Source organism: Poecilia mexicana, unplaced genomic scaffold (assembly GCF_051168715.1).
Source record: "Poecilia mexicana isolate PSO_F unplaced genomic scaffold, ASM5116871v1 scaffold_17, whole genome shotgun sequence".
In the NCBI taxonomy this organism is placed as follows: domain Eukaryota; kingdom Metazoa; phylum Chordata; class Actinopteri; order Cyprinodontiformes; family Poeciliidae; genus Poecilia; species Poecilia mexicana.
Window position 1 is genome coordinate 27,520,444 of NW_028263386.1, and position 143,090 is coordinate 27,663,533.

At 40.0% G+C, this 143,090-nt stretch overlaps 8 protein-coding genes, 1 non-coding gene and 1 pseudogene across 19 annotated transcripts in view; 4 read left to right on the forward strand and 6 right to left on the reverse strand.

Moving 5' to 3' along the window:
* Positions 1–2,875: 2,875 nt before the first annotated feature.
* Positions 2,876–7,519, forward strand: LOC148154843 (uncharacterized; annotated as a pseudogene). The gene is made up of 4 exons (XR_015765875.1): positions 2,876–2,908; positions 5,189–5,352; positions 5,445–5,538; positions 6,308–7,519. The product of XR_015765875.1 is annotated as an uncharacterized LOC148154843 (transcript).
* A 2,695-nt stretch (positions 7,520–10,214) lies between these two features.
* kdm4ab (lysine (K)-specific demethylase 4A, genome duplicate b) lies at positions 10,215–31,858 on the reverse strand. 4 transcript variants are annotated; one of them, XM_014973784.2, is made up of 23 exons: positions 31,688–31,858; positions 28,132–28,293; positions 27,848–28,023; positions 27,643–27,757; positions 27,287–27,480; positions 26,203–26,252; positions 25,756–25,859; positions 25,519–25,656; positions 25,212–25,432; positions 23,584–23,741; positions 22,826–23,481; positions 20,951–21,055; positions 20,640–20,757; positions 20,317–20,492; positions 19,350–19,563; positions 18,956–19,035; positions 18,350–18,405; positions 16,978–17,086; positions 15,520–15,711; positions 13,953–14,123; positions 12,109–12,228; positions 11,848–11,940; positions 10,215–11,725 (listed from the first exon to the last, which is right to left on the reverse strand). In XM_014973784.2, exons 2-23 carry the CDS (start codon positions 28,270–28,272, stop codon positions 11,588–11,590), a joined length of 3,525 nt encoding a protein of 1,174 aa, XP_014829270.1. In that variant the 5' UTR covers positions 28,273–28,293; positions 31,688–31,858; the 3' UTR covers positions 10,215–11,587. The 4 variants fall into 4 exon arrangements, with proteins under 4 accessions (XP_014829270.1, XP_014829269.1, XP_014829272.1 ...); XM_014973783.2 differs by having other exon boundaries at positions 20,640–20,760; XM_014973786.2 differs by lacking the exon at positions 20,951–21,055.
* A 3,533-nt stretch (positions 31,859–35,391) lies between these two features.
* abhd8a (abhydrolase domain containing 8a) lies at positions 35,392–44,822 on the reverse strand. The gene is made up of 5 exons (XM_014973781.2): positions 43,928–44,822; positions 39,941–40,773; positions 38,888–39,058; positions 38,496–38,712; positions 35,392–37,481 (listed from the first exon to the last, which is right to left on the reverse strand). Exons 2-5 carry the CDS (start codon positions 40,762–40,764, stop codon positions 37,281–37,283), a joined length of 1,413 nt encoding a protein of 470 aa, XP_014829267.1. The 5' UTR covers positions 40,765–40,773; positions 43,928–44,822; the 3' UTR covers positions 35,392–37,280.
* Positions 44,823–45,852: 1,030 nt separating this feature from the next.
* mrpl34 (mitochondrial ribosomal protein L34) lies at positions 45,853–47,369 on the forward strand. Of its 2 annotated transcripts, none has more exons than XM_014973796.2 (2): positions 45,853–46,053; positions 46,784–47,369. In XM_014973796.2, the coding sequence occupies exons 1-2, from the start codon at positions 45,998–46,000 to the stop codon at positions 47,103–47,105; spliced, it is 378 nt and encodes a 125-aa protein (XP_014829282.1). In that variant the 5' UTR covers positions 45,853–45,997; the 3' UTR covers positions 47,106–47,369. The 2 variants fall into 2 exon arrangements, with proteins under 2 accessions (XP_014829282.1, XP_014829281.1); XM_014973795.2 differs by having other exon boundaries at positions 45,861–46,053; positions 46,781–47,369.
* Positions 47,370–47,940: 571 nt separating this feature from the next.
* LOC106907893 (DET1- and DDB1-associated protein 1-like) lies at positions 47,941–52,497 on the forward strand. 3 transcript variants are annotated; one of them, XM_088014543.1, is made up of 5 exons: positions 47,941–48,290; positions 49,448–49,528; positions 49,633–49,684; positions 49,761–49,822; positions 50,608–52,497. In XM_088014543.1, exons 1-5 carry the CDS (start codon positions 48,273–48,275, stop codon positions 50,710–50,712), a joined length of 318 nt encoding a protein of 105 aa, XP_087870669.1. In that variant the 5' UTR covers positions 47,941–48,272; the 3' UTR covers positions 50,713–52,497. The 3 variants fall into 3 exon arrangements, with proteins under 3 accessions (XP_087870669.1, XP_014829273.1, XP_014829275.1); XM_014973787.2 differs by lacking the exon at positions 47,941–48,290 and adding an exon at positions 48,949–49,023; XM_014973789.2 differs by lacking the exon at positions 47,941–48,290 and adding an exon at positions 49,054–49,244.
* A 161-nt stretch (positions 52,498–52,658) lies between these two features.
* On the reverse strand, positions 52,659–75,512 carry ano8a (anoctamin 8a). 2 transcript variants are annotated; one of them, XM_088014542.1, is made up of 18 exons: positions 75,177–75,512; positions 71,055–71,165; positions 66,867–66,999; positions 66,640–66,778; positions 66,400–66,496; positions 65,332–65,448; positions 65,064–65,191; positions 62,814–62,975; positions 61,907–62,059; positions 61,194–61,320; positions 60,971–61,026; positions 60,811–60,885; positions 58,406–58,903; positions 57,829–58,002; positions 57,528–57,719; positions 57,305–57,436; positions 57,027–57,137; positions 52,659–55,186 (listed from the first exon to the last, which is right to left on the reverse strand). In XM_088014542.1, exons 1-18 carry the CDS (start codon positions 75,364–75,366, stop codon positions 54,545–54,547), a joined length of 3,237 nt encoding a protein of 1,078 aa, XP_087870668.1. In that variant the 5' UTR covers positions 75,367–75,512; the 3' UTR covers positions 52,659–54,544. The 2 variants fall into 2 exon arrangements, with proteins under 2 accessions (XP_087870668.1, XP_087870667.1); XM_088014541.1 differs by having other exon boundaries at positions 57,829–58,005.
* On the reverse strand, positions 62,446–62,518 carry trnak-cuu (transfer RNA lysine (anticodon CUU)). Its single transcript has one exon. It is a non-coding gene; the product is annotated as a tRNA-Lys (tRNA).
* A 12,059-nt stretch (positions 75,513–87,571) lies between the features above and the next one.
* Positions 87,572–95,335, reverse strand: plvapa (plasmalemma vesicle associated protein a). The gene is made up of 6 exons (XM_014976714.2): positions 94,591–95,335; positions 92,320–92,380; positions 91,474–92,195; positions 89,908–90,694; positions 89,354–89,408; positions 87,572–89,056 (listed from the first exon to the last, which is right to left on the reverse strand). Exons 1-6 carry the CDS (start codon positions 94,984–94,986, stop codon positions 89,023–89,025), a joined length of 2,055 nt encoding a protein of 684 aa, XP_014832200.2. The 5' UTR covers positions 94,987–95,335; the 3' UTR covers positions 87,572–89,022.
* Positions 95,336–111,927: 16,592 nt separating this feature from the next.
* nr2f6a (nuclear receptor subfamily 2, group F, member 6a) lies at positions 111,928–131,175 on the forward strand. 3 transcript variants are annotated; one of them, XM_014978759.2, is made up of 6 exons: positions 111,928–112,562; positions 112,824–113,532; positions 121,504–121,598; positions 124,251–124,576; positions 124,710–124,956; positions 127,749–131,175. In XM_014978759.2, exons 2-6 carry the CDS (start codon positions 113,264–113,266, stop codon positions 128,021–128,023), a joined length of 1,212 nt encoding a protein of 403 aa, XP_014834245.1. In that variant the 5' UTR covers positions 111,928–112,562; positions 112,824–113,263; the 3' UTR covers positions 128,024–131,175. The 3 variants fall into 3 exon arrangements, with proteins under 3 accessions (XP_014834245.1, XP_014834244.1, XP_087870665.1); XM_014978758.2 differs by having other exon boundaries at positions 111,930–112,562; positions 124,248–124,576; XM_088014539.1 differs by lacking the exon at positions 111,928–112,562 and having other exon boundaries at positions 112,754–113,532; positions 124,248–124,576.
* A 317-nt stretch (positions 131,176–131,492) lies between these two features.
* The window catches only part of ocln1 (occludin1), a 23,796-nt gene continuing 12,198 nt past the window's right edge, over positions 131,493–143,090 (reverse strand). The window contains exons 8-9 of the mRNA XM_088014705.1: positions 142,447–142,488; positions 131,493–131,666 (exon numbers count right to left, since the gene is read on the reverse strand). Of these exons, the coding sequence (XP_087870831.1) occupies positions 131,565–131,666; positions 142,447–142,488 (144 nt within the window). The 3' untranslated portion in view covers positions 131,493–131,564. The remainder of the gene's footprint in view (positions 131,667–142,446; positions 142,489–143,090) is intronic.

Genomic DNA, 143,090 nt, shown 5'->3' on the forward strand with positions numbered 1-143,090 from the left:
GGCTACTGATTGGCTCTGTCTATACAGGATCAATATAACCAGATTAAGAGCTAAATATGACCATAAAAAAAAAAATTTCCCTTCTCACCCTCCGCGGGTGGTCTCTTTCATCCTCTGAGCTCGGGTCCTCTACCAGAGGCCTGGGAGCTTGAGGGTTCTGCGCAGTATCTTGGCTGTGTCTAGAACTGCACATTTCTGGACTGAGATGTCTGATGTTGTTCCTGGGATCTGTTTGAGCCACTGCTCCAGTTTGGGGGTGACTGCCCCGAGGGCCCCGATGACCACAGGCACCACTGTGGTCTTCACCTTCCAGGCCTTCTCCAGTTCCTCTCTGAGGCCCTGGTATTTCTCCAGTTTCTCGTGCTCCTTTTTCCTGATGTTGTGGTCACTTGGTATTGCTACATCCACCACAACGGCTTTCCTCTGTTCTTTATCCACCACCACAATGTCCGGTTGGTTCGCCATTACCATCTTGTCTGTCTGGATCTGGAAGTCCCACAGGATCTTAGCTCGGTCATTCTCCACCACCTTTGGGGGTGTTCCCCACTTTGACCTCGGGGCTTCCAGTCCATATTCTGCACAGATGTTCCTGTACACTATGCCCGCCACTTGGTTATGTTGTTCCATGTACGCTTTTCCTGCCAGCATCTTGCACCCTGCTGTTATGTGCTGGACTGTCTCAGAGGCCTCCTTGCACAACCTACACCTTGGGTCTTGTCTGGTGTGGTAGATCTGAGCCTCTATTGCTCTGGTGTTTAGGGCCTGTTCCTGGGCGGCCAGGATGAGGGCCTCTGTGCTGTCCTTGAGTCCAGCTTTCTCCAGCCATTGGTAGGATTTCCTGATATCAGCCACTTCAGTTATTTGTCGGTGGTACATCCCATGTAGGGGCTTGTCTTCCCATGATGATTCCTCCAGCACCTTGTCCTCTGTTCCCCATTGCCTGAGACATTCGCTGAGCACATCGTCCGTTGAGGCTTTGTCCTTGATGTATTTATGGATCTTGGATGTTTCATCCTGGACAGTGGCTCTCACACTCACTAGTCCTCTGCCTCCTTCCTTACGGCTTGTGTACAGTCTCAGGGTGCTGGATTTGGGGTGCAACCCTCCATGCATGGTTAGTAGCTTCTGAGTCTCAACATCCGTGGCCTTTATCTCTTCCATTGACCAGCTGATTATTCCGGCAGGGTGTCTGATTATTGGTAAGGCATAGCTGTTTATTGCACAGATCTTGTTCTTGCCATTGAGCTGGCTTCTCAGGACTTGCCTTATTCGTTGGAGGTATTTGGCTGTGGCTCCTTTCCTTGTGACCTCATCGAGGTTGCCATTTGCTTGTGGTATTCCCAGGTACTTGTAACTGTGCTCTATGTCTGCTATTGTTCCTTCTGGGAGTGAGACCCCTTCTGTGCGGACGACCTTCCCTCTCTTTGTAACCATCCGGCCACACTTCTCTAGTCCGAATGACATCCCAATGTCAGTGCTGTAGATCCTGGTGGTGTGGATCAGTGAGTTGATGTCTCGCTCGCTCTTGGAGTACAGCTTGATGTCATCCATGTATAGGAGGTGACTGATTGTGGCCCCATTCTTGAGTCGGTATCCGTAGCCAGTCTTGTTGATGATTTGGCTAAGGGGGTTCAGGCCTATGCAGAACAGCAGTGGGGACAGAGCATCTCCTTGGTATATGCCACATTTGATGGACACTTGTGCAAGTGGTTTGCAGTTGGCTTCAAGGGTGGTTTTCCACAGCCCCATCGAGTTTGCAATGAAGGCTCTTAGAGTCCTATTGATGTTGTACATCTCTAAGCATTCAATGATCCAAGTGTGTGGCATTGAGTCATAGGCTTTCTTGTAATCAATCCAAGTGGTGCACAGGTTGGTGTGTCGGGTTTTGCAGTCGACTGTGTGGTCTACAAGGAGTTGGTGTTTGGCTCCTCTGCTATTTATGCCGATGCCCTTCTGTGCCGTGCCATGTATTTATCCATGTGCCCGCTTATCTTAGCTGCTATGATGCCTGACATGAGCTTCCATGTTGTAGAGAGACAGGTTATCGGCCGATAGTTGGATCTGTGACCAGCAGGTGGAGATCTTTTTAAAATTAACAAGATGCACCCGAACACAGACCTTTCAGTGCACAATATTTTATTTAACAATTCCTTTAAAACAATTCCTTTTAAAAACGAGGCTTCAGGCCCACTACTCGGTCCCTGGGACAAAAGGAAACAGGACAGACAAGTTCAATTATTCCAAAGAAATAAAAACATGCAATGCAAAACAAATTAGTAAATCAAAGCCAAACAAAACAAAACAAGGAACAAGTCGTTGTCATCCGCTTCCAAATGCCCTTCGATGGAGCCGGAGTAGTAATGCCCCGCACACACAGCCTGCCCAATCCACAACAGGTTTATTTGAGCGGCCCAATCAAACAAGACAAGACAAGACAGCAGAGCGTCCAAAGCGCTGCAGCTCCAAACACAATCAAGTGCCTGAAACAGAAAGCCCATCAACTGTGGATCCATATAAAAAAGAACAAACATTAAACAGGTAGCTTACCCTGGGGTGGAAACACAGCCTAACCCGGGAGGAAGCGGGTCAGCAGGTGAGGACCAGATTGAAGCCGCCCGCCACAGCAACGCCCAGCTGCAGCAGGGCAACGCCATCAGAGCAACACTGCAGAAATGCACGATAAGTGTAGCACCCAAAACCCAACCATGATTTCAGCCACGGATAGCAAAACTGTCACTTACGATCGCAGATGAGTCGACCAAACCCACAAGCCGACATGTAGCCGCCGACTACAGCAACAGTGGGAGAAACAAAGACGCACGCACCTTGCAGCGGCCCGCCCAACTATATAGGCATCTGCCCCGCCCACCAATCAATGGTGCGCTTCCTGCTGCACCCGGTGCGCAGAGTGGGGAGGGGGGAACACCATCCCACCACAGATCCTTTGAGGGATCCTTCTGGATCAGGATTGTGCGCCCTTCAGTTAACCATTCAGGGTGAGTCCCATTCTGTAGCAGCTGGTTCAGTTGAGCTGCCAGTCGCTCATGGAGGGCAGTGAGTTTCTTTAGCCAGTAGGCCCTGGTGCTGTCCAGTTTTTCATACCTGAGACTCTTTCTTGGACATCTGCCACAGATGACCTTGGCTCACTTCCCTCCTTGTTATCTTGATCTTAGCCTCTAACCGTCTTTTCCATGGTGGATATTGGGTCTCATGGTTGCTCTTATAGCCAAGCATCTCAAGGATCACTGATGCTGAGTTGTATATCAGTTCATTGGTTTCAGTTATGGTGTTGGTAGGGATTGTTCTCAATGCTGCATTCACATCTTCAATGAGACTTTCTGATGGTACTTCACTCAGCCGTTGTAATTGGCATCGGGGTTGTCTGGTGTTCATTCGGGCCATGATTCTCTCTCTCAGGTCAGTTGCTGCCTGACTGACCTGACTTTCTTACGGTGGCCGCCATACTTTCTGCTTTAATACAATGTTATGTAAGGTTTTTCCATGAATGTTAATATCTCGTTGTGAAATTTCAGACGTTTTATATCTTTATAAAACTGAATGAAAATCGATTTATTTACTGCATGTTTATGTCTGTTCAGGCTCAGATGGAACGGCACAGAAAGCAGCCCTTTAAAACATTCAGACTACGAACACAATAGAGACGCAATCAGATGACTTATTACCCCGCGATAACTCAGAAATATTCCATGGAAAAACCTTACATAAGCTTGTATTAAAGCAAAAAGCACGGCGGCCACCATAAGAAAGGCTTACAGTATTCGATTATGCCGCATGAACTGATCAGTAGATTATTGCGAGGGGACGCAAAAGTTTTGCGAGGGAACGCAAAAGAAAAAAAAATCCCCCATGTCCCCTGGAGGGCTCCGTATACGCAAAAACAATTCCACAGAAACAGCAGCTCCTGTAAATGCCGTCAGGCGTTTTTTACGCATTTTCTGTTCATGCCTCAAGTTTTCACTGATCTCATAAGATGCTGTAATATGAAACTGTTTTTAAAAGTAATTCTTTAAAAGTAATTCCCCTCATATACCCTGGAGGGCTCCGTACCGTAATAATGAACAAGTACACTGTTAAAAGTCATCCCCTCCATTAGTTGACATAACGTTTTTATATAAGTTACTTCCAATTAACATAATGAGTTATGTAATTTCAACTTAATTTCATGAGTTATTGGCATTTCAACTCAAGAATGTGAGTCAGTTCAATGAAACATAAATTTAAATTTGTGAACATAACTCGACAATCTGAGTTTTAAAATGGTAACCGGATCTTATAAAAACTGATCACCACTGGCAATATTAATGCGAGATCCAAATAGTGCCGGAAATTCGCTCTTTATCTGATAAGGGACTAAATATGATGTAAGATTTAGTAAGACTTTATAAAGTTCTCCATCCCAGTTAGAATTGCACATTAAATGAAGAAGAGGAACACCACCTGACCAGATTAAGGACGTCGAAAGCAAAGTCGCGGATGAATACCATTTTTTGCAAGACCTGGATCCGTCCCAAAGGCTGTTCAAATTTGGCGGTGCATTTTTTCTAAACGCGAAGTGAGCTGGAGCCATAGAGGTAAGGTAAGCTGCATTTGTCGTTTTTTGGAAATGCCATCCATTTTTAAAATATGTTAAGAGCTAAAAGTTCGTGTCTCTGTTACATGTTTAAACACAGGACATAAAACAACAGCTTGCTAACTGTCGAGGGCAGGAGCTAGTTAATGCAGCTAGCTAAACGCAGTATGCTACTCGGTTGCGCTTATAGACCTTTTCTTAAGAGAAAATACAAGCAGCTACCACGATTTTTGTATTGCACACTTCCCCAGAAGCATATATGTGGCGCTTGGTCAAAGTTTTGCATCGACGTGCTGACTGCAGGTGAGTTAGCGGCTTCAGTAAAGGCTGTGGGTCAGTAATTAGTCTTATTCCTTGTCAGTAATTAGCCGTGTCCTTTTTTTCATGTATCCTTGCCCCACACTGCTGTTACTGATTATCTTAAATATTAAAATACTTTTTTGTTTTGAGATTGTAGGAGATCAACCACACATCACAGAGCTCATCTCCCGATGGCCAGGTCTGTTCCATGAGAGACAGGTAATCGCACAACTGAATTAGTTCCACCAGGAGATTTAGTGATTTAAGACTGAGTTAACTGTGTCCTATTGAGACAAGTTTTATATTCGGTCACCTCAAATTAGGGCTGAATTTACAAGAATCGTCACCAAAGACCTTCTGGAATCTTTTCTTGATGGACTTGATGGCCTGGTTCCCGAGACTGCTGGAGGTCTACAAAGCAGCAGCCACTCAAAGACACTTTGGACTGCCTTGCAAAAGATGTAAGCAGAGCTGAAGATGGCTAGAAAACAAGGCATAATTTGTTATTTTTGTTAAAATATATTCATCTTACTGAATGTCTCATCTCTTGCAGGACACAAATGACAGGAGAAGGGCTGCTGCTCTGCTTGGTTTGCCACGCTACATATCTGGCTGAAGATCCATCAACTGTCATCAGGATGTGTGATGTAAGACTAACAAATATTACAAAACTGTTTACATATTTGCCTATTCCTCTTTCTTGCAATCATTTAAAAAAAAAATCTTTTTGTAGCATTTGTGTGTGCAAAAACTTATTTCTAGTCCTTGTTAATAGACATTACTTCCCGTTTACTCCAGCCATGCATAACATCAAATCCTGATGTAATTACTTTGTGTATCCTGATTGATTTTGCTGAAAGCTAGTTGATGGAAACATGCCTGATTTGCATTTTCTTTTTAAATTTCTTTTGACATTATAAAAATTTGCTGATTTAAAAAAAAGCATTAAAATGAAAACACTGCTAGTGTTCTACATTTTTAGAATAATTTCAGTGCTTCACCATAGTGGTTTTTAATCTGCCACACACTGTGTTCATGTGCATGAAAATATAAGTTTTGTGGATGAAAAAAGTTTGTCAAAAAGGACTACCTGACAAAGTAAAGTGCTGAAAATACTTTGAATATGGTGTATACATAAACTGGCTTTTTTTTCAGGTGGGGCTTATTTTCAGTGTCTAAAGCTTCTTGATGTTGGCCTCATCCACAACAGTGGCCTGTTTCATTGGCATTATACTCTATGCTTTGACAAACTGGGAGTGTGTGTCAGGTTATTCACTGACTGAACAGAAGTGCATCATACAACCCCACAAGTGTCAAAACATGCAGATTGTTAATCCTCACAATAGCATAAAAACTTGCAGTATAAAGATACCAGAGTGTTTGAATTCTTTGCATTAATTATTTCTTCTTTTTAAGGCCCATGCTGATTTTCTGGATGATGCCATGAAGGGGATGCAGGTTGATCTCCTGATTGCCTGTGAAGGTGGTGAACAGGGGGCCATCCCACACCGGGTCTTCGATGTGGAGGAGACCATTGTGCTTCACAACATTAAAGATGTGACACTTGGATTTGTTATGCTTATGGTTGTCATCTACTGTGTCAATCTGAAGTATCCAGAGGACATGAAGTATTCGTTTGAGTTTCTTCAGAGTGGTGATGAAGATCAAACCAGACCAGGCCTCAGCTCGACTACATGGTTTGAGAAACAAAATCCTGAGGTACAAACTGTAACATCTGGTATGTTTTCAGTTTTATTTTCTTACATAAGAGTTCCTGTAAAAATTTGTTTAGTTTGTTCTATGCACTAAATGTTAATACTAATGGTTTTGCACTAAAACATTTAGCATTGTGCTGAATTTGTGGAAAAACCTCACAGGGTTGTCCTGAGTTTTAAACACCGATTGATTGTTTAGCACTTTTTGGACTGTTTTTGAAAGATGGTAGCTAGTTGTATGGACTTTACACTGCCACTCTTGAACGTGGTTACAATATTTTTAAAAATAATGGTCTAATTTCTATGGAGGACTGAAACTGACCAATAAATAAATACACTAAATAAAACAAATTTTTTTAAAACAAACTAAATTGTGCTAAAATCTATAATTTGTTGGAACCAAGGTGGAAAAATGAATATGGTCAATTAAATTTATAAAACATTAGGTAAGGTTCTTAATTGGTGCCTTTTAATTGCATTTATTTATTGAGATGTATATAAATTATTTCTATTTGTCAAAAAAATTATTTATGTTTTTGTTGGTTTCAGTCCTCCAATAAATGTCAACACTTCTGCTTCTTGGACAAATGTTTTCATTTATACTTGATTTAAGACTTGTCTCATCTGTATTTGATAGAGAAAGATAAAAATAAATGTTTGATATTTGAAATGGAAGCATATTTGGTGTAATTATTTTTAGGAAACTGAACTTGACATTATTAGTGGAGAAAGTGAACAGTATTTGGAAATGTTAGTTTACTTAAATTGCAATTTTAAGTTCATTTGCTGCCTTAAAATCTTGAGTTAACTTAACTCAAAAAGGGAATTGGTATGAATAAAGTTGGTCAGTTTAACTTTAAAATGAGAGTTGAAAGTATATATAATTGTTTGTTACTTTAACAAAAGAAAACAAGTTTTTATGAATGGATAATGTAACTTTGCAAGTTGTTTAAACTCAGAGTATGAAGTTCATACAACACGTAGTCATTAATTAGACAAGTGGTATAACTTAATTATTTGAGTTCAAATAGAACATGATTGTAATTTTACTTGACAAGAGTACTCAAGTTTTTGAGAATGCATAATGTTCTATAGTTAGTCATTTCAACTTATGGTATCATATTTAAACAATAACTTATCATGAATTGGGGGACTTTTCCAGCTTGCCATCCTAAGTTGGAAAAGTACATTATTTGAAGTTGTGTTAACTTATGTTTTTAAGGCAGCAATTGAACTCAAGTTTTTAAGTTTAACCACCCTAATAATTTTTACAGTGTACAATTAAGATAACATATCTCCCATTTGGACTTTGGATATCTGATCCCCAGATGTAAAACTAAACATAAAACCAGTTTGGTTTCTGCTCTTTTTATAGTTTTCAAAATTTTAAAGTTTTGCGCACTTGGCCATTTTAAATCATGTTACATCTATAATGACACGAAAAAGCTGACTTGCTTCCCTGTGACCACATCTAAATAAAGTTGACTGATTTGATATCTCAAAATTCTTATAAAAGAGTCCTCTATTTTCTCAGGACATGAGAACTTGCAGATGTGCGTTTCCTTTTTAATGTCACAAAAAACTCATTTAAGTGAAACTACAGTTTGGACCAAAGTATTCACGCAAATGCTTTCACACATGTAAACCTGAGTGGCATCCTGACAGTTTCAACTTATCTGGGGAGCCAAACACAAAACAAGAGACATAAGAATCTTATGCGGTTGGACATGACGGTAAATCTACAGCAGCATTGTGGGACACCTTTGACAACCTTCACAATGCACTGAAACAGTCCAAGGTCAAACCTTTAGCTTAACAAAGCAGCTCCTCAGACACACCTCAGAAACTCCGGTCAGATTGCAGTTATTTGTACTGTAAACAGAACCATGCAGGGACAGGTCAGAAATCCTGAACCAGATCAGATTCTGTCCTGAGGACACAGCTTGATGTACAGAGTGTGATCTTCCCATTGGTACCAATATGTGGAAGGCCACCTAAACAAAGTAGTGCATATTGCATTTCCTCGGTCTTCCTCTCCCCAGGCTCTGTAAGTGTTAAAACACTGACAACAGGAAGTGTTTGAGAGATATTAACATGGTTTTCTACATCTGGTTCAGCCGACAGAGTTGCACTCATCTCCAAATACTGATGTACGTGAAAAAATAAGGAAACTACTTTGTGTCAAATTTTAATTAATCGAGTTTGATGGATTAAAATGCCACGCCCAAATCAAAATCGATGTTATCGCACACAAACACCTGTTAAATCTGCGTCATAAAATGCTTATCGTATAAAAACATATGTTTTGATTTAAATTAAGTTCTTATCAATAATAAAACAGACAGGATTCTGGAACCTTCTCTCTCTTGCATCATATAAGTTCTTATCAAAAATAAAACAGACAGGATTCTGGAACCTTCTCTTAAATCAATTCGTTAATGAGGGGTGAGGCCCTCTTTGTGACTTTTGACCCAGTTATACCAATGCAAATTTTCTGATGCAACTCCTCCTCACACAGATAGACTCCACCCCCAACTGCTTTTATCTTCCTGCTCCTGGCAGATGCCCCAGCCCACTTTTATGAGCTTCTATGCTTACTATTTGTCATTGCTATACTTTATTCTGTTGTTGCCAATTTGACCGTTAGAAAAACCAGCCTGTGGAGTGTTGAGCATTAATAAGCAACAGCATCAGCCAGCATATGGCTATGCAGGATAATGTTTAAAATGTGCTTTCAATAAATCTCACAGTACTAAGGCCGCTGGTGGTTCCCTGTGCTGCACATGGTGCCTTGCATGTCCCTGGTCTCTATAGCTGCAAAAATAAAATCAATGTTAAAAGAAGACCAGAAGAGGTCCTGTGGGACAAACATGTGGAAGGAGCAGCTCTGGTCAGACGTGATCAAAACTAAGAAAAAAACAGTGAACATTGTATTCCAACACAAAACATCCAATAATGTTTTGTGTTGGAATAAACACCACAAAACATAAATGGTTTGTGTTGGCAGTTCTGCTTTATTTTCCAGGTAGTTCCATGTAATCCTGGTAGCAACATGGACAGTAACGTCCGTCTGCATCAGAGACAAACCCTGCACCGTGTAGCTATACTCGCCCTACAAATAGAACTGAATACTTCTGCACTCCACCCTTTATTGATGTATTTTTGAGAACCATTGGTTAGTATATTTTATCTACTAACCAAAAATCCCCTGAGGTTGTGATTCTATTGTGACAAAAGTTGAAAAGGTTCAACCTGTAGATTAGGTGTCTCTACAAAGTTCAGTCTGCGACTCGAAACTCGGCAATGTTCTCAACTATTTCTCATCAAGGTCTATGAAAACACGTTTGAGGTTTTGTGTATACGTGCAACATTTCTTTAAATAGGTTTCCTGTGTTTATTCAGATTAGCTATCAATTCAGATCGGAAGCAACAGAGGCAAAAGGGAAAGAACAAAATGTGATTCAAACTAGGTTAATAAACAGGCTAAATGTGAGTGAATGGAAAATGCCAGGGCTTAAAGCTGCAGAATTAAAAAATACCTCACACTCTGCTCTGATTGGCTGTTGAATAGTGTGGGATGTCAAGGAGAAATAAATGATACAAAGCACTTTTTTTTTACCCCAAATTTTACTCAAATAGTTTATGCTTACAAAGTTTTAAAAGCAGCCTTATGGACAGAGATCTAAAGACGACAGCAGGACAAAGATAAAAACAAGCATCTGGCCACATTATCCTACAGAAAGGCCAGCTACTTTTACTTTCCTTATCACAATTCTAGCTTAGAGGAGGAATAAGGGCCTGAAAGTGGGAGTAAAAACTTCAGAGCACATAACTACAGGGCTTCAAAGTATCTGAAATTTAATACTCTACAGCTAGTTGAAATAAAAACACAAACACAAGGGGAAATAAAATCCAATTTTCAGGATGGTTGTCAAGGATACACAGATGTATCAAAGGTTAAAATTTCCTGAAAGAAATAATAAGTGCTTTAGCTTTAAGAAAAACTCTGGAACAACACCTTCCATTTCCTGCACAGGAACAAAAACAATAAACAAACAAAAAAAAAGCTCTAAAAATTTAAAACCCGTCAGCATAATAAATATAAATACATCTCAAGTTGTCTTTAGATTGGTGAAAAGCATGTGACAAAAATAGCTTTCTTCTCAATCTGGATGCATTTTGCATAAATAAAGTAGCACTATTATTTACAATATTTATAATCTACGAGACCAAAAAAAAAAGAAAAACAAAAAGTCAGCTTGGCCCTTTAAAATGTAAGGCTACAGAACATGTCTAGACTTCCTTCCATCTTCACAGTAGATGCACCATAACGAGCTGTGATTCAACTACACACTTAATCAGATCCTATTCAGTTCATTAAAATTATTCTACGATTCTATGATGGAAAATTACAGTCTGAAAAACTGGATACAAAAAAAATCTTCGGGATCTACAACTCTTTGGGGTCAAAGTTGGAAAGTTCATGACAAAAAGAAGAAAGCGTACATTTTAACTGCATTTGTTAAATAAATTTAAAAAAAAATTCCTTTAGAAAAAAATATTGTTAAATAAACGGGAAGTTGGAAATAAATAGCTGCAACCTGATCAGGAAAGCTTGATGAAGCGGTGATTGTAGAGAAACTTAAACTTACTGTCCCGTTCAGTCCTAATGCTTACACTTCACTGATTAATGGCTTCTTCCTGAAGAACGGAGAACAGAGGTCTAACAGGATGTTGTAAAGCACGAGTTGTTTTAAGTCCCAGCCGTAGTTTAGAAATATGGAGGCTTCTGGAGGAAGGTAAAGTAAGCAAAGAAAACAAAGAGAAAAGAGAAGAACAGAAAGGAAAGAAAGAAAAGAAGAGAAAAGAAAAGAGAAAAGCAGAGAAAAGGAGGGGAACGGCAACCTGTGAGCTAGAAAACTAAAGAAATGAAGACTTTCATGTTTCCATAGTGATTTATTTTGGTAAAACATGGCAGCAGTCACTCCATGATGGCTCGGTAGATAACGGGCTCTATGTAGTCCTCTCTGTATCGGGAGTTGATGACTCGCTGTCGTTTGGAGTTCTGTTTGACGTTGCTCTGTGTGAATAGCTCGAAGCGCATGTCCGACGCCACCGACTAGAGACAGAACACAGAGGGTGAAGGGGCATGAGGGAGAGAGGCTGTGGGTCGCCGCGGGTCACCACAGGTCAGCACTCACACTCGTTCATGACACAACAGAAAGAAGAAACTCAGCCTACCATTCGAGACTTGACTCGTTTGGGCAAATCCTCTTCAGGCGTGTAAATGTCTTCTCTCTTCACTGTGAGTTGTGATCCATCTTCAAACTCCACCTGTAGGGGCATACACACACACACACACACACACACACACACACACACACACACACACACACACACACACACACACACACACACACACACACACACACATATATATTAAAAACTTGACACAGATATGATGTACAGGATAGTGTGAGGGACCAGCAGCAGCAGGTTTACCATGTACATAGGGACGGAGTGGGATGCTACAAACTTGGCTCCGTACAGAAGGCCGTCTGTCCATCGCACTTGGACAGGCTGGCCTGCAGAGGGCGGGCCGAGCCGGGCACAGTCCCGGTTCTGGAAACACACAGAGCAAAGTGTCAACTTTAACTCTGTGTGTGGATTTCTGAAGCTGCACAAACTGTTACACACATTTCTATATGTGCAGAAGCAACACAGAGATGATAAACACTCTACACACAGCCTCGTACTTCAGAGCAGCGTTTCAATTCCACAGAAGATTACAACGTATAGTAATTGTATGTGTTCACAGTTAATGTTATTATCAGCCTTTCTATAACACCAGATCAGAATGTGAGCGAATTCTGTCCCTTCATGGTTGCTCATCTACCTGACGGCAGACAGGTAGAGGAGCTGGTTTTTTAAAGTTTCACACAAAGAAACTATATAAGAAAAAAAAAAAAAAACAGACTGCAGAGCAGGTTCAGAAAACTATCAGACACGATTCAGGTCCACTTATGGAAGTGGCTCAAACCAGATATTTTGGGGTGAAAAAGATTGGAAGTGGGCCATTCAGATGGCAGTGAAACAGTGAATTTGGGTTGCATTTGGATGAAAAAATATATATATAATTTGAGTCTTTGCCTCACTTCCTCTAATTTAGATTATTAGAAGTGCCAGCTAATGAAAACCCAAAATAATACTAAAAATATCAACAATAGTTATGTTTCATGTAGAAATATTCATATTGTGTCCTTCAGTCATGTTGAGATTTCTGAGTAAATAGTCACAGGAAGGCTAAGCTACAGAAGGCCGTTGCTAAGGAAGCTGGCTGTAGTCAGGCATGTTAAAAGGAAATGCAGAGTAGGTTGTGTAAAGCTGAAGTGATACTGTGACCGACTGACCTCACATGACCCCTGAGAGCACATGTGACAAACTCGGGGCCTGCAGGCCAAATCTGGCTCACCATAGCCATTTCTGAGGGCCTCGGAGGGCCACAAACAGAAGTCCACGATAACAGTTGTGTGATTATCATTTTCAGTCGAATCAATTCAGTTTTTATTTTATATAGGGCCAAATTACAGCAATGTGAAAAGATGTGAAATGTGATTTAATTTTAAGTGCAAATGAAATGCAGAGAAAGATGTAGTATTTAACAGTTTATAAAAAGGTAGTTTTATCCATCTGTTCTGCCACGACCCTTTGATGCAACATGAAAATGCCATACAGAATCAATGGAGTCTTATCAAGAAGGACATGAGACGCAAGAACGAAGAATGTAGAAGAGCTGAAGGTTTCCTGAACACATCAGCAAAAACACAGGCTGATCAGTAAATCACACAAATGGAGCCCCAACTAAGAACTGTCTCCTGGTCTGGATTGAAAATCCTAACTTTATTGTTATTATGCAGTTATCAAAGAATGTGTAATTTTCTTCAACCGTGAATAAAATGCATCACTCCGCTTTAGGATTTTCTAAAGGTGTTGTATAAATCAGCCTATTTGTGCTTTTTGTGTGTGTGTGTGTGTGTGTCCTGTTTTGTTTTTCTCTAAACAAATAAATGAGACGTGCATATGCTGGTGGTTTTTTATGTTGTTTTTCTTCTTTCTCTTCCATACTGTTCTTAGTTGCCATTTACTTTGTTCATATAAATAAAAAGAAAAAAGAACAGCAAATGATCAGATGATATTTCTGCTCTTTAAGTTGTAACTCTGTACATTGGTGAGTAAAAAAAGATAAAGAATAAAAAATACCAATCACAGCCCTTCGTTTTGAATGGAACCATGGGAATGGATAACTGTCATGGTTTGTTTGTTGATTGGACTGTACCAGTACTGACCTCGATGTCCTCTGGGAAGAGGTTGTCGCTGTATGAGCCGTCATCAAACACCACCTCGTAGAAGGTGGCGGTCGTCAGCTCCACCACCTCACTGTAGTAGTAGCGGCAGTTCTTGTGCTTACAGATCACCTTGTGGCCCACTGACAGATCTCTCAGAGAGGCCTTGTTGCGCTACAGAACAGAAACCGAGTGTTACATCAACTAGAGCGGCAGTGAATCAAACAAAGAGCCAGAGGTATGAAGGCGACGCTCCGCTAATGGATTAGGACTTGGAGAGAAATGCTACACATTTATCTGCTTCTAGACATATCCAGCTTGGGCAATGAACAGGATCTAGAACGTGCACAGAATTAGCTTCATGGAGCTCCACTACAGCACTATGAGGACAGGTTTGTTGACTGACTTGACATAACACCAAGGCAAGATGGCTCCTGTCTGTGTGACAGCAATCTGAAGAAGCTTCTGATTGAAGAAATGGTTCCTCTACAACAGTCTCATGAAGAAGATGCTCAGGATCATTTGTTTTTCATTTTATGAGGATTTTTTTTTTTTTTGTATGATAATCTCCACAATCCAGAGATTGTGGAGAGCAAGTTTTAATAACTTGCTCTTATTTAGCAAGTTATTAAAAGGGGAAAATTTGAATAAAATGTAAAATTCAATTGAATGTGCTGCTGCTGAGAGGAGCTGAACAGAAACTCTGCCTTGTATGGTCCCATGTCTGCTTGTTGTATAACTTAGTGCAGTATTTATGATTGATTGAATTCTATACAGGCTGCTGGATTTGGACTTTAGTCTCCATTTCGTTGTACCAGTGAGATTTAACACTCTGCTTTTCTACAGTCTAGGTAAGTAAGCTCAGTGTAGAGCGAGTTGTTATAGAAACACCGCTCTAAGGCTCAGTCCATCTTTCTCTATGTTGACTATAGATGAAAGAGAAACATTTATGCTCCAAATTGGAATATTTAAGAGTTTGGTTTAATTTTTGTTTAGTTGTGTTATTCAATTTCAATATATAAATGTTTTGCATGTGTTCATGTTTAAAATAAATCAAAGCGCTGCATGTGTTTTTCATTAAACCGATAGGACTGTACTGAATGTTTTAGGTACTGATACATGTATCGATACAGTCCTAAAAAAAAAGGTCAGTAGTCCTGCTGACAGCAGGAAAATGCTTAGACAGGAAATACTGGGAGGGAGATCAATCTACAAGGAGTTCAGATTTATTCTTTAAATCAGGAACAGCACATATTGGTGAAAAAATATGAAAATATACCAGACCAGCTGAACTTATCACTCAGAGGCAAAAAAAACCCGTTATGCACATAAAAATAACACTGTGTTTTTGCAATTGATAGGAATTTAAATCTTGTTTATTTCTGTACTAGTGTCACCTTATTTCTTGTTGTGTTTTTCAGTATGGTGTATTTTTTTTCTTTTCTCCGACTTGTGTATGAAAACGTTAAAAAACACCAAAAATAAAGAAACTTATGTAATATTATGTAATATAATCGTCGCCTAAAGTTGACCTCTAACCGTCAGCCCAGCTGTGGCCCTGCTATGTTACCTCAGGTAAGACAGGAGCTCTGTGCCGGTGGCAGGTGATGAAGACGACGAACGGCCAGTCGTCTGGGTGCATGAGTATGCCAGCTGCCTGAGCACAGGAGGGATGAAACGCTGTGGAGCAGCGGCCATGGGAGCACTGGACGCAGCAGCCCTTCACCTCCCTCTTCATTCGTTTCCTGCAGCACGCACACTTCTGCTCACACAACCCAGGAGGAACACAGAGAGCAGTCAGAAAAAGGGAAAAACAGAATGACTTTACAAGGGAAAGGACAAGGGGAGGATGTCCACTATCAAGGGCAGCAGAGACACATGCTAGAGCCAAAATATGCAGAAAGGGAAATTACACAAATTTCCCTTTGATACTTTAGTGCCATCATGACATCATGGGGCTTTTCTCATTTCATTTATGTGACTTACATCAATGAACAGGTCAGCTACTATGCTTAATAGCTTGTGGTGGCATAACCAGCACTCACAACATGACATAATGCAGACAGAACGTCACCAAGCCTGAAAGGGGAAACCCTGCTGGCCAACTCTGCACAAAGTGAAAATTGCATCATCATCTTACATACCAAACTTTCACTTATATGGGTTTTATCAGAAATGGTTCCAACCACAAATATAGTAACACTAACAATGAAACTAGCTTCTGAGCTGGCAGTGAAATAAGGGCAGGTTGAACTATTTATTTGAAATCTATGTCAAAAATTATGATAAATCAGTTTTATTTTCTGATTTTGAAGACTTAATTTTTGGAAAATCAAGTTAGTTTGTTTTTTCCACCAGTGTTTTCACAGTTCAGAGTGATGTCAGCCCGCCCAATAACTGCCATCTTGTTTGACCAGTGTATTTTACTTATTTTGACTTTACCAGCTTTGTCAACTCACAGAAGGAGTGATTAAAAAAACAGCCAGTTATTAAGTTATTTTTAAGGTATTTTCTGTCATTTGTTATTTTTTAAGGAAAAAAGTATTTATATTGGAAATTTAATTTCAAATTATTTGAATTGGAAATTTTATTTTTAAGTCACATCACACTGCTTTAATTAGAGGGTAAAGCAGTTGTGAAAGTGCCATTTTTAAGTATTAAATGAAGAACTTAAAAATCTAAACCTTAATTAGTTAAATTAAAAACTCAAGACACAAGCTGTCATCTCAATATAAAAAAGTATTAAAAGTAGTAAAAAAGTAAAAGTCCTTCATTTCTTATTCTAATACCTAATGGATGAAAATCTAAATATCTGATTAAGTCTGGAAACAATGTTTCCCCTATGTTAATTTCGGCTTAATTTTCAGATTTTCCAAATTGACTGAAGCAAACTCCACATTTTCAGGACTGTGTAGTGACAGAAGGATGTGAGAGAAAACAAGATGTAACTTCGGATCAGCAGGAATTCCCTTCTCCCGTTTTAGAACAAGCGCAAACACAAAGGAAGAAAGCGCCTCTGGGCTCCTACCAGTCTGAAGCGAGGCAGCGGGATGGCAGAGAGGTCGATGGGGCTGCGCTTGGTGATGTTGACAAAGCGCGCTTCCAGGACAGTGATGGCACACAGAACATGGACCCATCTGAGGGAAAGGTAAACATAAAGCATAAATTCTGGATTAATCAAACAAATAACTTCTCCAAGGTAAAAACAGCTAAACATGACGATGACACTAAAGATGGAATATAAATCCCTATCGAAAGGAATTTCAGATTTTTGTTCCAGGTTTTTGTTCCAACTTGTTATTTTAAACACTACAACACATAAATCAGAAAAAAAAATATGTGCGGTACATTTTATGATTGTTTTGAATTTAATCCCAAGAAAATGGAGGAGTTGTAAGATTATTCCAATTAGTACATCAATTACCATGACCCCAATCTTTATCAGATTGTTTTAATACTCAAAAAGTGCAGTAACTGCTGGTAGATGGGTTTTGATGCAATTAATAGAGAAACGCAAAAAATAAAAAAATGTCCCCAGTGAGTAAAGATACTGGTTTCTAAACAAAATATACCAAACTACAGATATCTAATTAATACAGAAACTTTTTACATTTTTGTTCTCATCTGCACAACTGCAATATTCCATTCATTCATTTACATGCAGGCTGAATGGTGAATCAGTAGGCCTTTAGAGAAGGTCTGGGTAATGTGGCTTAAAAATTAAAGTTCAGATTTTTTCATAGAAAATCTGATTTTAAATCAGTTCTTTTCCTCTCTTTTTGTTTTCTTAAAAAGAGATTATAAATAATAGAAAATATTTTCTAAAACTCGCTTTCATTTCAATCATCTCTTCTGGAAGTTGACCTGAATTCAAACAAATACAAGATGTAATACTTCTGCTTGTAAACGAAGATGGGAAGCCCTGAGCAGGCTGCCATTACTGAAATACAGAAACACACCGTGTTTATGAAATCTTCATAAACAGAAAATTCTATTAAATTGAAAAAATAATTTTATTGCCCAAGCATACTTTAGGATTAAAGAAAAATCAATGATTTTCTTTATCCACAACAGTCAGACACACTGTTTTGTTTTAATTTCCTGTAACATTTCCTGTTGCTTTCAGTCACTTAACCCCACACTGAATAATTAAGCGTTGACGGTTCTATAATAACTCCTCACAACACATGCGGTGTAAGCTCTATGTTTTTGTTGTGTGGCTCTATAACCAGCATCAGGTTGAACAAACTGTCACCAGCCTGATCAGGCGTTACATTTTGCATCAGACACCAAAACCACCAGAGTTCATTTCTGAACCTCCAGAAAAACTCAATCATCTCTGGTGTTTTTCTAAGAATAAAAAAAGATTAAGTCATATTTTCCCTGCCTCTACTACTTACTTGTCATTGTTGGCTCTCTGCAGGGCTCCACCTCTCAGCGAACACAGGCAGCAGTCCTGAAAGAGGAAACAAGAAATCAGTCTGTCATAACAGTCCTGCACCTCGAGGAACGCCCGACTGGGTTAGATAATTAATTGTAACTCGTTTTAATCAAGAGCGATGAAAGTAACAAGGAAACTGAGATCAGTGGCATTTTCAAAGGTTCTGACCAGCAACAGCAATTTTAGATTCTACATAAAAACAATTACTAGGTAAAAAAAATTACTTGGGTGGAGGTGGGAGATGGAAATACTTTTAATTAAGGACACAGAAGTTACCAAAAACTAATCTAAGTTAATAAATATAAAATAATTTAATTAACTGAACAACAACATAAAACAAAAAAATATATTTACAAGTGAAACTACTATAAATAAATGTTATCTCAGATGTCTTTACCAACTCAGCACTGCCCACTAGTGGAAGACAGCGATCAACCATATGAAGCATACAAGACTGCTGAGAGCCAGGAAGCCACTTTGAAGACTAAAGTGCGGAGAACCGTCCTCCATGACAATATGTGAAGTTAACTGCTAATGGAAACATGAGGGAAGCCAACAAACTAACCTCAGTGATGGCACTGGCCTCACAGCGAGCACATAGCCAGTTGTCAAACTCCGCCTCTTCTCCAGAAACGCCGTAGCAACCTAAGCATGTGCAAAAAAAAAACAAGTCATACATTCCTGATGTGTACTGAAGCAAAATGTCAAGTATTTTTTATTCTTCATTAAAAACACTTTGAAACTATTAGCAGAATAGATATGTGTAAAAAGTAACACTTTACTCAATAATAAAACTTAAATCTGAAAAACAGTTTAAAAAATCTGACAATGCTTTAGGCAGCAAAGGCCTATTGTGTCTCAGCTATTTTAAGTTAACTGTAAATTTACAGGTAATATCTGAGTGCCTGTGCAGACACTGGATTATTTTCCAATCTATCTATCCAGAGGGGTGGGCTTACTTGTATGCACTCGAACGTAGCACTGAGCACAGCTGATGAGGCGGCTCGTCCCATCCTCAGCGACGTGAGGATTGGACAGCTGACCCTGTACGCCATCGTTTGTTCTGGCTGAATGCGTGTTGAAGCACATTTCAGGGATGAGCGGCCGGGACCACTGACGGCCTCCTGGGCGGTTCACCAGCATCAAGCTGGAGCTCTCCTCACCAGACTCAGACTTTAAGGGGAGCAAAGAGAGCCAAAGAATTTATTTCACCCCAACCCTTTGGTATTTCAAACTCTGAACTGATGTGCAGCTACTTAACCTTACAGCGTTACATTAACTGACCTGTCAGGCTTTATTTGTCAGTATCTGACTGCAGTTTTCTGGCCGATCACTGATCTTTAAACAGCTTGATTTAGGCTATATTAATATTTTTGTTGGTATCACCAGCGGTTAAAATGTTAGCATTTATTGCCGTAAGCAGCTGCTTAGTTCATTTATGGCTTATATTGGCTCTAAGCATGGGCAGCATTAAATCTCGCCTTAAGATCCACTGGCTGATTACTTAACTGGCATTTAATAAAAGTGCAAAAAATGTATATTTATTTTAATTGTATTTTTTGTTTGTGGTTATCAAGACTCTATAGCTGTGTGTTTTAAGTACTGTCAACAAGGTCATCCAGTAATACAATAACCCTGTAATATTTTTACATTTCCTGTCAGAGTAACATTTAATACAAAAACATGGTTGACCGGCTGGAACCCCGACCAACGGGGTTAGCAAGTTTTCTGGAGGAAACCCCAGAAATGCAATTAGAGTTTCTAAATATAATGGAAAATAAATCATAAAGCATGAAATCACTCAGAGCAAAGCACAGGATCTATGATTAAAAATCTAATTGATTAAAGTATGAATAACATCTCTGGGAACATGCCTGAAAAGACATATAGTAGTTGTTTACAGTGCAGCAGTCCTGTAGTTGGTACCTGGTGGTAAGTGTAGAAGAGCAGACAGATGGAGCAGTAAGGAGGCTGCTGGCCCATCCTTTTGTTGTAGTCCCACTCTGCCTGGGGGTTGTAAGGCTGGCTCTGCCACAGTTGGGTCAGAGGCTTTGCCCACTCCTCCTTCTCTTCTTGTTCGACCTCTACGCTGATGTCCTGATCTGGAGACAAGAGGGATAAATCTTTTAATAATGAAAAGCAATGATTTATAAACCAAAATGTGATTAAAAAAATAATAAATAAATAAATAAATAAATAAAAACAGAGTCAACGTGCCACCTTGCAGTGAGAACTGAACAGTTTCATACCATCATCACCACATGTCTCTCTGATCAGAAGAGGGTGATGGCGAGGCAGTCGACAAAGCTCTTCTTCCTGCTCCTGTTTTTTTGACTCAAGCTTGCAGTAAGACTGCTCTTCTAATACCTGCTGGAGAAAAAGGAGAACAGCATATCTTCAAAATAAGCATTACATTGTCGCTGTAGACACCTTAAAATTTGGAGATTTTAATCTACTTGAAACATTGGGGCCCACTGGGGCCTCTGTACTCGTGTGCGTCAAATCCTAATCAAATTCAGTCTAACCATGTCATCAAACTTAGCTCCCTTGAACTACTTACATAAGTGTGAGGAATCACCTGGACCTCATCCTGCTTGTGTTGCTCTGCAGGAATGGTGTCTTTCAGGATGATAATGCCACTGTCCAGTAGTGGACACTCGGAACTCTGTAGTTTAAACAGTAGATTCAGTGGATCCAGAAGATAAATAAAGGCAGAGAACAGATTCGGGGTAAAATGGTTGATAAAAGTGGTTTCTGCCATGAGAACGACTTAGTTAAGACTCTTTTTGTTAGAATAGTTAGTATGAGAGGAATAATGTCATAATAAAGTCATGCAGTGAAAACACACCAGTACAGAGACACCAAAGAATGTTTCAGTTCAGCAATAGATTAAAATCCCAATTTGATACCCAAATCAAATTGACATTTTATCATTCGAAATAAATGTCACTAAATTAGCTTATGAACTGTTCTTTTCTCAGGGCGGAATGATGACAACAACCTCTGCAAATCTTAAAAACAACAACTAGGTGCACAAATCTAAATTTCCTACAGATTTTTTTCTAATCCAATATGTCCAAGACCAACTATTTACATAAACCCATCTTCAGCAGGTTGCTAAGAAACAAAGTGCTTTTGCAGCCATCTGAATATAAAGACTTGATCCAGTATGGTTGGTTTCCTGGTCCAGACCTGGTTTTAATGAGACACTACACAAGATGTATGGAATAACAAGAGAGGATGACTTTCATTTTCTTCAAATGTACTTGACACAGTTCAACAGGACAATTATCCCAAACTACTGGGCTCAAAGCTGTGTCTCTGCCAAGAAACCAAGCAATGGCTTTGATATGGGACATTTGTGGGGATGTATGCATATAATATTTCAAGCATAAACATTTTTGAACCTCTGTAGATTAGAGAAAATCTAGTCAAATCTAAAAAAAGAACTCAATCTTTTAGACCAAGTTTTTATCTTTTAAGTAAAATTAAATGGCTTGTCTTGTAAAAAAAAAAAAAAAAAATCAAATTTAACATTAAAGGGTAGAACTCAATGTCATCCTGGTGTGTATGTAATTTTTTGACCAGGACTGTAGGTATTAATCGCTGTCAGTTTAATGCCAAGAGAAAAGGTAGAATTGGTTATTGCTACTGCGTCACATTAAGCAAGCTAGGCGAGTTGTGTGCAGAGAGTAAAGTTAGTAAGAGCATAGAGAACAAAAAGGGCCTGATCACTAGCCATGTAACAAGGCCCTAGTCACAATCTTAAAGGGGCAGTATTATGATTCTGCAGCAACACTGAATCATGTTATAGTAACTATGTTAACTTCAGTTGTTAAAATGCTACAGATGTCAAACGTGACTTAAAAGAAATTTGACATTGTATATAAATGCCTTGAAATTGGGCCTCTGTCTCTTAACTCCTGCTCTTTCTCAAACTCCACTTTCAGGAAGTCATCACAACATGACTCCTGTACTAACCTTTTAGCAACATTTTTATCAGTGTTGAGAAGTAGCTCCTATAATGAGCTCAGATGATTCACAGATCCACCAGGTGTTTGCTAGTCTGAAGGAGCTGAGAGAGAAGTCTTGGGGGGAGGGCTGCTCTGTGAGGTGGAAGCTCGGAAACTTGAAGCCAGAGCTAGATCCACCCAGGCATTTTGTACAGCTGAATGGATGCCATTAAAGGATTTCTCAAAAATGCATGAAAGAGTCAAGACAACACTCCAGATATGTTTTTGATGAGGGAATAATATAACATGATGTAAAGCTCAAATAATAATACTGCCCCTTTAGCATCTGATAACTTTGCTCTGCTTATCCTGACATGTTAGAGGTGAGCATATATTTAGATATTTGGAAGGACTTTTAGAAAGCAGTATAGTTCCCCCTCACATTTGGAAATGAGTATTATTTTAAGTCAAGCGACACAAACCTTTCGCTTGTTGGCTCTGGAAGCCTCCATCTTGACTTTGCTGAGGTCATGGAGCTGTGTCTGGCTCTGTGGGGGGGCTGACCTGGCCTCAGCTTTGGCTTTCTCCATTCTAGCTGGGTCTTGGATGAACTGTGTTTTTTCAGGCTTGTCAATGTTTTGATTCTGGTGTGCTTGTGATTCATTAAGTTTCTCTTGTATCTGAAGAACTGAGGCTCCAGGCTGAAGCTGTGCTAGCTCCTGGCCCAGAGCCATGGGTAAAGCCTGGACCCGTGTCAGCGTGCAGGCTTTGCTCTGAAGGCGACGAGGCTGCTGCTCCTTAGCGTAGCTGTGGATTTGGAGCTGCTTGTGATGATCCTGCTGCTTTTCTGACGTGTAGCTTTGCACCAGGAGAGTGTCTTTTGAACTCAGAGTCCTGTGGAAGAGCAGGCTGGCCACACCCATTTTACGCACGGGTTGAGCGGGGGCTTCTGTCCATGTCGGCGCTGCTGAAACCGACAGATGCCCATTTCTGGGCCTCATCTGAGAAGAGATTGCAGGTGCTCGAGTCTTGGTGTAATGAGGAGGACGGCCTCCGTCACCGTTGCTCTGCAACATACTCCTATGAAATGGGTCCATCAGCGTAAGCTTTGTTGGCGTGACAACCAACTTTGGCGGCCCTGGAAATAAAATGAGAAAAGGCCATACATTTTCTTTCCCCACAGAGTAACTAAGACCAAACCAGCTGATCAAACAGGAAGTCCTTGCGATGAATGTAGTACCTTTATTTCTTCTGCCATCATGTGCTACTGCTCGGTGAGGGATGAGGCTCAGCCTGGGCCTCTTTCCATACTCCTCGTCATCGTCCTCGTCTTTGGGGACGACCTCGTCAGGCACCTCCAAACAAACACGGTGTCTTTTGGCCTCTATTCGTTGCGTGCTGAAGAATCACCAGAAACAGACGGGACAAAGGTTACCAACATATGTTCAAATTTCTATTGTTTGCTGAATAATTTTGAGGCTATTTTAGTTTGCTTGTAAAGTTTTGTACATTTAAATGGGTCAATTTAAATAATTCTTTCTTAAAAATTTCATGAAACATTATAAAAGTGCCCTCTAGTGAACTGCTGGGTTTGACTACTGGCAGCAGTGGTGAAGCTAAAGTGGATGCTGGTGTCTAGCTTGAATCAGATGTCTTAACAGATCAATATTGTTTCTATTGTTGCCTCTTGCATATATTTAGAACATTTCCGCCCCGCCACTTCATGGACCTTACCAAGCTCCGCCCAGAAACGCCCTCGAAAATCCCACGTGGCTGCATGTCTCACAAACAAAGCCTCACAGAGCTTAGTTTCTATGTAAACATGGCGTCTTTCACTTCGATTGACTCTCTGCAGAGTATTTCTGAGTCAATTAGCGTAGCATTTCTGCCGGATTTTCACAAAATATCAGCCACGACAATGGACAGGGGAACCAACAAGTTCATGTCATCTTTTTTGGACGACATCAAGGTGTTTGAGCCACACGATGCCTCCAACATTGTGCGCGTCACAGCGAAATGCTGCCGGTCGATGAGGAAAACAGCAGATCCTCACACGCTCAGCATAAATATAGCTATGGACAAGATCACTGATGCCTGTTGTTCTTGCAAGGCTGGGTAAGTCAGCATTCATGGTTTTGATGGTTACTTTTGAAATCAGTGATTTCTGTTGTTGGCAAATGTTTGAGTGTGCCTAGGCTTGATACACTGTACTTGGTGCTAGCGTGGCTAACACGATTACAGTTTAGTAAAAAGACTTTTCACGTAAAATAAAATCTTTAATGTATGTCAGATACGGTACACATTGCATATTGATCTGTTCAGCTAACATAAGACTGTAACAGACAGGCTTCAAGGTGTAGAAGTTGTATCGGTACTGCCATTATGCTGTACTTAGCTAAAAGGTTTTCATAATGGATGTGTTAATTATTGACTTTCTTTTTTTCATTTACTAAACACAAAGAAAGCAAAGCAATAATACTTACACCAGCACACACTCCTTTGTTCTTATTGATCCTACGACGGTTGAGCTGTAAATGCGTCGTGCACAAGCTTTGATCCAAGCAAGGCATCCCGTTTCAGATTTTGGAAATCTGTGAATTTTAGTTCCACAAATACGATCAGGATACCTGACATCGCCTGAACAGATACCCCACTGACAGTGGAGAACCATTCTTTTTCAAGTCCTGACGCAAAAACTTTCTGCCAGTCTGCTAGTCCACAATGTACATTAGCATGTGTTTACTACTGTAGCTTGTGTTTGTGAGACGGTCACGCACGTGGTAGCTACGCTGTGACGTGAAATGGGAATTAGCCAATGAAACGCGGCCCCTGTGGTAAGGTCCATTATTTTAGCAGTCATTACAATACCTTTTCCTTTCTCCATCCTCACAGCCACTCTCGGTGAAGCTGCTGTTGCTGCTGTTGCTGCTGAAAGAGTCGCCCAAAAATTCCCTAGCCTCTGGGGTGGGCTTTGAGTGGTCGATGGGCACCGTATCTCGCCCTGCCAGCCACTGTTCATAGCGGTCTGGCTGGTACTTCCTGACAAAAACATCCATTGAAATCTTCACCATGTCTTTACGGCATGAGCACTAAGGGAAGAAGAGAAAGCAAGACAGGGGTTAAAACAACTAAATTAAATGAATGATTAAAAGCATACGTTTTATCTGGTCCTCACCAAAACTGCTTGCTTGCCATACTCAATCCATCTCTCCGTAGCAAAGTTGGTGGACTCGGCACAATTGAAACCGTGGTTGAAGCCAGCGTGATAGGCATAGGGGAAAGTAATCATAAACTCACCAGCTTCCTGAGTGATCTACAGAAACAGGGATACACTAATTAGCAACTACACATTAAGCCTTTAGCTTGTTTCACAGGTACAAATCACTATTGAAAATGTTAAATGAACACTTACCTTTTCAAATGGAATGCTGTATTTCTTCAGTATTGAAGGAGAGATAAGAGTCATTTTATGCCTTAAAAAGGCTTCACAATTTTGAGAACTACCAGGAAAAAACCCTAAAGGAGAAGAACAGATTAAAGAACAACCTCTAAAGTAGCCTGGTGAATCAGATGATATTCTTTTCAACAGATCTTTTAGTACGAAGGTGAACTGTAAGCTGCTTCAGGACTTGCTGATAACTTGCGATGAAGATCCAATAAGACGTTATGTTGGTGTTTTTTTGCCTTTAGCGTTTTAATCAGAAATGAACCTCGATATAATCTGATTCTGAACAGCACTGTAGCCATTCAGTGATAAAAATCCCCAAAACTGAACTTCATTTTCCCATAACATATACACCATCAACAGTTTTCTAGAAAACCGTTCATCTCTATAGAACTCCACTCTGTGCTGCCTTACCTTTAGCCAGACGCTCCAGTCTCTTCCCATGCTCTGGGGAAACACAATACCTACAAACACCCAAAGGAGAAAGAAGTTTAGATTCTACAACCACTAAGTTTTATCAACTGTTGTTAAGCCTCTCGGAAGAAAAACAATTCTTGAAGTTAAATGCACAAAGGCAAGGATTTCCCCTCTTGTGTAAGAAGTTAAGTCCATAAACATTTGTGATAACGTTAGATTTTATTTTATTTTATTTTTTTGATGAAATATGGATTGAGTGAGAGAGGTTTGACTGATAGACCAGTCTAACAGTTCATGTCTGTACATTTGACGTTAACAATAGTCTCCTCACCGTTACCAACTCAGCAACTTTCTTGCTATAATTAGCAACATGTCAGACAAAGTTTTCTGGCCAATCACCGACCTGCCAATTCCAATTTTGGCCTATATCAATTTTTAATTCTGAAAAGTCGCTAAATATAGCAACAGATATAGCATCTGTTAGGCATGTCTCAGTTAGTCCTCTCTCACTGCAGTGCAAAAGGGGACAGTGACTGATTTTTAGACCTTTGCAAAGGCAGACAAGATCGGAGGATAAGATCGGTTTGACATGCCAGTATCGGCCTATATTCCAAAATTAAGGAAATGGGGGCCGATTTATTGGAGCACCCCTAATTCTGTTATGAATAAATTAGGTTTTATGGTTTCAATAAAAACATCTACCAGTAGATAGTTGTTCAAAGTTTCTTGACTGCAAGTTATACAGTCATCAGTAAATAATGTATAATAATATAAAATTATGCAAGACTTTAGTATTTTCATGACTATCTCTAATTCATGAGACTTGACTTCAAGGAATAAATAATATACAGTAGCTTAGCGACAAGCGTACAAAAGGTTTAACTGGAAGTAGGAAGGGACAAAATGGTCAAAACGGGACTCCAAATTGGCTGGAGCCTTCTGTTACTTATGCATCTCTGGGTTAAACCTAGGCTGCCATTTTTTTAATCACCCTACCATGCTTGTGCAATAACGCCCGAAAGATTTTAAAACACCTTCACATTTCCCGCAACTTTTGAAGAAAATCTGTGGAAGGCCTTACCACGACTTGGGCTCTCCGAAGTGCAAGTAGTTGATGCTGTAAAGGTCCATGTCCTCAGTGTGCCATGCAAACGTAGTCTTCCACATTCCAAAATACAAGTAGGGGGTGTTAACACCCTCAATAGTTATTCCACTGTCACGCTCCACAGTGTCCAAAATGGTTCCCAAGTGGCAAATATTCCATTCCTCAATATCCTGCCAGAATACAGTCCCGGGTTAGGTTACAGCAATCACATGGGCAAATATGAATTGTGATGTTCCAATATCAGCTTGACCAATCACATAAACACTACATCGCAACCAGAAATGTGTACTGATGATCACCACATCAACAACATCTAATGAGTATCTACTCACAGGGTCATACAGGCTTCCGTTAACGTCTGCTCCATACAGAGGAGGGTTAAATGTTAAATTCTTCCAGTATTTCCTTTCCAGCTCCTCAAAATCATCATAATGTGGGCTGCAGAACCTGAAAAAGGCATTCGGGACAGTTAAGACCAAACTTTTTTCTTTTTTTTTTAGCTTTAAACAATCAGCATTACAAGCACATGAATCCTACTTGTCACTGTTGGCAATCTTGCGAAACTCTTTGACAGTCATGGCTCTCTTCTGAATGTTGTACTGAGTGAAAAGGCCTGACTGGCCAGTCACCACCTGCTGAATGGGTGCAGGAATCACCAAATCATCTATGTCCTCATAAGAACCCCGAGGCCTCCACTCCTTTGGTGGAACAATCTGAAAGAAGGGTCAGGAGACGGCGTTATCTCAGCTAGCAACATAGAACTGATCCATGGCAGAATCGGAATCTTATTTTTCTACATCCCAACATCAGACATTAGTTACCTTTGCTAAACCTGCTCTGTGTGCTCCCTTGGACTCTATATATGCAATATAGCGGCTGAAATTCTTGAATTCTTCAGCAGTGGGATAAAACGTCATGATCCCTTTGGAACCATGATTTTGAGAGAGTGCCTCTGATGCCATCTTTTATCTCTGGTGCGGCTCCTGCACGTTGAAAAAAACAGACTTTTTTTAGCACAAGTAGCAATTTAAAGTGTCTTGTAGAAGTTATTACACCACATATATTTTTGTAAATATTCTATTTTATCTTTACATGGGACGACTTTGAAGATCTGACACTTTGATACAATGTAAACACTGCAAAGAAAATCTTACAATTCATTTTTGTCTAGTTTCTAGTGCAAATACCTAAACATACCTGAAATGGGACAGAAATATCTTACAAGTATGACTGGATGAAATAGCTGAAAAGCTTATCACGATATAACAGTCAATATTAATAATTATTGATTTGTGTTTTTATTTAAAATATTCAATATACTGCCAAAATAGTGGTCGTTCCTGTATATCCACAGCTTTCACTTCACACTGTTTTTTACTTGCCTCTTAACTGCAAGTCTATAATTTCTTAATATTAATAAGAGGTGTGCCGATCGATCGGTCACCGATCATAATCGGGCCGATTTCCGTGAAAAAGTGCATGATCGGTGATCGGCGATCATTGGCTCTTGTTGCCGATACCGATCACCTGCTTCTCATTTCGCAGCCTGCCTGTGCAGCTGGTCTCCTTTTTCCTTCACACTGCGCAAACGCGCAGCAACAAATCCTAAGCGATGTGGAACTATATCGCACTGAGTGAATGGGGAAGTTTGCGTGTTGCGGCGGAAAATTAAAGCATGTGGGGTGAAGCAGGTCAAAATGCATCAACACAACGAATCTAATATGGCATAAAAACAATGCCATACTTGACGGAGTTTGGCTACATCGAGGCTCACTGCAGTAAAAAAAAGACATACGGAGCAATCAGATAGCAGGTAAAGCAGCGCACAGCCACAAACACTCACCCGGATTAGCATGACGGTCAGAAAGCTAAACAAATAACCTGGAAAATTATTTAAGTCTTCGAGCTGCGATGTAAGACGCTGGTCCTGCTCTCGCTGTTGAACCGCTGCTACGCTACAGGTAGTAATATTTCACAGACGGAGCTTCGCTTCTGCTCCACCTGGTAATCACTCTCACACCGAATCTCTGCTTAAAGCTGCAGCATCTAACTTAAAAAAATAAATTTTACATATGTATTAGAACTTTCGCTGTCCTAACATGAGACAGATAATCTCTGAAAAAATAAACGATCTCCTCCCTGTTCTGCATAATTACTCCGCTCAGTCAGAAACAGCCAATCAGAGCTAGCAGTAATCAGCTAGCCGCCATGCTAACAGGAAGTTTTCATTCAGTAAATCTGGATTGTTTATTGTAATGGAACCTGTTTTTGCCTTTGAATGTTAAGTTTTATACTTGAACTTCTTGGCAATGTTGAGAGGTTTTATTTTGGCTCTTTGCGTTATTTAGCCTCTTCAGAGCCTTCATATGTTATCAGTCTGTTAAAGATAGTATTATCAATAGCAGTACAATTCGCACAATGCCTGTTTTGTTTAGTTTTTTTTTGGAAAAAGTTATTAAAAACAAGTTTTTGTCTAAATTAAGGTGAATTCATGGTTCCTTTTTCCACATAATGTAACTGGTAGGGTTTATGATAAAAAATAAATAAATAAATATGTGATCGGTATCGGTGATCGGCCCTCATGGGTGATAGGTATCTGTATCTGCAGGAAAAAACCTGATCGGCACATCTCTAATATTAATAATGAAAAAGTATTTACACATTAGATTATTTTACTTATAACTTGGGGAAATGTCACGTTATAAGTTCCAGGACACCAAACCTGAAGGATTGGAGTTGACGCCACTGTTCGAGACTAACTGATTGGATGAAAAACACATTTACTAATAAATCACTAAGCTGTTCTAGTCAAGGCCGAAATGCTGGAATTTATGTCTAATGCAGGTTAAAGAATAATTATGTGAAGAAAAATAAGATGTTTTCCACATTATTGATGGTACTGAGCTGCATGTAGCAAGAAATCAGCTAATGACTGTAATCAGAAGATTTTTAGCTCCACTGGCCAGTCAGAAACTCATAAATCTGATCTTTCTCTCATTATGATCCCAGTAACAACTACACTCTTTATTGTGCCTTAAACACATTTTCAAGAACAGAGATGTAAGAAGCTATTTAAAAGGAAACTAAACTACTTCTAACAATTTTGAGGCTTGTATGTGATTAACTCAGGATGCTGAGCAAGAGAGCAAAACTTAAAGCAAGTACCATGTAGCCTGAACAGAATTGCTCTGTTTGATCATTTGACCTTTCAGCCTCTGTCTATTATAAAAGCACGATTGATTTGAAATATTGATATGGTTAACAGAAAGGAGATGACCATGACAAGCTAGTACAAGCACCAAGCTAGTACAGGAATCTGATTTACTATTTAATAATATTGCTTGTCTGAGAAAACAATGGACTAGAAATCGGATATAAAAAAACCTGAGTGATATATAATTCTGTTGCCATGAAAAAACAAGCAAAAGACAATTTAAAATTGACAGGCAATTGTGATATTTTTCCCCACTGAGTAATCTATTTGAAAACAACTGACAAGTTTCTAGTAAATTCTTTAAAACATATATTTTTATGTACAAAAATGATCAGAATTGTAATATTTACATTTTCAAACAACCCCAACCTATTAGTAGCATTTTTAAAAAATGATACATATTCTGAACAGGCGTTCAAATGTCGATAGACCCATCTCTCCTTAACCAATTATTCTTTGACATAAACTATTAATTAGGATCTAGCATGTAGCCGTTTGACATACCAGCATTTCATGTTCCACGTTACTTTGAAGCTAGTATGAATTCAGCCTGGATGCTGCCGCATACAGAAATAATCGCTCCTGATTGGTTAAGAACTGGTCTCTTTAAATCTCCCCGAAATATGGCTAGCTACCGTGCTAATGAAACAAGCTACATCAGTCAACGACTGTGTGGCAAAGCAGAATATAAAATTAGAAATGATAGCAAGTCTTATTCAGCGGATACTGGAAACATGCCAATGTCAACCAAAGCGTTAACTTCGTAAACAACAATAAACAGGCTGGGAAACAATGGCAGGGTGTATTAAGAACTCTAACCCCATTAAGCCCGAAATGGAATGTGGCTACGCTCAGTATCAGATGTTACATCCCATAGAAACATTTATATGCATCTTGGGCAGACTTAGCTTTAGCATTCTCTTGGTGGTTTAAAAATGAACTTATATTAACCCTCCGTTTGAACGAATATATGAGCCGAAGTATTGCAAACTGGCATGCAAATTCTGTATCTATACCAGGGCATGGCCTACACCCCGATCAATAGCAACTCCATTAGCTTCACAGTAGCTCCTATGGCTAACAAACTATATCCACCGGATTAGCATTTTGAGTTCAGTAGTTCACGTTCTGCGTCCAAGCGACGTTGACGTGTAGATACATACCTCCTGCTCTAGATATGGCCGAACTCTGTCCTTTATGGAGCAAATAAATTGTAGTTAACCAAAGGGGCGAATAGCATACCACAGAGAAGATAGCCTGCTAACTAACTAACAGAACATCACAGTCCTCCATTACCACCTCTACGCATGAACACGCATCTCGTAAGTTGTTTACCACAAGACGCACGGGACACGCTCAGCCAATCAGGTGGCGAGTTTCATGGCTTAGCTTTACAGCAGCTTTATTTAGAAGTTTGCTCACGAAAGCAGTTATAAGTTAATTTGATGCACTTTAAACAAAAAGAGGAGCATTTTTTGCAGGTTAAAGGATCTATTACACCAACATAGTTATAACAGAAGCCAAATTATAGACTTTTAAAAAGTGTATTAGTCATTATTTAGGAAAAGAACGAGCCCACTAGCAAGTTTTACTTTAAACTCTTGAACTATAATTTAGATTTTTATAGCATAAGTACTAATTAACTAGGTAAATAAAAATTTAATATTCCAGACACTTTGAGTGACCTATTAAATCTCAGCCAGTGCCACTAACAACATCAACATTGTTGTGTAGTAATAGCAGAGTACTCTTATTTAAACAAATAGGATAATCCAGCTGTTCAACCAAAGGTAAAAATAATGAAAAACCAAAGAAATTTACACAAAAATCTCAAAATATGCACAGAAACATAAATATAGAACCTTAAATAACCTACTTAGACAGTTTAGCAGCAAACATAACTTGAGTTAGGGGTTAGTTACACTTTCAATACCCATTTTTTTGTCTTGATTCTGTGTTTATATGAGATTATGTGTACCAATAAAGATTAATTAAAACATAAATAAATTTTGCAATAGAAAAATCAGCCTGTGGATTATTTTTAATTCTATATATGAAAGTATTGGTAGTAGACAGATTACTAGACAGATAAATGCAAAATATAAAAATTTTATTGTTACTTACAATAAGTCAAATAACTGCTGCATATTAAATATTAAAATGTTTAACTGCCTAGTGAGAGTTTGTCCATCATGAAGATGGGCCCTGGTGTTTTTATATTGGTCAGTTAATAAAGTCATTTTAGAGAGTGGTTGCCAAGATCACCTCTCAGCTCCATCTCTCCCCATTTCTTCATAACCTACAAGCATCATCACTATTAATACACTCCTCATAAAATCTTAAGGATTTAGATTAATCACTCTTTAGCTTATTTTATCAGAAACTGTAGAGTACTCACTATTTAGATGCAGAGACCAGAAGCCCAGAGGACACTTGTGGATCAAGTGTTGTTGGACTACTTTTTAGACTCCTGTTCTCCTAACCCAGAAATTGAATTAGACCAGAGGATACTTAACAACCCTGAACAGGAGCACCTAGTTTACATACTTTAGATCAACATTAGATTATTTTTCTTCTTTTGCTTTTTTTCTTCATTTTCTTTCTTTCCTTCGGTTTGTTATTTTGTTTGTATTTCCTTTTAATTCATGTAAAGCACTTTGAATTGCCTTGTTGCTGAAAATGTGCTATATAAATAAAATTACATTATCTTACCTTAAGACAATAGAAAAATTTTTAGTTGAACTTCAAAATGTAAAAAAATGAAACAAGCTGGTGTGTTTGTGTTTGTGTTGGGGACTTGGGCCATGCCTCAGCAGTGTGTGTCCTGGGCCAGGGTAGCATATTGTTTATGGGGGTATTTTGGGCCGGCTGTGGTACTGAGTTGTGCTCTGATGGGGGTCCTGCTCCATGACTTGATTGAACCTTGCTTCTTCCAATCCCTGGGAACTGTAGATTGCCAATTCCTGCCTGACAAGTTTGGGGCACCAAATCAACACAAAAATAGTTCCGAGTTACCAAAATCTGCACCTGATCCTAGATCAGAACCAAATTCTCTTTGAAAGCTATTGAAGAAGAGAGTATAAGAGACAAGCCAGGACTCTAGGTGATCCAGAACAGAAGTGCCAAAGACCAGTCCCTGAGATTTATCATTCTGCAACTTTTAGATGCAGGATGCCTGGTGTTAGAACACCCGGGAGAGCTTAAAGATGCTGATGAGCCATTAAATTCAGGTGTCTTGGAGAAGGGATGTTAGAGAATTTTCGGTATTATCATTTTGTTATTACTTTAGTTCACATTCAGTCCATAGATCGTTGTAATTTTCTGTTTAAAGTGTTCTCTTCCTTATGTGTGTATGAACTGACCTGGAGGTCAGGACTGTCTGTTCATCTTCATGTGAAACAGTTAACTCTGTGTTTCTCAGACCTTAAAATTCCTATCAACCAGAATACCTCCTAACTGCCTGTGAGCAGTCGTATTTTGTCTTGTTAACAGTTTGACCGAGATTTGAACCGGGCTCAGACCATAGATCAGATATCACACCTGGAATTGGGTTGCTAGCTGTTTGGGTTAGAAGTTTTACGACCTCTGTTGTTTTTCCTGACTGCCCCCTTGGCTGTTTTGCTTTGACAATAAAACAGGGGCTCAACCGGAAGGAGAGCAGAACGCTCTGTGAACGGCTTGGAGGAGCTGCTACCAGAGACTTCTCCTTTTGCAAAAGCTTTGTCATAAAATTCATATACGTTGTCTGTGGTTCTTTTATGTAGGTTCAAGAAAAATACCCATCAAGGGAGGCACCTAAAAGTTGCAGCATGGTAAATCTCTAGGACTAGATATGGCCCCCCTGATCTAGAGGGATTGTGCGCTTAGGAATGGTCAAAGATCCCTCTGTCTGTAGGCTGCAGCTTGGGAAAATGTTATAGCAGGAAGGCAAAAAGTTGTCCTATTGGTGCCCTGGTGATTAAAAAAAAATTTAAATGGAATTTTATGTGCATAAATTAAAGGTTGGATTTTTCTTTATTTATCAGTATGACAAACAATGAATTTATTTTAAGAGCTTATGCATATCTCCTGTCAATATGGAGCACAATGAACATGGTGACATTTTCTGAAAGTTATCTCACACTTTGGAGGCTACATGTAAATTACTTTTATCTTTTACAGCAGTGGTGTCCAAATTATTTGTCAAAATTGACAAGTCAAAAGGACTCACGGGCCAAACAATAATGTTTAAAACCACAAATAGTACAATAATTATTTTACTGTTTAACATAAACTAAGCACATAATGATTCTAATTAAATAAGTCAGTTTTTGCTTTATTGTGCTGTTTTTTTGTTGTTGTTTGAAAGGGAATTTTAAATTATTGTAGATCCAAATCTTTGAGTTTTTCCACTTTATTAAAATAAATATATCCTGTTTATAAATTTGCTTTGTCTCAGATGAAAAAAAAATTGGTTGAGTTTCACCTATTGTCTCTCTCTCTCTCTTCACAAATGCTTCCTATCATTAAGCCATGTTTGCCAAATTGAAAGCAGATTTGAGTTATCTAAAGTCTAAGTAGAAGTCAGCTGATAAATGTAGTCCTACTTATTAAAAAATTAAGAAGCATGGTTGTTAAAAGACAAATAATTTGTGTTTTATATTTTTTATTGTAGAAAATCTTATTTGTCACCAATAATTTTGCTCTAGTTAAAGAAAAATAAGTCTCATTTGCATCCATCCCCTGTTCTGGCGGGCCACACAGAATCAGGGAAGGGCCATAAAATGGCCTCTGGGTTGTATTTTAGACATCCATTACATATGGATGGATGTCAGATATTTCAAACTCTTCCAAAAAAAACAAACAAACAAACATGCAAAACCCCATCTTGATGCTGAACATCTGTTTTATTTCATGCCATAAATGGCACATTCATACATTGAATCTCATGATTGGTTATATAATGTTATATGCATCTACATTTAGGCAGTGCATATACAGTGTTATCATTCCCATTAATAAAGGTAACAATAACATTAAACTTGTTAACCACACACACACAAAAAAAAAGAAAATCAGCACATATAACAATTTGTATATGCACAGTTTTAGCATAATAGGAAGTACATGTGCACCCTGTAGTCCACACACTTTTACTCACCTTTTACACCAAAGAAGACACAAGCAGCATTTGTGGGGTTTTTGGGAAAGTCCATAAAGAATATAGTATAGAATATTATAGAGACATCAGTCCCCAGTCTATTTCCTCTCTGGTTCCTTAAATTGCATAAAACACAAGGTAAGTTGCATCCGCATTCTCTCAAAATGCATATTTAACCTCTAGCATGTCCTCCGTTGGGGGACTTACATAAATTTATCATGGCGGCCCATTTTTTCTTCTCATCTATTTACACCCTCCACGACACAAAACAGTAAACTATCCAACCAACAGATACGTACCGTCAGTGAGTATGTTAGAGAACGCTTAGCCCGCACTGTCCTGTCCCACTATGAGACAAACAACATCCATGAATGAATAATTTCCACTTAGGAACATTTTGTTTAGTCTGACACAGTAAAAGAAAAAAAAGGGATTAGGGCATAGAGAGCAAGGAGAGCAAACTACTATAAATACTATAAATGTAAATATAGGAGGTCAAAAAAGCAACTACAACTTGTACTGGAGATTGACATTGTTTCAGAAAAGGAAAAACAATACTCATTTAATCAAAATGTAGTGTACTAATTATTAATTGTATCCTGTTGTTTATATTCAGGAATCATGTAATAGCATTTTTACTTGTTTTATTCATTAGGTCACATGTAGAACTGACCCGAGGTCAGTATTGGTTGATTCTCCCTTGATTGGCTTGGTGATCTGAAGGTCGAATTAATATGTTTTCTAATCAGTCCTCCAATTTCCAGTCTCTAACTGCATGCGTGTACTAATTTAACTTTATGAGTTTATTAAAAGTCAGATAAAGTTTGGGGACATATGATCTGATACATAAATGGGGATCATTTGGAACCTGCAACACATTGTTTTTGTTGTTCTTATAGAAAATAAACAAGAAAATAAGAATAGTGGGTCAGACCTCAAGGAAAAACAGAAATACTTCTGTTGGCCATAAACTGTGTATCTGTTAATTATGTCTGAGATGGGGAAAACAGCACATTTTATAGAATTGAGGAATATTTTTGTCTCTGTCATTTTGTATTTCCGGTTAATTTATATAGATGTCCATTATGATTTATTTTAGTATGTTATTAGTATTATCATACTTATCATTGGATCAATACTACTAATTCTTTCCATAGACTGTCCCTCCAGCAGCTCTATTAAAATCAGCTTCCCTTTTACAGCCGACCTGAAATGGATTCAACCATTACATAATCCTTCTCAGAGGTAAAACAGATCCATATGAGAAACTCCAGACATCATTACAGATATGTTTAATCTTTTGTGTTGAGTAGCTGTCCGCTTTTCCTCAAACATTTCACACACAGATCACGAATGGCAGTTCTTTTGAGCACCGAGAGAGTCATTTTGCAAGCGGAGCACAAACCGGTGCAGAAGTGGAAAAGAAACTGTGTTTGCGTCCCTTCCTCTCATCCAATGTTCCTTGCTGCTCTATCTCGGAGCACCAGCGTTCACCCACATCCTGAAGACATTGGCCCTCCTTGGAATCGCTGTCAGCCCTGGAGCCTTATTAACACGTAGTTGCAGAAAAACTGCCTTCCGCTTGGTGATGTGACAGAGGGAGTCTTCTGTGAGCATTATTTGTCCACAGGCTTTTTGATCTTCAGTGTGTTAACAGTGTCACAGACAGAAACGGTGTGGTCGGCCTCTCCCTTTCTGGACATGTCGGGCTCCCAGAGGAAGAACTCGTGGAGGAGGGTGTTGACGGTGTCAGGACACTCCATCATGACCATGTGACTTCCCTCCTCAATGACCTTCAAGAAGGCAAACAGGAGGATCTGGAAGCAGAGTTGAAAGGAATGCAAACCTGTCAATATCTAAAACTGGAATGGATCAGACACACAAATCCAGCTGTCATTTCTGAAGTATAAGAAGGTTTTTGTTTAAGGTATTAAATATTAGCTAGTAAGGCTGTTTGCATTTATTGAATGACTCTGACATTTTGATCAGAATTTAGTTGAATATGTTGGCTCAGTTAACTGTTATTCTGATTTATGGTGTCCAAACTAGTTTTATTATTATTATTATTATTCTTTTTTTTTTTTTTTTAATTTATTTATTTATTTATTTTTAAGTACAAATTCTTAGCTTTACTGTTATGGCACATAAGTGCTTGGAATCTTAGCTTTAGACCATTTTTTATTATTTGTTTTTCTTATATCATGTCATTTTAGTTCATTGTGTTAGTTCAGTTACTCTTATTGTTTGTGTTTTGGATTTATTTACTTACACTTGTATTTATCTGTTTACTGTTCATTCTTTCATTTTCTTTCCTTCTGTTTACTTCACCTCAGTCTACCGTTCTGCTTCCCGTCCCAGCTGTTAATCATTTCCTCATTTATTCATACCTGCTATTTTTCCCAGCTGCATCCATTTCTCTGCAATTAGCTTTTCCAGTTCCTCTACATTTCCACGCCTTCCTGAGTACATTTAACCCTTGTGTTTACAAATGGGGTCCAACCGATCCCACACACGTAAAACTTGTATCATTTGCCACAGTCCTCAACGTTTGCCTCATTAAATATGGCTCCTACACATTTATCTCACTCTCACTTTGGAAATATTTAATATATTCATGCAAAAAACAATTTACAGACACGCAGCAGTGTCCACAGAAAAAAAATTATGAGATGGCCAGTAAAGATTTTTAAATGATTTTAAATTACATTTTTGTTATAACTGATTTTGTGAATAGTCTGATACCATGTGACTGCAATACGTCCACTCATTGGAGTCATAATGTGGAAGCCTCATATCTGCACAGGCATATGTTTCCTGTAGCTTTACTGTACCTCTGCCATGCGCTGGTCCTCCTCCATGGGCACAAACTTGTCACACATGCCGTGAACCAGCAGAATGGGCACAGTGAGTTCGGCATGGTAGACCTCATCGCCCTCTGGCCAGTACTGACCACTCATCATCGCCCGCAGGACAAATGGAGACACATTGAATGCGTTGCCCTGCTTCAACAACTGCTTCTCTTTTGCACCTTGGCGAGCAAATCCAGCTCTGAAAGTTGGAGAAATGTTACCAAAAAGCTGCTCATTTGAAAATATAAAGATTAAAAAGTAGACAAAAGCTTCTTTTTTTGTGCCATTTCTTGATATTATTAGAATTTTTTTATTTATTTATTTATTTTTACTTCAATGGGTGTCGTTCTACAACACAAAGCCATGGATCTTACTTCAAAAAGCTCCAGGCCAGGCAAGGTGAAAGGCAGTGAAGGACACATGATGGAAGCTGGAAGATGGAGCAGAGACTGGGCTCCAGAGCTGTAGGACCCCCTCCATTGATCATCACTACCTTATGGACCAGATCAGGATATTCATGGGCGAGGAATGTACAAAACGATACTCTGGATGAGACATGAAGACAAATTGAAGAATGGCAGTAAAATGTACATTGCCGTTGGAAAAGCAGTTTGCACAACTGTGTAAAAAGGTCACTGTAGATAGAAAAAAAATGGTACATTTAAACTCTCAGAAATTTTCTAGAAAAATAAAAAACAAACCTGAAAAGTTGAACATTTGCTACAAAAAAAAACAAACATTTATAGATTAAATTTCTCAGTTTGAAAAGCCAAATATTTGCTTGAAAAAAACCTCTGAAATCTTGAAAATAGTTTAATAATTTTTCTATAGAAAACATAGAAATTTCTGAGTTTCAAGCTGAAAATTTGCTGGAAAAAAATAGACTTTTTCTAGAAAATTTCAAAGATTAATCACAGAAGTCCTCAATTTCTTTTTCAAAAATTCACAACTTTTTGAGATCAGAAATATTCTTGTTTTTTTATAAGAAATTTTTGAGGTTGTTCTTAAAATAAAATAATCTTTTGGCAAAAATTAACTCCCTTTTTTATAGACAATGGTCCTTATACGCCATCATAATTTTGAGGGTTTACTTGTGCCCCCAGCAGGCTTAGCATTGCAGGCTTAGCATTTATTTTTAAGTTGTTTTTTTTCTTTTAATGTTTGCATTTTTTAAGAAAAAAAACATGGTGTTTGTGTGGTGTTCAGATATAAATCTTCCAATAACATATAATTATCAAGTGATATTATCAAATTTCCTGTTGACTGTAAACAGATTTTAACTCAAAAACATGGTGGGCTGCTGGATGAATAACTGCCAAGTGGCCCTATCACTGGGCTTAGCAAGTTTTCTGGGGGAAATCTTGATTTTGATTATTTTCGCAAATACAGAGTACTCCTGGACCCAATGATTTATGAATCAGACTCACCCATATGAGTGGCCTATGAGAATGTTCCGTTTCCGAGCATATCTCTTGAAGATGGCCCGAAGGTCCTCTGCCAGTGCGTAAAAAGTGTAAGCTGCTGCGATCTGTGGAGCAGTGCTGGCTCCATGCCCAGCCAGGTCAGGCGCAATCACCTCATAACCCAGACGGGAGAAGAACTCCAGCTGGCTGCTCCAAATGTCCAGAGAGCCTCCCACACCATGCACAAAAAACAGCGCCACATCTGAATGCGTTCCTTTGCAGCTTGAGATGACCTGTGTCGAGTCAATCAGCACAGTGCGTTTGGGCTTGCGACGGCGGCGGCGGGGAGGTGGAGCAGGCTTCTGCTCTCCAGCAGGCAATGGAACCGGAGGAACAGGGTTGGGGTCAGGAGAGGAGGGCATCTCTTTGTAGTCAGCGAGCTCCACCTCCACGGTGCTGCAGGGCTCCAAATCTCCATCCTGACACTGCAGGATCTCAGAATGCAAAACATCGCCGAGGTTCTCAATCACCAGCTGGCCGTTGCGATAGACTGTGATCTTCCTCTTGCAGTGGACGCTGGTGCCAGTATCAGCATCAATGGTGTCCCGAACAGAGGCATCCCTATTGCCATCACAGTCAGCAGTGGTCTTGTTTTTCCCGGCGTCTTGTTTTTCTGTATCCACGCGCTGGCGCTCTGGTTTGATGTGCCGCACTCGTAGAACCCTCCCTGGTTTCACCTCCACAAACTCAAACCCATCGGAGGGCTCTGAAGACTCCAGAGGCAGGACCAGGCTAGTGGTCTTCCCCGTCAGGCAGCACAGGATCCCGTCAGTGATGCTGGTCAGCATGGTGCCTCTCTGTTTTGACAAAACGACACATACACAAAGCCACAGCTAAGTGTCAGGAATGGGAATCAAAGGATAAACTCTTACCTGTCCTACATGGGAGCCAATTTTTAAGGAGTTAAAAATTCAGGTGAAAGGTAAAGTCAGGTAAATTTACTTTTATTGATAAGTGACTGAATTGTAAAACTTGCATGTATTTTCCAGGCATATAGTGGCATTTTGTCAAGTAACTATGTTACCTTCATTTATTGTAAAAATGTAGTATACAGGGTGGGCCATAAGTTTCCATATGTAAGAGAATGTAAAATGTATATTTCTTTATATTTCAGATTCCCAAGAAGATGCATTTGACAAAAGAGCAAAGAATTTAAATTATACTGATGACTGGATAGGAAAGCAATAGCATGGTTGTACAAAACTTTAACAGAAAACATGGAACGAGCATCACACACGACACTGTGGTAAAACTTATTTGCAAGTTTCAGAAAACTGGAAATGTTGCAGATCAACCATGAAGTGGTCCAAAATGTGCAGCGGTTACAGAGTCCCACAAAAATAAAAACGGTTGTCCAATATAAAACGTTTATTTTTTTCTTTGTATGGAAACTTATGGCCCACCCTGTATATCAAATATGACTTAATGATTTTTTTTTTTTTACTTTGTAATTTAACACTTTGAAATTGAAATCTAATTCAGCTCTAGTTCAGCTTAGCACTAGTGCACAGTCATGTTGTAGATAAAATAAAGTAATCCAATTATGAGCTTGACATTGTAAGTGTAACTATAAAAGCTGGGTATATAAAATAACTTCAACATGCAAAGCTATCAATAAGGATGAGAGAGAGCAGGATCAGCTGTTCCTCCTTCTGCTGTCAGGCATTTAGCCAGAACTTCCTGAAACTGGAAAACTGAATGGATAAAGCAGCACTTTGCTCCAATCTGATGGTTCAAGAACCTGAATAACAGATTAAAACAATAAGCATCTTTGTTGTTGAGCTCATATGTTTATTTATTCAATAATGAAGCAGCAAAAAGGATTTTTGAATTGAAAATGTTGCTTTGCCAATATATGGTTTTTGATTAATTGCAATTATTTAGTTACCATTAACTTGATTAAAAATTTTAATCAAATCTCATCATTAATGTAGAAAAAATCATCAGCTTTCATATTGTTTTTGATTTCTACATTGTCTGTGCAACAAGCTGTGACTGGAGGTTCCCAAATGTCAACTTCTGCTCCATGATGAAATTTAACCTGTGATAATCCCAAGAGATGAAACGCTGAACCATTAAAGCCCAGACCAAGTGTTGTAATGCACTCACCTCTAGCATTCAAACATCCAGATTCTTCAGAAACCATAAAAAAAACTTCTGCTGTCTTGGAGTTTCAGTGTCAGTCAGGACTGACTGTTGACAATTGGACCAGAATGTTTTCTATTTATAACTCCTTCTTTAACACAGCCAGAATCCAAAAATAAATAGCAAACACTAGTCATCGGTCATGGCTGTGAGCAAGATGTCTCATAAGAGAATGAGAGCGGTTTTCCAACTATTTCTGTTTCCAGTCCAGACTAGAAAAATAGTAGTATTCGACTCTTTGATGCATTTAAAGAATTTGAAGGGAGTTCAAATTAATCATTTTTGTTGCTAACATTTGAACCAAAACAATCTGGGAATGAGAACAGGAAGAGGTTGGTAAAGAATCTGACAGGATCCACGTCCCAGTGCAAACTTAATAAGTGTTTATATATTTGCTGGTATTTGTACAACATACTCATTTTAAATCGTATTTCTGCTGATATCTGGCATTTTTATTGTTCCTTATTTTAAATAATCTGTTAATGTTTATAACAGATGTTTTTTGCTGTTTTTGGACTTCAGCTCAGCATTTAATATGATCATTCCCCAGGATCTAGTATGCAAACTGGTCTCCCTGGGCTTCAATACTCCACTGCGCAACTGGCTGCTGGACTTCCTCACCGACAGACTGAGGTAGTATTACTCTGTGGGAGAGAGGCTGAAAAGAGCTTTAGGCTCGTTGAACTTTGGTCACTACCCTCATGCTTATACTAAACTTGCTTCACTGTGGATAGAGACACTGGTGTTTGCTTGACCTTTGAATGTTTCTCAGTTCTTGAACTCCCTAACCAATATAATTTCATGGTGACAGTTTGGATCAGATTGGAGTAAATTGGACATAATATAAAGTTCCAAAACACAAACACATTCAATGTGGTTTTGGAAGCAGGTTTATAATAAGTTAATGGAATTGGTCCAAAATCAAACCTTGTGAGATGTTATTGATAGTGCCTGAAAGCTGGATCAGAGATAAGAAACCAAACAGTTTGAAGAAGTTCCATCATTTCCTATAAGAAGAGTGTTCTTATATGCAGTCAGAATTATGCAATTATGCAAAATCTTATCTTTGTTTCTATCTAGCTATCTAGTTATCTATTTGCCTTGCAGCTGCATTTTCACTCATGGTGCAGAAAAACACAGCAGCAGCGGCCTGAAATGTAAATCAGGGATTCTCCTACTGACCTACTCATCGATAGCCAGACCCAGATCTGCATGTATCTGCAATTTTTAACGGACCTCTAAACAGTGCAGGCTACCCCTCGAACCGTACCGCCACTTTCGCAACTCTTACCCACATTTGGCGCATTGTGCGCATTCAGCCATCGCTGCGGCTGTGCGTGGGTTGAATGCTGCACGTGCATGGCCTATTTTGCAAGAGGAGACCATTTTAACCTACTTTCTGTTTACTGAGCGATCCGAAGTGGCGCAGCGGAATCACAATGAATTCAAAACATTGAGTCATACAACAGCGTCACAGGCTGTTCTGCAGGAAAACAGTGTGGCTAGACATGCATGAAATAACAGCGAGAACAATTATTATTATTATTATTATTATTATTATTATTATTATTATTATTTATTTTTTATTTATTTTTTTATTAAATTGTATTTATTTATCCTTTTTTGCGCATCAACAATATGTGGCTGTTCTGTGCGGAATGTGCGTTTTTATGATTGAGATGTGAGTAATTTTGCGCATCCACATTAACAGATGCAGTCGGCCGACCGATGATGAAAAGACTTACATGTAAAGTGAAACCCTGCCTCGCAAAAAAATAAAAATAAAAATAAAAAATGGTTTCTTACCTGCAGAATTACTGACGACCTGGTGCTTAACCGGCTCTGAAGGGCCGTCTACACGGGAGATGCTGCAGAACGGTGGGCGCTTTTCAGCCTCATCAGACGGCCGTCAATCGACACAAACGGACTCGAAATGAAAGTAAAGCATGCCTCCATCAAATTGTGCCAGTTGCATTCAAATAAGATACCCATAGCGAGAAGGAACGGCAGTGTTTTTCAGCATCCACCTCCTCCCTTCAGCATCCACTGCGTAATGAGGGCCAAACCCTACCCAGCCCTGCTGCCCTTGGATCCGCAGCACTACGGGCAATCTTCGCGCATTTTCGTTGCTGAGTGGCAGCGGGGAGGGCTAATAGAGGACAGCTGAACGCTGGGAAGAAGCCAATAGGAGAAGCCTGCTTTCCTTGTTGCTAAGGCTGACTTAATAATAACAGAATGCTTGTAGTCAGAGACAGAACCTGCTGAGATGGTCCCATTTTATCATCTGAGCAGTGGGATGCATGAGCATACATGACATAAGTGAGCCTCTGTTAAAATCTGCAGCTGCTATCAAACCCCCATAAACGCGTCATTATGTTGTGCATGAAAGAGTCACTGCAGTTGCTGCATCACAGAGGGCACATATGACCTCCAAGCTGATACATGAAATTAGAGCAACACACACAGTTGTGTGATGTATATTGGCCTTCAGCCTCCTTTACTCTGACACTGAAATAAAATCCAGTGCAACCAAATGCCTCCAGGATTGAGTTTGTAAATAGAAATGGATGCATGTGTACATCCATTTCACACAGCTTTTCTGTGGGGGCCTGAGAGGTTTATTAGAGAATGAGGAGCCAGTTAGCAGCTTTCTCTGCAATTCTACCATTCTACATCTATGGATGTCCACGTAAAATGGCAAATTGGGTAAGAAGAGCAGCAAAAAGGCTTTCTCAAGAGCCCATACAATGGGACAATATTAGTTGTAAGCTTATCTGGCCTTTATGAAGGATTTCATTCAACATTGTCGAATGAAATTCACTGGAACCAAAGAGGGGGTGGCAATCATCGAAGAAGGTGCTCTAGTCAGATAAGGCCAAAACTGAACCTCATGGCTTATAGGTGAAATGCTACAGTATGTAAGAAGAAAACTGACACTGAACACCTCTCTGCACACATCCACAGTGAAACATGGTAGTATGGTAGGTGAAGGCCATCATGCTGTGGGAACAGGGAAGCGCACAGTAAGACCCTTTTTCCTCTTAACAAAAAAAAAGTGCCCTTATGAATCCTGCTCTTTTTGTGGTCCAAGGTAACATTTTTGGATTTAAAAGCCTATTTTGCCAGCCTGGTCATTGCCTTCCTGCACAATACAATTATAATCTTGCCTCACAGACAGTCTGGGCTTTCTCCCATTTATTCGAATTAGAATTTCTACTAGGCCAATCAGCAAACATAAAGAGAAGTTGTGAATGATAATGTTGATGCTCTGTGCTGTTTTAGACCCTCTGTACAAAGCAAATAGTATAGAACAAGGGGCTGTTTTTTTACCAGGCTACCATTTTGCACCTTCAAATTGTGCCCCATATTTTTGTAATTTTGCCTATCAAGAAGACAGTTGGGCTTTTCTCACTCGTTACACCGAAAAGGAAAAGGTTAAATGATCTTGAATTTTAGTTGCTGCTGCCATCTATTGTTAGAATGTATGCCAGAATGTGTCCAAAAACAGATAGACTATTCTTTCACACTGGCACTGAACCTAAAACCAGTTTGATTTACCAGGTTGACATAAACCTGTAGGTTCTGTAGTTATGTATGTGTCAAATACTTTGCTGAAGTGAGTCTAATTTTAATAATAATAAGAATTGATCTGCACCATGAATGAATAATGCAAGATAGATATAGACAGACAAATGGTGCGCATGAGCACCCTCCGACTTTACACACCTTCTCTACTCCATTTCCTCGCGCAGCAAGAAGCATTTCCTTTGGCCAAATCTGAGCCAATCAGCTTGCTTCTTCTTGCAAGGTTCTAACTCATCTGTGACTTTCAGCGTTCGCATGTAGTTAACCTGTTTGTTTGAAAAGAATCTCAGAATGAACACCGTTTTGACGTCTATTTCCCGTCTGCGTGGATTAACCCACCTGCGTAGGTAAGTCAGTTTTCTATGACAGACAGGAGGAAGGCCGCTGTGTTTCTACGCCATGCTAAGCGCACATGCTAACGGCTAGAGGGTCCTGTTCGCTAAAGTCCGTATTTATGCTAACGCAGAGTGGGAGGCTGCTTTTGCGAGCTTCCCACTGACTCATGGTCACAGACTACAATCAAGTGACACTGAATAGAGTCATTGTTACTACTAGCTGGCAGTGTTTCCTTTTGGTTTTGCAGTTTGCTTTCGCTGCTCCATCTTCACTGCTAATGTGGACTTATTTAATGTAGAAGTGTCAATTATTCAGTTCAGTTTATTTATACACCGCAAATTCCCAGGAGCATATGGAGCAATCGGGTCTCTGATGCACGATGAAGCTTAACTATTAAAGGATTTAGATGTGAAGTTTAATTCTATTCTGGATTCAACAGGGAGCCGGTGAAGGGAAGCTAAAACGGGGAAATATGATTTCTGTTTTTAATTTTCATCAAAGCTCTTGCTTCAGAATTTTGGATCAACTGAAGGAAGGGATTGACAAGGAATTCAACATATTCTCAAAATGTGGTCTCAAAATGACAATATTAAAGTTTATTGCAATAATGTTTGGTTTATACTAGCTAAATTTGTTATCATGACAGGCCTCAGCCTACCTATGAGATGTGATAAATTCATTACAGTTGAATTGTGTGTATTCAGGCTCATTAAACTTTAACTTGTGCTTCTTCTGCAGCAGCATCCCTATGCCTGATCTCTCAGCAAATGCCACGTCTCACCTCAGGTTCTTCAGCAGCTGGTTTGCGTCCGGCGCAGCTGCAAGAGCTCGGGTTTTCCGACTTCTGGGGCCCCTCTCTATGCAAGCGGAGAGCAGCGACGCGGTCCAGCAACTCCCCTGGCTGCACCAGCAGGTGCGAACCCGCAAAAGAGGCACAGAGTACCAGCCGAGCAATATAAAACGGATAAATACTCATGGTTGGATCAAGAGGATGAGCTCGCGGGGCGGCATAGAGGTGATCCTGCGGCGTATGTTGAAGAGACGGAAATCCCTCTCTCACTGAAGGTCTTGATGGAGGATCTGAAGGACTTGGAATCTTGGGAGGTGCTCAGGATGCCACTGGAAATGTCTGTAGTTGAATAAAATGGTGATACTGGTGTGCTTTGGGGGTTATACTTTCAAAATGACTGTTTTGACCTCTGATCAGAACCAAGAACTGCTATCTTATAGTTTCACCAACTGGTCAAAACGTCCTGTTCTAAATCACACCATGTAAAATGTGTTTTAATGATGAAATGTATCAAAATAAAATGATTTTGCAAAATAAGTTTTGTTATTGTGAAACCCAGTGATGTTTGGAGGTATGTGTAACACCTTCTCAGTGCTCTGCCCTTCAGCTGTTAGAACTTTGTTTATTTCCCAGGAGACACCAGGAGGAACACTTTTCTCTGTAAAGTTTAGTATAATTTGTGTGGCATTCTGTCTGGAAGTACAGATGCATCTTAATGAGTAGAAATACCATCAAGAAACTTATTTCATTCAATTCATAAAGCAATATAGTTAAATGTTTTACAGTGATGTTTTAAAAGCATTTATTAAAGCTAGTCTTACTTTTTGTGACTTAAAACTAATGAAAACCCCAAATCCTCATGACAGTTACTGCCACCATCTACAATGAAAAGAATCTACTTAAGGCTGCAGTATGTTCGTTTTATAAAACATTTTTATCACATATTTGTTCAAACTGTCAACTTGAGACAGTATGATATGAGACTGATAATCTGAAAAATAATTAAGCTCCTCTGCCTTTTCCCAGCACTAACTAGAAACAACCAATCAGAGTCAGGAGGAGGGTCTTAGCGCTATCAAAATCTAATGTAGTGCTGCTTATGTCCTCTTCCATTGGTTTTCTGGGGTGGGGCAGCTTCTTCCTGGTAGCTACCCTGGTTGTCAGTGCTAAGGCTAGGTTGCATGACCTCCAATGACAGCGGATAAACCGTTTTTCTGTAAAGGCAAGTTGTTTCTCTGCTATTAGTACATTGACTTCTTCTTCATTTTTTTTTTTTTACAAAGTTACATACTGCTGCTTGAATGTCACGGTAAAAAAGCTGGCTTTTTACAATGTTTTATCCAATCATAATAATGGAAAGTTGACTGGAAGGAAGAACTGGGGTCCAAGCAACACAACTCAGCTTTTGCTTGAATAGCATTGATGCAGTAATTTGTGCATATGGAACCCCAACTAGAGGTATGTATGGAACATATGGGGTACATGATTTTCCCCCCCCCTTTTAGCAAGGTGACGTTTCTACATTGGAAAAAAATCAACTTTCAATGATTTGATGTAATATTCAGAGACTTTTTATTGTTTTTCTCAGTTGTGAGCTATTAGAATCAAAATTAGCAGAAATAAATACTTAAAGTCTGTCATTCTACTTATTCTTCCTGTTGTGACAATATTATTGACTTCAGAATAATGTAAAAAATAATATGCATTTACTAAGAGGGTGTTTTGGAATGTGGTGATATTTTAATAAACAGATAAATACACGTCAAATTAATAAATCGACATTTTAATTTGTTCTACATTTCAGTTATGGAATCTTGGTATTAATTGTATTATTTCAAGATACTTCGGATTACCAAAATCGGAAAAATAAAAATGGGAAAAATACAGAATTTCAGAGCAATAGTAACTTATAGCTGTATTGATTATTGACAAAATAAAGAAATGCAAATACATTGTTTAATATGTCTATGGTTTGCATTGCCATAATATAACGTAGTGCTGGAAACTCCCACAGGCTCAAAGGAAAAATTACGTAATCACCGTTTTGGCCAATCATCGTATCACTCTTCAGAGCTCGTTCACATTTAAACCAATGAGATGACGTGAAGGTTAAAGAGTCACCGCCTCCGAAATGGATAAACAACAAAAATGGAGTTGTGAACTGAGAGCTACGCAGACACCTTTAGTAAATGTTTGTGGTTTTTTTCTGATAGACTTTTAAGCGTCTAAATGATAAAGCTGACGTAGTACAGTAATATTGGATGTAGTTTATGACCGTTAGTCGTCTTGAGAAGCTGTCTAAGAGGTAACAAGTCGGTTTCTAGGAAACGACTCAACAACAAAGCTTTGTTGCTAGCTCGTTTTCACTCAGCGTGCTAAGCTAGTGGACACGCGAAGACAAAAATGGAGAAGGTATGTTTACTGTTGCTTTATGTCGGCGTTTCGATACATTGTAGAAGAATAAATCATTTGTTCTATTGGGTTTCTGGCTTCTGGCCCATTAACAACAGTGTGAACTTGTGAAATAATTCGTAGTTTGTACCACTGATGTCAGGAATTATTTTTACCACCGGGGAGTTACTGCTTATGCTTTATCTGTCCTGAACCTTTGACAGAGGAACTTCCTGAAGGGGCTGCCTGTCTACAACAAAAACAGCTTCACCAGGTTCCATGCAGACTCCGTATGTAAAGCATCAGTAAGTTCTCCATTCTCACTGTTTGGATAAACAAATGTTCCTGTTTTGTCGACATGATTACTGCTCATTTCTGACTTAAACTTATTGCCAATCCTGTGCTCCAGAACCGTCGGCCGTCTGTGTATCTTCCTACACGAGAATATCCATCAGATCAGAGTAAGTTCCAAGTCTTGTTCTAAACAGAACATCCTGTGCATCTTTTAATGTTTCCTGTCTGTGTTATTTCACTCAGTCATTGTGACAGAGAAGACAAACATCCTACTGCGGTATCTACATCAGCAGTGGGATAAAAAGGTAAATGTTGTAAATGAGTGGAATGATGTGATGATCTGGAAACCTGCAGGATTTTAGAAACAGAAAGTCTCAGGGTATATGAAGTCAAACAAACTCATTGTATGCTGCAAAAAATGACCAGCTGGTCAGATTTGAATAGACTCCACAGTTTCTAGAACCTTCAACTTAGCAATTGCTGCAAATTTATTGTCATGTCATGATAATAAATTTTGCTGGTTGATAAATTGTCCCAGTAATTATTACAATAACATTGTTGTTTTGAGACAATTTCCAAGTAATATATTTATAATGGCGTAACAATACAATTTTGCCCGCTCAAAAGCCAGTAACCTTTAATTTTAACGCTAGAATTGGAAGATATTTTATACATCTAAAATAAAACGTGACAAACAAAAACAGTTAAATAAAATGCAAATAAAACCCACACACACCCGAAACCATAAATAAAATTGACTGTACTTCAAAAAATAATCATCAGAATGGAATTTTATCATGGGGTTAATTGATTAATTGCTTATTGCAACAAGTTTTTGAATTCATGTATATATTTAACAGATCCAACATTTTCTGGGTAAAGAAATACCACAATAAATGCCAACCTAACCTATCCACATTTGAAACTCTTTTGCTGTACATTATATTAATTTTCTATTCAGGAAAAGAGACTATGTGAAGCACGACATTCAAATTTGTATGTAAACATCTGAGCCATCATTGTTTTATCTTTGACTGCCCACGCTGAATGTCGTGAGCAAATGATTCGGATTTTCTTCTAAATTTGCCAGAATTCGGGAAAGAAGCGAGAGCAGGAGCAGACAGAAGAGGATAGCGCAGCACCTCCGCGAAAGATGGCGCGAACGGATAGTGAGGAGCCCACCGAGGACTCGTAAAGAACCACACTGCTTCCTCCATTCTCCCAGAGACTCGACTCCTTCAACAGAATCCACTCAGACATGCGGCGTGTTTGCAGACGTGGTGGTGCGGTAAACAGTGCTGATGGTTTCGAACTGCAGTTGTCCCAGAAGCCCCCCACAGTGTGACTCCAGGTTTACTCCAGCAGCTCCTTTACCTACCAAGTCTCCATGTCTCTGCTGTAGAGTGGGAGTCTTAACATGACCATACTTCTACCTCGTCTGCCCTCCATCCTGTTTTGTTCTTCTTCTCATCCTAAACAGTCTCGTTTGTACGCAGCATATGAAGTTCTAATTGTTGCAGAGCTTATGTATGCAATAATTCACACATATGCATATGTTGCTATCATTCTGGTTCGTGCTCAGTCAGGTATTTTCCACTTTCATAATTGGTAATGAAAGGAGGCATTTCAAATATGTTCTAGTTTCATCTTTAATGTTCAGTGGTTTATGATGATTTATTGATTCTGGGCTTTCTGCATTAAAAGACCTGAATGCTGAAGGAAATGAGTTGTTTCCTCAGAGAAACTAGTGATTTATTGCCTTAAATGATATGCCGCATTGGAGAAATATGAGCCAACGTCTAGTGAAGCAGATTTCATGCTCACATCGGGGGATTCAGATCGGTTTCCAGAAGTAGATTTTGTAGCTTTCATGTGCTCTGTGGTGTGAGATTTCACAACCAATGGTGTACATTTTCTAACAATAAGATTAAAATAATACTTCAATATTTTGTTAATATCTACAACTATGTTTAAGTTAACTTGTATCCATAGTAATAGCGAGACTTCCTGTGAGTCCGTGCTACAAATGTGCCAGACACACTAAAGAAGAACCCTGAAAACTGGGCCGAGTTGGGCCGAGCAGGTACCGGTGGGAAAGAGTCTTCTTTAAAGAGTTCAATGCATTGAGAAACGGGTTCAGACTGAACGCTCACTTCCTGACAAGCATTTGGATATTTGCAGTGTACATGTTGGAGTAACAGTCCTTCAAAAAAATATTCATGCTCCTTTAATTTTGGCACGCTGTCACCAGAAATTACATTCATGTTTTATTGGGATTTTTGATTAAAGAGGAAAAACATTATAGTACACACAATGTAACGTGACATCTAAGGAAATAGATAAGTGTTTTCTAAATAAATCTGCAAAGTGTGAAGTGCATTTGTAATTGCAGCCTTCACTGTAATAACAGCAGAAAGCATTACGGCTGCTAGCTTTGCCTGTGTTGTATAATAGCTCCAACTCAATGCAGTTACACTAGATGGAGAACAGATCTGTGAACATCAGTTTTCAAGTCTTACCATGAAGTCTCAACATCCAGATCTGGACTTTGACTGGGCCATTTTAACATATGATTATGTTTTCATAACCCGTTCCGTGTTCCATGTTTTGGGGCCTGCTAGAAGACGAAGCTCCTCCCCAGTCCTCAAGTCTTCTGCAGGTTTTCTTCCCTGATTCTCGTATATTTAGCTCCATCCTTCTTCCCTGTTCCCACAGCATGATGCACACACTACTGTGTTTCAGAGTGATGTGGATTCCCGTCAACAGATTTGCTTTGGTTCTCTTCAGAATTTCAATAAATTATGTTTGTCCTTTTAATGCGACAAATGGTTTTGTATTGTATCTTGTTTCTTGAAGTAATATCTTCTTTGTTTAGCTTTGTTGTTTTTTTTTTATTTAAGCTGTTGCATTTAAAGGCAGATTTTGGTCACAATGTAACAAGAACGTCCTCTGAACAGTAAAATGCATCTTTCTTTCAGAATTATTTGTGGTGTTTGTTTATTCATCGACTGCTGCTCAGAGGTTTGGACTGAGTGTTTACCTGCTCAGACATGATGAGTACCGATTCTAACATTTAGCATATTTGACGTGGACAGTTCTTTCAACCTCTCAGTAGAACAGTTGCAGCTCTCACATGACGAGTTTGGAATGTGTCTGAGTTTATTGCATATATGCACTGTCAGCGTTTGTATGAAGGTACATGGTGACACACAGTAACTGACACAAACCAGAAAACTTTGGAGAAACTTTCAAGGAAAAAAAACCCTTTCTTCCTTCTTCTGTCATGACAGGAAGAAAGTACACCCTGTTTCAGCTCTTGGGTTTTATGTATCAGGGTACAATAAAAATCATCTGTTCCTTTAAGAAAATCATTTCAATTTGAATTTCATTTGAATGTACAAAACTGTGTACCTTCATCCACACTGCATGATTCAGCAGGCCTTGTAGAAAAACCATGTTGAGAAACATTGGATTATGCGTTATGGTCTGACAGTTTTGTTTTGGAAGGTGATCAATGTGAAGATAGACAACTTTTCTTTTCTAAATGTTTTCCAGATATGATTACAGTTCCACTTAAAACATTTTATTAAAAAGTTTAATAGTTTTTATCACTTGTTTCAGAAAGTGACTCATGTACAGATATACATCACACACTGGGATTTTTCAGGTCTCTATTTCTACTATTTTTGATGACTATGTCCCAAAGATAATGACAACCATCAATTTAGTATCTCACAATATAAGAAAATTGTGGAGATATTAAACACTGAAAACTCATGGTTCACACCTTACTCAGCTAGTCGACTAATCGTCCATAGGTGAACTTAGTTTTTTCACCAGTGTTTCCATCATGGTTTACTTTTTGTTCAAAATGGAACAAAAAGCTGCTGTTGAACAGACAGAAGAAAAAAACATTTATTTGGACTCCTGAACATAAATTAGACTTATTTTTAGTTTTTCTGGAAAATGTCGATTTTTGGATGCAACATTTTCTTTGTTTTCTAAAAGAATAATAATTATTATAATAGTGGTTTGTTTATATCAACTTCTTGATAAATTGTTGCCACTTCTTTCTTAGATTTTTTAATTATATTGTTTATTTCCTTTTAACTCTTCTTGCAGTTTCTTTTTAAAGTCTGTTTGGCTGTGAACACAACAGTTTGACCTCCGTCACATGAAATAAGTCTAGATTTTGCTGTAATTATTTTTTCTTGGGATTTGGTTTGGTGTGAAATTTTATAATTTTATATTAAACCCAAGAACAAACAGGATGTACTGTTTAAACAGTGGTGGCTGAGCCAATAGGGTAGAGTTTGCCCCTCACCTCCCTTGTGGTTGCCACTGCCTGGAGGCATCAGAACCCAGCAGCAGCATGGTCTCTCATGAAGCAACACCAGCTCCTCCTTTCTTGTTTCTCTCACATGGACATTGAACTGAGTGACATTTATTTGCCTCGTATAGTTACAGTCACTAAATTATGTAGTAAAATAAATTCATAGAAAATCAAAGTTTGGAAAAATAGACTTTTTTCATGGTCACAGTGACTATATCTGACCTAGTGCAGAAGAATCCCAATGGCTTTGAACGTGCATTGCAACTGAAAAGACAGTGAACATGTCACGCATGGACATGTTCACTGCACATGCGTGGTGCTGGTACATGCATCCAGTACCAGCACCAACATGGAGCTGGAAGTTTGACCGACAAACTGCCTTTCTACTGTCTTGGTTCTGGACCCTTTCTGTCTCTGGTACTGTCTCGGATCAGGCTGCACTGTTACTGAACCCCCATAGAATCAGTGACACTTACTGTACAGTTTATACATGGAAGTTAGGTAATTAAGTGTATACAGAGACAGTGGCACGCTTTATGGAGTTGCATCAAGAGTAAAAGCTGAACACTTGCTGCATGTGGTCCTTGTGGTTTAACACCGGAGTGCATCAGTGCTTCTATGCTTCTACATTTTTCATGATCATTTATACATTTTTCTCCCTTCCTAATATGACATTGCTGTGGGTGATCATTTGTTAGGTCTTTGGGTTTTCTAAATCAGTCTGTAGTCTTGATTCTCCTTTATCTGACTCGTTTGAAGGTAATTCCTCTGTGGTTGTGTTAGGTTGAGAGTTAGTAGCCTGGTTTGGCTGCTGTGTGCCATTAGCACACACCACCGTACCCTCTGATTTGCTAAAATTAAACAGCTTCCCTGGACTAAATGTTCTGTTAGGGGATTGTGGCTTCTCCTGTCCACCAGGGGGAGCTGAAGACATCACTGCTGAGCCTGGTGTTCCTCCAGATGCTGCCGCTGGCTCTTTTTTCACTTCAGGTGACTTTAGGAACTTCAGAAATCCAGGCAGCTTTGCCTCGCCTCCCGTTGGCGACTGAGCTGGTGACCGGGACGTCCCAGAGGAGAACTTCCCTTGGAGAGGAATAATCTGTTTGAGCTTCATCACATTGTTATTCCCCAGCAGGGAGCTGGGCCTCTTGGGCTTGTCACCAGGCTTGCTGCCCTGTGATTTGTCGTGGTGGTGCTGGTGCTGCATGTCCGCCTTGTGGTAGTCGCTCTCATGACGAGCTTCTGCCTGCAGCTCGGCCTGACGGTGAAGCTCCTCCTCCTCCCGGCGGCGCCGAAGCTGCTGCTGGAAGTGCTGCTGTGCCTGCAGCTCATGTTTCTGAAAGGTTAAACATTTAGGACAAAGTGACGGAAAAGAAACATTCTACAGAGCAACAGTGTGTTCTACATTCTGACCGCAAACTAAGAGTGTTTTCACACTTGATAGTCTGGTAGACTTGGTTCGACTGGGGACCAAAAAAGCAGTATTTGGTTCATTTTCAGCCGGTTTGTTCTCTTTCACACAGGATTGTGTCAAACCAACCAGACCCTTTGGAAAACCTGTTCACCCTTTCACCTAAGAAACACTGAAGGAAACACCTCTGAAAAAGACACTGAGGGCATCTTCCTTCTTCACAAAATGTGAACAAAAGTGGAGTGGTTGGAAGATTTCTCTTTTGTCTTTGGTAAAAGAGTCATTTCTTCATTTCTGCTAGATGTACATGTTTGTTTTGGATGTATTTACCCAGAATGGATTGTGTTGTAATCCACTTCCTGCGTTTGGAGCGGTATCCAGACTGCTTAGCGTTCATATATGTATTAAAAACGCACCGTAATTAACTTCAACCAAATCGACACCTGGTTCGTAGGCAGACCGGAGTTCATTTTTTTGCTCTGCATCAGTTTGATAACATCCTCTGTTTAGCCCACTTTAATCAAACTCTACTTCCTTTGTGTAGAAAGTCCGGTTTGTAGGTGAGATGTGATTGTGTAATCAAACTCTCACTCTCCTCTCACCGGGAGCGATGCATTTCTGCACATAGCAATAGGAGCCAAAGAGGCTTAATTTTTTTTTCATACATTATCTCTCATATTTGGCAGATATGTAAGGTACACATTTTTGTAAAAGGTACCATTAAGTCATTAGACCCATCACATTTTTTGTTTTGAGCTATTAAGAGGTCAAGGAAAAAATATTTTTGCAAATAAGAGCTTGGTGTTTATTTGGTTCAGCCATAGGTCTCACCTTGAAACTCTCACTAGGAGGCCATTTTATAGGCCCAGTCTGTCTTTCTCATTGTTGAATCCTTAACTCTGACCTTAACTGAGGTAAGTGAGGCCTGCAGACCTTTAAACATTGTTCTGGGTTTTTTGTGACCTCCTGAATGAGTGATTGATGCACTCGTGCAGTCATTTTGGGAAAGTTCACCATTGTTCCATATTTGCGCTATGTGTTGATAACGGTTCTCACTGTGGTTTTCTGGAGTCTTGACACTTTTCAAATGGCTTTGTAACCCTTTCCAGAATGACTGTTTCACATGTGTTATTTAACTTCTTCTGATTTTCTTTAGATCAGAAAAAGTTGAAAGAAGTTAAACCTGTACATTGTCATACAGGTTCTATCGCACAAGGCTTTTTTTCTTAATAAATGAAATTAGGGTTGCACAATTTTAGAAAATACTGTGATGACAATAATATTAATACATTTTATGATCACAATAACAGTGCTTATCATAATCATGTTCAGAACACTGAATATACTAGCCAAAAATGATTGCACTCCAAACAATCATTTGGGATATGAATAATGGGCACAATAATATTGCGATAGCAATATATTTGCGACATATTGTGCAACCCTAAGTGACATCATCACATAAAAACATTTTTTAATTGTTACTCTGATTATTTTGCTCTGATGTTAACATTGTTGTCCTTTGAAGTGTGACAAGAAAAAAACTGAAAAGATCTGAAAAAGGAGCACCGTACAGAGAGCTGACTGACGTCACGCACTGCCACTATTCAAAGACAGACTGGACCACAGAGCATTTCAGGTTAACACACAGCAAGAAACGAAGGGACGTATACACACATATATGCAATACAAATTGGCCAATCAGCAGCCAACAGCTGGTCTGATGTTGGCAGAAGGTCTTTCAAGCTATGACATAGCGATATACCTTGAAAGCTTCCCTTCGTCGGTACTCTAGCTTGGCCATCTCGTCTGCTACCCAGCCAGGGATATCAGGGATGGCGACATGGATGACGTACTTTAGGAGGATTGCAAAGTGCTGAAAACCCACAAGACCACAAAGGGACAAACTCAAGACAACACATCAGAGTACAAGACATTCATTTTCACATTCTGTGTTTTTATGGATAAATAAGTCTTGCATACGCCATAAAACCTACACTAGACAGAACATTTTTAGGTTTAATGAAAGTGTGTAGGAAGTACCTCAAGCAAGACAATGGAGATGATGGTCATCTCTGGGCTCAACCAGGGGAACAGACGCTGAAGCTGGCCACACTGACCAATCAGGTAACAGTTAACTATAATGGCTATCAAGCCCATGGCTTCCATTGCAGTCTGTTGTTGAAAACAAGCAGACAAATTTACAGGGTGTTGAGGTGGAAGCCCGAAAGGCATTACTGACATTTCCAAGCTGGAAGCCACCAACCTGCCACTGTCCGATGTTCTCCACTCTCTGTCCGAACGGTCTCTGAAGGCCAGTGCACAGCTTCAGGGCATCACTTCGTATCTCAATGATGTTGTTGATAAGAGCACACATGGCCGCCAGGGGAAAGGCCGAGGAAAAGAGCACCACGTAGCCGAACTGAATGAACATCTCCTGGTAGTCTTGAAGTGTTCCCTTTTCACATCAAATGTCCCACCACAAAAAGATTAGTCACATTTTTTTAATGTGTACACATAACTGTGAGTAGACATAATTTTGGAGAAACATGTATCAGGAAGGCTACCTCATATGTCTGCATACAACTCTCTATCTCAGCCTGAGTCAAAGCAACGGTTTTGGGTTCCTCTGGTGGATCCATCCAAGATTTCTTGTCATCTTTCCCCTCCCCTACACTCCTTCTCTGGTAGATGGAATCGGATTCTTTTGAAGAGGACACACTGACGTTCTCCTTGGTCTCCTGCTGAAGGAAAAATTAAAAATGATACTTCTGTGCTAATAACTGAAACATCTTTAATGTGTACTTATTCACACATTTCTTAAGGGTCCAGCATGGTCAAGCCAACGTGCCGAAATTGGTTCTCATTGTCGCAGTTGGGTGATGAAAATTACTTCTTTTAGTTCTCAGCCTCATGTCATCCACCCCTTCCTGTTGTAAACTACACATATGATGAAACACCATGACGTATACTGCAGTGGGAGGGGCTTCACAGGAGCTAAGACCAGTGAGTCTTGTGGACCTTGAAGGGTGTTTGTGAAAACAAACCTTTGTCAAGCATTGTCGACTTCTGCCCAACAATGGTGGGCCCTTAAGATGTTGAGAAACCCTGCCCAGTAGACACAAACGATGTTGACCACACTACCTGAGACAGTGATTCACAGTCACTGTCCTCATCACAACTGTCAAAAATACTGGATGGATCCATCCCGTCTTCCACCAGCGTCGGACTGTCCTCCAGGAAACTGTCCTCCACAGCCTGGGTCTCCGTCTTGACATTCTTGTAGTCCACCTTCTCGGTGAAGCTGACTTTCCGATGCTTTATAATGCTGTCGTTCATGTCCCATTCTTCCTCTGAGAGCCTGAAGCCAGCTTTCAGATCTCCTCTTCTCCTTGGTTCCTGGTTACAATTCGTGGCGTGACTGTTTGAGATTCCTCTGGGACTCAAGAAGGAGTAGGATGTAATTGAGGCTTGTGCCTTCCCAAGAGCCAGACGCCCATACTTGAGAATGATGACTTGTAGGAGCTCCCATAAGACCTTTGGGGTGAAGACGCCGAGCTTGCTTTGCTCGTAGAGATATGGCTGAAGGACTTCTTTGATGTTTTGTAGGAATTGGCGGAAAATCAATAGAGTAGCAAGCATCTGAAACGAAAACAGAGACTTTACATACAACATATATTGTTTTATATGTGCATATATGTTTGTTATTATGGTGTATTGGAGAAGGGGTACGGTTAAATACATTATTTCTTCCTACATCTTCTCAGACATATTAAATGGAATTCATGCTTCATGTGTATTGTTATGTGTGATACAGATTATTGATATATGGATATGTGTGCACATTGGGTAAATACTTATTCTTCAGATTTATTTTGTGTCTATTCAGTTAAAGTAGATGTATCAATTGACATAAATTTATTTTAAAAGGGGTTTTTATATGTTCGAACTGTGTTTGTATTCATGTGTCTGTGTGTGTATATGGGTATATGGGTATGTATAGATACACAAAGTCATACTAATGTTAACGTGGATGAACATAAACACATGGAATGAATCATTATGAAAATTAAATGACATGAAATGACATGTTGGATGTGCCTGAAGTGCAAAGTGCTTTGAGTGGTATAAGTTCAGTCCATTTTACCATTTGTCTTTGTACTGTTTATTTGCATGACTACCAACAGTAGAAACTTTAACTAGACTTTTCAATGTTGTTGTGTTGTGAGCTATCAGTGCAGAAACATCTAGATGTGTGATTGTGCAGTCAGACACACAGGAAGTTGCGTGGTTTCCTTGAAACAGCTGCTATAGATAGAGTCACATGTTTTGTTCTTACACTTGGTCAGAGGTAAGGTGCAATTTACAAATTGAAAGTGAAAGATTCAAAATGTAGAGATGTTACAAAGTGGTTTTACCATCAACTTCCTGTTTTCATTATATTTAGAAGAACATTCATGTCTGTTCATGTGTTTGTGTCCATACATTTGAACGGAACTATTATCCAAATTGGCTTACAAATGAAGATAAAAATGATTGTTCATAAAGCTCTAAAGCTACAAAGAATTGTTGGCCAAAATAATCCAAAATAAGTTATTATTATTATTTACATATACAATCTGTAACAGAGGAATCAGTCTTGGGGTGATGGTGGTTCTGAAAGTAAAAGTTTGGTGGTCACATGGCGCTGTGGCTCTGACTGCAAGGCAGCCTCGCTTCTGTCAGTCTGAATAACATCACCTTCCTAAAATAATGACTTCAGCCATATCTTTTTTTTGTCGAAAGTGTTCTGTTTTTTTATTTGTTTTCTTTGCTTTTTTCCCCCAAATCACTTTTTGGCAAAGAAAAAAAAAAAAAAAAAGGACTCAGGCCTTTATTTTAGGAATGTAACAATATTATGTTTTTCAAGAATCAATTTAATCTCAGGGCTGCACAGTTGGCAGCACTATTAACTTGCAGCAAAATCTCAACAAATCTCAACCTGCGGTCTTTCTGTATGTTCTCCCTGTGCATGCATGGCTTCCTCTCACAGTGCAAAACATGACTGGCTAATTAGTCTCTTTAAATTCTCAATAGGTGTGAGTGTGTGTGTCTATGGAGTGTAATCTCAAATAAGATAATGACATAACAATCAACATTACAATAATTTTCAAGTCATAAGATTCTGTTTTTGTTAATATGTTATTTATTATTACAACCAGAGTTCATACACACATTTTTAATGCCAAAATTCCAGAATTGTCATCAGATTTCCAAAACAAAAGCATTGAAAAAGCCGAGAAGACAATATCTAAAGACATGCTCAACAGCAGTCTGTTGAAGTCAGAGGGTTCTGACACTGATGGAAGTTGCAGACTGATTTTAATTATAATTTTAATGTGTTGTGAAATGGTGCTATATAGATAAACTGAATTGAATTGATTGAGTGTACAGGACTGGCTAATTTTTGCCAAAGCTCAAAACTAACTAATATTCCAAAATAAATAGCAACTACAGATTTTCTTTTGTACTACCAATTTCAAATTTCAAATTTTCTTCAATGTTCTTACCTCCTTCAGTCGCTCCATGTCCTTGAGGTAGAATCCAATGTAGAAAAGGCTGAGGTAAGAATTGATGAATTCAAACTGTGAAGAACAAGAAGACATAAGAAGAAATAGAAAACCAAACTATCTTGAAAAGCAAAGCACAAAACAAAACAGGATAACTTACAAAAACCATCTTGATGATCAAATTGTTCTCGTAGGCACTCTGAAGCCTGTAGTTCTCTGGAAGAACAAACAAACATGAAGCATTAGAGAGACATATTCTATTTCCTATTTCTGTTCCTCGTGGAGAAAAGGAGAGTCAGTCACCATCCTCTCCCTTTTTTATCAAAGAACTCGGCTATTATTCACACAAACGGAATTCTGTCATTTGCCAAAATGATTCCTACCCATGTCATTAAGCCAGTAGGCAATCTTCTTATACACTTCATCACATACAGTTACAGTGATGGCCAGAAGTATCTTAGGGATGAATCTTGTGATACTAGGCAGCTCCTGAATCTCCATCACCACTTCCTGCAAGGTGAAGAATATTATTGTGGAATCAGAACTAGTGACAGTCTCATAACTGTTATTTATCACTGTCATGACATGAAAACTGTGGAGGACCAAAACTGACATAATTAAAAATAAAAGCAGAAATTAATAGATTTTGTTTTTCCTTTTTCCTACACATGCATTTTCATCAAGAAATGCATGACCAGCCCATAGACAGGAGTTGAAGTCCTAAGACACCACCCCTCCTCATTTGCATAACAAGGCAAAAAAGCTTTAGGAAAATTAAAACGTGGAGGCGAGGAAATGTAAAAAGAACAAAGGAGAAGGAAAGACAAAATATACATACATTTCTTGATGAAATGCATGTGTAAATTTGACAGATAGTACATTTTATTTATAGTGGTTGTTACGTCTTGAGATCTCAAAGGGCTAGATGACTCTTTGTGTGTCATAAAACTAGCACTAGACACTATATAGAATATGCATATTTTACCTGTCTGAAAATTGAATACTTTAATATTGGATTCTTTATGTTTGGCTGTGGAGCTGTGTCATTACTAGCTGTTTTTGTTTAGCATGGTAGACAGTGGTGTCCAACAAAGACCTGCAGTTGAAGACAGAGGAGCATGGCGAGGAAGACGAAGCAGAGGCAGAGCAGGCAGACAGGCAGGCTGACCAGCCATCTGAACATGGCTCTCTTCCAGGCGGGGTAGTAGAACTCCTCACAGCCTGTTATGGGACTGCACCGCCTCACACCCTGTAGGCACACATTAGAAATGAGATTGTTGAGAAAGACTGGGGGTCCTCTGGACATGATGAAGCAAAGAAGGACTTTCCAAATAACATTATGAACAACCCTGACCATGAGATTGTCTTAGAAAAACAGTGTCTTTGGTCAGAGGCTTTTTCGAATTTGCTGTAATACAGACTGCTACAGGAGCTCTTTTCTGCCAACAGCCATCACTGTCTACACCACCATTTAATTTCCCTTTGGGATCAATAACATACTTTTAATTTAATTAATATGAGCTTCCCTCAAAAAATTAACTTCCATGAAAGAATGAAAAATAACCTAGGTCAGTGTAATGCTTGGTAACATGATCTGTTTATGTGGGCAACACAATGAAACTTGATAAAAGCAAGCGCCCAACGTGGGGCTCGAACCCATGACCCTGAGATTAAGAGTCTCATGCTCTACCGACTGAGCTAGCCGGGCTCAGCTCCCATGTGACCTGTGTGCCTCTTTACCCATCACAACCCCTCCCACCACTGCTTCTTTTTGTGGGGGTATGCAACCTAATAACACCACCCCCCTCACTCCCCACACACACACTAACCCCGCCCCTCCTGCTGCTCTCAGAGCACATGGACCCACCAACCCCATTTCCTGCTATTGTAGGCTAACTCTGTGTTGGGAGGAAGACTGTCAGAGGAAATATCACCAAGACATGAGAAACTTTCAGGGTCATTATTACAGGAAGCCTGTGCTTTATATTGTGAAAAGTTCTCACCCTGAACTGGGGCCTGGGCTCCTCCAAGGACTCGGCGGGGGTGTCCAGGGTGCCCCACCTGTAGGCCAGCTCCGCTTCTCGCCGCTTCCAGCGCTCCAGAAACAAAGTTGCCCAGATGACATTAAAGAGAGCAAAAACCACACAGCAGATATCCTGGCTGGTCTGTGTGGGGACAAAAGGTTGAGTCAGTCACTTTACGCCACTTTAATTGTAAAGCAGTGAGGAGGATCCATCAGTTTTCTTTAGCATGACAGTGAGATTAATACCTGGTAGCAGTCATAAATAAAGTAAAATCAAATTATTGATTTTTAGTAGTTTCCACCCGAAGATGTTCCCCTTTCAATGTGTACTTTTTGAAACTTTTCTCTGTGAAAATATAAAATCTGAGAATGACTCTACAGCACACAGGAGAAAAACACTAAAAACATGGATTTCTGTTCATAAACTGAAAATGTGTTGCCTTTTTTAATAAGTATATGTATTACAGTAATGCTGGCTAAAATGTTCTTTGCATGTCAAGTCTTTGGTCATGCAAACAAAGTACAGAGTGGAGGTCATCGGACTTCTAGTTAAAAAAGGAAATGACCTTGCTATTATTCACTTGTCTGCTCTCTTTGCACATGTCATAAAGCGGTGATTGTGAGGTGGTGAGGATAAACGCTGAGACCCAGGTTATGGTGATGAATGTTGCTCTAAACCAGGGGTCACCAACTCCAGTCCTCAAGGGCTACCATCCTGCAACTTTTAGATTCACCTCTGCTCCAAAATGTCTGAATTCCCTCACCAGCATTCATTTCTCTCTGCAATAAGCTGGAAACAAGCAGTTTATTTGATCCAGGTGTGTTTGAGCAGAGACGCATCTAAAAGTTACAGGATGGTAGCCCTCGAGGACTGGAGTTGGTGACCCCTGTTCTAAACAGTCCAGTCAGGCAGCACAGCAGGAACAATAGCACACAGCTAATAACTGGTAGCAACTGACAATTGGTGACTGAATGCAGGAGCTAAGGCTAACCAGGACTTCATACAGTACGACTGGAGAGCTAGGAAGAAGACGTACAACAAACGACAAGGACCCAACAAGAGACAAAGACAACAGGTGGGACTAAATACACTGGGAGGGTAATCAAGGAATGAGACACACCTGATCAATCAACAGGGAAGACGCAGAAACAACAGAGACTCACAGGACAGAAACTGAACACAGAAAAACCTTAACATAAATGCACAAAAACACGGATCATGACAGCACAGATGTAAGGTGGCTGTTTTGCAACCCTGAAAAAACACCTAGAACCGCCGGTTCCTTATCTTTGCAGAAGTTCCTCATTTCCTGCAGGAAATGAACTTATGAACTTAATTTTTCTACCTACTATAAATGCTGCAATGTACATGTTTCACTTCACCCATCAATATGTCTCCAAACTATGCTCTGGAAGTATAAGGTCAAAGGGGAACATAAGAGGGACATACGGTGGAATAAACAACAAGAGTATAACTATTAAGCAAAAACAATATAATCAATAAATGCAAAATGATTCTTAATATGATGAATAGTATGAGTAAAATAAATATATGGGCACATAGGAATAAAAGTTGAATGTAAGATAAGTAAAACAAAAATAATAATGCAGTGATTATTATTATTTTCCCAACACATATTGAGCAATAAAATCAAATTAACTGCAGATAACATATGAACTTCTTTTAACAGAACTTCACTTAACTAAAATGGTGAACTATTTATTTATTTTCAATATGATAGCAGTATAAAGAAACAGACATGAACAAGTATTGCAAAAGACATATTTTTTGTACCACAATAATCTTAACATGCCCGAAAAGGAATAGGAAGAAGTACAAAACTTATGAACTCCTACCCGATAAACTTACCATGTTTTGAGGTGGACCCTCATTATTAAATAAAAAAAAGAAAAATCTTGACATAGTTTAATTAATTTTCCATTTTATCTGTTTTTTGGGGGTATTTTTGCCATGGACTCGTCGTCAGACACACATATATGTACATGCATACATCCATACCCACACACACTCTGCGTTAGGCTCAGTTTACCTATACAGATTTGTGCTAAGTCTCACCAATATTTCTACAGCTAGTGAAAATGACCTAATTTTTCTTTTCAAATTGTATTACATTTTGACTTTGTTTTAACTCCTCATTTAACTTGTTCCATAATTTTACATCATGAATTGAAATACCCTCAAAAGCTCTCTCTTTAAGGTTTGTGATACCTGATCATCTTCTGCTAGTATCCAGAGCAGAAAGCCAATGACGGCAGGGTAGAGCATGGAGTTGGTGTAGAAACCCAGCCAAGCAAAGTACATGCCGATCTTCACTCCAAAGTAGTCACAAATGTCATCTGGAAATGATTTATTAGACATAACTGAGGATATTCAGCTTGCTTTAAACAACTCCCACCTTGAGTTAGCAGAAGTGGACCCGATTTCAAGGAATCTATTCAGTATGAGGCATTCCATGTCATCCTCCAGTATTTCTTACCGAGGGGCTGCCTTTCACACACAGCCTGGACCCACGAAGTCATCAGCTGGTTGAGTATTCTTTGTTCATGAAGAGGAAACATCTGATGGATCACTCCCCGAGCGATTAGCTCTGGAACTAAAAGTACAGACAACGGCTGAAACCAGAGTTCCCAGTTCGATGCTTGTTCCCAGTTCCATCACATAAACTCATAACCAAATCAATCAAAGCTTTTGGGGTTACAATGTGGCAAGATGTGAAAAGCTTTGGGGTATGTAAACTTTTAAGATACTAACAATGCTGTAACTTTTTGTTGAACTTTTTTAGCTCCTTGTCCAAAAGTGCCACATAAATATGACAAGGAAAAAACATTGAATATATAAAATTTTTACCTGCTCAGCAATAAACTACACATGGGACATTTTAGTGAAACAAAAAGTAGTAATTTTTGACAGGAAAGTATCTATAAATCACTGATAAAAAAAGTTTGGTACTTATTAAAATTGTAGAGTTGTCGTATAATGACTCAATTTATTGTCTATTTTCAACAATAAGAAGATGATTTTGGATTTTCTTTGAAAACTACTTGATATTGCCAAAGTTTAGTAAATCAACTAAATGCAGATTTTGGTGAAATCATGTCTGCTATATAATAAAAGTTGCTGGATATCAATATGAAATTAAGAAACAAAAAGAAAAAAAACATGTATATTATAAGATAAATACTTTGTAATGTGCCTAATGTTTTCCATTTTTAGAACATTTCAGTTTGTAAAAAATTTACTTTTTTAACTGAAAAAAAAAGTTTTCATTTGGATCATCTGCCTGTCCTGGGCCCCTAATTATATATCAATCAAATGTTATTTGCATAGCACATTTCAGCAACAAGGCAGTTCAAAGAGCTTTACATCATAAAAACATATACCCTGCTTGCAGCCATGATCCACACAAAATTAGCTTAGCTGCTGCAAAAGTGGCCCCCAGGCCACACTTTGAACATTAACCCCTGCATTAAGGGATAAAACCAGAATAAAGGAATGAGAAGATGCAGAGCGGCCTGGAAAATGTAGATGATAAAAAGCATCTCACTTATTGGCTGCCCCTCCAAGAAGTGGATATTGTGGAGCATCTCCCCCTGTTTGGCACGCAGGTTATCCAGCCAATACTTAATGATGCTCTGACGTTCCTAAGCACAACAGGCACACATGGTTTTATGGAATTTAATAAAATAACACCTACATTTGTACATCCATTTTTCTTTTACGAAGACCTGAGTTACATTCTAACACTTCCAGGTGACACTGATAACGAGAATCCCAGACTTTTAACCTGCGAGGTGAAAAAGCAAAGCTCGCTTTCTATGTTCTCATAGATGTTGTCTTCCTCACAGGAGAAGCGGCGCATGCCACCACCAAACTGTGGCTTCACAGTCTTGTACATGCCCATCTGCTCGGCTCCTCGCAGCAGGCTGTTGGGGGGATAAACAGCAAAATTTTATTTCCATCTGAAATAAGAGACTATTTTTTCTTGTACCTGTGAAAGAAGTTGAATCTTACTTTTCAAATGTTATTGCGATGAAGAAGGCGTGGGTCTGGGTGTGTTTATGTTGCCGGACCTGGATGCTGACCTGTGGGATTCCAACACGAATTTGATTCAGGAGCCACAGCAGAGTGTGGTCATCTATTGTATCTGGGGAAATTAGAAATACATCCATTTGAAGTTCATCAGCATGTTTTCAATCATCTACTGTCCAAAAACAGAAGCTGTGGTAAAGTAGAAGTTTCTGTGTCTATTCTAGAGATGCTTGACTGGACCAGTTGTTGATCAGCTGATCTAAAACTAAAAATCACATCCTTTGTGTGATCAGTTATTGCAGTATTGATAATCTGTAGATTATCTTTTGGATAAACCAATTAATAACTGGTTTGTATATGGTGCTAATAGGATTCTGTTTACTCAAGTTAAACAGAAAACTTGATTATTTCAATAATTAATTCATCACAATTATTCCAATTAATCATTTCAGCTCTAATTGTGTTTTTAGCCCAGTTCTTGCATGGAATCTCAGTGGTGGATCCACTTCCGCTAATCTGCTGAAGCGCTAACAGCAGAGCTAATTTTTCATTTATTGCCTGAAGCGTTTTTGCTCATTTGTAAAATGTTTAGGGCAGTTAGCTTCCCGTAAATGAGCTGTTCCAGATAAATATGAAAGCGCTAATTTAATTTAATTTAATTTATGGTTTTGTAAACTTTTAGCTGAATAAAGTTTAAAATCTGTGTTGAAGCTTTTATTAGCGACTGTTAAGCATTCTTCAAGTAGTGAGATGTTTATACATGCTCTTATTGTGAGGGAAAAACTACTTATGCAGAAATGTATCCATCCATTTTCTTTACACCCTTGTCCCTAGTGGGGTCAGGAGGGTTGCTGGTGCCTATCTCCAGCTAACATTCCGGGCGAGAGGCAGGGTACACCCTGGAGAGGTCACCAGTCTGTCGCAGGGCAACACAGAGACAGACATTCTAATTAGGAGGACTAGGGACAATGTAGACAGACCAATTAACCTAACAGTCATGTTTTTGGACTGTGGGAGAAGATGGGGGATTGAACCAGAACCTTCTTGCTGCAAGGCAACAGCTCTACCAGCTGCGCCACTGTGCAGCCCTGCAGAAATTTATTTAATCTTAAATTACATTTATTCTGTACCCAGAATGCATAGCTGTAGACAGATTAAATACTACTTGTGTCCTCCATGATTTCTGAACAAATCCCTACTGTGGTCAACAAGGCAAGCTCAGCAACAGCGTTAGCAATACTCAAAAACCTCTTACTCTTATAATTAGGGCTGAAACGATTCCTCGAATGATTCGAGTACCTCGATTACTAAAATTCCTCGAGGAAAATTTACCTGCCTCGAAGCTTCGTTAATTTATGTTTTATTAGTTAGCGCACCGTGTTCCGGCCGGGACTTCATTTGCGTTGCGCGGAGTTCTCACTTCCGCCTCTGAGTTGTTGACAAAAGCTAAGTCTCAGCGGCATAAAGTCCAATCTTCAAGATTGGCCCGTGGGGATTTTATTGATTGATGATAATGCCCGATCTTAAAATGACTGGGGGAATGCCTGGAGTACGGCAGCATTTTTCCTCCGGGGCTGCTGGTTGAAAGCGAACGGCGGGAAGAGCGCTGAGGTGAGCGGATAGACTGAACAGGGCGGGCGGCTGAGTAGCTGATGCTTACCGTGTAAATGTAGCTTTACCGACGAACCGCACAATAAATTTCATATCCCGGTCTGAAGAAACGGGTGGCGGAGCGCATCGTACATGGCTGGTAGATGAGTTTCTGAGTGTGACCAGTGAAGGTGTCGTAAATATCCCGTATTGCTTCCCCCCGTGTTCGTCCCCCGGTCTAACGGTTCGTCAGTCCGCTGGTCTATTTCCTCCCCTCCACCCCATGTTCGTTCATTCGCCCTCTCCTCCCACTCCAGGCGGCATTTCCCGTATTTTCAAACCCAAAGCGTGACAGGTTAGGTGGCAAGGTGAGTTTAATTAATCTATTAAACTCACTCAAGATGAATACATAAACTAAAAGCTGGATTGTAGACATTTTTTATAAGCATATTTGTGAGCCTGCCTCTTTGTTATTAAATTCAATAGAATTTCAGATTTTTCTATAACTTTTCTTCTGGTTAACTTAGAAAGTGAGCTATTATTGTTACAGGTTAGTTTTCTAAACTACAAAAAAGCAACTGTTAGGGATGCTCAAATATGAAAAATTGGACTGACATTGATATCTGATAGTAACACCGGTATTATGCCAGATTTACCAATATTTCCAGAATTTTTTTTTATCCGATTACTCGATTAATCGTAAGAATAATCGATAGATTACTCGATTACTAAAATATTCGTTTACAACAGCCCTACTTATAATTATTTATGAGTGAAAGTTCTCTTCCAAAGAATAACTTCCTGAAGCATCACTGTACAGGTAGGTGTGCACTAACAAATCTGACTCTGCTCATGGTAATACACATACACGGACTGGACGATATGTCCAGTCCGTGTATGTCGTCATTTACATGGACTGTAAATCCATTAACATGGATTTACAGTCCATGTAAAAATTACAGTCCATTTTTCTACCTTCAACAGAAGGATACAGTACTTAGGCTGTATCCTAAATACAAAACCTCAGCGTAAATCCATGTAAATCCATGTTAATGGATTTACAGTCCATGATCCTAACAGGATGTGTTAGGATCCTAAGATGTGTTAGGATCCTAATAGGATCTGTTAGGATCCTGGGTTGTTGAGTTGTGGTCGCAAACTTTGACACTGAATTCAGTTGCTCCTCCACCCTTTCTCTAACTTCACCATAAAGTGTGGCTGTGTATGGCTATGTGTGAAAAATCTTCCCAGCCAGGGATTTTGAATCTATGGTCGATGACTGACATAATTTTCCTGAAGCCCCTTATTTCCACTGAAGTAAACATCATGCCTTTACCATGGGCTTCTCTTTTGACACGACTGGGTCGAGGGTGATGCTTCAGGGACATGTTGGCTTATACATTCATGCCAACATGCAAACTTCATCTTGCTTCATCTTTTGACTCTCAGAATATTCTATCAACAGGAAGTACTTCAGATGATGGAACAGATTGATGTGTTCCTGCTGCTAAATGGCACGACTCTACTGCACATTGTACAGCATGATGAAACCTGAAGTTTATAGAGATCTGAACTACGTCGACACCGCCAAATTAATCTTTCCTCTCATCAATATTCTGTCTGCTTTCTCTTTGCTTGTGGAAGCTGGGGGCATTCCATTTTTGGCTAAAACGTATCACATTGGAGCTTAGCATAGCCTAGACCAACCACCTAGCACAACCTTCTAGTGCTGGGCACGGGTCTGTCGTGTACATCATTACTCAAGTAGCCAATGTGTTGTGGCCAGTGGCGGTTTCTGATACGAGCGACATGGGTCGCCCACAGTGCGCCATCTTGGGTGGGCAGCATGAGCCCAGGGCGCCAAACAGACCAGGACTGCCTCTGGTTGCAACTCTTTCTGTTCAGCTTGAATTGGTTGTGGAATAAATCAGACATACTGTGATTCCTTTTGATTTTTAACCTGATAGTTCTGTAAATCTGGGATCTTTCTGTAATTGATTTATTTTGATATAAATATTTTATTTTTGAGATAGTAGGCTGTTCAATTGATTCTGAAAGGTAATTTCTAATCAGTGCACACAGAGTAAGGTTGAGTAGAAGCCATTTCTAACAGCACTAATATGCTCACTCGTGATAGGTGGTACTGGGGGATAAAGGTCAGTCAAGCTGAGTTCCATAATTTCCTCATCTTTCATAGAAAAAAAATATATATTTTACACGCCGTCCTTTTAGAAACGGTGTCTGAGACAAATGTGGCAATTGTGTATTCAGACAGAAATAATAAATGTTGACTTAAGCCGCTTATCTGCCCATAAGTAAACAGCGTGCTCTGTTTAAACAGCTCACATATAACAGGATGTGCTCCTTCACGCTGCATGTGTATGGTGGCTTAATGAAATGCTTCAAGTTCACATTGCTGGCCCTTTCATTAAAAGGAGACAGCAGAAAAAACAGGTGCTGTTAATGGACAACTTTTAATATCCTCCAAAGCACTTCACTATAAATCTCTGACTAGCTACCAGCGCCTTCTCTCCTCACTGCAGGACAAACATGGAGGACATGTCAGAGCAGAGCGTTTACCTGGAAAAGTCATCAGGATGTCACAGTTTTGTGTGGGAACCATCTTTAACCAGGACTTGCGAGAGTTGATGTAATGTCTGGCCAGCAGAAGTCGTTTCCCGAACAGTTTATCTAAGAAAAAGAAAGAAAAGAATGAGTCTGACATGGAAGGATAAAGCACATAAAAACCGTGAGTGTATGCTGATGAAAGACAACATGTACCAGACAGGTGGTGGTATTTATCATTGTGACAATCATGACCACAGATGACTGGCTGTTTGTTAGTAGCACTCTGCCACTCATCACTAGCTGCATTTCCATTGACCAATCTGACATTTCACGTGTTTCATTGAGGACGTGTTTTTTGCTTAAAAGTTTTTTCAGCTAGGATGAGAGGTTTATTGGTTGATGTTGCAAAACTGCAATGGAAACACTTTTTTCACATCACATGAGTAACCAGATGTTACTACTGGCACAAACCATGAAGACGATGACGACGACAGGAAGTAGTTGGAGGACGACAGCACTGCATGCTTTTTAATGCCTTATCGCTTGAACAGAGTTATTGACATGTCATTTTAGTTGCGTTTCATATTTAATGGAAACACCACAATTGTGTGTTTTTTCTATATTAGCAGAATCCTGACAAAATTGTGCGCATATTTGTAATGGAAATGCAGCTACTGATGTTATTTCTTCTGAATATTTTATTTTTACTCGTTCCTTTTTTCAATTTTCACTAAACAAAATAGCAGAAATATCCTAGATAAGCATGAATCTGCTGCTGTGGTTGAATGACTGAGCAAATATTGTGTACCGACAACTAATTTGCAAACTGAGTGGCATGCAAACAGTCTCAAGCAAACTCTCTTTTCAAGTCTGACTCCAAAAAAAAACATCATTGGTGTTATTTTTAGTTTGCCTCGTACTGCTCATGTGGATTTTACTCTGACGTGGTGGTGGATGTTAGAAGACACAAAGTTTCAATACATAATTTGTAGCTTATCTGTCAGCTGAACCTTGCACAGGACTCCCAATACTTATATGCATGTGCAGTTAACTGCGGGTTGTTTGTCATGGATGAAAAAGCATGTATTGATCACATGTAGGTCAGAGAGAATTGCAGAAGTTGTGAAAAAGAATGATCAGCACTCTAAATATTAACTCTTCACACAAATTTGATGTATTTGCAAACAGAACCGTGTGATATAGTTAATTAGTTTTGAAGTGTATCACAGAAATATGTGTAAAAAAAATAAAAAAAAGCTAAAATCCCAAAATACGTGTGCGTGTGTGAACATGGTCAACAGCCATTCTTTCTGCCTGGTGGTTCTCAGTGGGTCACACTCTGCTTCCTGCTGAAGAAGTAGCTGCAGTGACTGACCACTCTCCTAATTGTTCACTGAATTATAAGGTGACTCTCTCAGTGTTTGTGTGAGCTTGGATTTTTTATGATCAAACCCATCTCAGAAAGTTCTATCCATCCCAGCCTTTAAAAAACAAATATTTTGGCTTTGTGAGATTTAAACTAAAAAGGTTAGGTAAACCTGCTTTTTAACATAAATAAATCAAGGAAGTCATAGTTCTGCCTTGAAATTTGCTTCTCTAATATAAAACCTTGTTTAAATAGGCAATAAATATACAGCTTAATGAGAGAAGAAATGCTAAGCTACTAATAGGGGCACCCAAAAATCAAACCTGACTTCCTTTATTTTGGGAGACTGGTGATCGGCTGATAGTTGCATGTGAAGGCGATCTTATCCACCAATCTTTGATACCTCCATAAAGGTTTGAAAATCAATCAAAACCAATAGATCAAAACCAATAGTTACCCTTTCGCCCCATTGCCATCTTATCAACTTTTTTTTTGCAATATTTAGCAACTTTTCGGACAAAAAAATTGCTATCTGCCAACAGGTAAATCAGCAAGTCAGTTTTTTTAAATATTGGTGAACGGCCAGAAAATAGCAACCAGTGCACCCCTACAAAACAACTCTTTAGTTATCATTTAAAAACTTACAGCTATATGAAAAGGTCTAGGACCTGTGACAACAACTGTTTATGAAGTTCAAATCAAATAAGAATAATATTTGGGTTTAAGTGGCATCAGTGCTCATAAATGTTATGAAATATGAGCTGTTGTCTCCTGAAATATAGACACAGAACCGTCTTTGTTAGAATGGATCCATCAGAATCTTATGTCTTCTTATCGTATCATGGCACCAGTTCGTGTGTGGGATGTGTTAGGCAGTTAGTGAACATTTCATTCTCAAACTCTATGTGTTGGAAGTTGGAAAAATGGGCAGTAGTGTCCAGGTAGTGACTGTCAACCAGTGGAACAGGAAGAAACAGGAAGGAATTGTAAGCTGCCATCCAAAAGACATCCTACTGCTGAAGAAGTTAGTGTTGCTTCTGCACAAGATGTATCAGAATAAACTGTGAATATGAGGCTTGTTGTGTTGTAGTGTGAGGGCCTGCAGACCAGCTGCAGGCCCTCAACAATGGAGCTGTGAACCATGCAGCAATGGATGAAGGTGACCTGATCTGATGATTGACGGGGTTTTTTTTGCATCACCTGAATGGTTGGATGAGTGTGTCGCTGACCTGACACCAGGAAGCACAATGAGAAGAAGGAAAGCCAAGCCTATACAGTGTGATGCTTTGGTCAAACAGTGTGTTGCTTTGCTGTGAAACCTTGGGTCAATGTGGATGTTACTCTGACACCAACACATTGTCAGATACACTTGTTCTTGGAGGTGGTATTTCCTGATGGCTCTGGCCTGTTTCAACAGGATCATACTCCCTGACACTAAGTGGTAATGCTTCAGGAATGGTTTGAAGACTGACTCCAAATTCCCCAGATCTTAGTCCAACAAAAACTTTTGGGGTGTGACGCATAAACAAGTTAAATTTATGAAGGCCCCATCTGACAATTCCCAGAACATAAAAGATGTACCCCTAAGCACAGCTCCATCTGCATGGCTTCAGGGTTCTAGAGGAGTCCAGGTCGCAGCATGTCAGTGCTGGTTTGATGGAAAAAGGAAAACCAAAATGCTACTAAGCAAAATATTACCAACAATGCTGATAGTCTTATGTCTGATCAGTGTAAATGCTGTAAATTAGACTGTTGCCTTCTGATTTTGGTCAGTACTGATGTTTTTTTAGATTTTGTTGGGTGAAGTAGCCTTAATTTAACAGCTGTGAGAGACAGGGAAGACATATGGCAAAGATCATCATGACGGGACTCAAACTTGTGACTAAGGCCAAAAAGGTTCATACATGAGTCGTGTTTTGCCCCATACCAATTTTTTTTATGTCTGAAAAGTCGCTAAATATAGAAAGAAAATTATTAATTACAGAGGTAGATAAAACCAGTAAGATCAGTTTCACTTGTAAATATCGGCCAATCATCGATTTTCCAATAAAGAAAACTGGTTTATCAATGCACCTAGCCTGTATATTTGATCTAAACATGACCATTGATTGGATTAAATTGCAATGAAATTGATAAATCCAGAAAATAAAAGTCATATTTCATCCAAATATGACTGAATATAAAATTGACCTGTTTCTAACACACTTTAAAGTGATTGGTAAATTTGAGTGGTATAAATAGAACGAATTGAGTACAGTTGAATTATTAACATGAAATAAATTCTAAAAATGTAACACACTTTACTATCAATATGTATTATGTCGGCATTTGATTTTGAAAAGAAATGCACCAAACCAACAAAACCCTGAAACATAACAGCACACAAATCACTGTATAGGTTATAAAACCAGCAGCATTTTCAGTGACTCTAACTAATCAGATAACGACAGAGCAGGACTTCAGAATGCATCCTCATTGGACGGTTCTCCAGACAAAAAGAGCTGGAACATATTCTTCTTTTTTACAGTTTAACCAGTAATGCAGCAGCAGCATGACATGCCTCATGTTTCCTGAATGCACCTGTGGTTCCAGCAGGCCCGTCACAGGGAAACACGCAAAACCAAAAACCTTGGGCCAAGTCATCGAGGCGTCAGTGATGCTTCACAAAACCCGGGCACGCTGGCTTGTAAATCTTCATTTTCAATCACACGAAACACAAATACGTAGCTCCTGCTTGCTGTCAGCGGGGGAAAGGGTGGGGAACTCACCGAGCACCCCGGCGGTTTGCTGCTGCTGGTTGCTGGTCCTGTCCTGGTGCTCGCTGGGCACCGTCCTCTCCGTCTTCTCCATCCTCTCCCCTGCCCCGTCTCTACCGTCGACGTCTGCGGCGCCGCTGCTGCCGTCTGTCGCAGAGTCGGCATCAGCGGTCGCCTGCGTATTGGTGCCCAAAAACTCCATTGCGTGAAGGAAGACGGCCGTCAGAACCTGGAGTAGGCTGCTGTTAATACATGGCTGCTGGCAGTAGGAATGACAGCCTGGTGTGTGTAGCAGTCAGGGAGGAGAGGGAGGAGCACGAGGAACATAAACATGTCATGTAGCCGCACGTTCTGCGTACCAGTCGTGACTGCGTGACGACACAGACCGTGGACACCGCGCACGGGCTACAGGTTCATACAGAAAATGGGACATGTCTCTTCTAGGTAGGCGTAATTATTGCTCAAATCAATCTAGTGGGAATATCGCTTTGCTATATGTCTGCATTATCCGTTTTTCAGTTAAAACACATATTCTGAATGCGTGTGATAATTCACCAAACCGTTAAATATAAAGCTGAAAACAAAAGTTTACATAAACCAAATAAATATACGTTCTTTCCCCTCACTGTCTTAAGTTAAATCTTCTAAACTTCTCGTTTCAGGTCAGTTAGAGTTACCAAAATTATTTCTGTTGTCATAAGTTGTGGTTGGTGGGTGGTGAGGAGAGACGCTGAGACCCAGGTTATAGTGATGATGAAGGTTTTAATGATGATGCTCAGTCCAAAACAGGCAGCACGGCAGAAAAACAGGCACACAGCCAAATACCGGTAGCAACTGAAACACCGGACTGAAACGAGAGCTAACGCTTTCCAGGACTTCACAGTTCTACTGGAGCGAACACAAGACGTGACTTAGACACTGACTATGACACATACGACGAGGATCCGACAAGGAACACAGACAACAGGTGGGTTTAAATACACATGGAGGGTAATCAGGTAAGTAGACACACCTGGGAGACAATCAACGGGGAGGACAGGACAGAGACTCACAGGGAAACAGGAACACATTGAAAAACTCAAAAACACACAGAAAACCACGGATCATGACAGTACCCCCCCCTCAAGGGCGGATACCAGACGCCCACAAAAACAGAAAAGTCCAAAAACCAAAAACAACCCAGCAGGGTGGGCGGAGGGGCGACGGCAGGAGGGCCAGAGTCCAGAACAAAAAAACTACCCATCAGAGTGGGCGGAGAACCAGGAGGCTAATCCGGCGGACGTTGCCGGCGAAGGAGGCGGACCCCCTTGGGCAGGTCCGGCGGTCTCTTCCGCCGGCGAAGGAGGCGGACCCCCTTGGGCAGGTCCGGCGGTCTCTTCCGCCGGCGCAGGAAGCCGAGACGTGGAGGCGGGTCCGGCGGTCTCTTCCGCCGGCGCAGGAAGCCGAGACGTGGAGGCGGGTCCGGCGGGCGGCGTCTCCGGCGCGGAAAGCCGAGACGTGGAGGCGGGTCCGGCGGGCGGCGTCTCCGGCGCGGAAAGCCGAGACGTGGAGGCGGGTCCGCCGGGCCGGCAGGAAGGCAGACTCTGGAAACTCGGGGGGGAGCAGACTCTGGAAACTCGGGGGGGAGCAGACTCTGGAAACTCGGGGGGGAGCAGACTCTGGAAACTCGGGGGGGAGCAGACTCTGGAAACTCGGGGGGGAGCAGACTCTGGAAACTCGGGGGGGAGCAGACTCTGGAAACTCGGGGGGGAGCAGACTCTGGAAACTCGGGGGGGAGCAGACTCTGGAAACTCGGGGGGGAGCAGACTCTGGAAACTCGGGGGGGAGCAGACTCTGGAAACTCGGGGGGGAGCAGACTCTGGAAACTCGGGGGGGAGCAGACTCTGGAAACTCGGGGGGGAGCAGACTCTGGAAACTCGGGGGGGAGCAGACTCTGGAAACTCGGGGGGGAGCAGACTCTGGAAACTCGGGGGGGAGCAGACTCTGGAAACTCGGGGGGGAGCAGACTCTGGAAACTCGGGGGGGAGCAGACTCTGGAAACTCGGGGGGGAGCAGACTCTGGAAACTCGGGCTCGTCCGCAAACTCGGGGGGCGGAGCCACAGGGAACTCAGGAAGCTCGGGGGACTCAAGCAAACGCCGCCTCGGCGCGGGAACCGGAGGCAGCGGGGACAGACGCTGCCTCGGTGCGGGGACCGGAGGCAGCTGCAGGCGGGGCCCAGGGGCCGGGACCTCCGGCGGCTCAGGGCTGCGACGACGGCTTTGCCCAGGGGCCGGGACCTCCGGCGGCTCAGGGCTGCGACGACGGCTTTGCCCAGGGGCCGGGACCTCCGGCGGCTCAGGGCTGCGACGACGGCTTTGCCCAGGGGCCGGGACCTCCGGCGGCTCAGGGCTGCGACGACGGCTTTGCCCAGGGGCCGGGACCTCCGGCGGCTCAGGGCTGCGACGACGGCTTTGCCCAGGGGCCGGGACCTCCGGCGGCTCAGGGCTGCGACGACGGCTTTGCCCAGGGGCCGGGACCTCCGGCGGCTCAGGGCTGCGACGACGGCTTTGCCCAGGGGCCGGGACCTCCGGCGGCTCAGGGCTGCGACGACGGCTTTGCCCAGGGGCCGGGACCTCCGGCGGCTCAGGGCTGCGACGACGGCTTTGCCCAGGGGCCGGGACCTCCGGCGGCTCAGGGCTGCGACGACGGCTTTGCCCAGGGGCCGGGACCTCCGGCGGCTCAGGGCTGCGACGACGGCTTTGCCCAGGGGCCGGGACCTCCGGCGGCTCAGGGCTGCGGTGACGGCTTTGCTCCACTCCAGGCAGGGGGATCGCCAGCCGCGATCCCCACAGAAGAGCTCCGCCACAAAACTCCTCCAAGGGGACCGCTCCGAAACACCGCCAAGCGCTCCACCGTCTAGTCCGCATCATGCGTCTCTCACCTTCTGTATGGTCGGATCCTTCTGTCATAAGTTGTGGTTGGTGGGTGGTGAGGAGAGACGCTGAGACCCAGGTTATAGTGATGATGAAGGTTTTAATGATGATGCTCACAGTCCAAAACAGGCAGCACGGCAGAAAAACAGGCACACAGCCAAATACCGGTAGCAACTGAAACGAGAGCTAACGCTTTCCAGGACTTCACAGTTCTACTGGAGCGAACACAAGACGTGACTTAGACACTGACTACGACACATACGACGAGGATCCGACAAGGAACACAGACAACAGGTGGGTTTAAATACACATGGAGGGTAATCAGGTAAGTAGACACACCTGGGAGACAATCAACGGGGAGGACAGGACAGAGACTCACAGGGAAACAGGAACACATTGAAAAACTCAAAAACACACAGAAAACCACGGATCATGACATCTGTTTGTTAAATACCATAACAATGTTAAAAAGAATCTCAGATATTTATTTGCCAAAGTCTTTTAAATCAGAATTTTACATTTCCTCAGCATTTGGTAGCATTACCTTTGAAATGTATGACTTGGGTCAAAGGTTTTGGGATTGCTTCCATAAGCTTCTCTCAATAGTTTGCTGGAATTCTGACCCACCCTTCTGCCTCCTTCCAAAAAATTCTGAGATGAAAGTCAGAATTCTTTATCTTCAGTGGTTCTAGTCGTCTTCTGTATCCACCAGACCAATCAGACCCTGATTCTGATGTTTTAAGACAGAGAGGAACCACGTTACAAAGAGCTACTCTCCTCAGAGACTTTCATCTTGGGAGAGATGATCACAATGTCACAGTGAACATGGATGTCAAAAACCTCTGCCAGAGATTTCTTTTCACTGTTTCATGAAATATACATTTCGTATAAACAATTATGTCCATAGTAAAACCACATGTCACTGTAAAATAAAGAGCTGCTTATCATTATCATTAAAGTATGAAAAACAGATAGAATTTCACAAGTTATTTGGTTGCCTTCCAATGCTCAAGCATTGTGCACATACCAACATTTTCATGTTTTCAAAACCAGACATTTTGAGGTGACAAATTTGCATAATTTTTAAAAAAAGTAAAGTCCACTTATTGCGTTTTAAAGTGTGGGCTTTTGCTGTGTTGAGGCCTAAATTAAAGAATGACATCATGCTACACATTGAACAGGCCTCTTCATTGGCTGTTTTTAAAACTTCTCATAAGACCCACTTAATCACTTTGTCTTTTGCAACCTCTTAAAAGTTGATATCATGGTTGTTCCCAATTTATTTTAAATGTGTATTTTTATGCAGGAACTTCTTCACACAGGAATGCTGAACGAGAGGGCTTATGTTTCACCTCTAATCCCTCCATTAGTGCTGCTCACAACTGGACTCAGTGGTTCACACATTTATTGAGAAACATGAGGACCTTCTCAGACTGTATCTGTTTTTCAGAAGCAATTGGCTTCTGTTTTTCAGACTAGTTTGTGTAAACAGGGACAGAGCATTACACAGTGTAACATATAAAACAAAGAAACATTTGCTCTGTCTGTAACACTTTATTTGAAGGGGTGTGCATAAGACAGACATGACACTGTCATAAACATGACATAACACCTGTCATGAACATAAACAAGTCTTTATGAATGTTTATGACAGTTGTCATGAAGTGTCATTCGGTAAATAATGACACTTTTAATGCAAAGTTGCTCTAAAAGTTGCATTAAAAGTTCATTAAAAGTGCCAGCTTTGCATGATTTTGTAAATAATGACAATTTAATGCAAAGTTGGCATTTTTAATGGTTTTCAATGCACCACTCTGTCCATTGGTCCTCTAATCAACTGACAATTTCTAGACCCAGCTGCAGGTTGGACTTAAAAAAATTCTAGGACCTACATAAAACACCAATAAATCAGCATCTAATCAATCAAGCAAAAGTAAACATTCACAAACATTAAAATTGAATTTGAATGTTTGTGAATGCTGATCAAAAGTCAAAAAGGTAAAAGCTAAGTTACAGACTGGAAGTATAAAAGATGGGGATGTGAGAACAAAGTCTGGGATTGGTTGGCAGATCGTTATACTATCAGAATAGAGAAAAAGTAACAGACGATTGGTTTATGGATCACATGGAAGAATGAACTGCGAGGAGAGTGTGGCAGGGAAGAATATTGGGAATAGATAAAGATGGGAGCAGGACAGATTAAAAGCTGGTGTGGATCTTAAAAGCCTCAAAAACCTACTGCATTTCTGATTGATTAAGAAATGGTCAGAGATTGTGTACACACAAAAAAACTTGTGTGCCATTTTCGACATAAACTTCAACATGGCTAAATAATCAACTAACCGTTGAAATGTTCAACCTTATGGCAGATCCATGGCCTCCATAGGTGCATTTCTTGTTATTGGCTGCTTGGTGACTCATTGAAGTTAAAACTTCTGCAAAATTGTTGATTGTGAACAGAAAGCATTTTCATCCAATCTGTACACAATGGAATTCATTTCACTTTAGCAGACCTCAACAGAAATGTAAATGATAATGAAACAATGTTTTAGTTATACTGTAAGAATAAATAAATAAATAAATAAATAAATAAATAAATAAAAACATTTCTAATTTACAGGAAAATACCAGCAGTTGTGGTTGTCAGAATTTGACCGTATAAATAAATATGGTCAATAAATAAAATTAATTCTGTAAATTAAAGAATTATTTTTTCTTTTACAGTGTATCTGAACATTATAGGCATAGCTGACGATACCATAAGCCTCTTCAACATCTGGTCCTTTAAAGGCAGCACAGAATGTCTGTAATTATCGTATTCACATTGTTAATGCACTTTAATCATGCACTGCGTCCTGTGAACTGGTCATGTAAAGGCACATGACCTGTTCACAGGACGGTCATGTATGGGTATGTCACATGCATTTTAGATGCATGTGACATACTCATGCATGTCACATGCATCTAAAATGTGAAAGTAAACTGCAATGAAACATTTCTCCACATTATTTCCATCATGTTGTTGAAAAGCCACTGTTATAGCAACATACAGCTATGGCCACTAGATGGCAGGGGTGAGTGGTTTATTTCTTAATTCTTTCAGGAAAACTTGATGGCGTCTCAACCAAGGCACATTGGTTTCATTCCTGCTAAAGTCAAGCAGCTCGTTACACCAGTAAAATTACCTCCACAAAATGACCATATATTAGGAAACTGCAACCTGTCAAAGTGGTCCAGAGAGCCAAAACAGAGCTATGGTGCTGGATAAATCTGATTATACTGGAAACCCTGATCCCTGATTCAGAAAAAGACATACATCAGAGCACAAACAATACTGTGCGTCTGAGGTCAAAGTGCATGACAAGTTTTAATTCTTCCTAAAAAGACAAATAAGTACAAAGAAGACATTAAAAGTCAAAGAAGGGAGTTTCACATTATACAATAGACTAATTCATGCGTAAGACAATTGTGAGAGCTTATCAGAAGGAAAAGTAAAATAGATGATTTTAAATAATTCCATATCAGAGTTTTGACCTCTCACAAATAATATTTTATTATCTGTACAGGAAACTGCTGTAGATATGATTTTCCAATAGGACATTATCAATTTGTGGGAGTTATGATGAGGAAAACACCAGAAGGTTTCAGTTCACTTCTCTCTAAAGACAATGATTTTTTTTATATACATTTTTCTTCTTCTGGAGAACAAGAAGGAAAAATCTTGCATAAAACCAATTCTTTCTCCATAGATATTAAATATTTTTTATTGCTGTGTAAAGTACATTAACTTTCAATATAAATAGCAAACATCATTCTAATTGTTTACACTGGTATGTAGGACCTCATATTGTTTGTCTTTTAAAGTGTTTTGAATTTATTTGTAGTTGAGCATTTTTTCAACTTCTTCTCCACATTGTTTTACTTCTGAAATTCACATTAGTTTTAAAGTAGTACACATAGTTTTACTTTAGAAATCAAACTTCCTTGTGTTATTCCTATCACTTGATCTTAAGACAAAGAACTTTTGTTAGTTAATTGGCAACAACCTCTTTCTAGCTTCAAATATAACAAATAAAATTTTGAAATCCTATCTAAGGAATCTTGTTCCTTAGTTTCAAGATTTTTATTGAATAAACAATTTGCATGTTCTTTAACACTCACTTTATATAAAGGTTTCGTTTGCTTTACGAACAAATGCTTAATGTTGGTTTTATAACCAACAACAAATTTAGAAAAAAATAAAACATTGTGTTTTGGGTGGATTCTAGAGCAGTCTGTGAAATACAAGAATTTTTGTGAATAGCTATCCTAAAGTCTTTTGTATTATTATTTTTATTGACGCTACATCAGCCTCTGTCTTCAGCAATGTTTTCATGCTAATCATGTTGGACCAAAGGGCTCGCCTCCAGGATGGATGGTTTTTTACTCACACTTCTGTCTGGTTGGAAAGTTTTCTTGTTTTTCTGTAGCCTTGCAGTTCATTCCTGCAGATCTCCAATTCCCCACCTGGCTAACTCATTCATTAGCATCTTGGCAGTTGTTCTGTGGCCTTTTGACACTTTTCTCTCTAGTTTTCTATCCAGGGTCTTCAGATCTCTGCCAGCTTTACTTTGTAACAGGTCTCCATGGTGCTGCTTGATGATCCTTCTGACTCCAGTAAGAACAGCTTGACATCTTTGTTTTGTTTCGTTTTTGACTTGAGTCTTTCGAAGCCAACGCCTCCAAACATAAAGTTCCTACACTTCGTGTTCATTAGAAGAAAATCATGTGTTTTGAGTAGATTTATCAAGCCTGGAGCTTCACAAGGTCAAGTGTTGTCATTGAATAACATTTGTTTGTGCTGCTGCTCAACAAAAATGTCAGATTTGAAGACATGGGCAATCGTTTCAACACGTTTCAATACATATATAATTCAGTAATTCAAACCCATGACCTTTTCATAAGGGGAATGAAAACATTTGTGTCCATCAGTGTTGTGTTCAAGACTACCTAACCCGAGACCAAGACAAGACCAAGACCAGAGTGTATCGAGACCGAGACAAGACCAAGACTTTTAGGGTCCAAGACCAAGTCAAGACCAAGACCAAGGGAAATCGAGACCGAGTCAAGACCAAGACCAGCGGCCGTGCTACATGACACAATAAAATGTAAAATATGATCTAAATTGCTTCTCAAAATAATCTGAAAGATCCATATTCCCATAAAAACACCTAGATATTAAATACTTATTACATTTTACCAATATTAAATATTCCATTTCTGTGCTAAAATGTGTGATGGTCTCGTGCCATCCCTAAAAACATAACACCCTGGACATTTGCCCATATTGCTCATGTAAGAAACCACCACTGTCTGCACCATTTAACATAGCAATTGAGGCAATGCCCTGACGGTAAATAACGCTCAACTACGAACACTGACCAAGGAGCAACAAGCAAGAAGTAACCAAACAGAAGGCGCTCATCGTGACTGTTTTCACTCTCTATCCCAGTACATGAAGCCAGGTAGTCTGACACCATGGCAGACATTACAGCTGCCACTTTGAACAAAAACAATCAAAGAGCAATGTGCATGCTCTGCATGCTCTTTCGTTCTTGTGTTTTAGTTATTTGTTAATTTAAATATCAACGTACTTAATTAAATAAAATAATGATGCAGTGTACACAGAGCATTACAAGAACAAAGAACGGGTGTTCTGTCAGATCAGCATATGTTGTCAGATAGTCGTACGCTTAGCTCATGCATACGTTGTCATTACCATATGATTTTATTTAATCAGCAACATAGAATCATGACGTAGATCATTATTAACAGTTATTAACAGTTGTATGGCATCCAGCTTCAGCCAGACCTGCTTTAAACACACTTTGAAACCACGACAACACATGTATATCTATCTAGTTATCATATTATGTCATATTATAAACAATTTAATGACTTATTTTCGTCATAACTTGCTGCATATGGTGAACTGACAACTCCTCTGACGGTCGGATTTCTTAATGCGCATGCATGGTACTCACTGCATGTTTGTTATTCTGACAGCATATGGTAATCTGATAGAACAACGGCTCTCAGTGAGTGACACTCCAGTCCAATCTAATAAGTAAAGAGCCGTGGAGAAGAATCGACTGTTTCTGAATGTCACATCACTATATTGCAGACTTTTGGACATAGCGTTGTCCCATATATGCGACAAGTCAGTCAACATCAGAAACACGTAGTTGCTTGGATTTTAATTGGTGCGTTTTGCATCCACTGAAAACAAAGATGTTAACAAATAAAGTGGACAGTATGCTGTACGGTTAGTGATATTTTCACAGTTGCGGTCTCGACTGGTCTTGAAATAAAATGCCGAGTCCTCAGCGGCTGAGACCGAGACAAGACCGAGACCAAATGCGGTCGAGTCCGAGACGAGACCGAGACCATCAAAAAATGGTCTTAAGACCGGTCTTGAGACCAAGACCAACTTCGAGTACCACAACACTGGTGTCCATATTTCACAACTTGAACTCAGGGTGAAGCAGCTGATACGTCCACTCTGTAAAATAGAGTGGACGTATCAGCTTAATGGGTTAATGATATAAATATCGTCGCTTTTCCTCTTGTAGACGTATTGCTCCATCTGGAAGTCGAGGTTCATGCCTTCCAGGCATGAACAAATTCATAATTTGTATTTTTGAATGATGAACCTAAAATGCTGTTTTAACAATTCATAAGCAACTCAAACGCTGTTTCCCTAATGTCTTTCCTGACGTGCTTCCTCATTGTTACAAACCAGCAACCTGTCCAAGTGTCTGCATTTATAGAAGTGATCACACCTACTAAGAATCATTGATGCATTTAATTCCCAGGACCTGATTAATCTGATTATACTGATGCTGTGATTTGTTGAACATTCAGAACATTTTTCTGTGCAAAACCTCCAGTGAATAACTCCTGTTGGTGTATCATTAACATCTGGAAGGGTTGCTGTAGTTTGTTAGGATGACCTAATGATGTTAGTTGAAGTTTCAGCTTCTTGGCTAAAAGAAGCTGAAACTATGAAAATCAGATGTCTTTTGAAGCAACTAATTTGCTCTTTGTTTTTCTCTTTGAGAACAGCTTCGTCTGTAGAGGTCATGGTGGAGGTCACGGTTACTCTCAGCCCCGCCCATCCACAGCTTGTCCATCGTTAGTGGTCTCCAGGACTATCTTCCACCCTCATCTATTGGACTGGACATCAGCATGATTGTGAGAGTCCCAGCAGAGAGGAAATGCAATTATAAGTCCAAATAACATGTGAACATTCAGAGCCTCTGAAAAAGAGGCAGCAGTCCTTCACCCCAGATTAGGAAGGAGGTCGTAATCATAACCATCCGTTCAATATCCTGCCAAAGGAAGAGGAGGGTGGCGGCCAGGCAGACTGCTGCACAATAGACCCGACTCTTCATCAGTGCCTTGGGCTCAACATCCCCAAATCCTTCAGAAGACCATTTACTCTTACAGAAACCCACACTGGTTACCCCCATAAAGAGACTGCCACTTTAAGACAAAGAAAAACTAATTCCTAATACTGAATAATTGTGATTCAGGCCATTTGGTGCCGTTATCTATAATCTAAAATCAATCATATTCAGAAGCTGTTTTCTAAGGGCTGCAACTAACAATTATTTTAGCAATCAATTAATCTACTGACGATTAATCAATTTAATTGAACAAAGGAAATCAGCACATTCTGCAGCTTCTTCAATAAAACTTTACAATATCAGAAATGCATTAAAATATGCAAATACAATTCCTTTCTTAAATAAGAAAATAAACATTTTATTGCCTAAAAATATCTTTAGTGAATGCTTGTCTTTAGTGGTCATTTGTACCAAAAAATGCATCTGCAGCTATAAATCCTCCTTTTTTTCAATTTTAATTAATACATTCTTCCAGCATCAACATGTGAACAGCTCAGCTCTTTCAGAATGACTTAACAGCAGTATGGCTGATCTGGTCATCAGTTTTGGTTTTACCAATTCAAAATTGGACAAGAGAAGCTCCAACATAATTGGAGATTATGTTTTTTTTTTGTTTGTTTTTTTTACAGAATTTGATTAAATTAAATTACTCCTCTTAATGAGCTCTAAGTAGAACTTAGTGATAAAGTTTTTAATGTTAAAAGCAAAATGTACACACTTTTGAACAGTTTAGGTTTGATTGCTGCTCTCAGTGTGTTGTTTTTTCAGCAAATGGCCTTTTTGTTGTATGTTTACTCCAGCTAACAATGAATCGATTACTGAATTCCTTGACGATTATGTCAGTACTCGATTAATCAAGATTAATCCGATGAATTATTTCAGCCCTAATGTTTTCCTTATTTTTTCTTGATTCATAGGTTGCATTATTACTAGTTTGTAAACATAACTAAAAATTTAACTCAAACTGATAAGTTAGCATATATGTACTTCTTTCACTTATTGTTCCCTGCTGGATTAAAACAATAATTACTCATAATCTTTCCTGTTCATCCACAGAGAATGCTGACATGTGAGGAGTTGTCTGGGATCCTGAGATAAGCCGACAGGAAGTATGCTTACTCAGATGAACATCATGGTGACAGTGGAAATTATCTGAATACATGTTTTATCTGAGTCTTTAATAAGATGATTCCCAAAGCATCCACCCATTTGACCTTTATTATCCTCACAGCTACTCCTCCAACGAGCTGCACATCCCAAATGTGGAAAAAACTGTTTCTTCTAAACAAAGGATATCCTTTGGACAGGGCAGAGCTGTCCTCATACGGACGGACAACTATAGAAACGGGCTTTGGTGCAACCAACATGTTTGTCTGTTCATCTACCTCCTTTTTTTAATCCAAAGGTTATGGGCTTGTTAAGTCATCATAATTAGGGTTGATAGAATTATGTCCTCAAAATAAAAAAAATAAAAATAAAAAAAAACTCCCTCATATTTCATGTGAAGACCATACAAAACATGACAATCAAATATCGAATGAGTAAAATATGACAAATGTCAACTGCCTTTCGTTTCTGAATAACCTGAGAGACGTTTAGTGCCTCCATCTGGGCGATAGGAACCAGATCTTTAGGCAGAGAAGAACTGTGGAGCTGTTTTTGGAGCCTGCACGTACGCGACACTGTGAGCAAAGGTTCCCCTCATCCGTCTGCCTCTGTCTGCTGACAGGTTGGCAGGTAAATATAAACACAGTGGAAGGATTAAACCTTGCTGCCAGTAACCGTGGCAGCAGGGGCCACGGAGTCACTTTGCAGACAATTAGCTACACAATAGGTGACGCAAAAAGGGACAAACAGTGATTTCCAGGTCTGAGTGGGGTAATAGTTTAAATAGCTTTGTTTACAAAGGCATGCTTTTGTTCTGACAGACAGATAGACATCAGGAGGCTCAGGTGCTCGGGTGAGGAAAGGGCAGCCACCGGTTTGCTGTTAAAGACACAACCTAAATGGGATGTATGTATAAATATTTCAAATTAATAGCCACATGAGGTCTGAAGCAAAAGTTTAATAATGTTCAACACTTGGTTGGTTTTGTTTCTTTAACAATGTAATTGGAAACAACAGAAAAGAGTGCAGAATACTGACATTTTGTCGAGTAAAAGTACAAAAATATGGGCCAGTGGTGAGGGTGGCTTTTAAATCCAGAAATGCTTCCTTGTTCAGAGCACACTGTTAAAAAACAGAGCATTTTAGTTTTGTCCACAGGTGCTCTGGGTGCACATCCCTGCCATCAAATAGTTTATTTTCATATATTTACAAAAAAAAATAAAAAATGCTGAGAATGACATGTTGAATATAATGTGTGGCACAATTTTCAGGGTAAAAGAACTAAGCAGCTTTCAAATAAATTTCAGTAGATGAATATTAAAGACATAACTGGGGAACTATGTATTGTACATTCTATTTTTTTATATTCAACACAGTGCCTTGCAAAAGGTTCATATGTCTTGAGGTTTTCAACACAGTTCTATGCGAGATATCCACAAAAATTAAAGGATAACTGTGAAATAAAGGGGAATGTTACATGGTTTTCAAAATGAAATCGTTAACAAATAGAAATCTGAGAAATGTGGTGTGCTATGCATTCTGCCCCCTTTACGAGGATGACCTTAAATAAACTGAAATCAATTGCTTTCAAAAGCACTTTAACTAGTAAATGGACTGCAGAATGGGATGAAGGCTTGCTTATCGCATCATATCAGAGAAACAGTTACATGATGAAGCTGCTTGTTGCTGTTTTCTTATGCAGCGAATCGGGACTTTGACTGGATGCTAGTTAAAATGACAGGGTTTTATCCCTTTACTTAAAGGTTTCTCATTATAATGTTAAAAATCTGCAAAAACAAAAAAAGAAATAAAAAGCATCTACATATTTTTTGTTTAACTTGTCTGCCACTGCACCCAAGCACCTAAACTCCAAAAGCAAAGAAAGAAAAATTAAGCATTCTTTGCTCATTTGCGCCCATTTAAACCACAGATGTTCAACCATACAGAATCTGTTTTAATTAGAGGAACTGCCGATAATTTCAGTGACAAGAAGTGAAGAAACTGACAGTGATAAACCCAAAAAGATGGGTATGCCTGTAATGGCAGAGAAAGATGGTGCATCGCTCCAAAGGGGATAAATACTAAATTAATTCATGTTTTCAGATTTTCATTTGGAGAACAAATTAAAAACCATGCATCATTTTCCTTCCGCTCCAAAACAATCTCAACTTTGTGTTGCTCTATAACATGACATCCCAACAAAATATAAAATACATGGAAGTTTGTGATTATTACATGACTAAAAATGTGGGAAATACTAAAAAAAACATTTTGCTAGTCATTGTACATGAGCTCAAAATGAGAAACCTGCATAATCCCTGTTGTAAATTCCTTCCACGAGCTTTCTCATCTAAATATTTATTTCATCTCCACGTGTATTTCCTTTGGTTTAACCCAACATTCTGGATAGATCTTGCTTCTCCCTGAGAGGAAAACACAAAGAGAAAAAGTGAATTAGTGGCTGTTATTGTTGATGATGTGAGGAGGAAGAGGGTCAGGCTCTCATGCTAACATGCCTGGTCCATCTTCACAAAGTTGGTGACACTGTACCGTCTCATGTTTATTTAAAGAATACACTGTATATTTTATTTATGATTTGTTTTCCTTTCTTTTTTTTAACACTCACAATATTCTCCAAAAGCCCTTAAATAAATAATGAAAAAGTCAGCAGCAAAATTCAGTTAAATTTGCCCCCTTTGTGACAGAATGCTGATACTCACTGTGGGGCAGGAGGGTTGACAAAGCGCTGCAGGTCCTGGATGTGCTTGGCAATGACTAATGGTCAAACAGAGAAAGAAAAATGATGTGTCATTATCATTAAACATAAATGCTCCAGGTTGTTATGAGCATTGTGATGTTAAAGTGTGAATAGAACATGTTGTAAATCATCTGTGTATTCCAAATAGTAATGGTTTTGAAGGGACCAATGGTATTATTTATAATTTGGACTTAATTGATACAAGGAAGGGTTATGGAAAGAGGGGAGTTCATCCTTATTTACATGTAGATTCTATCTCAGGAAGTCAGAGCCGGGTTTAAAGCTACTGAAAAAAATAAAATGAGATGGGATGAATTTCTGATTACACCCAGTTTAAGAACCCGAGAAGGTTGGGTTAAAAATCAGAATGTGACTCTGAAGACTGTTGCCATGGAGACCATCAGAGGAACTGTTCTTCTGAACATCCAAAATGTTTACATATAAAATACTCCTGAAAATGGATCACAAAATTAACAGATATAACCAAAACATAACATTTTGGGGGGTTAGTCTTACCTGAACCACCCGCCTGTCCGCTTGTTCTTCCTCCACCAAACACAGACCCGGTTCCAACATTCCCATTTCCAGTAGGTGGTTTCCCTGGCACACTTCCTGTCTTACTTTGCCCTGAGTTGCTGCTCCCAAGACCAAAATCAACCCAAAGCGAAGATGGTGATGAACTGACTTTACCAGCTGAACTGCCAGAGCCACTCGACACAGATGACGATGCCAACCCGTAGCCTGCTGAGCTTTTCCCCCCTGAAGCTGGACTGTTTAAACCCGTCCCAGCTGAACCTTGGCTTAGTCTGGATCCCAAAGGCCCAACTGACGACCCAAAGGATGGAAGGTTTCTCCCACTCTCTGCTGGTTTGTCTGGTTGTGTCCCGCTTGAGCCAAGAGTTGACCCAAACGATCCCGGGCCTGAGGGTCTGTTAATTCCTGAACCAACGCTCATGCTTGGGTTTAACCTGGGTTGCTGGAGGGTTGAACTTATTGAGCCTGTTCCAGCTGATCCCTGCTGATTAAATGTTGACCCAGTGTTACCGAGGCTTGATCTTGAACCATAGGATAAGAAGGTTGAACTTGCTGAGCTTGCTCCTGTGGATCCAGCCCTATTGAGTCCTGACCCAGCACTACTCTGGCTTGAACTTGACCCAGCTGTTCCTGTTCTACTTTGACCTAAACTGGAAGAACTGGAAAGGGAATAGCTGGAACCACCACCGTCTGACAAGCCAGTCCCGAATAGGTTCTGTATGGTCGACGGTGAGCCCGGGCCCCCTCCGAGGTATCCACCAAATGCATTCTGAAATAAAAAGACCGCAGCAAATGAACATGAAAGTGCCCATCAAAACAATGCGGGGACAACAATAATGGCAACAGGTTCAGCTCTCTGTTTCATCAAACATGGAGTCCTTCAGCTGTTCTTACACAACATTTAGCAGCTTCAGCTCTCTGTGCTCCCTCTGTTCCCTCTGTTTTAATATATCTCAAAAGACAATTCTACAACACTTATGAAGAGCATGAAACTCAGCTAGGGCGGTCATTGTCTTCCTACATTGTCTTGAATTCTCCGATAACTGATTTTTTTGCTTGTTTAGAATAGTTTCCAACCTTTACTTCCTGTTCACTACAGCCATGTGCAGCATCAACATCTGATTAAATAACTTTACGTAGCTTGATTGATTCACTCCAAACCACCTGATGGAAACAGGCTTAATTTCTTTCTTTCTTTCTTTCTTTCTTTCTTTCTTTCTTTCTTTCTTTCTTTCTTTCTTTCTTTCTTTCTTTCTTTCTTTCTTTCTTTCTTTCTTTCTTTCTTTCTTTCTTTCTTTCCTTTTTTTTACAACATTTAAAACGTTTGCTCAGAATTTGCACAACAATTGGGTGGAGATAGAATATAGCTAAGGGGACATTGTGTAAATGTTCCTTGTAATTATTTACATAAATCTCTGCTCTGGGTTTTGAATGTAGTCAATAAAATAATCCATTGTAGAGATTATATTTTCAAATGATTTGTGTTCTTCACTGTATTTTGTGTAAAGTCAGGAGGAATCTAAAAAATTCCTCAGTGGTGATTCTTACCCTTGCCATGCATGATGTGTTGAGTTGCATTAATTTGCCTTTCAGGTCATCCATAACTAAGTCTTTGTACTTCAGTTTCTGAAGATGGAGATTATTTTCACTAGTCAGCTTCATCTTGTCCATCAGCAGTCTCTCCTTCTCCTGATCGTGTTTCCGCTGAAGCTCTTCTCTGCTGCGTTTGTGCTGCTCCATAATGCCCGTGCGATTTTGGGTGAGTTCGCGATAGTCCTCAGAAAGCCTCCAGTTCTCTGCCTTTAGGCGGGTGTTCTCGATCTGCATGTCTGACACCTGCTCTCCAACCACGTTCAGATAGTGCTGCAGCTTGTTCTCCACTTCACGGGACAGGCTGGTGCAGTTGGTGTGGATCTGCTCCAGGTGCTCCTTCTGTTTTGCGCAGGTGAGCTGGAACGCGATGTGCTTAGGGAATAGAGAGTCGATCTTCTCCAGGAAAGCCTTAGAAACGTCGGAGACAGGAGCCAGCAACTGGGAAAACTCGTTCTTAGCGTTTTGCTTGAAGACGTCCAGCTCTTTCTCCAGAATGGATTTTTCTTTCCTGAGAAGGATAGCTTCCAGGAGCTGGTTGTCCCTCTCTTTAGCAATCTGCTCCTTTTCCAGAGTCATTGACCTCATTGTTGCAGTAAAGTTGGAATCCAAAAACTGAAGTCTAATTTTCATTTGCTCAGTCAGCAGCCCACAGTTACAGTCCCCAGCAGGCTGGACAGCTTTAAACACAAAATATCAGTGAATAAAGGCAGCTACTGTTTCAGATACATACAGATATTACAGAGATTAGAGTGTTTTTGGTTTAAATAAAACATTTTGAGTTTGAATAAGTATTATACTTACTCATAGGGCGGCTTGTCATACATGTCATTCTGCATTTCATCAGCTCCATTTCGTAATGTTTCTGTTTAAACAGTAAGAAAAAAAAACATTAGTCTCTCAGTCTGTGAAGGATTGTCATTGAAATATAATGAGGATGTTGAGATGTTTTTTTTTCTTCTCTTTTTGAGATTGTTGTGGCCCAAAATATTTTGCGGCACGTTTTTCAAAATGTTGCAGTCAAAGTTGAAAATTTTTCTTTAATGTCACAGTTTGATGTCACAAAGGTGATTTTGCTGAACTTAAACATCCACAAAACAGACAGGATTTAACATAATTAGTAACTAAAGTGCAAAGACTATTTCCAAGTACCTTCTTGAAATTTTACCTTAATACAAATAAAATCAGGTCCTGAGGAGTTGTCAAAGTGCAAAAGAGGAATCCCATATCTCATGTTCGGTAACACTTTATTTGAAAGGTTGTGCATAAGACTGACATGACACTGTCATAATTATGACATAACACCTGTAATGAACATGAAGGAGTCTTCATGAATGAATGTTTGTCATGAAGGTCATTCAGTAAATAATGATACTTTTAATGCAAAGGTGCCACTTTTAATGGACTTTTAATGCAACTTTTAAAGCAACTTTGCATTAAAGTGTGATTATTTACTGAATGATCTTCATGACAACAGTCATAAACATTCATAGAGTCCTTCGTGTCCATGACTGTTATGTCATGTTTATGACTGTGTCATGTCAATCTTATGCACAACCCTTCAAATAAAGTGTGACCAACTGTTCAATACTACAAACACTACATGCATTTACAAACTGTAAATACATGTAATACATGTATAATACATTGCAATGCACGTAAAGTTAAATTAAAGTTAATTCAATAATAGGAATCAATTTAGCATAAAATTAAATACAAACATTGTTTGAAACAAAGAGAGGAACAAAAGTTGATAAAAGCCATTTATACCATAAACTCTATTAAAACGAATAACTTTTTTACTTTAAAGTGAAAGCCACTGATTTGTAAAAATCAGCTGAAAGGAAATCCTCAAGCTCATGATGATAGATTTGAGTCAAAAAATCAGGACATATTTAAGGCCATTTCAAAGAATGATAGAAGGCATTCACATCTTTTTTTTTTGCACACTGGATCTGATCTTGTGAATTACATTTTTTTTTATCTTCTCTTCTACAAACACAAAAAAATATTCAGCTGGACGAAAAGTTCAGTTCCCCTAAACACAATATTGAGTAACACACACAAACATCTACAGAAACATGGAAAAATAATTGCATTACCACTTTTATGTTGTTGTTTGTGCGTAGATGTGTGGCTACGCCTCTACACGTTCCTAATTTTGGAACACCTTCTGTTTCCTCAGTGTGTATATTTAAACTCTGTAGAAACAGCTCTCAGTGGAGCTGACAAAAAAATAAATACATCAACCAATAAGTTACAGTAGTCAGACTGACAAACGGGGGAACAGTCTACATGTGGAATCAGCTCACAATAGAACGTAAGATGCATTTAATCGGGGCTGGACATGACATGTGGGAAACCCCACCACCTTCCTACCTCAGCCCAAAATTCCTATGTGTGCCAAATGCATTAAAAGTATATGTGAAATATTATTATTATTACTGTTTAACCAGGAAGTCCCACTGAGATCAGAAATCTTACAAGCGAGCCCTGGCCAAGTCAACAGGCAGAAATAAAACCAAAGTAATACACAGACAGTAAAACAAATGATTGGACATACAACATCCTACATTTACTGCATTTACATCCTAAAGTCTTCAATGGATGTTTTGATGATTATTCAAATACTCTGATGCAGGAAAGGAAAATGGTATTTTTGCCAAAATCTCCCAAAGCTCTCAGAGTACCTCTGGCTGATAAAAGACATGAGTGGTATTGGATATTTATTGTAAGACACATTAATAAGATGGAAATGTCGATTCCTCAACAATTGTCTTCCACAAGCTTTTGAGAACTACTGCTGCAAACTGTTTGTGCAGAACGTCTTACTCTGAATATAACCCAAAATGCATTGCTTTCTGTATGTTCAGGTTTTTGTAGAAACACTACATAGGCTCAGTTTTCCTAAACATGCATTATTATTATTATCATCATCATCATCATTATTATTATTATTATTATTATTATTATTTATTTATTATTTATTTATTTATTTATTTGATTATTATTATTTTTAAGCATTTTACACCAAAATTTTACACTAGTTAACAATGTGTTCTCTATTTTTCTTACCATCTCCATGGTCTGGAACTTGAAAATATCGATGGACCTATTGACTAAGATCTTCAGCTGAGCCAGGTCGTAGTCGTTCTTAGCCTTCTCAGTGAGGGTGGCGTTCAGGAGGTTGGTGAGGTTCTTCCTCTGGTTGTGCAGGGCGACGTTTTCAATGGAGATTTGGCTGAACCTCTTCTCCAGGTCCTGGTCAGGAGTTGAAGAGGCAGATACCTGCGTGTTCCCATAGATCAGAAACAGCACAAGACTGACTATGATGAGAGACTGGATGAGAGACGAGAAGAAGAAGACGATGCGCATGTAGTAGCCACAACTCTTGCCCTTCGAACGGTACTGCATCTTCTTCTGAGCCTCTGGACTGAACTTGTTGACCTGGGAATAGCCGCTGCTGTACATCGCTGTCAATAAGTTACAAAGCTGCCCAAGAGTTGAGATTACAATGAGCTGTCAGAAGAGTTCTGCTAAAGTCTTTCTCTAAGTAGGAAGACAACCTGCAGCAATTTGCAGGTTTAACACAGCAGACTCGTTTCACAACAAGCCAGTTTCCCGGCTCATGCAGGTCAGCTGTTTCCTCACTGCAGCAGTGAAAACACAATGATTGGTTGTGCATCAGGCTAAAACATGTGCAGGAGTTTATAAACCCCTCTGTCTACCCATTTTCCTTCAGGGGAAGTGAAGCCAGCTTCAGCCTCCCCCTCCTATTGGCTGCTTTAACCTTCGTGCGATCCTAACATTCTGTTTACTTCCCTCGTCCTACGGGTCAAAAACGATCCACCCTAACAAAAGCCCCAAAAGGAAGCAAATTAATTGAATTTTAAATCCAAAATCTGTTTTGCATGATGAAACAAACTGTTATTTATCAGTTCAACTCAATTTAATTCATTTTTTATCATGCATTTTTGTTATACGATACAAATATGGAATTGTTTTTTTTTTTTTTTTGCAGATGTTTGGTCTGAAGAAAAATTATTTCAGCCATCCCAAAATGACTGCAATCTTAAAAGATTCGTATGAATTTGATCAAATTCAGTATTATGCAGCGTTTGCATATGGCAATGAGACAATGACACTTTTATCTGACTTTTAAAGCAAATTTTAAAGCAACGTTGCAATTAAAGTGTCATTATTTACCAAATGACACTTCATAACAACAGTCATAAACATTCATAAAAACTTCATGTTCATAGCTGGTGTTATGTCACATTTATAACAGTGCCATGTCAGTCTCATGAACACTCCTTCACATAAAGTGATACCAAAATGACCCCTATATTTTAAAAGGATATTAAGGTAAATTTTGAAGATATTAACAAATAAATCTCTCACATATTCTTTCTCTCATTATTGTGGCGATTGGCAAATGGAAATTATTTTGGTAATTCTAACTGACCCTAAACAAGCCAAGTTTGGTCTGATTTAACTTCAGACAAAACAAAGGGGGGAAAAAGTGTATTTAAATTTCTAGTATGATCCACAGTTGAACGCTGCACAACGCTGGATATGTGGAGTCTCTCCATAAAGCTGTCAAAAAGATATTTATGGGATCATGAAGAGCGTTTTCCGGTGCGCAGCATGAGAGAAGGACAAAGCCTTGTGTTGTTCTACTGGAAGTCTCCCCCTGCAACATCTTTGATGATCTGAGTCTCTTGTCAACATTTTGACGTCAATCCGCTTTCCTCTGTGGCAAACATGCACCGACACCATCCAGAGTGCAGAGCAATTGTTTCATTGTAGCAGTCGCCACTTTTCCTGCCATGCTTTCTTCACATGGCAGATCTGATCTGGAGAGGAAGAAACTAATCATGGAGGAACCGCTGGTGCCAAAGCTGCCCACGGTGACATCAAAAACATTTGGCCGATGACAGACAGGAATAAATAAGCTGAAGAAATGTAATATTTCCGATATATCTTTATATAAAATCTGTAATGTACGTTGGGGACAGGAAGAAAGGCCCTCTGTATAACGATGCTGATGTTGTTTTCATCTAGAAAAAGCAGAAGCAAACATGCCTGAAACAATATGGAGAAGTTAATTTTTCCCATAATTCTGACATATTTTAAAGAATATGAAGAAAGTCAGTTTGACAGGAAGCAATTGTTGTAATCATTAACTTACAGGTAGTTATTTTAAAAAACAGTGGTTTGATTACAAAGACTCATTCAGTTAATTAGAATATTATAAAAAAATTCATTTATTTCTGGAACGTCTTCACTAAGTGAAGCACATTATATAGATTAAACACACACAGCTGGATGTTTGAAAGCCTTTACTTCTGTTAATTATGCTGATTTTCCACTTCCAGTAAATACATTAAATCAATAATAAAACATTTTTCATACAGAAATGCAGGGCTAAATAAAAGGTATGCTTTAGGATGTTTATTTCAAACTGCACTTTTAATCTGACAATCAGGCCTCGTCAAAATGATGAAATGTTTTAGTTTATTGATTGTGACTGTTTGTTATATAAAGGTGGGATTTGACATCACTGACATCTTTTTCATGAATCCGTAATAGTTTAATGAAACACCAGCTGACAGACATGAAGATCCTCACTGTTCCATCATGCTGGGTTGGGCTTCATTAAGTCTGTAACTATAAAATACTATTTTTAGCTTGTTTAGTGTTCATCTGTATCTTCTGGAGTTTTGTCTAGATAGATACAGCTGTTTTTGTCTTAATAACAGCAGATTAAAATTTTGTTTAGTCACATCTTTGTCCACTTTTAAGATTTTGTTGAATTTTAGATGACTAAATCTTACTACATTTTAGTCGTTTATTCTTGAAAAACATTTCAATAAAATGTTGATAAACAGATAAATGTTTTTTTTAAATAGATACTATTTTTTACTTTGTTTTATTATGTTTTGATCAGAATCTCCCAGAAATAGGAATCATTTCTGTGTGACTGATTTAATTAAAGTTCATTTCTGCACCAGAAATGAATTTGATGTGAGTTTTGTGAACTCACATCAACAGCACAGCATGCTGCAGTAAGAGTTGTTTGAAGATTTCCAACTTTCCAAATCGGAGTTAAAAAGGTCAGAGGTCACTCCAGTCGATTTTCACTGCTTCAAACTTCAAAACTCTGAATTTTATCAATAAACAGACCGCAGCATTAGCTTTGACCGAATTAGTGCTATTAGGAATGTAAAGCCATTCCTTTGCATACTGCACTAATATTTTTATGTGCACACAATGTAACTTATATTTGCATCAAACATTCATTTATTCACTTATTCATTTATGTATGAAACTACAAACTCCATGCAGAAAGACCCCATGCTGGGGTTTGAACCTCAGACCTTCTTGGACCCACTATAAACCAACTACCACCAACTTTCCTCTGTGCTGCCAGTGAATTTAAACTTCAGGTCATTTTGCTGTTTTGTAATTTTCAAAATTCTAAATTAAACTTTGCTTGGGTAATGATAGTTCCTTGACCGTATGTATGGATCATTTCAATCACTCAACTGTAATGAGACCAAAGATTCATTTGTAGAGTCACAGACCAAAGATCACACATGGGGAAATATTGAATTTATAACAACTTATATTCAAATGTTGAACAGTTTCAAACAAGTTTTACCAGCTAAAACACTGAGGACCAAGATGATCAGGACAAAAATGTAGAAGATTTTTGCCTGGTGCTGGACATTTTCTCATGGACTCTCTGCCTCCTCCTACATTCTAAAGATATATGGAACCATGATTTATCACTACAATTACTTAAGTGTCACACTGTGACAGATTTTAGGGCTGTAAAGGCATCAGCAGTACCCCAACTCTCCCCAACTGACCTGAAGCATAGGCACCAACCTGCTGCAAAGTCTGGATCTTAGAAATAAAGTGGATGCTAACAGAACATGATTCCACTCAGACAAACTGAACAACCCGCTGACGTTATCGTAACGTGAGGAGGTTTGTGTAAGTCACCACCAGCAACGACTTTAGGAGAATGGAAGCAATTTTTATTGAAGGGTTTTGGAGAAGGAAGGATACATTTAAAAATAGGATGAGCTCATAAAGTCTTGTAATGAAAAACATGAATCCAAAAATATGTCACACAAGGACATACTGTCATAATGGGTGGTTGTGGTGGTGAGGAGAGGACGCCGAGACCCAGGTAAGATTGTGAAAATGAAGAATTTAATAATAATATGCTCAGAATACAGTCCAGGACAGGCAGCACGGCAGGAAACAAGCACGCAACTGATAATAAGGACTAAACGTGAGCAAGCACAAACCAGGACTTGGCCGTTCTACTGGAGAGTACAGGTAGTGGCGACTTGTATAAGACAGCAAAAGACAAGGACCCGACAAGGAACACAGACAACAGGTGGGTTTAAATACACACGGGGTAATTAAGGGAATGAGACACACCTGGGAAACAATCAACGGGGAAGACGCAGAGACAGACTCACGGAACAGGACTACACAGAAAAACTCAAAAATAAACACACAGAAACACGGATCGTGACACATACAGTAAAATCAAACAACGCAGAATTACTTTAGAAATGCAATAAAAGGGTTTGTTTCTTGGAAGGCCAAGTAAAAAAATAATATTTCCTGAGGAAGTAGGCTGGACACAGGGTGAAGACAAAGGGATGTCAGCCCTGTTTCCTACAAAGTGTCTCCTAAGTGGTCAGATTTTTATCACTCTGTTAACGATTTCTGACGAAGATCCCTTTACTGGAAACAAGAGCTGAACTTTGATCCAGCTGTTTGTGAGAATAGAAACACTTGAGACAACATAAACAAGCCAAATCTGTATCACTCCTACACAATGAGGTGTGGAGCATCTGCTCCCACTCAGGTCCTGCTTTTTACACAATGTCCCGTTTACAGTTTGGAAATCACAGCGTGGAGGTGCTTAGGAACCAGAACTCTATTGTGTTGTCAGTGGAGGGCATGAGAGCACAAAGAAAAGTGAAGTGTGTTTACTGTGAGGGTTTCCTGTCAGAGTAAGGCTGTTTACCAACTCTGAACTACATGTCTCCGCCATCGCTGTGATGCTTAGTTTATTTTGTCATGGAGCCAGATGAGCCTATTAATAAGAGCTCAACTGTTTCTGTGTTTGTTAGTAACTAGATTCCCAGGCACCAGATTGCTTTGTGTCTGCTGCGTGACGCTCTGCAGAGCCTGAAATGTCGAGTACCCAGAAAACATGAAGACATGAAGAGTTTCGCTCGGTTTTTATTTTATTTTTTACACGTCTTCTCCTTTGGGTATATTTCAAATGCACACAGAGATGAAAAGAAATAGATAAAGCTGGGGAGAAAGTTAAAAGAGAAAGAAGGAGATAAGAGAAGGGTTTATACAAAATAACACTCTAGAAGTCTGCTTCTCCACCTGCACAAAGAGAAAACAAACTAGAAACAGTATCAATCATTGAGAAGTACAAGATCCAGTAAATGCACAGTTTTTCAAAGAGTTTGATCTGGAGTGTCATTTTGTTGCTGTCAGACATATAGTAATGGTCATAACTTTTAATGGTAACACAAAGCCAAATGCTTGAAAGATCAGAGTTATGAGCTGTGAGTTCTAAGAGCTTAAAAGTTTCCAAAGATCCATTTTGACTGTATTTACAATCTGAGACAAAGTCTCACCATGTCAGAATGGTGAAAATGAGAGATGAAGCTGTGCTCAGTAGTAGTCTGGTGACTCTGAGAGAGCCGCTCTCTGACACCCACAAACAGGCCAACTTCAAAGTCACCGAACTTCCTTTTCTTTCCCGTTCTGATCCTCACTTTGAACTTAAAAGAAAAAGAGACAGAAGCTGCTTAGATGCTTACATACATCGAGCTGCTGACATGTGATTGGGTTCACTATTTACATTTTTAAGCGACTGAACTGTACATAATAAAGTGTCCACTGATTGGAAGACTTGGTTTCATTGCCATTTTTTGTCAGCAATGGTTAAAACTAAAAAATAAAAGAAGGCCTGCAGCCATCATCATTCAGTAAGAAGTTCATGGAGGTTCAGTGGTATAAAGGTTCTAATCTAGGATGAGCATGTGTGTCCAGTAAGTCCAGTAAGATTCATCTTTCCACCAGTGCAGAGTTTGCTGAGCAGTGCAAACTCTGCACTGAGTGAAGCATCCTGATCAAGTCTCTGTGTTGCCCTGGCAACCTGTCCTTGGTGACCCTGCCTCTCACCCGATGAATGGATGGACAGCCAGAGGTATACGAGTCTGATCAGTAAGTAGAACTGGACTACTACAATCACTTCTAACATCTTCCAAAGGTTTTTATAAGTATAAAATCTGTTAGAAGGAACAAACATAAATAATATTGGGTCATAAAATCAATGACTACAAGTTATTATAGATTAGCATATTTTCTTGTGTTGAATTTTTGAGAAATCTCTATTGGTTTTTATGACAGCCTCAGCAAAGACTGCAGGAAGGTTAACAACAATATGTTGAGTAGAGAGCCAGGTTATGTAATTCTGTTCAAATGTTGGCAAAGGACATCTTGCCAACTTCCTGCAGCTGAAACAAACTGATATGGAGAGAGATTTCTCCAAGCTACCGGATAACAGAAGAAACTGAACACAAATGTTTTCAACACTGTCACTACTATTCATGTTTTTACTGCCCACCCCCCACCCCCTGTTATTTGTTGAATGTTCTGTGTTATTTGGACTTCTTAGTCATTTTTAAACAAATTAAATCATCTCCAAATCTGATAATTTGTACCATTTTTTTGTTCCTAGAGTAAAACAGAAGAACATCCCAAAGTTTAGAGCAGGCTGGAGCTTTCCTTTGGTTGTAGTGAGGATGTGTGCTGAGCGGAGGGAGATCCCAAGACTGGCCACAAATCAGACAAGTTTTGACATGGACCACACTGCCACCTGGTGGAAATGAAAACTATTACAACCACAAGTGAATGAGCCGGTGAGAACGTTGCAGCACATAGCTGACAAGATAAACAGCTGTATACAGAATTTTTACTTTTGAATCCTTTTTGCCGTTTAATTGAATCTATTTCTCTTGTCATCAATATTTGATGACTGAATCCCACAAACAGTCGGTATCTGTAAATTATTCAAGTAGAGCTGTTGAAGCCGGATGCACATTTATCATGGATGACTTGAACAGAACTAAATCAAGAAATGCATGAAAAAAGCCTTTAAAAACATTCAATGATTTATGGCCTTCTAGTCTGAGATGTAGTTGAGCCCAGACAGCGACGACACATGATGTTCTGATACTTTTATTCATCTGTTGATGAGTTTCTGGGTTTCAGGGCTGCAGCAGTCTCCCAACAACCTCTCTTAGTGCAAGTGATGAGGTAAAGAATAGCATTCTTATTTTTCTAATTTAATTTGCAAAGCAAAGTAGCATTGATGAGCTACAATAAGCCATTTACATTTAAATAAATAATCCCATATGCCATCAGAAATGTGCCTACAGTTTGAATTTCTTTATCTCCTGAATTAATTTCAAATTTAAAGGTTTCAGCACATCTTTGGATTCATTATTTAACTTTAAAAAGAACAAACACCATGAGCTGTGAATCAGTGTAATCAATCAATGATGTTATCTTCATCACCGTAAGATCTGAGCACCAAACCGGTGCTAATTTGTCCTCTACTTATTGGTTTTACCCGTACATAGGGAGGTAAGATTTTGTCATATTGTTATTTTTTTTGCTCTTATCTAGAAACAATTCTGTTACTTCAAAAAAAAGTTGCTGATGTAGCAGAAGGAATATCAAGGCATTTTTCTTATCATGGTATGAGTCCTGACTTCTTACACAAAATGAGACCCTAAGGACACTAAGCATGAAGGCTTAACTGCTCCGTGTCTTTGAGTTATGAGTAGCAAAAGCTTGACTTTTTTTTGTTTTTGCCATTGACATTAAATCCTATTAAACTCTGGAATCCCCCAGGATTTCTTTTCTTGTCCATTTTTTATCACTCCTGAAATGAGTCCGTTTATAACGTTCATCTAAAAATTCACAGTGTATCTTAACAGCTACTACGAGGATTCCTGATCATTAGTTTGGTAATGTGAGGACTGGGAACCACACTTCCTGGAGTCTCTGGTGGTTGCTATGGCAACTGCAGCTTCAACTGGCAGACTGTTCAGCTGTTTATGTGCACATCCCAAAACCCCAGGCTCTCCTTTTAAAAGCAAGAAACATCTTCACTGGTGCACTGGCTTCAGTCAATCAATAAATCAATCACGTTTTGTAAATCACATTTCAGCAACAAGGCAGTTCAAAGTGCTTCACATCATAAAAACACCAAAATACCAAGTCAAAAAAAATAATCATGCAACCAGTCAGTTGAGAAATCAGTAACAAACATTACATTTTGTTTAGTGCCATTATTAATGACCAACTTATACACAACAATAAGTTGGTCAATGTTTCATTTATTATGGTTCAAAACCAACAATAAGATGAGAGGGATTCATAATCATATCAGAATCAATGACAGGCAGGACTTTGTTAAGGAAAGTTGTAGGAACTTCAGCTTAATTGATTTATAGTTTCTTCTAAGCGTTATTTTTTTCTGCATTGTTTATGTTTGGGAACAGAATTGATATTAGATAAGGTGCAGATGTGCAGATTAGCCCTCTTTTTTTACCTCTATTATTTCTACATTTTCTCTTCATTGAAGTTGGTAAAATCCCTGCAGGCCGTCTTAGAGTGGAGTTCAGGTTTGTGAGCCTGTCAGCTGTTGCAAATAAGGCTGGAGCATTGTTCATGTTTTCATTTATGATTTCTGCAAAAAATGTTTCCCCTGCATGTTTTAGTGTCGAGTGGTAGTTTTGCTTCAACCGTTTTAGATTAGTTTTTTCTTAGCATGTGAAAGAGCAACTTCTTGGTGAAAGCATATTGGTTTTCCTTGTCAAAATTAATCTATTGAAATATTCAGAATTGAAAGTTTTGGCCATTGTATTTTATAATATCTCAATCCGTCTATAATTAAACTAATTCACCAATAATATTAGTGGGATAAACCCACAAGGCTTCCCTCCAGTGATTTGACTTATTGTTGCTTTGCTCCACAGTATCTGGTTTCCCAAATCACACCTGGGGATTCAGGCCTGAAGAAAGGCGTCTCTGTACTGAGGGACACACAGACTGGAGACGGGCTGAAGTTCTCAGCCAGATGGAACAAAGACAAATAAACAATCTGATGGCAAACGATCTGCACAGTTCATGCTCTATGTAGAAAGAGTCTGCTTTATGTTGTCTCTCTTCCAGCTTGTCCAGGGAAAATAAGCATTGAAGACTCCATGGTTTTTCTCAGTATTTATTTTAATGGGACAGTTGAAATGGTACTCACAGCCCAGGTACTCTACACAAACAAATAAAAACGTAATGTTAACAAAAGAAGCTGGAAAGAAAAGCAAAATATTATGGCGAGCTGTCTGTAAAGTTACACAGTGAAATATTAGCAGCAATAATTTGGGTTATTGAGCTTTTCATAAGAGAAAAAAATTGTGTGAGCATTTTTCCAGAGCCATATTTTCACCATGTTATCCATTGTTTGATTTATAAATATCACAGTTCCAAACTAAATATTTAATTAGCGAGTTAAGCATTTAATTTGTTAACTAAATATTCAGATTGTACCTAAATATTTAGATTGCTATAGCTAAATATTTTGCGCATATGCTAAATATTTAGCTTGGTAATTAATTATTTTGTTTGAAAATGGTGCATTTAGAAATGAATGAAACTCCTTTTATTTTTCTCTTATGAGGGACTAAAAAAAGAAAACAAAATTATTGCTGTGTCATTTGTGAAGTTTGACTGTGTAACTTTACAAATGACACCTCAAAATAAAAAGCCAAGAAAATACTTCAGTCAGCGTTCTGGCTCAGTATCCACTTCAAACAATATCAGCTGCTTTAGTTCAAATTTTACCGTTTCTTATAGTTTGTCATCAGCAAAGTAATGCATGAAAAGTCCATGATTTCTAATACCAACCATAACCTTAGCAAAGTCTTGCCAAACTTAGCTAAGGTAACAAAATAAGTTCTAAAATGTAAAATGTTTCAGTGGAGCATGATGGGAATTTAATCCTGAAATAGAAAGAATATAATTTGACTGGAAAGATGAGTTTCTATACACAGGAAACGGTCCGAACATGGCTTTTTCTACTACATATGAAACCCGATTAATTGAATTCAGTATAAATCCATGTTCCTGCTTAGCCCAGACATAGCTGGGCTGCTGCAGCGTGTGGGAAAAAGGATCTTTACTCTGGACATCGTCAGGTACAGCGGCTTTCCAAGCGTTCCCACCAAATGCCGAAGAGAAACCTGGAGGGTCAATCCCTCTCGTGTCTCTGTGTCTTGAGCGCAGTAGATGCTTTCCCTCTGACCTGCACAAAAGGCCTCTGTTTTTGTTACCAGGTTTGTCCATTCCTCTGGGGTCAAAGGTCACCATGGTCTCAGGGTGAAGCTGTCACTGCAAGTCTAAACATCTGACATCCATCAGAGCGTGACGACAATGCCACGCCTGTGAGAGGGCTCCACAGGCTCTCCTTGACCACTGTGAGTGAAGAAGTCTTTTTTATTTTTCCTACATGCTGATGCAGCTGAGATCGGGTTTCACTGGGGGATATCTGGGGCTGAGGCTGGCAGAACATTGTACACGGAAGGGTTAACTTTAATGGCTGAAAAGTTGACTTAATTCATTCCTAGACCTGCCAACAGGTGAGGTCTAATGACCCACCCTGCAGACTTAAAGCCTGGCAACTCAAAGCTGCTGAAAATTTGGGACTACTATAAATTCAATTGGCAGAAAAAGAAGCTGGTTAACTGAATAAGATAAAATTTTGTTTAAAGTGTGCCATCGAATTCCTTTGAAGTGTGTTTCAAGATTTACAGAGTAAATATAATGACATTTTCTAATAACAGGAGAGCTAAGATAGCCACGGGCCAGGAGGGGCTGCTAAGATCTGACCTAGTGAAAATCTACTCAATATATGAACTATGACTAAACAGCCAAGCAAATACTGAGGTTTTGGTCATTTCTGCTATTTTTCAACATTTAATCACTTTTTTCAACATTTAATCACTTTTTAGCTTCATGTGCTGGAACAACCAGCAAAGGCCTGGTGAACTACCAGGATTCTCAGCAGCTAACAACCAGCAAAAATGGCTTCAAGTTTGACAAAAGGCATGGAAAAACTAAAGCTAACATCGAATGCCATGTCAGAATAACTGAGCACGGTGGTGAAGCAACAAACAAGTCTGATGCATTTTATTGGAGAAATTCAACAACTGAAAACAATTATCAAAGAAAAGGAGAAGATAGAAGAGCTGAGAAACGGCTCAGAAATACATACGTACACACAAGGGCAACAGCAGAAGAGTAGAAAGGGGAAGACACACCACCAGAGGAACTATTTTCTCTTGAGCAGCAACACATCAAGTTCTTCAGCAGTAAAGGCATTGCTGCTTGTAACACATTGCTGGAAAAAGCAAAATACAAACTCAGACAAACAGAACAAAAGATCAAATATCATTGTTTGATTTGTGAGTACAAAACACAAAACTGAAAAAAAGAAAAGAAAAAAAAAACTTGAGGGCACAGATGTGTTTGTGAATGAACACCTCACAAAGAAGAATGCAGAGATTGCTTACCAAACCAGGATTCTGAAGAAGGAGAGAAAACGACAGGCCACACGAACTAGGAGTTATGAGAACTGATAAAACTTAGAGGTTCTCCTGGGTAAGATAATGTCCAAACCACCAAAAATGTTTCTGAGCTGGAGAAATACATGTAAACAACATTAAAAACCTGGAAACAGATAGATGTTCCAGGAAAACTCTGGTACCAAACAAATAAACAAAACTGGTTTTTGAGTGTGTAAATCAAACTAATGTACCTTCCACCCTGCAGGAGGGCAGACTGACTGCCTGTGCAGTGGACTGTGCTGGACAGAGTGAGGCATCCCAAACACTCTTGAGATGCTGAATTGGGATACAGCATCATGTAAATATACATTGACATTCAATTATTAACATACAGGAAAAGATCAGACAATTTTCTATCAAATTACGTGTTTCTGAAGCCGTGACCTTTGAACCGACAGCTGGAAATTCTGTTGCTCCCAGCAAAGAAAGAAGGAATGAAGAAACGTCCTACTGCCACAGTATCCAGCATTACGCCCACACATGAAAACATGGAGTAAAAAAAAAGATCTGATGGCAGCTTCCAGTTCAGAGACAGGCAACAGATTAAAAGGCTGAAACACCAAAGCTCTGAAATGGAACATTAATTATGTTAGTTTATCAGCAGGAGATTTTTTTAAAGAGATCAAATGTTCTCTGGAACTAGTTTTAGCTGGAAAGCCAAACTTGCCCTTTAGTTCTAAATGTCCACTAAATGTCCAACTTTCCACAAGAAACACCCAAATCAACTGTTTCTAAAGCAAAGAGAGAGGTGGGAATGAAACAGTCTTTTTTGCAGCAGTGATTTTCTTTTCATCCACATCTAAAAGCCCAATGTAATTCCATATCTATGCCCAATAGCTTGCTTTATTCCTTTTCTTCATTTATTATTTATTACTCATTTTCTTTGTTGCAGCTATTTCTATATTTAGTTTCCCAGCAGCAGCAGTGAGTGTAAAACATGTTAAATAACTGATGGCACTGATGGTTAAATACCAGGCGCTGCTGTTTTATGTCTTGCTGGTGTGTGACTGTTCATTTTGGCCAACATTTCTATAGATGCTTTTACATGGTGTAGCTTGTCATAACTTTTTTTAACTTCATAATTTTACCTGATTTACATTTATTAGAAACATCTCAAATGATGGTGAATTTTAAAAACAAGATTTGGTTACACACAGGCACATCCATTTATTGTGAATTTTTTCCTGTGCTGGAAGAATCATATGAATCTTCACTGACAGTTGGTTGGAAATTCTTTAGGAATTTGAATCTCTACCATAACCATTTACAGACATATTCAATCTATTAGAATACATTATATGTTAGATTAAAAATACTATTTAAAATAAACAACCTTTAAAAAGGTATTAAACAAACTTTTCTTTAAGCCTACTTTTTTTACTGGTCTGATGTAATGTTATAATTTTAAATGTCATGATTTCAATGACTGTAAGTGGAAAATCATCATATTTAACAGAAATAAATACTTTCAAACATCCATGTGTGTAATTAATCTATTCAATGTGTAATGTAATGATAAAGTTCCTGAAATAAATTGACTTTTCAATAATTTTCTATTTAATTGAATGGATCTGTATGTCTGATTCCTCTTCTTGGCACCACTGGAGTTAACTGGTTTGAGTTTATACTGACCACACAAAGCCATTCCCACTGACTGATGAGCACACTCCAGTTGGAACAATAGTCTCCAACCTTTATACTCCAACCTCTAAACTGATCAAATTTGAATTAAACCATTATGAAACATAACTTATTCTACAGGCATTACAAATCTGAGTTTAAATTACCTCTGAACTCTCCCAGAGTGATAAAAGCATCAAGCTTTATCAAATTTGAAGAAAGGTGTTTTGGAACACTCTGGAATAAAAGAAAAAATAACATTTGTGTTAATATTATACTGATATTGTGAAGAAAAAGGCACTGGATAAGGTCAAGGTATTTGGTATTTCTACTTCCATTGGATTGAGATGAGGCGCTCATCATCAGTCTGTTTCAGAGTAAAGCTAACTGAAAAAAAATGATACTGTCATCTAAATTCTTTCCAATCATTTTATAAACTGGAAAACAAAACAGCCTAATATTAGGCCTTGAGGGACAACTTTATTTTTTTTCTGAAAACTGGACATATAGTTAGCTTCTAGCCTAGAGACTCCTTATTAAAAGACACCAAAGAGTCTGGGTCTTTTTCAAACGTATTTTGAACCTCTCTAACTTTATTGTTCCTTTGTATGAGGTAGACATAACCTATCAGTAAAGTAGTGATAAGTCAACTCAACAGCAACACAACTTCTGTGTCTTCAATTATTATTGTTTTTTGTTGTGGTTTTGGAATGAGTAACACAAGTATGAGACATAAGTAACATCTGGCTCCACCTGAACTAGGGTGGAAGTGATTGTTGATGCAAGCGCACTAATAATGCTTATTTCAGGTCACTGAGCTAATTTACCTAAAGGCCTGTTCAGACCTGGTATCAGCTGTAAGTGAAATTCATATCTGACATTAAAAACCAGAGATGAGTAGAACAGCAAAAAAAAAAAAAAAAAAATATATATATATATATATATATATATATATATATATATATATATATATATATATATATATATATATATATATATATATATATATATATATTCAAGTAAAAGTAGTATTACTACTTGATACATTTCAGTCAAAATACTTGAGTATTTTGACTGAAATGCAGTCATCCAAAGTAAGAATACTCAAGTAGGAGTAGAAAAGTATTAGGTAAGAAGACAACCTGAGTACTGAGTAACTGTAATAACCTCTGATGTAGTTTGTGAAAACTATTTAATCAAAAAGACAAAAATAACTTATGTGCAAATTCCTGCAATTTAAAGAACAAAAAATTTAATAAAAATAAATAACTACACAATAAATGAACCAGGAGATGATAAAGACACATGCAATTCTTTTTCTCACTGTCTAAATCAGACCAAACTTTTCTTATTTTCAATAATTACCAAAATTATTTCTATTAGCTAAATGCCATAATAACGAGAGAAAGAATCTGTCAAAAATGTATGTATGAATGTCCTCAAAATCTGAATTTGACATACATTTCCTCAGTATGTAGCTGGTGTCATTACATTTGAACTGTATGACTTTGGTCAAATGTTTTGGGTTCCTTCCACAAGCTTCACCAAATAATTTCTGGAGTTCTGATGCATTTTCTTTCTCTCATTTCTATTTGCGATCAGCAAATAGAAATAACGTTGGTAATTGTAACTGATGTAAAAGTAGAAGTTTGGTGTCATTTAACTTCAGTCAGTGAGAAATAAAGATATTTATTTTTACTCGGTATATGTCAAGTTCAGGTTTTAACAATAAATGTCCCAGGTCAGGATGACGAACATGGAACATGGAGAGTTAAGGGTTAAAGTAGAGCTAAAAAGTGACTGGTGACAGCAGCAGCGCTATGATGTGAAGGATTAGTTTCTGCCTCAGTATACCTCAGGTCAGACTGGCCCTCTGCAACTTTCTGCCCTCTATTTTGTCCCAACCAAACAACTCACATAACTACACATTGCATCATCAATTTATTTTCTCTTGTAAGTAAAATTAGAAGCAAAAACGGGCTCAAACATTAGAATTCATTAGAGTACATTTTCTGAAATTTTACATGCACCATGTTGCCAGGGATTGTGGTTCTTGTCCTAATAAAATAACCCTGATCCTCCTTCTGTCTTGGTAGGATTATTTATTGGTTTCACATCAGCACATTTCCAGAAACAAAACATGAGTGAATCAAGGAGAATCTAAAATCATCCACTGTCAAAGAGCATGCAGTGCATCGCCAGGGCAGGTAATTATTGACACATGGGAAGAACGAAACTTACCAATACTAAGCTGACACTCAGTGCTTTGTTGTACCTTATAAACTGAGTATAGAAAAAAAAATTAAATCAGAAACAACTTAAAAATGCGAAGGTGAAAAATGTTTGGCACCCAACTAAAGGGATTTAATAAATTTGTATTTGTTATCAGTGAAAACACTTCTGTTGACAACATCTGTATGGTATGGATTTTTAGAAGTGTAAAGTATATTGTATCATTATTGTCGTTATGTTTTTTGTTGCTGATGTATATAGCAGATCTCTCTTGTTCATGAGATTTTTGTGTCATACACAAGTCATCAGATAACATGGTTTTCTTTTTCAGACTTAAAACCTAACTTACAGTCTTGCTAAATATTTGTTCTTCTTACACACACAAACAGTCTGTCTTTCACAACTACCGTCTATTTGACAACCCTAATCATTTTCAACACAAGAAGTGACAAAAGCATGCACAGAGGCCTAATTAAACAGATTTTCTCCAATTAACACACACACACAGACAACCCCCTGATGACCCATTAGCAGCCCAATAGATTGGACAAAGCTTCTCTTCGCCATGAGCTCTGCAGGGGATGAAGCTGGATTTGGATTTAGGAATGCCATAAAAGTGGCGATAGTTGGGTGTGCCTTTAAAAAGAAAAGAAAATCCCTGACTGACCACCAGCTGAAACGACCAGATGCATATGGCGGACCGCTCATGATACTGACTACATCATGAGTCCTCCTCCTCCTCCAGCCTAGTAAGCTGCACATTTACAAGCAGATTCATCTCTTATCTCTTAAAGCTCTTATCCTGGGCTGCCGTGCGTCTTCCCCTCTCCTTTATCTGCATTTGACCCTGGGCTTTTAGCGTGGCGAAGAGTGTGTGAAAGTCAGCTTGACCTCTTGGGTTAACCTCAAACACAAATCACCACGCGCTTTACAAAGTGCTGAGACAGAGGGGCCTTTTGAGAGATACGCAGCCGGCCACGTCGTGATAACCTTTAGTTTCTCTCACAACACAGCAGAAGGGAAGCAGTCTGCAGGCAGAAGATGAGCCACTCTGCTGGAAAGGGAGAGGGTGGGAGGGGGTTTGAGAAGTAAAGTTCTGTGTGATTTGTGATTAGAGTGAAGCATTCACGTCCAACAGAACACAAACACCAGGCAGGAGGTTGTGTTTTCCCGTTGCAGGGTTTTGGAGTAATCTGATGTTGCTGGAGCAGTTTGTGAAGCCTTTAGGGTCAGGCTTTCTGCATCTCTGAGGAGAGATACTCTCCACATTCTTCTTCTGTGTGTGTGTGTGTGCGCGCGCGCGTGTGTGTGTGTGTGTGTGTGTGTGTGTGTGTGTGTGTGTGTGTGTGTGTGTGTGTGTGTGTGTGTGTGTGTGTGTGTGTGTGTGTGTGTGTGTTTGTGCATGCATGCTGACCCACACAGCCCACTCTATTTTGCTCTTTGACTCTGATGGCCATATAAGGCAGCCAGCACCATGGTAACCACAGGGCTTGAATAGCAGTGTCAAATCCCTGGGAGCACACACACACATACACACACACACACAAACACGCAGACTACCCCCTCCCCCTCTGCATACACTTCTGCAACCCTCCCTGTGCCTCTATTTGTTGGATCTCTCTCTAACACACAAATAGGTTGGAAGGGGAAAAAAGGTAAAATGCAGTGAAATCCAAACAGTGTTTTGCTTCTTGGGCATTTCAATTCATAATCTGATTTGGGAACCAGAGAGAGACGGAGGAGGAGGGGGGGTAAGAGGAGCACCCATTTCTTAACACACACCCCCTCCCCCTGAGCCAGGGGGGGGGAAAGGCTTCACACACATACACACAGAGGTAAAACAGCATGCAAGGCTAGGCCGCAAGTCATTAGTTCTTGGTGGGAAAGCACTGACAAAGGACTAAGGAAGAAGCCTGAAGAGCATCCACAGGAATTAGAGCAAGAAGCTCTCCTTCAACCTGATTTTTTTTCCCGTTTGTTTTTGTTTCATTTTTTCTGTGTGAGGGAGGAAGTAGCCCGAGGATCCTGTCAGAGCCGAGCCGACTCAGACAGCAGCCAATACCAGTGGAAAGGCTGCACTTCCTTGTGTGCATGATCTGATTGAGTGTTTTGGATGCGAGTACGAGCCGCGGGCGGTCCGCGTCGCCTTTATCCACCGCCGCAGCAGCATCTGCAAGTCGGCATCGCCTCAACAAGAAGGGAGAAGAAGAAGACAAGAAGCCCGCGATCAGACGAAAAGTGGCGTTTTGCGTGTGTTTGATGTCCTCACAATGCTGCTTGTTCTTCAGAGTGGATGGCTGCGGAACATTAGAGCCGAGCTCTCGGTCTCACTGGTCGGAAGGAGGATCTAACCCGATTAACTAATAATAATAAAAAAAACACACACAAAAAAACGACTTTCTTCGTGTTCAGCTAGAAAAGCCAAAAAGCACAGCCGTTTGTACTGAGGTAAGCTCGCATATTTTCTATTTAAAATAATAATGTCTGTGTGTGCGGGGTGGGCTGCTTTAAGACGGGCGGTCAAATGCTCTCCAGGCATGTGCTAAGGCGAGCCGCGCTGAGGTCCTTTTTCAGCCATTACTACTGATGAGACGGAGAGACACAGAACAACAGTTTGACTGCCAGCCGTCCCTCCCGCGTGTCCTCAGCCTGTTCTGAAGCTGTCTGTCTCTGGGAACTGTTATCTAAACTCTGTGTCTCCTGTTAAAGGTTGTTGGTCTGCAGTGTGTCCCCCGTCGGACGGAGCGACACAAAGACACCGAACCGGAGGAGAACAACAGAGGTGTTAAAATCCAAAGGAATGCCAAACTAAAAGTTGCCCCAGTGACTCCACACTGTTTCCAGGTCATAGTGGAGTGGGCGGGGACTGAGCTACTCTCCTTTCTACAACCAAACGGCCTCATTTCTACCACTAAAACATTGGCAGCACTGCTTATTTAGCCTGCAGACTTCCCCTCCTCCCCCAGTTCTGCATATTTAACTTGAATTAGCTACTAAATGAAGACGGAGGGTAGCTGAAGAGGATAAACCAGTCCGGGTAGAAAGGGGAGAACACACACCACCGTCCGGACTCTGGGTTTTTATGACCGCTTCCAGAAACCTCGGCTGCCTGGCCCCATTTTCTTCCGCGCTGACTCCGTAACCAAGCGATGGCCATGGTGAGTGGGGGCTGGGGAGATCCCAACGGGGGCACCAACGGGCTGGGGGACAAGGGCTACCTGCGGGGGGAGGAGGAGGACGGGTCTCCGCAAGCGGGGGGCAGCGACATGGAGGCCGGGGACGAGGACAAGGCCTGCGTGGTGGACTGCGTGGTGTGCGGGGACAAGTCCAGCGGAAAACACTACGGTGTGTTCACCTGCGAGGGCTGCAAGAGCTTCTTCAAGAGGAGCGTCAGGCGTAACCTCAGCTACACATGCAGGTGAGATGAGGCATCATGGGAATTGTATTGTTATTGATATAGAGGAACTCAAAGAAATGACTTCTCAAACCCTGATAGAAGCTTTGAAAAGCGTATTTTAAAACATGTCATTTTTTATATTATTCAGTCTTTTTCTTCTGCTCAAGTAGAGAAATTGGAATTGCTTAATGTTGATTTAAAAACAATGGAATTAAAAAAAAAAGATCAGGATTTCCAACTTTTTCCTCCTCAGATCCCCTTTTCAAGTTCTAATACAATCAGAAATGGGTTAGCAAAACCTATCCATTAATGTAAAGTCCTTTAAAAAATTTTAACTGACATGTCAGATCAAAGATGTCCAAAATGTGGTCTGAGGGCCATTTGTGGCCTCAACTGCAGTTAAAGAACGATCCAAATTTGACCCATCCTGCACAGATGGTTGATGCACATGAAGACTTTTTATGTGTAATCAGTGTAAAATTATTTCTGACATATTTTTTTTACAATGGAAAATGTTAAGTACAACACAAAGTATTCATCTTTTAATAACCAAGCTTTTATAATGAGTAGAACCATGTCTATCCAGAAACTTTTACTGAAAAGCAGAATTTGCTACAATGAATAACATCCCTTTCCTACAAAACAAGGTCTACTATATTTACTGGACTAGTTTTTTTTGTGACCTTGGCCCACGAGTACTTTTGACTCCTGTGTGATAAACAGTTTGGACACCTCTGCCTTAAAGAAAATTAGAAATTGTTATCTTCCTGATGCTAATGCTAGTGAACTATTGCTCTAAAACAAACACCTGCACATGACTAGAGTTAGGGGGAACACTTGCAGACTGTTGAGTGGGTACAGCTGGCTGTTTGGAAAGAAACATGAACACTACGAAGGGGCTGGCAGTGGAAGCAGTGGAGAGGATCATAAAACTCCTTAAAGTCAATACAGAGTGCTGATAGATGTCAGTGTTTGAGTGAACTGTAGGTAATCGGCAGGAGTAAATGGATTTATACACAAAAAATGGATGTTTGGATAAAAACGAAATTTGATGAGAAGTCCTGAATGGGTCACGAAGGTGTTGAAGTGCTAGTTTGATGCCAGTCCAGTGAGACTTCTAAAGGTAAAGGACCAGGGCAGAGCGAAGTCCTCAACACTGCTGGAAATGCACACAAACACACACATTTCTCACGCCAACAACCAAAAGCAAGGTTTGGCGAAAGCCACGAGGGAACCTGGAGCCTGATTGATGAAGAACAATGTTTTTCTCTTTATTTAAACACATTGAAGCTCCAAGTCATTGTCCTTAAGGACAATGATTTAGTATAAATTTGGCCACTCAGCATTTGATAATGATGCAAGTGGATGTTTTTTTGTAGTTTCTTTAGAATGAGATTTTCCTGTGACAAGTTTGCATTTTCCTAAACAAAAGATGTTAAGTATACACGAAGAACTTTTTTTATTGGCCTTTTTTTATTTTTTTTTTAACTTTTATTTTTATTTAGTAGGAAGTCGTGCCACAAACATTCACTCCCTGACTGACAAGGCTTGACCTGGCAGTTTTAAATTGTCATTATTTACAAAATCATGCAAGGTTGGCACTTTTAATGGACTTTTAATGCAACTTTTAGAGCAACTTTGCATTAAAAGTGTCATTATTTACCGAATGGCACTTCATGACAACTGTCATAAATAGAGATGTGCCGATCATGTTTTTTCCTGCCGATTCCGATCACCCATGAGAGCCAATCACGGCCGATGATCGATACCGATCAGATAATTATTATTTTTTTAATCATAAACACTACTGGTTACATTATGTGGAAAAAGGAACCATGAATTCACCTTAATTTAGACAAAAACTTGTTTTTAATAACTTTTTCCAAGAAGAAAACTAAACAAAATGGGCATTGTGCAAATTGTACTGCTATCAATAATACTATCTTTAACAGACTGAAAACATATGCAGGCTCTGAAGAGGCTAAATAATGCAGAAAGTCAAAATAAAACCTCTCAACATTGCCAAAAAATTAAAGTATAAAACTTAACATTCAAAGGCAAATACAGGATCCATTACAAACAATCCTGAGTTACTGACTGAAAACTTCCTGATAGCATGGCGGCTAGCTGATTACTGCTAGCTCTGATTGGCTGTTTCTGACTGAGCGGAGTAATTATGCAGAACAGGGCGGAGATCGATTATTTTTTCAGAGATTATCTGTCTCATATTAGGACAGCGAAAGTTTTAATACGTATGTAAAATAATTTTTTTTAGGTTAGATGCTGCAGCTTTAAACAGAGGTTCGGTGTGAGAGTGATTACCAGGTGGAGCAGAAGTGGCGCCCCAAAGAAATAATATAAGAATAGAAGCCTCATGGACCGCTCTCGCCTATTGTCGCTGACGAGATTTAGGGCGGCCATCTTGGAGCGGTACACCACTCCACTCAGCATTATGTGTTTAGCAGGCACAATGATGTATCGGCGTGTATCATGCTGTGATTCACTTTGTCTGGTATTTTTGTACATATGTTTTGTCAGTTCTGTGATCATGTCAAAGCAGCAACTTATATTAAAAAGTGTTTTATTTACATTTGAAAGCTGCCCGCTTCCATGGAAGGACAACAGAAAATCACTCTTATAAACATGTTATTACTAAAATTATGATACCCTCACTGTGTATCCCTCTGAAAAATGAACCCATTTAAATAAAGAAATCTCTCCATAGTGATACCACGATAGAGAGCGTTCATTTTATAGCGTTAACACTGGTGCTGTAAGTGATCCGGTATGAAACCGGTGTGATAGAACAACGGTACTACCACAGCACTTTTAAATTTCAATAATCAGAATATCGAAATTGTTTCCGTTGCTTTAAAAGGTTTATGTCAGTCTGCCTTTTCCCGACCGCCCTGCACCTTAGGGGATTAATAAAATAAAAAAGACGCGCAAAACTCTGAAACGGGAGAAGCGGGACATAAAACGGAGCGACGAACTAGATTTGAATTATGGCATAAAAACAGAGAATCCATCGCTGAACGGAGAAAAATCAACACATGATGTGAAACACATGACGATTAGGCGGCTCAGCAGGTGATGAGTGAAGATTACTGATGGTGAGTGTCAATAAATTATAAAATAAATCTAGCAACAGGAAAGAAACTAAAGTGGACATAGCAATAAACCAAGAGAGGACAATACTAGTCAAAGGAAACTAAATGACACTCCATGACACTTTCAATTTGACTCATTAGGATTTGATTAAGAACCAGATATGTTCTTTGTAATTTTTGTCCAGTAAAACTATTAATCTATAAATCAATAGACAGGTCTACATAAAGATAAAATCCATGTTTCTGTCTCAAATTTGTATGGCATTAAAAGGACCTGGGACTTTTGTTTTTCCACTGAAAGCTCTGGTTTGTACAATAAATGCCATGTGGGTGAAGTTTTATGGATGATACTCTGATGTCCCATTCGCCTGAAGGCAGCACAGAGCTTCTCCACCAGAAACTGACAAACACTGAAGAGAAGAAGAGCTATGATTAATGTAGCTACAGTTCTATCCATGTTTTAATGTTGCAGAGCTCAGTCGGTTTGCAAATAGTTCAAAGTTTAAACTGCTATTGTTGTACATCTTTTAACTGGTCATTTTGTGTAATATTTGACAAATAGAAAATGGCACAGAACAAGAATATTTTTTCCACTCTGATTGGCTGCTGTTAGGCCTACGGATTTTAAGTTGAATATCCATTCATTGCATTTTTTGTAGACGCCTGTGAAAATAATTTCTATTCAAATGGCTTTTTTGTTCTCTGGGAAATTATTTTGATGATAAATACAGAAACAAGCATAAAAATCAAAACTTCTACAATAGTGATGGTAATCTTAATAATAAAATAATAATCAGTGCAAAGTAGCCTACAAATTCTTTGGTGGGGGGGGGGATAAAGGCTACGGGGGCGCTGGCCCAAAAAAGGTTGAGAAACACTGGTCAAGACGGTTGATACAGCAATAACAGATATTTAAGGTATTGTGGTGCTAAGCCGTTCAGTGATTTATAAACTAACAACAGTATTTTAAAGTCTATTCTTTGAGCTACAGGGAGCCAGTGTAGGGACTTTAAAACTGGTGTTATGTGCTCTATCTTCCTGCTTTTAGTGAGAACCCGAGCAGCAGCGTTCTGGATCAGCTGCAACCGTTTGATTGATTTGTTAGTCAGACCTGTGAAGACGCTGTTGCAATAATCAATGCGGCTGAAGATAAATGCATGGATGAGTTTCTCTAGATCGCGCTGAGACATAAGTCCTCTAATCCTGGAGATGTTCTTCAGGTGATAGAAGGCCGACTTTGTGACTGTCTTAATGTGGGTCTGAAGGTTCAGGTCAGAGACCATCACTACTCCCAGGTTTCGGGCTGATCTCTGGTTTTCAGTTGTAATAACTGAAGCTGAGCATTGATTCTAGTTCGCTCCTCTAGGTCCAAAGATAATATTTCAGTTATAACGCATAATATAAGTTTTATAATATTGTTTAATTTCTAATGTAGGATCTTGTGTCAGATAATCTAAGTCAATGTTGGAGAATAAATAATTTTTTTAGATTTACGGAATCTCATTTAGCCTTCATAGCGGGGCTGAACCCCGGTATTACACCAAACACTGTAGCTAATATTAGTTGGTATCTCGCCTGTGGACATAAATACAGTAAAGTAATATTCTAATCACAAATACACAATAATATGTCCATCTTACTTGTGAAATGTTGTTTGTGGAGCCCTCACATCAATAGTCCATCGATCCGAACAACAATATCCCTCAGTGCTGAGGCATCTTCTGCCGTTGTGGTTGAGCAAAGTAGGAGGGACGACCGCTCCAAGATGGCCGCCGTATTTCCTGCGCCGGAGCAGCCAATGCTGGGTCTACTGTTATATTATGTCTGTGCGGCGCCCCGTCTGAAATATTACTACCTGTAGCGCGTAGCAGCGTCTTACATCGCAGCTCGAAGACATAAATAATTTTGCGGGCTATTTGTTTAGCTTTCTGACCGTCATGCTAATCCGGGTGAGTGTTTGTAGCTGTGCGCTGCTTTACCTGCTGTCTGATCCTCCATATGTCTTTTTTTAATGCAGTGAGCCTCGATGTAGCCAAACTCCGTCAAGTATGGCATTGTTTTTATGCCAAATTAGATTCGTCTTGTTGATGCATTTTGACTGCTTCAATTTTCCGCCGCAACATGCAAACTTCCCCATTCACGACATCGCTTAGGATTTGCTGCTGCGCGCTTGCACAGTGTGAAGGAAAGAGGAGACCAGCTGCACAGGCAGGCTGCGAAATGAGATGCAGGTGATCGGTTTGTATGATCGGCAACAAGAGACCGTGATCGGCGATCACCGATCATACACTTTTTCACGGAAATCGGCCGATTATGATCGGTGACCGATCGATTGGCACATCTCTAGTCATAAACAGTCATAAAGACTCCTTCATGTTCATGACAGGTGTTATGTCATGTTTATGGCAGTGTCATGTCAGTCTTATGCACACCCCTTCAAATAAAGTGTTACCACATGTTTGACCAACATAGTCAACCTGTTTGAGTTTCTTTATCATGTATTTTACATTGAGAGTTCTACTCCTAATTATACTGACTGAACAAATTAAAGTTATTTTTACATGTTTGACTGAGCTAGTGGTCAAAAATCTACTGCAGCAGTACATCACACTTGTAATTCAGTACATTTATGTCTGTTAAAACAATGTCATTCAGCTGTTTTTCTGTATCAAATCGATATTGGCTGATACTAGCCCTCAGATATCTGTATCAGTATTGGTGAAAAAAGTGGATCTGTGCATCCTTAATAATTAGCCCAAATAGTTAAATTATTGTAAGCATAAGGGATACATATTACGTGTTTAATTTGTTATTGTGCAGGAAAAAGATAAATAAATCACAATAAGGTTTTTGCGTTTTTAACTAAGGAGAAAATAAAACATTTTGAACTCAAGTCTTAGATTTTGGCCCTTGATGCAAAACGTTTTGACACCCCTGTTCTGGACGGTTTGAAAATAATGTGTCAATAGTTGCACAGTCAAACAGTGTTTACATTTTTCAGGCATGTTTCTCAATGTCAGAATGTCCAGCTGTTAAAATGGATACTGTCTCCATAGCAACTGACCCAACTACCTCCAAGCAGTTTTGCCAGGGATAGGCAATTATCTGTCCTCATTGTTTGGAAAGTAGATCCGTAATTTTGAATAAAAAAATATATGGGACATAGAAGGAAATCTGCGTTTAGTCACGCTGCTTTTTGACATCCAGAGAACGGGAAAGAAAAGGTCACCTTCAGCTGCAGGGAGTTTTGCCACGCTACCCTTTAACAATTCATTACTTTTCAACTGAAAATATAAACTCGGCATCGAACGCTCACCATGTTCCAGTTCAGAGCAGAACTTCTATCATTGCAGTCTTGACCTTAAGGGCACGTCTAATGATTAACTTCATCACCCAACACCCCAAAGCTGAATCCATCTCAGGTAATGTGTATGAAAGTGGACCAAGGTAGTTAGATTTTTTCTTTTTTCTTTTTTGACTCACAGTTTCAGCTCTGACAAATTGAAGATTATGGAACGGTTTTGATGTGTGAATGATTCAACCATCTACTAATAAAGAGCAACGTGGAAAAATCTGCTTTCATAACCCGTTAATGCATGTGACTGTAACAGGAAGTATTGGTTTCAGGCTGTAGATACAGCTTTTATTCATATCAGTAGGTTTACAATAGAGCAAGATGACTTCAGTTTTTTTTGTCCTAACAGGTACAGAGGAGGAAGATGATGAACATAGTTCTACGGGTCTTTGGATATTTCTTGTATCATGTTAAATAATTCATACCAGACTGAGTGCTAGTCAAACTGATGAGCAACATTATTGTATTGAGAATGTGATCAAGTGGTACTTTATGCACAACATGACGTACATAAGGCTCAGGTTGATTTCTGAACGGCTTGCTGGAGAACCATGTTCAGCCAGAGATTTATATATGCAGAAAGCAGATTTATTCCAGGAGTTTATCTGGTGCCTTGCATTGCTGCTACACAGAAAAAAATCACAAATACTGAATTTAGATAAAACTTTATTATAAAATGTATGACATGATCAGATTTTACTTGATGTTATTCTTCCTTCTGCTAATGTAATTTAATGTTTTGATTATGACAGCGGTGGCGATGTTGCCATCTGTAACTGAAAGTGGAACCGATAAGTTGGCCCTGATTTCCTTACTTTTTGGAGTTTGGTGATGGACCAATATTTGCATGTGAAACTGACCTGATCTTATCTACATCTACAAAAGCCTGAAAATCATCCACCGCCATGAGAGAGCATTGATTGCTCACCAGGTTCGGTCTACACATGCACTATTATCAACAGTCACCCCCAGTATTGGCAACTTAGCAACTTTGTCGCTATATTTATCAACTTTTTAGATTAAAAAAATCAGTATCTGCCTACAGATACCAAACCCAGCTTTGAATCGACGGGTCAGGCTTTTCAGAAATTGTGATTGGCCAGAAAACTGCAATCAGTGCGCCCATACTATTTATCTGATTGAGATGTGTTAAAATGGAGCTGTTTCTGAACAATGAAGGCCACTGGGCTGACATTTTGACACCTGACTTAATAGAGAATGGATTTGTATCAGCAGTAATACCCAAACTGCTGTAAAATATTGGACATTATAGGGAGATAAAAGGTCAACATTTTGTTGGCCTCATAAACTGACCAACCCAGACATTCATGCATGCATCCCGTGTGTGAAGATCAGGTGACTTCAGAAACCAGCTGCTTCCCATTATTCTGATTGACAGTACATATGCAAATCCTTCAACAAAGCAAACGTAATCAATGCAGGAAGCCGTAAAACGTTGATGCCTTTGTGCATCGTTAATACATCCGATGTGCACGTCTTCATGTCGACTTATTTCTATGTTTTCAGGTCCAACAGGGAGTGTCAGATCGACCAGCACCACAGGAACCAGTGCCAGTACTGCCGTCTGAAGAAATGTTTCCGTGTTGGCATGAGAAAAGAAGGTAACTACCCGCTGCCACTGGCCAGCTCCCGTCCAGTCTGATCAGCAAGAAAAGACGAGTCAGGGAGGGGCAAGTTGGGATTACTGGAAACATTGATTGTGCGTTTATACGGGAATAAAGCCTGAGAATTCCCTCCTCACGTGCATAAGCTGCTTTTAGAAAATGAAATGGGGGGCCGGGGGGGATGTTCCTTATCCAGCTCCTCCTCCTGTACATGTGGGGAAAAAGCTACATGTGACTGAACAGCCTGTTATTAATAACAGGGCAGCATGATTTGGCTCAGATCGAGATAGCTTAGCATTAGTGGCTGCATGGCTGTGTTGAGCTACAGAAACGATATAACACAGAGAACTGAGCAGGAACAGTCAGTGTTAGGTGACTGAGCTCATATTCTACAGGTGAAAATACAAAAATAAAAAATAACCAGTCAAACCTCCAAGTTATTAAGGCCTGTCATTTAAGCAGAAAGGTAATTTTCATTAAAAATATTCTGTGCAAAAACACTTTTATACTCTGCACTAGTAATGTGAAGCGTTCAGCGTCTAGCAGTCAGTGAGATTTTTAGGGTCATGATTCGATTCAAACAATTTTTAATTCAGACGTCCATTTTCCTATTTAAACTACGTGACTAACAAGAGGAAGAGACTGTGTAAAGTACCAGTTTTAAACTAATGTCCTTTAAGGTTCCATGTTGTATCAAATTCCATTGCTTTATCTTCAACCAAAGTAGGTGTGTGTATAAAATTAGGATAGCTTAGCCGCCTGGCTTCTGGGAATTCTGAATAGATTCAAAATGTATTAAAGTTGTACATCTTTGCCGCTCCTATTTGCGAGTATACTTCATATCGCATTAACATATCACTTTGATATATATATATATATATATATATATATATATATATATATATATATATAATATTTTCTGCATCTCTACTTGGCACTATGTAGGTTAAGGCTGCAGAGAGCCATATGCAGTGTGAGAAGGACAAAGCTGCTGCCAAGAGCCACAGACAGACCTGACAAATTTCACAATTTTTACAATTCTTTATTGTAACACAGTAAGATTCCCCAAATGTCAGTTATGGTTTTTTTCAGTCTTAAATTTAATTCAAGGTTTTAAAATGTTTTAAAAGGCATTAAATTTGACTAACTTATATCTGCACATTGCCTCTGTTGTCATTGCTGATGTGTCTCCTAAACCATCCTGCTGACCATGTGCTCTTTTTCCCTGTAGTGGCTTGGCACACGCATACACACACAGACGCACGTAGACACAGACATGCACGCCCTCTCTCGAGTGTTTAGTTGTTTCTTTCCTCATAATCACAGATCATAAAGCATGCTAATGAGACACATTATGGCTCCCTGTGGAAAACTTCTCTCTGCTGCACCGCCTGCATGGAGAGGTCAGAGGTCAGCATCTCTGCTGCGTTCCTGTTTAGAATTCTGTAGCTCGCTCTGGGATGAGCTGGTTCTTGCAAAAGCTCGCCACATGAACTCCTTTCCCTGAATGTAGCAGTCAGTGATCCAGCTGCCCTCTGATTCACCAGTAATACTGCAAGTCATGGTGAACCTTCTTTTTCTGACACTGATCGATTTGGACCTCAGAGGGAAAATCTGTCTGTTAAACGGGCAGTGTCGTGTAAAATCCACTTTTTTAGCTTTACGTCATGTTGTTCACTCATCAAAAGTGTTGGCTTGATTCTTTCATGGGTGTTTGAGAAATCATTTAATCTCCATGGCAACCATTCACTGTTCCAAATGCCTGGGTGGACACAGACATAGATGTAGCTCCTGAGCTTCCACATTACAGAGCAACCCCACTCGGCTTCTTCAGACTAGCCAGCAGCAATTAGCAATCACCTGGCAGGACTGCGGATCTGTTGAGCTCATTATAGGAGCTACGTCTCAGTGCAGCTCTGGTAAAATGTAGTTAAAGGGATATTAGAGGAGCCATGTTGTGATGACTTCCAGAAGGTACAATACAGCTTCCAGAAAGCTGTATTGTGCTGTAAAATGACCTGGAAAACGCATAATACTGCCCTTTTAAGAATTTAATATTTTTGCTCAGATTTCTGAATAAAGTGATTACGCCTGTCACAATGAGAAATTTTACTGGACGATAAATTGTCCCAGAAGTTATTACAGTAAGTGATAATATTGTTGAGACCATTTTCAAGTAATAATGGTGCAATAATGCAAGTTTGTTCTCAAAGATCAGTAAACGTTAATTTTGTAAAGAACATTTAACACAAGAACTGGAGGATATTATAAATAACAACAAAAAATAAACGACCAAAAACAATAAATAAAATGGAAATAAAAATCACAAATGAAAAAACTAATGATGTCAAAATTGTCTTTCAAAAAATATTAATCATCACAATGGAACTTACTGGCCTGATTTTAATTTATCATATGATTGATTAACTGGTTATTGTGACGGTATTAAAAGTGATATTCTTCAAGCTGTTATTAAAGTTCCCATCTGCCTTCATATCCACCTCATAGTTTAACATCTTCTTTGCAGATAAGTGACATACTTTAACTTCTCAAACATTTTGTTTGTTCTCTTACCTCCCCAAAATCCTTCTTCCTGTTTCCCTCCCTTCTTCCCTTTTCCCCCCTGGTCCCCCAACCAAACTACAGCAGTTCAACGCGGGCGGATCCCACCTCAGCCGAGCCTCAGTCCCTCCATCACACCCATAGGTGGTGCCAGCAGCATCGGTGGGAGTGAGTTCTACAACAACAATGGGGGCGGCGGAGGGGGCCAGCCGGTGTCGGAGCTCATATCCCAGCTACTCCGGGCAGAGCCGTACCCCAACAGCCGATACGGACACCAGTACAACCAGCAGGCGGGTCCAGACAACGCCATGGGCATCGATAACATCTGTGAGCTGGCTGCTCGGCTGCTCTTCAGCACCGTAGAGTGGGCCAGGAACATTCCCTACTTCCCTGAGCTGCCTGTGTCGGATCAGGTCAGCGCTTCATGTCTGTGTTTTTTTTTTTTTTTTTTTTACTCTTATCTGTTGAAAATCCTCTGAGAAACAAACTGCAGTCAGATTAAACCGAAGAACAAAACCAGGCTGTGACCGTTCCTCCAACCCACAGGTGGCGCTGCTGAGGCTGAGCTGGAGCGAGCTTTTCATCCTCAACGCGGCTCAGTCAGCCTTGCCGCTGCACATGGCGCCCCTGCTGGCGGCGGCCGGCTTCCACTCGTCGCCCATGTCGGCTGAGCGTGTGGTGTCCTTCATGGACCAGGTGAGGATGTTCCAGGACCAGGTGGAGAAGCTGATGAGGCTGCAGGTGGACTCGGCTGAGTACAGCTGCCTCAAGGCCATCGCTCTCTTCTCACCAGGTGATTGTTGTTGTTCATGTCTGTCCTAAGGGTCACTGTTCTCCCTCACTGCAGTTCTGAGTTCACATGAATTAAAGGGGCAGTACCATATAATATCCACTTTTGAGCTTTACATCATGTTATAATGTTATTCCCTCATCATAAACATACCGGGAGTGTTGCTTCGATTTTTTTATGCACGTTTGAGAAATTCTTTAATCTCTATGGCAACCATTCAGCTGCGCAAAATGGCTGCTTGGACGATCTCCCTCACCTCCTTCACACTAGCCAGCAGCAATTAGCAACACCTGGGGGAACTGTGCCTCTGCTGAACTCATTATACCAGGTACTTCTCAGTGTGATGCTGGTTGAAATGTTGTTAAAGAGTCAGCACGTGATGTGATGTCGGAGACTTTTAATTGTAATTTTAAAAATGTGGGGTCCAACACAAAATATTAAACTTTTAATAAACACACTTTGCCTTCTCCTTAATTTCAGAGTACAGGGGACCGTGGTTTTTGTGGGCGTTAAGGGCTACAAACAGCTAAAATCTGCAAATACTTGTGACCCCTCTAAAATTGCATAGAACTAGTTATTTTAATAGTTCAAACAACAAATATACCTAAATATGAATGAATGAATAAGCACAATGGAAACCCTCTGAGCACTATAGCAGAAACTGACATCTCCAGTCTTTCATATCTAATTCTTGAGGTCACAGCCAAGAAAAACAAATGGCATTGCAGGACTGACTGCTTTTTGAACACTAGCCAAATAGTCTGCCAAGTAGCATTCTAGCTTCCTAAACTGATTTTTTTTTTTTTTCAAATATTTTAGATATTCATCACAGTAAAATCCACAAATACTGATCTTTGTATTGAATTATTAGTTTGTTAAACACAGCAGGAGTTGTGTTTATCAAAGACAGTGTGACCCAAACCTTGTTAGGCCTGTCACAATAACAAATGTTGCTGGATGATAAATTGTACCAGTAATTATTGTGAAATATAATAATATTGGTGTTTTGAGATAATTTCTAAGTAGTATATTAATATAACATCTCAAAGACCAATACACTTTAATGTTTTAAACAAGTCAATACTGGAACTGGAAGATAATAAATAAAATAAAACACAACAAAAACAATAAATAAAATGGAAATAAAAACCACTTGTAACCAAAACCATAAATTAGATTATGATGTCTCTGTAAGCAATTTTTTTTTTCAAAAATATCATTCAGAATAGAATTTATCAAGCTCATTGTAATTTATCATGTATTTAATTGCTTATTGCAGACACGTGTTTTTTTCAATCAAGCAAACTGGATACCTTTATTTTAATAAGTTAACCTTTCCAAGTCCTTTTTTTATTTTTAGAGCCATAAGAATTAATGCATGCATACTTTAATTTTAAACATATTCTTTCTCTCAGTATTGTGACATTTAGCAAACAGAAACACTTTTGGTGATTCTGAGAATAAAAAAGGAGAAGTTTGGTCTTTAACTTCAGAATGTGTTTGTCTTTTTTTATTCGCTGTATGTAAACTTCTGGCTGCCGGAAGAATATGTGTCGAAACAGACGACTGGTGTGCAAAAAAGAAACGATTGCTGATATCAATTATTGATCTGACCTGCTGTAGCGCCATCTGTTGGCCTGTTGATGAAACTGCAGTAGTTCTGTTTTGTTTCCTGCAGTTGAGCAACAGCAGTGATCATTGTGCAGCTTTGTGCTTTTCACCATTAGTTTGTCACAATAAGCAGTTAATCAGGTAATCAATGTCAAATTTATTTGTATAGCACAATTAAAACTGCTTCAAAGTGCTTCACAGTTTACGCCAACCATCATAACATAAAACAAAGATAAAAGCAATAAAAATAAAACGAAGACATTAAATAGCAAACAGAAAACAAGTTGAGTAAAAGTTTCAGAAAAACAGCAACTCAATCAGTCAAAACAGATAAGTTCACTTTTAACCACTCAATAAATTATAATTAGCTCAATTTTCTTTCTGAAGATTGATATTTTTTGAAGGGAAATGACAGACGTCACAATCCATTTTATTTATGGCTTTGGTTGCGTTTGTATGCCTATTTTATTTATTCTTTTTGGTTGCTTAATTTTTGATATTTGAAATATCTTCCAGTTCCAGTGTCAAGTGTTCTGTTGTAAAACTTATTTATTTGTCAATGAGAGGACGAACTTGAATTATGTCATTCTCTGTGTATTTCTTGAAAATGGTCTCAAAACATCAATATTATCATTTACTTCAATAGATACTGGGAAAATCTATGGTAACGAGCGTCTGCACTGCTGCTGGAAATATCAGTCACAACTACAAATTTTGTTCAACAATAAATTGTCCCAGAATTTATTGCAAGAAAATAATAATGTTGTTTTGAGATGGCATAATAATGAACACATTCTCAAAGATGAATAAACTTGAAATTATAATAAACATTTAACATTGGAATTGGAAGACATTTTAAATATACAAAATAAACAACAAAATTAATCATGAAGAAGAAAGGGGAGGAGGAAGCTTTTATCATCCAGTTTTTGGTAGAGAAAAACAATAAATCATGCCAGTGGAAATTATTGAACTCGTTTGAATTTATCATGTGATTGACTGATGTATTGCTTATTGTGACAGGAAACGTTTAAGAAGCAGCTCAACATGAAGTGTTTAGGTTTTTTAGATAAAGTTGAGATCAGCTGTGGAGTGGTTTATTCTCTCAGCTCATCACGACTCCTTTATGTAACCTTCCCACACCGTTAAATAACCTCCCCTCCCTCTGCTCCTCCTCTCTGCAGATGCCTGCGGTCTGACCGACCCAGTCCACGTGGAGTCACTGCAGGAGAAGGCCCAGGTGGCGCTGACGGAGTACGAGCGCATGCAGTACCCGTCGCAGCCGCAGCGCTTCGGCCGGCTGCTGCTGCGCCTGCCGGCGCTGCGCGCCGTCCCCGCCAGCCTCATCTCCCAGCTCTTCTTCATGCGCCTGGTGGGGAAGACCCCCATCGAGACACTGATCCGAGACATGCAGCTGTCCGGAAGCTCCATCAGCTGGCCGTATGTCCCAGGGCAGTAGCTCCACCCCCTAGCCTGCCCGGCCACCACCTCCTGACTCATCACCGTCCTTCTGTATGCTTGTGAGGCGCAGTACCAGCTGGCCGTCCATCCTCCCTTTCCCGTCTTGTTGCCAACCCGGTCTCTCCGGTGCCAGAATGCAGCTCCGCACGCTGAGATCCAATGTGGCCGCTGCAGCCCGCATGTCATGTCGACTAAACTCAGCCTCACGCAGGGAACAGCAGCACCCTGCTACGGATCCTCATAGAGGACAAAACAGTTTTTTCCTCCATGCTGCACATCATGACTGGAACGGGTTTGTCTCATGAATTCCGAGTTTTGTCTGCCAGGCTGAACAAGACGAAGGAAAATCACCAAAGTTTCTGACATCATCCTCAGATTGTCGTCATGGTAAACGCATCAGAGGAGCGGATAAAGAATACTAAACTACAAACAGCTCCATTGGGAACAGAACGATACCTCATTAGACATCAGAATGCTTTAGTCGGATATTTCCTGTAGGATTTGTTCACCAGAAACCGCCTTCTTTTTGACAACTGCCTTGCTATCGAGGACGATGAACCTGGAGCTCCTTCTGGCTCAGGAGCTCTCTGACTTGTATCTTTAAAAAAATAATCCTGTCATTTTCTGTTGTCTTTTAAAAAGATTAGTTTTTAAATGTCTCAGTACAGTTTATTCTGCTTCGTTTGGATACTTTTTATGAATGAGATGCATAAGGCCGACGTGGAATTTTGAATTGACAAAGGAAAATTAAAAGTTTGATTTTTAGCAGTGAAGAATCACTTTATGTCCCTTTACAAAGCGCCTTGCTACAGTATTCACACATTTGTGGTGTTGCAGCTCCGAACGGCCATGTATTTTTATTGGAAGTTTCTATGATGTACAGACACAATGAACCACATCAAATAAAAACTCCAGCTGCTGCTCTCCTGGGGAAAGAGGAAGAGCTTGGTTTATGGCGGTTTTTTGTGTTTCATCTGGCTCTGCCCACCTGACTGACCTGGATCAGTTTTGGCTTTAGTGGCCTTTATTAAACAGAATTTTGACAGGATGGAAGGGGAAGACCGGTGGTAAATGGTCAGAAAACGGGAATTGAACCCAGGACTTCTTGTGCTTCCCTTTAACGGTATCTTTTTTCCTACTTTTCTGTCTTGTGGAGTCTACAATTAATATTTACCAGAGCTGCAACTAACCATTATTTTAGTAATGAATTATTCTTACAAGTCCATCCTTCCTTCCATCCATCCATCCATTTTCTAACACCATAGTCCCTAGTGGGGTCGGGAGGGTTGCTGGTGCCCCTCTCCAGCTAACGTTCCTTGTGAAAGGCGGGGTCACCCTGGACAGGTCACCAGTCTGTCGCAGTATTCTGACAAGTAATCTCTTAAAAAATTGGCACATTTTCCAGATTTTTCATTTGTCAATGTCAATGTCAAAATTTATATAGGCATTTTAAAAACGGGTGTAAAACTGCATCAAAGTGCTGTACAAGAATGATAATAAAATAAGTTGATAAAAAGAAATATTACAAGAAAAGGAAAAAAAAACACTTAAGATTATTTTACACATTAGAAATGCACGAGAAGGCGCAAATAAACAGATAATTCATTTTCTTAAATAAGAAAATTAACATTTTATTCCCTAAAATGCAATAACAGTGTTGTTTTAGTGAACACTTGATCATTTGTATCAAAGGAATCATCTGCAGCTAAAAATCCTTTAACACATGAACAGATCAGGCCTTTCTGCTGGACTCTGCTTGTTAACCAATTAATAATTGGACAAGATATATTTTTTTTTTTTAGAGAATTTGAACCAGGTGAAGCTAAAACTCTGCCACTCAAGGAGTTCTCTAGACACAGTTGTTTTTATCTTACATGCTAGATGTCAATAATTTTTCAGAGATCGTGAGACCTCCTACATCTCTGCTTTAAACTTCTCCACACTTTCCTCCCTGATCTACTGCCGGGGTTCTCTAGTCGCTATGGTGATGCTGGTCCCCTAATGGGGCCAGATTAAATTCTGGTCATTTGGTTGCTATGGATTTTTATTCAGGAGTATCAAAGTAAAGGTGCTGAAAAAATGTTTGACACACTTTTCACTTTTATTTTAAAAACAATTATGCCTTTCCATGAACTTTACAATTATGCACTAACTTTCTGTTGATCATCACCAATGGTTTGCTTTGTGGAAACAAAGGAGTGTGAATACTTTTGCAAGGCGCTGTACTACACCTGGGGGCAGCAATCTCTTAAATGTATTAAAATATGTATATATCTATATATATTGACGCCAACTTTGTCTTTTTGCATGTTTAGATGTTACTTTTGGTTCTCTGATGTCGAGATGTTTTTTGTTTTTTTTCCTCATTTACACTATTAATCAAGTTTGATTTCAACATTAAAAGTATTCCTTTAATTCGTAGCTCCTAAATGCTTTTTTTTTTTTCTCTGAGATGAAAATACCTCCATTGAAACATGAAGGAAGCCAACAGAACAAGAACAGAGCTGGAGCTGCTGCTGGGGGATGGAGCTGATGGATCAGAGAAAGAAGAGTCGATGCCAAAAAAAACTAAATGCCCCACTGTTGTTTGAGTTGAAACAGAGAGCCTGGTCCTATTGGATTTACCTCATGTGATTAGTTCAGGAAGCAGGTTACAGATGATGTGATGGAGGACTAAACTATGATGGTGTAATAAGGGCCATTAGAATAGAAAAAATGAGTACATTTCTGTCAATAAACTGAAATTTTGAGATTAATCTCAAATTTTCTAGAAAAAAATGGACATTTATGAAATTTACAGAGTTTTTTCCCCCAGAAAATTTCTGAGCTTAATATCAAAATTTCATTTTTTGCCAAAAATGTACTTCTTATTTTTCTACCTATAATTGGCCTAACACGCTGTTGTAGTAAACTGCACATTCTCTCGTTTTTCTTCTTTTCTCTGTGTTTTTTGAAACCTTCACTTGTAGGTGAAACATTTAACATTTGTAACCCTTCCTGATCTGCTGCTGGGCCTGTTTAAATGCTCAGCCATGTTTTAGAGGACTGAAGAGGAACATATTGTTGTTTATTTTTTTTTTATCTGTTATCTGGGTTTCCTAAGACTCCAGATCTCCTGTATATGGCTGTTATTAAAAGAATCAAACATGATGTCGCGTCAAAGCTTCTTTAGAAAATGTGGTACTTTTATCTGTATGAGAAATGCCAAACACAGCAACATGTGACAACTCAAGTGTATTCATGCAAACTATATGGTGAGTCTTTCACTCGTCCCCCTACGTTCATTGGTGACGTATGTTTTGGTTCTGTCGGCTGAAAGGAACCTAAAATAACCGAACAGATCAGTCTCAGAAAACATCCTGGCACTTTTTACAGATAAGCTAGAGAATGTGTTACCTTCATGTGCAGCATAACAGTTTCTGTGTGTGTGTGTGTGTGTGTGTGTGTGTATATATATATATATATATATATATATATATATATATATATATATATATATATATACACTCCAAAGGGCCGATGTGTTCTCTGGTGGCTCTTTAACAGAAGCCTTGATCGTAGATTTTCACCAGATGTTTGATGTGGAAAAGTTTTCTTCGAAGTTCTTTGCTTTGTCTCTTCTTAGCCTGATAGTCTTCCGTCTGGAAAAAAAATAAGCAATATTATCAGTAGTACCTACAGATGTCCTGTTGTTTTGTGTCTAAATGATCCTGAGCTTCATTCAGGCACTTTGTATCTGCCCACATCAAGAACATTTTCGGGGTCGTCTGGCTGGTGCAAACTTTTCTTTGCTTCCCTTTGATTTTTACTTCTTTTTTTTGCGTTTGAATTATAATCAAACGTAAAACTCAAACTTTCAAAAAGGAACTCTAAAACAAAAAGTCGTAAACAGACTTCAAGAATTAAACTTTGGACTGCACAAAAAGTGCTCTGAAAATGTATGCTGATTTGCATAAGCAATGCTCTGAACATTTTTGAAAACTGTTGACGGTTGAATAAGTTGATCGACTGTTATTTTGATTTACATCCTTTTTTCCTAATGTTCTTCTGCGTTCTGGTCTTATCTTGCATTACGGAAGCGCATTGCTATCACGCAGGAAAAAAAAAATTCGAGCGCTATCACGTTATAACGTGATACGTATCTTGTTAAAACGTGATAGTATCTCGTTAAAACGTGATACGTATCTCGTTAAAACGTGATACGTATCTCGTTATAACGTGATAGTATCTCGTTATAACGTGATAGTATCTCGTTATAACGTGATAGTTATCTCGTTATAACGTGATAGTATCTCGTTATAACGTGATAGTTATCTCGTTAAAACGTGATACGTATCTCGTTAAAACGTGATAGTATCTCGTTATAACGTGATACGTATCTCGTTAAAACGTGATAGTATCTCGTTATAACGTGATACGTATCTCGTTAAAACGTGATACGTATCTCGTTAAAACGTGATACGTATCTCGTTATAACGTGATAGTTATCTCGTTATAACGTGATACGTATCTCGTTAAAACGTGTTATGTATCTTGTTAAAATGTGATATTTATCTTGTTAAAACATGATAATTTTATGTCCAGGAAGTGGTGGTATTATGCTAGGCTAGTACAGTGGCTAACATGAATTGGTCAGGTTTCCTTTCATGTTTGGTCTACAACATGTAGATATACGGATGCTGTTTTGCACTGTGGTTAAAACCATTAATAGCATGCGTACTCTGAGCAGGATGATAAACAGAACGGGACTGCACAGAAGGAAACGTCAGTCCGGTCCTCTAGCTGTAGCGGCGTTCCTGACTGTCTGGATCGAAGCTCAAGTTGGCTTTCGATTGTAGCTTCTGATTTGGGAAATGGCTAAAGGGAGATTATAACGGAGGTTCAGACGTATTTGCTGAACAGTTTCTGTTAAGATTTTTTTTTAACAGTACACTTGCTGAACGGCAAAGGCTGTTCGTAACCAAGCAACCGAAATCAACAGAAGGCTAGGTAATGCAAAAGACAAAACTAGATCCTGTTAAGAATTCTTCAAAATAAAAGACTTCCTCTCTCCAAAATAAATCATACATAAAGCTTTGAATTTAATTATTTTTCACGTCACCTTTTGGAATTGTGTACAATCAAGTTAAATTCGGTGAATAATAATAATCATGTAAATTATACTTAACATATGACTTGACATATGACTGTAAATAAGTAACTAATCATGGAAATTATATTTAACATATAAATGTTAAGAAATCATTTGTTCTGCTTTAAAAACGAACATACATGGACACTTCAAATCTGGAGTGGATTATTCTAATCTACGCTAATGGCAGAATATTTCAAACCTAGTTTGTGATTTGTGAAATCTTTATCTGAATTGAAACCTCAGTAATGAGAGATTTAAAAATATTTTTGCATCTGGAATTCATTAGAAATAAACTCCTATCACATTTACAATATTTGTTATTATTTTAACCTTCTGTTTTCTTTCACTTTTTTGTCCTAGAGCACCTGCCTTTTTGTGTGGCTTACAAGGATCCATCAGCTGGGATAATAATGCCAACAACTTTTCAGATTCCGATTTATAGTGATGCAACATAGCATCAGAGATGAATAATCTATTCCAGGTCGGAAGTGTCTAAGTATGTTAGCTTTAAAAGTTTAATAGTTAAAGATGCTACCCATCTCCTTAATTGGTCACATCAATATTATAAAAATTACAATATTGCCAAAATTCTTATATGTTTTCTAATCAGTTTCAATTTCCTCACTCCCCTTCTTTTTTAAGGAGCTGAATATAACTTTTTCCAACTTCACTTAAATGGTAAACGCCCGAGAATGAAACTGTCTCTCTTATATCTGCCATATGACAGAGGGTGTTAACAATTATCAAACCTATTATGTTATTTCAACCCAGATCAGGGCAGCAATGTTTTACTTTACTGCCAGACAGCCCCCAGCATGGGTTACTATTGTGTCCCACTGGATCTCTATTGCTATAGACTTGTACATGTACTCATCAGGCAGGAAAAGGTTAATTAAGCAAACAAAATACCCATTTCTGAAAAATACAATGATGATCTGGCAAAAAACATTTTATTATTTGGGAGAAATGCAACAACTATCCGATATAATGTTCATCCATGTAGAGCAGGATTTAAACTGCTAAGGATATAGCTAAAGTGTCTGATCTTTTTCCAGGGAAGGTATTCATGTAACTTGAAGAAATGAAAAACAGACATGATATTCCCACAAAATATTTCTATAACTATCTTCAAGTTCAGAGTTTTATTTTATCAAAGCAACACAATAATCTTTATCTACCCTCTTTGTCTTCGTTAGAAGACATTATTTTAAGTCACCTATATGGTAAAGGAGAGGTGTCTCTTCTTTGCTCCTTGTTTGTCGACAAATATTAAAAATCTTTGACCAATATTTGACAAATATTATGAATTTATGAATCAGGATCATTAGGTGATTGTTTCTCAGGACGCTTAAAGGAGGCCATTCAGCTTTTGCTGATTTATGATTTATTTTGGAGAGAGGAAGTCTTTTATTTTGAAGAATGCTTAACAGGATCTAGTTTTGTCTTTTGCCACTATCCAGCCTTCTGTTGATTTCGGTTGCTTGGTTACGAACAGCCGTTGCCGTTGTTCAGCAAGTGTACTGTTAAAAAAAATCTGAACAGAAACTGTTCAGCAAATACGTCTAAGCCTCCGTTATAATCTCCCTTTAGCCATTTCCCAAATCAGAAGCTACAATCGGAAGCCAAGTTGAGCTTCGATCCAGACAGTCAGGAACGCCGCTACAGCTAGAGGACCGGACTGACGTTTCCTTCTGTGCAGTCCCGTTCTGTTTAGGATCTTGTCAGAGTACGCATGCCATTAATGGTTTTAACCACAGTGCAAAGCAGCATCCGTATCTCTACATGTTGTAGACCAAACATGATAGGAAACCTGACCAATTCATGTTAGCCACTGTACTAGCCTAGCATAATACCACCACTTCCTGGTCATAAAATTATCATGTTTTAACAAGATACATATCATGTTTTAAGGAGATACATAACACGTTTTAACGAGATACGTATCACGTTTTAACGAGATACGTATCACGTTTTAACGAGATACGTATCACGTTATATACTATCACGTTTTAACAAGATACGTATCACGTTTAGGGTTTCCCTGTCTGATTTGTGGATCCCTTTGAGTCTTGTTCAGCTCCATCTGTGTTTATCAGTCTCCTTCCCTCTGTTTGCTGCTCAGGCTCTCCCTGGCTGTTCAGCATTCCCCTGATTACACTCAGCTGGTTCCTATGCAACCGGACTCCTTGGTTTCCTGTCCTATCCGGTTCCTCAGCCTTTACCTTCTGGTTCTATTTCATCCCTACTGGCCGCCAGAGGGCGGTGCTGAAAGCACTGAATGTTCCTTTCGCGCATGCGCTGTTCGAGCAATAATATCAATGGAGTCACACCTATGACATATCGGATGATCAATCAGAGGCTATATAGCATGACGTCATCCGAGTCTCTGTTTCTCTTTTCTTCTCGCGTGCGGTTCGCTTCGTATGGCATCAGCCTTTTGGATTTCAGAATCTTTTCGCCGTCGTTGGACGCCTCACTGCCTGTTGGCCGGAGTTGCGGTGTATCGCCCTCCGAGGGCTGCGACGGATCTTCATTTAAGGTACTGTTTGTTGGTGATGACAGCGTTCGCGCATCCTCTCCCAACTCGCAGCTTAGCCCCACTGTGTTTGGAGTTTAGCTAACGGTGTTAACCTTTTCTGAGTTTGACGGTCTGCTTTAATTGGTGACGGTAGCGTCTCGCCCCGTCTCCCAATTTTAGCCGACCTTGTAAGCGGTTTGTTTGGTGACGGGAACATTTGTGCCCCCCTCTCCCTGTTTTATGTGGATTTTTGTCCTGTCCGGACGTGGCTGACGGCGTCAGCCTCTTTTTTTTCTTTTCTCTGGTTTTTGCTGTGATTGGTGACGGCTGCGTTCACGCCCCCTCTCCAGATCTTGATCTGTTTTTTCGTCCTATACTGGATGTTGCTGACCGCGTCTGCCCGCCGTTGGTCTGCTAGTTTTTTCTGTAATTGGTGATGGTAGCGTCTCGCCCCCTCTCCCAATTTCAGCTAATTTTGTTGATTGTAGCTTTGTGCTGGGCTTACCTGACTCTTCGTTTGCTGCTTAATTGGTGATGGCAGCGTTTTCGCTCCCCTCTCCCAGTTTAGTTTTTTTCCTTTATTCTGGACATAGCTGACGGGGTCAGCCCCTTTGTTGCTCTTTTATTGTGATTGGTGACGGTAGCGTTCTCCGCCCCCTCTCCCAATCTTAGTCTGCTCTGTCTGCCTGTGCCGAGACTCGCTTCACTTTGGACATGGATAGCTCCCACTGTTGTTCGGATTGCGGGGCTGTGCTTCAGGCAAATGATGGTCATGACCTGTGCCCTGCTTGCCTCCGGCATGATCACCTGGTTGAGGTGTCGGATAATCCCTGCATGAACTGCAGCTACATGCCCCATGCAGTGAAGGTGGCTCGACTGGCCCAGTTACGCCCCGAGTGTGGACATGACCTTCCACCTTCTGGGCAGGTGGCCGTGCCTAGGCGCTCTAAGCGCAGGACTGAGGACGCAACCTCTATAGCTCCTCCTAAGAAGAAGAAGAAGCGAGCTAAGTCTGACCAGGGTCTTTCCACAAGGGTTGAGCGGTTGTCTGCAGAGTTGGCAGAGATGAAATCCCTTTTTCAGACACATCAGGTGGAGGCTCCCCTGACTGGGTTTCCTTCCCCACCTATGCCAGAGTTGGCTGTGGAGGACGATGTGCTGTCCTTGGCTGCCTCTGCCTCTCACTTTAGGAATGAGGAAGAGGAGGCACAGTCGTCTCGCGCTTCGGAGTCTGGCTCACACTATTCATCTCAGAGTGCGGCTAGTGGGTCTGGTGACAGCTCCATGCGGGACATCATGTGTATGGCCTTGAGACAGCTGCAGCTGGATGTCCCGCAAGTGGTGGACTCCGCTCCTGGCAGTGCCTTTTTCAGGCGTGGCCGAGGCCCTTCTCCCTTTTCTGTCCCTCCATCAGAGGAGTACCTCAGGGAGTTGCATGCTTGTTGGCGGGACCCTAAAGCCTTTTCACATCTCTCCACAGATGGTCGAGTGTTGGCAGCTATGCATGAGTTGGTCAAGGTGGGCTTGGACCGCATGCCTGCGGTTGAACCTGCTGTTGCTTCGCTCATTGTGTCTCCAGATGAAGCACTGCGTGATAATGTGCGGTGCCCGCGGGCTCAATGTCATATTACAGATGACTTCCTCTGTAAGGCTTATAATGCTGGAGCACGTCCCGGCCGCCTTGGCAATTCCTTGGTGCACCTCATGTTTGCCCTTTCTGCATCCCTTCAGGATACCAGTGGGGCAGATGCAGCTATTGGCTTTATGATGCAGCGCTTCAAGGCCTTTGCATTGATGTCCAGGGAGCTTGGGCGTGTGATGTCTTTTCTGGTCCAGGCTCGCCAACAGGTCTGGCTGGCTCAGTCCACGTTGACTGAAACATGCGACAGGACCCTCCGCAGTGTTCCTGTTGTGCCAGGGGAGTTGTTCGGTTCTGCTACCTTGGAAGCACTGGACCGAACCGTTCAGGCGCGGCAGACTAGAGAACAGCTTTCAGGCCCCAACAGAGGTATGCCCCCTCCTCATCGTACTCCAAGGCGCCCAGCGGCTGGCCCCAGCATTCGGCCGCTGCCTCAGGGTTCTGCTCGGCCTAGTGGGTCTTACCCTCGTCATGTAGAGCAGAGACCCAGCAGGGACTTTCGTGAGCTGGTCCACCAACCGACCAGACACACCCAGGCTGCTGACTTTGGCCGCCGCCCCCCTAGACCTTCTAGAGGTGGGGGGGAGAGGAAGTGAGGCCACCAGGCCGGCCGTCGGATATTTTTCTCATCAGCAGCTCAGTTACTGGGCTGCTCTCGCTGTGGATCCATGGGTGGTTGCCACTCTGACCCATGGTTACCGGCTACAATTCCGACGGCGGCCTCACATCTCACACCAGGTCAGGGTGACCGTCATTGCTGACCCGGTGAAAGCGCAAGCCCTGGACCAGGAGCTTTCTGCCCTCCTGTCCAAGGGTGCAATCGAGGCGGTGGATCCTCTGCGGCAACCCAGAGGCTACTATTCAACATATTTCCTCGTGCCAAAAAAGACGGGCGGATTTCGTCCCATTTTAGATCTCAGGGGACTCAATCAGTATTTAAAGGTCCTGCCTTTTCACATGCTCACGACGGCAGAGGTTTTGCGGGCTGTGACAAAGGGAGAATGGTTTACATCAATCGACCTTACAGATGCGTACTTTCATGTACCTATTGCGGCGGAACATCGTCGCTTTCTCAGGTTTGCCTATCGGGGTCGTCACTGGCAGTTCAGTGTGCTCCTGTTCGACCTCTCACTCTTCCCGAGGGTGTTCACTCGGTGTGTGAAGGCGGCTCTCTGTCCTCTGCAGGCCCGCGGCATGAAGGTTCTGCCCTACCTCGACGATTGGCTTCTCTGCACCCCGTCTTGAGAGCAGGCATCTCACGATGTGAGTCGCCTGCTCACTCATGTGTCCCGGCTGGGCCTCAGGGTGAACTTGGAGAAGAGCTGTCTGGTTCCATCACAGACAACCACTTTTCTTGGGGTGCTTTTGGATTCTCCCTCCATGACAGCCTACCCATCTGTCCAGAGAGTGGACGGCATTCTCCGACTGGTGAGTCAATTCAGGCTGGTTAGGCAGCTTTCTTACATCGCCTTCCTACGGCTGCTGGGCAAACTAACATCAGTTACTCGGGTTGTGTCCTTAGGTCTGCTGTCACTGCGCCCTTTGCAGAGGTGGATCAACAGCTGGCGCCTGGATGCCAGACTACACAGGCATCGTAAACTTGTGGTAACGTGGCCATGTCTTCGTGCCCCGAGTCCATGGAGAGACGGGGCCTGTTCAGGGGTGTTTCCATGGGGGTGGTTGTGTATCGCAGAGAGGTGGTCACGACAGATGCCAGCTCCATGGAATGGGGTGCTGTGTGGCAACACAGGACAGTTCAGGGCCGCTGGTGTCCACAGAATCGCTCCAAACATATAAATATGTTGGAGCTGCGGGCTGTGCATTTAGCTCTCAGGCACTTTTTGCCCCACCTGCAGGGGAGGCATGTCCTGATTTGGTCAGACAACACCTCTGTTGTCTACCACATCAACCACCAAGGAGGCACCAGGTCAGCACAACTTCTGAAGGAGTCCCAGGATCTCCTGGAATGGGCGTCAGTTCACTTATCCACCCTGCGGGCGGTGTACTTGCCAGGGCTGCACAACCAGGTAGCAGACTCCCTTTCCCGATGGGCGCAAGCTCCGGGAGAGTGGTCCCTCCACAGCGATATAATCCGCCTGATCTGGGACCTTTTCGGTCAGGCAGAAGTCGACCTGTTCGCCACGGAGGAGTCGACTCATTGTCATCTATGGTTTTCCCTTACAGGGGCAGCAGGTGCACTGGGCCAGGACGCCTTGGCCCATCCTTGGCCAAGAGTCCTCCTATATGCCTTCCCCCCCCTTTCCCTGATATGGCCGACACTTCAGAGAGTTCTCGAAGAGGGCCACAAGATGTTGCTGGTGGCTCCATATTGGCCGGCACGGCCATGGTTCCCTCTTCTATGGAGCCTGTGTCACTGTGTCCCATGGTGTCTTCCGACCAGGAGGGATTTACTGTCTCTGTTGGGGGGGCAGATATGGCATCCCGATCCTCAACGCTTCCGGCTGTGGGTGTGGCCACTGGGAGACTTGAACAGCAGCTGACTGGGTATTCAGGTCCTGTCAGGCACACTATTTTGAGTGCCAGGGCATTCTTCACTCATCAACAATATGACAACAGATGGCGTCTGTTTTCCCGGTGGTCCTCTGCCCGCCATACTGATCCGGTAACCTATCCGGTTCCCACTATTTTGGAATTTCTTCAGTCACTTCTTGATGAGAGATGCTCTCCTTCTACGCTTAAGGTATATGTAGCAGCTATATCATCTGGTCATGCTGACGTTGATGGCTGTACAGTGGGGAGCCATAAGCTGGTTTCTCTTTTTTTGCGTGGTGCTCGTAGGCTGCACCTGCCAACAGCCCCGCGAGCACCAGTTTGGGACCTGTCCTTGGTCCTCAGTGCTCTGTGCCGCCCTCCATTTGAGTCTTTGGTTCATACAGACCTCAAATGGGTGTCATGTAAAACTGCTTTTTTGTTGGCTATTGTCTCCGCTAAGAGGGTCAGTGAGCTGCATGCTCTTTCTGTCGGCCCGTCATGTCTCAGATGGGGTTCAGATGGTTCCGGGGTTACCTTGTGGCCGAACCCGGCATTTGTCCCTAAAGTGCTTTCTCGTTATCTTTGTAACCAACCATTGAGGTTGGCGCATTTTCAGCCTATGTCAGGGGAAGCTGACGATAGTTCTGAGTTACTGTGCCCTGTGAGGGCACTGGAAGCCTATATTGCAGCCACTGCTGCTAAAAGGCTCTCGGACCAGCTTTTCTTGTGTTATGGGGGCCCGAGATGAGGTTGTCCTCTGTCCAAACAGCGCCTCTCCCATTGTATCGTGGACGTCATCTGCCACGCCTACTCTGCAGGGCATCGCCCCCGGCCAGTTGGCGTGAAGGCACACTCTACCAGGAGTGTCTCCACTTCCTGGGCAGCCTTGAGAGGAGTTCCACTGGAAGCTATATGTGCTGCTGCATCATGGGCTTCTCCGAGCACGTTCACTAGATTTTACAATGTGAATGTGGCCTCCTCTTATCCTCTGGACCAGGTTCTTTTACAGGGGTCCTCTGGGTCTCCTCATTGAGGTATGTGCTCAGGATTCCTTGTGACATTGCTGGTATTAGTCATTCAGAGTTTTCAGCACTGCCCTCTGGCAGTCAGTAGGGATGAAATAGAACGAAAGTTACGTATGTAACTACAGTTCTATGAATCCCGGATGACCGCCAGAAATTCTCTGTCACTCAGAATCCTTGTGTTTCGCGAGAAGATTCTGTAGGAACAGAGCCTCGGATGACGTCATGCTGTATAGCCTCTGATTGATCATCCGATATGTCACAGGTGTGACTCCGTTGATATTATTGCTCGAACAGCGCATGCGCGAAAGGAACATTCAGTGCTTTCAGCACCGCCCTCTGGCGGTCATCTGGGATTCATAGAACCGTAGTTACATACGCAACTTTCGTTCCTCAGCCTGTACCTACATGCAGGCTGAAGGTACAGGCTTCAGCCTGTTAATAATAACAAATGTTTTGTTATTAAAATCCTTCCCTCGCCATGCTGCTTCGGAGTTCCGTGACACATTGCGTCCTGTTGCTGCTGATGTTATCACCTCTGTTTGCTCGTGTTCTTACTGTGCAAAAGGAAACCCAGGTAACAGCAACAGAACCTGGAGGGACCCGGAGTGTGGCTCTTATTTCCTGAGAGTGTCTGCACAGCAAAGTTAACATTTCCTGGGTTTTGATGTAAACTGAGGATGTGATTAGCAAAAAAACTAATCTGTTAGAAGGAAAATGGTAAAAACTAAACAGCTGCTTCCATAAATATTAACACCCTTAATCTAATGCTTTGTTAATGCACTTCTGGTTTCACTTTCTGGATTTGCAGCTAATATAAATTTTTGTGAATTTGAGGAACCATAAATTATGTTTAGTTTTTTACGACTTCTATGTTCTCCATATGTCTGGATTAAGAAGTACTGCAAGGCAGAAGGATTTTCTTTTAAATTAATTACTTCCTGACTAAAATCTCCTAGAATGTGACAGAACAACACAGCTGTACCTCAGGTTTTTGTCAAATTAAATATAAACAGTTAAAGTAGCTGTCGGTTTCAAAACAGGACTGTCAGCTGTTTGCTAGAAAGGTGACGATAAAAAGTGATATTTGTTAGTATCACAATAAGCTTTCATCTAAATCAACACAGGATGGCTTTCTGTGAGGAAAGCCAAAGTCCAGAAATAAGAGATAGAAAATCACTGTGGTTCCCAGGAAACTGTCACAAGATGTCCTAACAGAGGTTTTGGTCAGCAGATTTGGGATGCTGACCATCTCCTACTCATAAAAAACCCCTGAAAATCAACCAAAAAATTCTTCAATAAGCTGTTAGTTTAAGAGTCAAAGCCAGACTTTTACATACACTGACTAAAAAAGACACAACCATTATTTCTCACTGTCTGAAGTTAAATCAAACCTTTCTTATTTTAGCTTAGCTACAATGACCAGACTTATGTCATACAGTTGATAAGGCAGTTTCCTGGATATTGACTAAATGTATGTAAGCTTTTGAATTAGAGGAAAGTTACAAAAAAAAATGTTCTCACCACTCACAGTGTATGTAAAAATCTGGTTGCAGCTGTGTGTAACAGAGTGAGAAGACATAGCTTAAAGGCTAAAGGTCAGAGGTCACCGTACCTTTTTCAGGTCTTTCAGCAGGTTGTATTCATCTGCTACACCCTGCAGGTCACAAACGAATGTTCCACTCACATGTTCACAAAGTTCAACAAATATTGCAGTCTTGACTAATCTAGTGCTAAACAGAGCAAAAAACAAATAAAGCACCCTGCAAAAGCATTCCAACCCGCTTTTTGTGCTTTTTTCTCATGCATTTTTTATCTGTTGAGATTTTCTGTAATAAACCCAAATTAGCACATAGCTGAAGAGATTTTAAAGTATAACATTTGGAAAAGGATGGCAGAATGTATTTATCCTCATTCTCCTGAATACATCCCAGTATTCAGTAGAGTTTGCCTTCAGAAGTCACCCTCTGCTTGTTCAGTAAAAACTGAACACAAAATGTTCAGCAAAGACATTTTGTGTTCAGTTTTTGGGTCTGATGAAGCTTTTGCTACATCAGACCCACCTCCGGGCTCCGATTGGCTGTTTCTAGTTCGCGCTGGAAGAAGTCAGAGAAGTTTGATTCACAGAGTATCTGTCTCCTACCATAATGTCATGACACAGTGGCAGCTTAAATAAATAAAAAAAAGTTTAACCTGACAATTTTTGCCCGTGTAACTAAAACGTTTGGACTCTCCTGGTGTAGCAAAAAAAAAAACCTA

Coding starts and splice junctions, on each gene's coding strand:
- kdm4ab (XM_014973783.2), bottom strand. CDS start 28,272: ATGGCATCAGAGGCACTCTCTCAAAATCATGGTTCCAAAGGGATCATG. Junction 25,860..26,202: donor ACTGGAGCGTCTGGCTAAAG/GTAAGGCAGCAC, acceptor CTTCTCCTTTAG/GGTTTTTTCCTGGTAGTTCT. Junction 19,036..19,349: donor CTACGTTCGAGTGCATACAA/GTAAGCCCACCC, acceptor GCACATGCTTAG/GTTGCTACGGCGTTTCTGGA.
- abhd8a (XM_014973781.2), bottom strand. CDS start 40,764: ATGCTGACCAGCATCACTGACGGGATCCTGTGCTGCCTGACGGGGAAG. Junction 39,059..39,940: donor CTCATAGGCCACTCATATGG/GTGAGTCTGATT, acceptor TGTCTCATCCAG/AGTATCGTTTTGTACATTCC. Junction 37,482..38,495: donor AGGACCAGCGCATGGCAGAG/GTACAGTAAAGC, acceptor CTCTGCTTCCAG/ATCCTCCTGTTTGCCTTCTT.
- mrpl34 (XM_014973795.2), top strand. CDS start 45,998: ATGAACACCGTTTTGACGTCTATTTCCCGTCTGCGTGGATTAACCCAC. Junction 46,054..46,780: donor GGATTAACCCACCTGCGTAG/GTAAGTCAGTTT, acceptor CTTCTTCTGCAG/CAGCATCCCTATGCCTGATC.
- LOC106907893 (XM_014973787.2), top strand. CDS start 48,964: ATGGATAAACAACAAAAATGGAGTTGTGAACTGAGAGCTACGCAGACA. Junction 49,024..49,447: donor CGCAGACACCTTTAGTAAAT/GTTTGTGGTTTT, acceptor AACCTTTGACAG/AGGAACTTCCTGAAGGGGCT. Junction 49,823..50,607: donor ATCAGCAGTGGGATAAAAAG/GTAAATGTTGTA, acceptor TAAATTTGCCAG/AATTCGGGAAAGAAGCGAGA.
- ano8a (XM_088014541.1), bottom strand. CDS start 75,366: ATGGAGTTTTTGGGCACCAATACGCAGGCGACCGCTGATGCCGACTCT. Junction 65,449..66,399: donor CTTGGAGGGGCAGCCAATAA/GTGAGATGCTTT, acceptor CTGTACTTTTAG/TTCCAGAGCTAATCGCTCGG. Junction 60,886..60,970: donor TGATCATCAAGATGGTTTTT/GTAAGTTATCCT, acceptor TGTTCTTCACAG/TTTGAATTCATCAATTCTTA.
- plvapa (XM_014976714.2), bottom strand. CDS start 94,986: ATGTACAGCAGCGGCTATTCCCAGGTCAACAAGTTCAGTCCAGAGGCT. Junction 92,381..94,590: donor AGTTCCAGACCATGGAGATG/GTAAGAAAAATA, acceptor CTGTTTAAACAG/AAACATTACGAAATGGAGCT. Junction 90,695..91,473: donor ACACATCATGCATGGCAAGG/GTAAGAATCACC, acceptor TTTTTATTTCAG/AATGCATTTGGTGGATACCT.
- nr2f6a (XM_014978758.2), top strand. CDS start 113,264: ATGGCCATGGTGAGTGGGGGCTGGGGAGATCCCAACGGGGGCACCAAC. Junction 113,533..121,503: donor AACCTCAGCTACACATGCAG/GTGAGATGAGGC, acceptor CTATGTTTTCAG/GTCCAACAGGGAGTGTCAGA. Junction 124,957..127,748: donor CATCGCTCTCTTCTCACCAG/GTGATTGTTGTT, acceptor TCCTCTCTGCAG/ATGCCTGCGGTCTGACCGAC.